At 40.4% G+C, this 144,179-nt stretch overlaps 3 protein-coding genes across 4 annotated transcripts; 2 read left to right on the top strand and 1 right to left on the bottom strand.

Annotated features, from left to right (window-relative positions):
* The first annotated feature begins 10,994 nt into the window (after positions 1-10,994).
* LOC106086571 (multiple epidermal growth factor-like domains protein 8) lies at positions 10,995-64,646 on the top strand. 2 transcript variants are annotated; one of them, XM_013251300.2, is made up of 6 exons: positions 10,995-11,646; positions 11,708-11,950; positions 21,645-21,827; positions 26,240-26,829; positions 28,595-34,833; positions 53,337-64,646. In XM_013251300.2, exons 1-6 carry the CDS (start codon positions 11,245-11,247, stop codon positions 54,554-54,556), a joined length of 8,877 nt encoding a protein of 2,958 aa, XP_013106754.2. In that variant the 5' UTR covers positions 10,995-11,244; the 3' UTR covers positions 54,557-64,646. The 2 variants fall into 2 exon arrangements, with proteins under 2 accessions (XP_013106754.2, XP_059221442.1); XM_059365459.1 differs by lacking the exon at positions 53,337-64,646 and adding an exon at positions 42,435-42,507.
* A 26,790-nt stretch (positions 64,647-91,436) lies between these two features.
* Positions 91,437-93,071, top strand: LOC106086563 (probable ribosome production factor 1). The gene has a single exon (XM_013251292.2). It carries the CDS (start codon positions 91,742-91,744, stop codon positions 92,984-92,986), a length of 1,245 nt encoding a protein of 414 aa, XP_013106746.2. The 5' UTR covers positions 91,437-91,741; the 3' UTR covers positions 92,987-93,071.
* A 4,662-nt stretch (positions 93,072-97,733) lies between these two features.
* On the bottom strand, positions 97,734-102,670 carry LOC106086577 (peroxisomal biogenesis factor 19). The gene is made up of 4 exons (XM_013251308.2): positions 102,461-102,670; positions 102,123-102,237; positions 101,755-102,058; positions 97,734-98,341 (listed from the first exon to the last, which is right to left on the bottom strand). Exons 1-4 carry the CDS (start codon positions 102,507-102,509, stop codon positions 97,937-97,939), a joined length of 873 nt encoding a protein of 290 aa, XP_013106762.1. The 5' UTR covers positions 102,510-102,670; the 3' UTR covers positions 97,734-97,936.
* Positions 102,671-144,179: the final 41,509 nt, after the last annotated feature.

The following is a 144,179-nucleotide window of genomic DNA, read 5'->3' on the forward strand; positions in this document are numbered from 1 at the left end:
TCTCTGACTAACTCCAAATGAGTAGCTTTGGGCAAAGCGTTAAATTCTGGGTCCCTCATTGAAGACAATTGCTTAGCCAAGCGATAGACACTTCCATGTGTCACCATATTCGTGCCAAAAAGCGCGAAATAAGGCGTCATTCCAATTGACGAGTGCACAGATGAACGCAAAGCACACTCTATAGCTGATAGGTTTTGGTCCCATTCCCTCTGGTCGCCATCCAAATAAGACCTAATAGCCGCCAAAATCGACTGGTTTACCCTTTCGGATGCGTTCGCCTGCGGCGAGTACAGTCCAGTCTTATAATGAATTACTCCATGCACGTCTAAGAAGTTGGAAAAATCTTTCCCCACGAACTGTTTTCCATTGTCCGACATGACAATTTCTGGAACTCCAAATTTGTGAAACACCTCACCGGTCAAAAACTTAATTACGTTTCTCGAGGTGGCCTTGGACATGGGCTTCAACAGCACGAATTTAGTGACGTGATCAAGGACTATAAAAATGTATGAATTACCGGCCTTCGACCGGACGTACGGCCCTAGGAAGTCTACATAAATCTTCTGAAAAGGTTTGTCTATTTTGTACTCTGGTCCCATAGGCTGTTGCATATTTTGATAATTGGGCTTAGCCCCTTTACAGATCTCACACCTCTTTATGAAATCCCGGACCTGTGCACTCATGTTTGGCCAGTAGTACAGCTCTCGTAACCTTTTCAGAGTTCTATGGAAACCTCCATGTGCCGCCGTAGTCGGTTCATGTGCCTTTGCTATGGTGTTTGTCGTCAACCGTGATGGAACCCATAGCTTCCAAACATAATCCTCGCATGGCATGTCCACAGTCACAGGGATTGTCCTTTTGTAGATGAGACCGTCCTTAACCATCAGGTCTGGCAATGATTCTCCGTTGTCGGAGATAGTTTTTATTTTGTCCAAATACTCGTCATCTTTGAACTCGTCTGCGTCGAGATCCACAAGGCTGGCAAATTCTTCGCATAGCTCCTCCAAATCCAATCGCGATAGAGTGTCTGGCACCACGTTCTGGCTTCCTTTGCGGTGTTCTATGCCGAAGTTGTGACCCTGGAGCAGCAAGCTCCATCTAGCCAATCTCCCACTGAGCTCTCTGTTGGACATTAGCCACTTCAACGAAGAGTGGTCCGTAATCACAGTAAATGGCATTAGCTCAATGTAGGGTCGGAACTTCTTTATGGCCATCACCACAGCCAGACACTCACGCTCGGTCACAGAGTAATTCTTTTGCGCCGGTGTTAATTTCTGGGACATGAAGGCAATCGGGTGCTCGCCTCCATCTTCGTCCTTCTGAAAGAGAACTCCCCCAATTCCCACATCCGATGCGTCACACTGGACGAAAAACGGCTTGGCAAAATCAGGATGTCGTAAAACGGGACTTTGGGTGAGTGCGTCCTTCAATTTCCGGAAGGCCACCCTGGCTTCCTCACCGAACGCAAAAGTCTTACTCTTTTTGAGCGTTTGGAATATCGGTGCTGCTATTGTCGCATAGTCCGGGATGAATCGGCGATACCATCCGGTCATGCCAGTGAATCTCCTGACCTGCCTCACAGTTTTGGGGTAGTCACACTCCAGTATGGCGGACACTTTCTCGGGGTCTGGCTTCAATTTTCCTTCCCCGACAATGTAGCCCAAATATCTGAGCTCCCGAAAGCAAAATTTCGATTTGGCAACGTTGATTGTAAGTCCGGCATTCGTCAAGGCTTTCGCCACTTGCGCCAACAGCTCCAAATGGGTCCTGAAATCGGGTGACACTATGAGTAAGTCGTCCAAGTAGACGAACACTCGCTCCCGCAGATGCCCTGGGATGACCTTGTCCATTAATCGACATAACCTTTGGGCCGCATTACACAGCCCAAAAGGCATGACTGTGAAATGGTACAAGGGTCTTCCCGGCACGGTGAACGCCGTCTTCTCCCGGCTTTTTATCTCGAGAGGGATCTGCCAGAACGCATCTTTCAGATCCACACTCGAGATAAAATGCGTGTCTCCCAGCCTACTCAGCAGGCCTTCAATATTCGGAAGTGGGTAGGCATCTTTTACCGTGAGGGCATTGAGCTTCCTCGCATCGAGGCACAATCGGTTTTTAGCGCCCTTGCGCACCAAGGTAACCGGGTTGTTCCACGGGCTTTGACTCTGCTCAATGACTCCCATGGCAATCATCCTATCCAGCTCCGAATACATCAGTTGCTGAACGGCAGGAGATACGGGATAATGCCTCTGTTTGACGGGTTCAGCCTCTGCGGTATCGATACTGTGTTCCTCCAATAGTGTCTTCCCCAGGCCCCTCACCTCAAATGACGGAAACATAGAGATGACCTCGTCTAGGCGTAGCTTCTCTTCACTCCTCAAGCAGTGTTGCGATGGGTCTTTCGGCTTGTCTTCTTCTTCCTCCAAGCTTAAGCTCTCAATGGTGGCTACTAGTTTAAACTTCTTCATGAAGTCAACACCAAGGTATAACGCTTTACCCAAAGTTGGTATTAAAAAGAATGTAACTTCCTCTTCAGACTTTTTCACTTTTACCTTTGCCCTTATGCGCCCCACAATCGCGTGCGGAGTCTCATCGGCGGTCATAATGACAGATCTATATGGAAATATGGGCAGCCCTATTTTCTCCACCAACTCCAAGCACCCTTTCCCTAGACATGTAACGGTGGCACCGCTGTCCAATAAACCTTCTACTTCCTCTCCTGCAATCTTTACGCGCATATAGAGCCTTGTATCTTCGCCCTCGTACAAAGTGGCTGAAGCAATTTCTTGCCTGAGAGCTTTCCTTCGCCTATAACGTTCTCTAGCTTTATCTATACGTGTCACCTTTTCTACAATCTTTTTCCTTTCAAGCTGAACTTCTTCAGCAAATATCCTCTCTCGAGCTTCGTTATATTCCTGCATTCTGATATGCCATGGCCTAATTTCCTTAAGTCTAATATTCAATTCAATATTCTCACCACCACCCTTAATGCTATTATTACTTAAAATAGTTATTTTGGTAGAACCTGTCTGTTCCTCGCCTAGTTTTTAGGTTCCTTTTGGGGGTTCATGTTGTTCGGGCGCGTCTCCCCCTTCATCGTGCCCGCATATCGGTTTCCCCTACATCTGGTACAATTCGGCTTGACTACGTTCTCCATGCCACACCCATAGCAGAACAGATTTCGGGTCGTGGAGGGGCAGTCCATAAAGCTATGCCCTTTTTGCTTACAGTTCCAGCACACGTAGTTTGCTTGTCGACTGATGGCTTCAACTTCCAGCTCTTCGGGTGGTTCCTCAAATTCCAGCTCGTTTACCCGCGGGGCGAATTGTTGCCTGTGCGCTTGTGCCGCTTGCCTTTGGTTACTTAGCAGCAACTCTGCTTTCCTGCATTCCTCGCGGAAATGTTGCAGGCCATACATACGTATGGGGAACACTAAGGCGGCCATAGGTGGCTTTAGATTGCTTTTCATCATCTCCACCATTACTTGCTCATCCATGGGCTTTCTCTGCTGGTGGCGCAAGCGCAGCATGGCGTTGCAGAACTCTTCGAAAGACTCATGGGCACCCTGTCGACGGTCCATCATTTTACGCTGGATAACGAAATCGCTCTCAAATTTTCTGAATTGGGCTAAGAAAGCTTCTTTGAGTTCTGGGAAGCTTCGAATGTGGTCTAGTCTGCGCTGCATCCAGTACCAGTCCTCTGCTGGCCCCTCTAGGAACTGGGGAAACTTCACCAGAATCTCTTCCCAATCGCATTGGTAATCGGCCCTTAACTGCTCCAGTCTGAACATGAAATCTTCAGCCCCAATCGTCTTCGAAGTGCCATCAAATTTTAGCCTCCATTTCTCGACATCGAACTTTCTCGCTGCACTCCGGTATGTCGCTGCAGGTGACTGTGCTGCCTGCGCCTGGTACCCATATGCCGGCTGCGACGGAGGTAATCCTACCCCCATCGTTTGCGTTAGTGGCCTCGATCGGTCGAGCGGTTGCTCATGCGGCAAGTAAGCATTACTTGATGCCATTTGATATTGGGGTTGCGACCATCCTTGAGACGGAGGTGCATAAGCATGTGGCGCTGGCTGTTGCTGATTCGAACCCATGTAGTTAAGCGGTTGCTGGTGGTCACTAGCTCCGGGCTGGGCTCTAGGCAAATCCTGGGCTTGCTGGATAACCTGCGCTTCTGCACGTGCTTGAACTGGGCTTGGCAACGTATTCCGATTAGCTGCACTGTTTAAGTTGGCCATGCTCTGCTGTACCAGTTGTGGCACCAATAATCTTAATTTCTCGTCGAGCAGACGAATCATCTCCATTTGGCCTACACCAATCGCGGAATCAATAACGTGCTGCAAATGCTCGTCTGCATGCGTCTCACGCCTGGCCTCTTGGTTTTGCCTTACCGCCTCTTGCCTCTCCAGGTTTATATTTCGGGCTGTCAGGCTGCTGAACTCTGGCGTAGTTGGCGTCGAATTCAATGTGTCTGACACCTGTGTTACTGACACAGCTGGGCTTGAAACGGCTGAAGTGACCATCATTGCGTTGGCTACGCTTGTTGTTGTTGTGCTGGCTGTAGCCTGTGTAGTTGTAGTTGTTGACGTAGTTGTCGTTTCCATTTGAAGGCTGTTCGGAACAGAAGGTTCAATGGAATAACTATTCGCTCTAGTGACTACCATTTAAAAACTAAAAATCCAATGATGCAAATTCAAAATATAATACCCCAAAAACTCAAAAAATAAAGAACTAACTTCTATTATATCCTTCTAGGTTCGTATCCAAAATATGTTATCACGGATGGGGTTAGTGACTTACAGCTGCGGCTTCATAAACAGTTGATAAAAATTGGCAATTCCACACATAACAGGTAATGGCTATACACTCAAAACAATCAATTTCTCCAAAAATTAATCATTCTTGAAATTTTCAGGTGTCTATATTGTCCATTGCTGTTGATTGGTAATTGGGATTGTGACTGCTGCCTTCGGACTGTGCTCCATGGCGACTACATAAAGCTTTGCAAGTCTTTACCATGTAGGACTCACAGGAGCTAGGATTTAAATTTATTCGGAATCGGACGGACAGGCAGAAAGTCATAATTTGGGCTATTGGCTTTAAAACTATTGTGGAAGAAGGTGGAAAGTGTCTACCATTGTCTCCCGAGGAAGTCGCATGGCTCATCTGGTCTCACAGCCACTTCGACACCAGACTTACTTCCCATGGAGGCTTTGGACGACACTCTGTTAATACAAAGTATCAGTGCCTCTTCAAGCTTAGACGTCGCACTCGACTAGCTTGTCTTATAATCAAACTGCTGTCGGGACTTACGCAAAACATAGAAGAAAACCACAAACACAAATATTAACAGCCACACAATTGAAACGGTCAACCCGATTGCTCGGGCCCCATGTTGCGGGCGCCATTTTTTTGTCGTGTTCCCAAGGGTCCACGTTGCCGTTGGAGTGAGGAGTCGGACTGGCGGGCGCTGGTCGCTGGCATTCGAGCACCGGCTTTTGGCTCAGTCTTTGGGGCGCGGTTCTTTGCCAATCCAACCCTCTGGCAAGGTGACAAAAAAACAAAATAAACAACCAGCTGTCGGTGGTACGAAACGGACGACAATAGAACATTAACAAAACACCCACTGGAACGAACTGGAGGACATTACGGCTGTGGAATTGCCTGGCGCCTAAAATCCTTCATGGCGCCTCAGGACTTTGCCCACCCCAACCATGGCACCCCTCGTCCTGTAATATTAAGGGTACCCCGTAATCCATCACCTGTCTATCTTTGCCGCTGCTCAGTCACTTACCCCATATTCCGATGCTTTAGCCTTCCATCATCCTTTAGAAATCACCAAGGCAAGTGTTTTTGATAATCATTCTTGTACAGATTTCAGTATTTTATTGAGTAAGTAAAAGAATATTCACATGGTAAATAATGTAAACAAAAACAAATAATCAAAAAGGCAAAATTCAATTACAAAAAAAAACAAGATTTAGAATATAAAGAATCGTTTTCAAGCAAACATGAAATATATTAGATTCTGAAGGCAAACGTTAACACTGCTTCTACACATTGCCATTCACAAAGACAATATTAACAATCTTGAAATTTTTCTCTATTTTCAGAAGAATGGGTCGGTCGCCTCGTCAGCTCTAGACGGATGACCAAGAATCGCCAAAACGGTACTGCGGCCTTGATGCTGGCCTCTGCGGCCAATAAGGTCTCTTCAAGTTCTCGTCGGTCCGTCCGTCTGGTTTTCGGTGAGTATTGTCAAGTTTTAAGTGTATTTGTCGCAGTCTGTTTTTCTTGTCTAAAAAAGTATTCTATGTTTCTTTTAGGGTCTTTTTTTTGTTGTGCTACCTTTTTAGCACCGTAGGACCAACATCGGCTGATTGGAGGACGAAAATGTCCTTTAACTGCGTTGCTACCTACCCTAACTATGAGCTCATGTTTGGTTATAGCCTGTAACCCAAACAACGGGTGAGTAAAAAAAAAGCACTAATGTTGCCCCTACCTAATCTATTTCGATTGTATACTTTAATACAAAAAAACCCTTTTTTAAACAAAAATAAAGCAGTCCAAGGGTCGAACGTCAGTAAAGCAGTTTGGTTCGCTAGTCTGGAGAAACTAAAAAGAGTACCTTAGGAACGCTGGGGAATGCAACAGCGTCTGGATCCCTCGCTGGTGGATGGTGTGCGTTGCGGATGTGGCGGTGACCAGTGTGGCGGTGACCAGGGTGTCGGTAGCCGATGTGGCGGTTGTTGATGCAGCGGTTGGTGATGGAAGCCTTCTTCTTTGTGCGGCAGTGGAGGTGGAGGAGGCGTGGATTTTGATTTTTATGTTTTTGACTTTTAGTTTTGAAATGTCCACTTGTTTATTTTAATTTTAATTTCTATTTCTTTTCAGGTTTTTAATATATTCCTTTTTTCAGGTATTTAACGTTCATTTCATTTCAGATTTTTGACAAAGTTTGTCTTCTCTTTTTTTTACGTTACCATTTCAATTGGCTCTTTATGTATCGTCTCTTCACTTTTCAGGCATTTCAAATTTTCTATTTCTTTTTTTTTTTTTTTTAAAAAACTGTCCTTTTTATTTTGTTTAAATCCGTTTTTTTCACATTCATATGAATTTAAATAAAACACATTTACCAAATTTATTTCTGGTCTTTTCTTTTACGTATTTTTCTTGTTGATCACTCCACCTCCGTACGCTGCCAAGTCCCAATCGAAAAAGAAAGAAGCTTCCTTGGGTCACCGGCCGGCTTGGCTTGGATTCGCCTCCATCATCAAATTTGACTTCCAGCGGGCACCAACAAAACATATGGTGGTAGCCATAATTGTCAATTGGTGTCAGCTGGCTGTCTCTTTCGTTGACAGAGGCGAATTAAAACCATCAGATGGCGCTGGCGGTCTTCTATCCGCTAACAGATGTCGCTAGGGTCGCACATTAGGCCGCACACTACAATTCTTGATCGTCGAACAATTCTAAGATGATTTAATTATGTCCGTCCGTCTGACAATCCTTAGTTGCAATAACGCTAAAGTCTTGAAAATTGCGATATTTAGCTTTAAAAATTTCAAAATTCAAATTTAAATAAATGACATATGCAAACCATCAACGAATGTGAGAATGTAAGCAAAGAGCAAGTTGACATCCTCAATGCCGACTACTGTCAAAAACTCAAAAAATTGTATGTCGGCTGATTGCTTGGCCTAACCTTATTCAGTGAATCCTGGGAGAAAACGTAAACAAAGAATGAATGTAAAAAGAGAACAAGTTGACATCCTCAATGCCAAGTACTGCCAAATATTAAAAAAAAAAGTATATCGGCTGATCGCTTGGCTTAACCTTATTCAGTGAATCCTGCATGAAATAGGAGAAATCGTAAAAAAAGAATGAAAGTAAAAGGAGAACAAGTTGACATCCTCAATGTCAAGTACAGCCAAAAATTGTACGTCGACTGACCGCTTGGCTTAACCTTATTGAGTGAATCCTGCAAGGTCACTAAAACCCAAGATATATTCTTTTACAGGTAGTGGCAGTTGCCCAACAACAAAAGTTTGAGTACACTATCTGTCAAAATCGGTGATTGGTGCAACTCTGATTTTGTGTATGTAACGAGTTCGCCCCGTTTTTAATTGTTTGTGTGGTATGGTTTTTAACTATAATTCACACGCACTGCCAAAACTCGTTGACATATATTGCACTTCGCGAGAAAAAAAATGTACTCTGCTCTTTGCGTTACTCTACCTGGTAATTATGTCATGCTTAAAGGTATGATCATGCGAACAGCTGAGTTCAATTATTTACTTTGACAAAATTCCTAATGTCAAACATTGATGTGAATGCTTTCATGTTTACTTGGGTTATTCACAAGAAAACAAAATACTTGGAAAACGAAATACTAAGCACTGGTTGCATTTTTTTATTCAGGTTTGGTTTTTGCGAATATAAAATATTTCGAGAAATTGAAAAAAGGAAAAAAATGCACGTGTGTTCAATTTGCCACAAAAGGATGACTATATGAGGGGTTCCTTTTTTCCGTGTACCTAAGAATTGGGGCAAACTGAACCTCAAATAAGTAGTTTTGCCCGCACCGAAAATGTATGGGAAACCTCGTTTCAAAACATGAGATTTTCGAAATCTCTTCGCAAATCTAGATTTGATTGATTTGAGAGATGTGCACGTGAATGATATTCGAACCATTAGAGCCCAAATTCACTTGATTTGAGATAATCTGCAAAACCTGTCTATACTAGCTTTGGTCTGAAACCAAGGCGCACAGCGAACAGCTGTTTACAGCCGGTCAGGTTTAACGATGTTAAGATATCAGATTTTTGTTTGCATTCTCTTTGTTGTCATCTTCTTTCTCGCATATTCTCTGCCCATGTACGCATACGCATAAACACACACAAATTTCTTTGTGTGTATGTGCAAAATGTCGATCAGCTTGATGTTGGATTGCACCATATGATTTGTGGTTGTTGTACAAATGAGAACACGTTTAATAGTTTCGCCATGAAGTCACATTTTCAGTCACCAAAAACAAAACGTGTTTCTAAAATCGATAGCATAGTACAATTAAGAGGTAGTGTTATTGGCACAACAACAAAAAACTACCTTGATTGGCAAATACCGTAAATTCAAATGCGTCAAAGTGGTTCAAGAAATAAACTTTTTTATAATTAATCTTCTTCAAATTCATTTTATTTTTGTATTTTCTTATTATAACACTGTTTTGTAGCAGGATTCACTAATAGAAGGTTAGGTCACATGCAAAAACATAAAGTGAATAGGCCCCATAAACATCATTAAGGATGTCAAATCTGACGATTGAAAATGTCATCATATAGGAGAAAACGTAAACAAAGAATGAATGTAAAAAGAGAACAAGTTGACATCCTCAATGCCAAGTACTGTCAAATATTAAAAAAAAGTATATCGGCTGATCGCTTGGCTTAACCTTATTCAGTGAATCCTGATTTTGTAGCTTATGTGTGCAATATCGGACCAAATAAAACGTCTTAAAATTTTAGATAAAATCACATCTGTGTTAACAAGCATTTGACATTTAGATTTGTTACAAACTCAAAAAGAAAATAAAAAATTTTACTCAGGTGTTCGCATGTCTTCACCTTATAAGTGCATCCTGATAGAATATTTGAAAATATCACAAATTCATTTCATGTCCTTGATTTTATATAGTCTTATATCATTGTCTCTTATGGTGCTAATTTTTCTAAAAATTTGTTTGCTCCTGAAGTTTAAATTTGGATGGTTTATTTATAAATAACTGAATTGGACCTTTGGTTTTGTCGTTTTATTATTTTACAATCTTTGTTTGTTTCTCTTTCGAGGCGAGCTCAATGATCGGAGATGCAAATAGAATGCCAAAGATAGCAACACACACCAACCACTATGGAACGCGTTTCGTCTTTGTTTAGAAGACATATTAGGTGTGATGGCTTCAAGGGCCGAGCGTTGGCATGTTGTATTTGAATCATATTAATTACTTAATTTTTAATTAAGCGAATTAATTAATTATTAATTAAGCGAAAACGCATCTATACAACCCTGTCTATTAGCTGCACTTTTCCCAATGCATGTATTTTTGTGTAATGACAGATATTCTTTCTGTGACAAATAACACTTCTTCCGTACTACGCATGATTTTTGCGCATCTGTTGGAAGTTGTATTGATGGCTTCGAACGCTAAGACAACGGCAATGGCTCTTGCTCCGTGTGACCAGGGTCGAATCCTGGTCAGGCTCTGCCGAATTTTTTATTTTTCAAGTTTTTTTTGCCTGTTAGCACGAAGATCATTAAATTTTACGATATTTGTGTGTTTCTCTTTCGAGACGAGCTCAATTATCGGAGTTGCAAATGGAAAAGGAAAGCCAAAGATAGAAACACACACCAACCACTATGGGACGCGGTCGTCTTTGGTTAGAAGACTTTTTAACCATATTAGGTGTGATGGCTTGAAGGGCCGTGCGTTGGTATGTATGTTGTATTTGAATGGTATTAATAGCGAAAGCGCATCTATGATACATGTAATACATTAACCTAGCTCAGCAACCCGTGGCATTTTTCTAAAATGCCACGAAAATTGTACTCAGTTGTTCACATGTCTTACTTTGCAGCCATGGCGAAACAATTAAAGGTGGCCTGGTATGTACAACAACCACAAATCATATGGTGCAATCCTCCATCTTGTCATCAAGCCGATCGACCTTTTACCGCCCCACCTGGCCGGCGTGAGACCACCTTTTTAAATCCTTGCTTTGCAGCATTCTTTTCGATTAATCTACAATACTTCAAAAGCTATTATTCGTCTTCTTAATAGATTATTCGACATTTTATTCCGTGAAAGTCGACTTCGACTTTTCGGCGTTTCTACACAAATGTCGACTAATCAATTAGTCGAAAGTCGACTTTGGGATCCCTATGTTTTTTTTTTATAAATAAAACTTAGATATTAAACTAAGTTTTTGTACGTACGTACTAGTGCAATATATTAATAAATTTAAGGAAAATTTCATATTCTATCAAGGGTTGTTGGGTTGCTATAACATAAGCTCCAAAGACTCAATCCCCACACCTTGAGAAAGCTAAGTGATTACCCTCTGCCAAAGAAGACGAAAAAAAACAACAAATTCGCTTGACAATCTTAAGAAAATGATTTCGTATAATCAGATTGCATTAAAAAAACTAGTTTTATAAAAAAAACTCGCTTACGGAGGGGTTTTAAATGCGTTCAATTAAGATTTTAATATGGATGCTTACGCTGCTTATTATCAACAAAGCAGCGCTAGGGGAGCAGCGGCTTACTTTGTTAACCCCCAGTCAGCAGCAACAGCAACAAATTCATTATCATGCTCCCTGCGACCGCAGCAGGAAGGTATTCACAATGGAATACGGGGAAATAAGCGATGGTCCAGCTGGATTCAACTACACCCAGGATTCGCACTGTGAATGGTTGATAAAGGCCCGGAATGATAGTCAATTCATTACTTTAACGTTCCATACAATGGGAACTGAATGTTCATATGATTACATTTATGTATACGATGGTGATTCCTTTAATTCAACATTGCTTGGAAGCTTCAGTGGTCGTACGCAGCCTCAACGGTTGGTGGCGCGAAGTGGAAGTGTAAGTAGTACACGCTTATGGAGTGTTCCACAAAATTTATAATAATATAATTCAATTTCAGATGTTGATTCTTATGTATAGCGACACCAACTATGTTCTAGATGGGTTCCGGGCCTCTTACTATATATCCAATTGTCTTAATAATTGTCACAGTCATGGTAAATGTGTGGGTCACCAGTGTGTGTGCCATGGCGAATGGGTGGGCCCAGATTGTGAGGATGAAATTTGCGGTGGGGGAACTAATAAATGCGGTGAGACCCAAGGAAAAGGAAAATGCGTCAAAGGAGTGTGCCATTGTGAAAACGTAAGTTGAGTAATCTTTAAGAGTATACGTTATGCGTATTGAGGGTCAGTGTCTCATATTGAGCCTTAAGATTTTTGACAATAAAATAATTAGGCTTTACCCTAAGATAGTTAATTATAAAACTATTTTAACATTTTTGTGAAATTAAACAGAACAAATATAGTTTGTATATTAATTTTTAAAGTAAAGAAATTGAAAAAAGTATAAATTGCAAATAACATAGTCACCGATCAAGGTAAAGAACAGATTACCTACACTTTTCATTTTCATAAAAACATTTGTTTTTAAATAAGCCAAAGTTGTTTCCTAAGTACATGCACAAGGAAGAAGCAAAAACATTTTCAAGTCACTCCTGAACCCCGGAAGCAGGGATGGTAGGACATCATTCATTTATGGTGACGTAAATGTGACTGACCCGAAGAGATGCGGCAGGTTGTTCAACCGTCGATTTATTGTGTATCCCGAGAGTGACAGGGATAAGAGGAGAGCCATTCGTCGTATCCGTGGTCTCCGAGTCGATGGGCAGCCATCGCAATGTACCGTGGCGCCAAGTCATCCAAGTAGTTAAGACCCGACCTAATCTCTATCGTACCCGATGTCTGGAAGATGGGCAGAGTGATCCCGCTACTGAAACTTCGAAAAGGGATAGTCGTACAGACCGATCTCCCTTCTCACAACAGTAGCCAAGACGATTGAGGGACTATTCCTCCCGGGCCTCGTTGGAGAATATCCATTCGACGACTATCAGTATGGATTTCGAAGACTGCACAGCACAACAACTGCTTTGCATGCCATCACCGCAACACGTCCCTGCCATTTCTGGAATTTTGGGATAAGAATCCGAAACACCGTAGAGTGAAACAGGGAGTTCCCCAAGGCGGGATGATATATCCGGCAATGTTAAACCTCTACCTACCCTCCATTCCACTCCCTCCAGACGTCACAAATATGGTATCATATGCGGACGATTGTACGATAATGACATCAGGTGCCCCACCCATTGTTGACATCTGCGTAGGTTGAACGTCTACCTCAACGAACTTGATAGAAATCTGAAGATATCTGCCACCAAATCTTCAGCCACATTGTTCACTACAAATACGTGTGAGGTAAATACTGAGCTGAATGTGATGGTTGATGGAAACCTTGTTGACCACGTACAAAGCAATTGGCCGATCTGTGATAAGTAATGCAGCGCCAGTGTGGTCTCGTCTGCTCTGTTACACGCAGTGGAATAATATTCAGATCTGTCAGAATGGCGCCCTCCGAACTGCGACGGGCTGTCTCCACTGTTCTCATGTGGACCACCTCCATTAGGAGATAAAGATCCTTCCAGTGCGAAGACCTTTTGCGCTGTTATCGCAGAGACCACCCAAATCACCATCTTGTGGATAGATATCGACCGCCCAGAAACTTTAAGGTAGACCTACATGATCTAGAACGTGAGGTTCAGCGCTACAAGAGAGAACCTCTAGATCAAGCGGCATATCAAGTCGGTCTAGACAACATTCATGCAGACACGTCAACAGATGGGATGAACAGCTACTGGGTTAATGTAGTCCTTGGAGAACGACCGCCTCCCATTGAACCTTAAGAAATTGACCTCCCCCAGAAAACTAGAGTGATTCTGGCTCAATTACGTTCCGGCAGATGGAGCCGCTTCATCTCCTACAGAGCAGGGATTGATGCCGACGTGCAAGATGTATGTCCCGATTGTGACCAGGGAGCACACGACACACGTCACCTGTTTAACTGCCCCACACGTCACCTGTTTAACTGACCCACTCAACTCAGAACCAGATCCCTCTGGACGCACCCCATCTTAGTCGCAGAGTTCTTGGATCTGGATACTCAACAGAATCAAGCAGACGAAAGATAGATCACAAAAAACTGCTACAACAACAAAGCCAAATTCGTAATTTATTTTGGTACTGTAAGGTCGGTTATAAGAAAACTGCGTCTCGTGTTTAACAGAGCAGTAAGGTTTGTGTTTCAACTTAATTCCTGATTTTTTTGTAACAAAAATTTTATGAATTACTGTTAATTTATGTTTTAATTTTATACAAGCAGAGTATATTTCCCTAATCCGAGGAACCAGTCTATCAGACACAGTTTGTAATTCAACTGTTGATACATGTTCTGGCGACTTTAAGGAGTCGAAAGTTCTTTTCGCCCAAAGGATTTTCGGCTCAGACACAATTTTCCTAATAACCTCGAACCGAGGTATGATACAGTGGCAACCTCTTCTGGTGCCACGTTGTTCGCTGGAGAGTTTCGCGGGAAATGTGTATCAACTAGTAGTTCTAGAGTCGCCCCACTAGACATTGTCCATACATTCTCTGAGTTATATACCCGCCGCAAAAGGTCTAGGGGGCAAAATCTTCCTTAGCCTAACAGCCTCAGATGTATCCTCCACGGAGCTGCAGAATTCCACCCAGGATCTATTCTGAGCCTTTCTCAGCTCGCCCTTTTATTTTCATAGCTCTTATGGCTTTCGCCCTGTTGAAGATTTTTTTGCAGTCCTTCCTTAGACTAACCACATCTGGGGTCCATCATGGCGTTCGCTGTTTGCCCAAGCGAGTCATTTAGCGCCTTTGTGATACGTTTGGCCATTATGTTTATATCCTCCGCAGTTTCCACTTCCTTTTCTGGTCTAGAAGGGATAGCGTGCAGAATTTGTGCCGAAATTTATCCCAATGCGCATTTCCACTCTTCTGCAGTATTTTCTCCAAAGCTGAAACTAATGTAACGATTATCAAAGATGCTGTGGTTATCCAACACATCCCAGCCGCATATTCTTCCACTAATATCTTCCGATACAAAGGTAATATAATTTATTACAAATTGCCGGATTGCCACCTATAATATATTCGATAAGCAGCTAACCCCTCGTTGACAGCCGAACATCCCCATATCTGGTGATGTGCATTAGCATCACTTCCTACAATGAGACTCGTGGTGAAACTTATTTATTTCAAGGTAGAATTTTATATTTCGGGATTGGACAACCCTTGTATTGCAATCTGCCAACTGACAGCTCTATCGTAAAACTTGACATTTTTGAGGTTTTATGTACTCAGAACGTTTTGACATACGAGCGATATTTGTGTTGTTTATAGTAACTTAAAAGATTCATCTCGCCCAAAAAATGGAAATAAATCGTGAACATCTTCGTGCGATTATTTTTTGCAACTTTCGACGTGGATTTACTCAACAACAGTGCATCGATGAACTTAATTAAATGTTTGGCAATGAAACTCTATAAATGACCAGTGTTTATCAATGGTATGGGAAATTCGATGGTATGGCAACCGATGGTATGGGTTCGTCGCGAAATTCGTCACTTCAAGACGAATTTCGTGAAGGTCATCCAAAATCAGTTGTCGTCTCAAAGCCATTGATGCTGTGCGCCATCTGATATTGCAAGATCATCATGACCTATCGTGAACGTTTGACCGTCAAAAAATTTTGTTCGCGTTAGATCCCACACAATTTTTGAATTGCTGTTGTTGTTGTAGCAGTTTATTGTGTACTATCTTTCGTCTGCTTGATTCTGTTGAGTGTCAAGACCCAGGAACTCCGCGACTAAGATGGGGTGCGTCCACAGGGATCTGGGTCTAAGTCGAGTGGGTCTGGCCGGGCAGTTAAACAGGTGACGTGTATCGTGCGGTCCCTGGTTACAATCGGGACATACATCTTGCACGTCGGCACCAATCCTAGCTCTGTGGGAATTGAGGCGGCTGCATCTGCCGGAACGTAATTGAGCCAGAACCACTCTGGTTTGCCGGGGGAGGTCGATTTCTTCGGGTGCAATGGGTGGCGGTCGTTCTCCAAGGACTACATTCACCCGGTAGCCAATTAACGCGTCTGCTACCGTGTCTGCATGAATGTTGTTCAGACCCGCTTGATATGCCGCTTGATCTAGAGGTTCTCTCTTGTAGCGCTGGACCTCACGCTCTAGATCGTGTAAATCAACCTTAAGGCTTCTGGGCGGTGGGTATCTATCCACAAGATGATGATTTGGATGATTTCTGCGATAACAGCCCAAAAGGTATTGCTTAGACAGCATGTAGTTATGTCTTCGCACTGGTAGGATCTTTGTCTCCTGATGGAGGTGGTCCACATGAGAACTAAGGAGGCAGCCCGTCGCAGTTCGGAGGGCGGCATTTTGACAGATCTGAATGTTATTCCACTGCGTGTCACAAAGTTGACGTGACCACACTGGCGCTGCATAACTTACCACAGACCGGCCAATTGCTTTGTACGTGGTCAACAAGGTTTCTTTGTCTGCACCCCAAGTGCTGCCAGCGAGTGACTTGAGGACCTTGTTTCTACTTTTGACTTTATTGCAGATTGCTGTGGCATGTGGGGAGAAAGTGTAGGAGCTGTCAAATGTGACGCCAAGTATTTTGGGACACTTGATGGTCGGAATCATTTCTCCATCGACCATCACAGACAGCTCAGAATTCACCTCACGCGTATTTGTAGTGAACAGTGTGGCTGAAGATTTGGTGGCGGATATCTTCAGATTTCTTGCAGCGAAATATGAGGCAAGCTCGTTGAGGTAGACGTTCAACCTATCGCAGATGTCATCAATGGGTGGGGGGCCTGATGCCATGATCGTACAGTCGTCCGCATATAATACGATCTCTATGCCGTCTGGAGGAGGTGGGATGGAGGATAGGTAGAGGTTAAACAGAGCCGGAGATATCACCCCACCTTGGGGAACTCCCTGTTTCACTCTACGGTGTTTTGACTTCTTATCCCTAAATTCCACAAATGACTGGCGGCCACACAGATAATTCGCGACCCAACGTTTCAGGCCTGGCTGGAGGGACGTGTTGGCGATGTCCTCAAATAATTTGGCATGGCTGACCGTGTCGAATGCCTTCGATAGGTCCAGTGCCACGAGGACCGTCCTATCACATGGCCTGGGTTGATTGAAGCCACGGCAAATGTGTGTGGTGATGGCATGCAAAGCTGTTGTTGTGCTGTGCAGTCTCCGAAATCCGTGTTGATGCTCGGCGAATGGAAATTCTCCTACGAGGCTCGGAAGGAGTAATGCCTCAAGCGTCTTACCCACTGGTGAGAGAAGGGAGATCGGTCTGTACGACTCCCCCAAACTCGGGTCGTTACCAGGCTTCAGTAACGGGATCACTCTGCCCATTTTCCAGACATCGGGAACTATAAGAGTGTTCAATGACAGGTTAAGGACAGTGGTAAGGTACTCAACTCCAGGTAAATCCAGATTCTTCAGCATCAATGTAGAGATTCCGTCGGGGCCCAACGCCTTGGAAGGTTTGGCGCCACGGATGACATTTGTAACTTCGCCCACGGTAAATTGTGGTGGCTGTTCATCGGCTCGGAGACCACGAATACGGCGAATGGCTCTCCTCCTTGCCCTGTCTCTCTCGGGATGCACAATAAATTGACGGTTGAACAACCTGGCGCATCTCTTCGGATCAGTCACGGTTAACTCGCCAAAAGTGACTGAGGTCCTGTCGTCCCGTCTACCGGGGTTCGAGAGAGACTTAACAGTGGCCCACAATTTGCCTGCACCGGTGCCTAAGTTACATTGCTCCAAGTGTTCCAGCCACAAATTCCGCTTATGTTCGTTGACTACCCTGTTTATTTCCAGATTCAGCTCGCTGATTCTGGGGTTAGCGGGGTCCATAGCACGAATCCCATCACGCTCGTCTGCGAGTACCACTGCTTGCGCCGGGAAATTGGATCGCACTTGCGGTATTCGACCGGCTGGTATAAAGCGAGCGGCTGCTGCGTTGATGATGTCTCGGAATTTCCTCTCGGCCACAAGCACATCAGAGGGGGGTGGCAGTTCATTGAAGCGGCGATTGGTATACTCTCTGAAGCCAGTCCAATTGGCCTTCTTGTAATTGATGAACGTCCGGCGCTCAGAGGTTATGAAGTCGGGTGGTCGGTCGATGGTGAGGATTATGGGGAGGTGGTCTGACCCCAAAGAGATGACGGCTTGCCAGGATATGTCACTCAGGAGATCAGGGGATGCGATTGAGATGTCTGGCGAGCTGCTGCACCTCCTCGTAATCCTAGTGGGGGCATCCTCATTCACCGTGCAAAACGTGGAGCTATCTATCTGCTCTGCCAAAGCTATGCCACGCTGGTCGTTACCTAGGGGAGAATGCCATGACGAGTGATGTGCATTAAAATCCCCCAGAACCAGACGACTATGGCCAGATAGCAACCCACTTATGTCGGGGCTGTAGGCCTGGCCATTAATCGGGACACAGCTACCAATCGGCGGTATATACACGTTGTATATCTCTATCTCGGCAGTACCAGACCTGACTGCTACCCCCATACATTCCATGTATGGGTCACTAGCGTCAAGCGCAGGCGAGATAGGTCTATACTGCACGGAATGGTGTATAACGAAGGCCAATCCCCCACCTCCATTCCTTGAGCGATCCTTACGTAGCACATTGTAGCCGTGACAACTGTGCAGGCTGCAGGTGTTAGTCAGCTTTGTCTCCTGGATCGCTGCGACCGATATGCTCTTCTGACTCATAAAATCTACAATCTCATCAATCTTGCCTCGCAGTCCATTGCAGTTTAACTGCAAGAACGATACATTTCCCGACACTGGCCTGGCAATAGTAGGGCTAGGGTGCTGTCTTTGCATAAATTGCCGTACGGGAGAGGTCGGGGGGGTCACATAGTCCGACGACGAGAACGCCGAAGGCGACGACGGCGACGCTTGTGACCCACTGCTGGCTATGTTCGCACAGCACCTAGCGACATAGCCAGTATGACTATACTCCCGCAGCGAAGTTAGGCCAGAGCAAGAACGGAAATGTACCCACTCCAAGCACCGGTTACACCTCACCGACACTGACCGATGATGAAGGCGGTTCTGGCAAACGGAACAGAACCAGTCGATTGGTCAAAAGAAATGCTTCAAAAATACAAAACAACTGAATTTTTGAGCACTCAAAACATCGATTTGATGAGCCATCCGCCGTATAGTCCTTACTTGGCACCGAATGACTTCTTTTTATTCCCGTACGTAAAAAATAAAATGAGAGGTTAATGTTTCTCGACACCTGAAGAAGCGGTTAATGCGTTCAAAATGCATGCTTTGGAGATACCTCGATCAGATTTGGAGATACCTCAATGGCAAAAGTGCTTCGACAATTGGTTCAAACGCATGCAAAAGTGTATAGATCTTAATGAGGAATGTTTTGAAAAACAATAAAGCGATTTTCGATGATTAATATTTGTTTTTGTGTTCTCTAAACCCGAATTATAAAAGCCAACCCTCGTATTGAATCTTCGATGTTGAGCGACGAAAGAAGAACAACATTTAGACTACTCTTTGCATATACAGGCTCTATGTCTCCCATTCCCCGTACCCTTGAGTAGTTTAAATCCCGGAACTTTTAGTCCACGAACTTTCCTCCACATACCCATGGTTCCTGGATACGAACCACGTCAAATCCCCCTGCTATCAGGAGGACCTTTAGTGTCGCCGAAGCGGCCTTCATATTGTAAATATTTATCTGCAGAAATCGGATCATAGTCAGGATTCAGAACCTCCACCACTGTTGCGTTAGCCTCGTCTTCTGATTCCACCAGTAGTTCATCCTCACAAGAGGATGTCATTAGATCTTGTCATTATGAGCTTCCGTACGCATCCAGGGCACTCTTACTGTAAGGCGGTGATATCTGTGTAGTTGTTGTTGTAGCAGTGTGTTGTACACTGAGGCGGCAGCCCTTGCCGATGAAGGCTTTCATCGGGTCATTCCGGTACGTGCAACCGGCTGCCATGGAATTAATATCTGTCTTGTATTTCTCCAATGCATCCGCCAGCGCGTATATTGCACTTTCTCTATAGAGGATGCGGACATTCCAGGTGCAGATCTGCAAATCATGGTCCGTTTTTCGTTTGCGTGGGTCCTCAACGATAGGGGGTCCGTTTTTACTATTCCTTTGTTTCTCATAGTAGTTCTTATAGTGTGTTGCTAAAGTTATGGTCAATGAATGCCTCCATCATAGATGTGGATACATTAAGAATACTGAGAGCCAAGAGAATACCAAGAGTACCATAGGCTTTTTTTGATAGCTTTGATAATAATGCAAAGATTAACCAAATATTGGGTTGCCCAAAAAGTAATTGCGGATTTTTCATATAGTCGGCGTTTACAAATTTTTTCACAGCTTGTGACTCTGTAATTGCATTCTTTCTTCTGTCAGTTATCAGCTGTTACTTTTAGCTTGCTTTAGAAAAAAAGTGTAAAAAAGTATATTTGATTAAAGTTCATTCTAAGTTTTATTAAAAATGCATTTACTTTCTTTTAAAAAATCCGCAATTACTTTTTGGGCAACCCAATACAATACGAAATTTCATGTTTAGATACACGCAGAAAATACTTGCTTGAATTTTCTTAAACATCAGAACATTACGCGAAATTATTCCAACAAATTATTTCCCAACACGAAAGTTGGGACTTTATTTACACTAATGCTTCAAGTAATGATGACAATATCGCCTAACAACAGCATGACCCTTGGTTCAAAAGGTATGCCCAATATTTTAAAAAATTTTACAGTGGAGGCAGCGGATGGTTTTCATGAATTTGGCACGGCAATCAAAGAACAAAACTTTGATTTTTACGGACATTTTATTTGTGTTCAGAGCTGTGTCTAATGTTGATATTCTTAATTAGTGTTCGGTCAATAAAATAGGGACATATTCACCCTTATTCCCGATGTCGAAGGCGAATTTCATATTTGGTAACTTATTCGCCTTCGACAGTTTGATAATAGAAAATAGAAAAATATTGTAGTGAATAAAAAAGAGAATAATATAAAAGTTGGTTTCATACTTTTTCGACAAACAGGCGCGATTTAGTTTCGACAACTTTGACAGTCGAATTCGACGATGCTCGAAGTTTTTCAGCACAAGAATATCTCCGTGAAGATAAATTTGAATATAACTTAGCCAAGACGCGAACCCGGCATTTTAACAGAGCTATGAAAAAGTGATTAACAGAGCACTGTCAACTGATTCTCTTTTAATATTTCTATAAAAAATCATGTTTAACAATTTTATGCTTAAAATTGCATCACTTATCTATGAACAGTCCAGCACAATGGACCATTATATTAAATTCAAATATAACCATTAGGGCCAAGTTGGGACAACTGATACTAATAGCTCTTGGTAGGAGCTAATGCTGGTATTAGTTTGTATCACCAATCTATGACTAGTCCATCACAGCGGGCCATTATGTTAAATTCAAATATAACTTTTACGGCCAAGTTTCCCCATCTCAAATAAACTTGAATATGGGGACAACTGATTCTAATAGCTCTTGGTAGGAGCTAATTCTGGTAATTATTAATATCACCTATCTATAGTGAGTTCACTATAATACTTTGAAAAATGGATTATATAGGTCTCCAAGATATATTTTTTGCATAGATGTTTAAGGGTATGGTTAAAATTAAGCATTTTATGGTGATAGATTAATATTTTATACAGTGATTTTCGAAAATTTTAAGCAAAAAATTGTTAAAAATTATTTTTTATTAAAATTACTCACGGACATCACAAGGATTTATTTTTGGCTTTTTATTTACGTGATAATAATAATTTTTTAAGCAATGAGTGAAGCCCAGAACATATGATTTTATTTTTTTTCTTTGGTTTCAACAGGGCTATAGCGGTCGTCTATGTGACCTGCGTGAAAATCCACCCGGCGGTAACTGGCGATGGTTAGCCACGGATGCTGAAGGTATGACAGCACGTGCAGCACACACCGCCGTTTATATTGAAGAGGAAGATTCGCTATATGTTTTTGGAGGCTACGATTTAAACAATGTGATAAGCACGTTACAGGTAAGTTTTTATTGAAAAAATCCCTATACCATTCATAGCAATATTTTCACTTGTTCAGTTGGTTAAGCGTCGTTCGATATTTTATACAAGTAATTCTATTTGATGTATCTTACCATGACTTCTTAATTCCCGTAGCATGAAAGTCAGAAAAACTGGTTAAAAAAATTTAGAAATTTTATTTCTGTCCGTTAATTTAAATCCAACTTCCGGTTAAAGTCTTGAGGCCCTTGAGACAAACTTTTTTTTATTTAATTAAGCTGAATTGTCCATATGATGTACTGCTACGACTTTCAATATTCATGCCATAGTCTCAAGGGTGATAGAAATCGTCCAGAGAACCTGTAATCCATTGGGAAAAGAAAAATTATGGTACCTTTTAAGTAAAATTATGGTACCTTTTTCGACGAATGTTACCTTTTGTGCCACTTTTTAAAATAGTGACTCGAAAATCGTATGTTAAATTCAAAAAACGTATATGACAATTTTTGATATTAATTTTCCTGTGTTGATTAAAACTCAAGTTCGAGGCCAAGGTAAATTGGATTATTTTTTACAAAATTGTTTTTTTTTTTTTATCTTTTTATGTCCAATATTTCGTCCTTCCGTTGAAGAACATCATCCGGTATAAACAGCGCTAAAAATACAAAACAAATCGCAGAGTTTATCTCTAAGCCAATTGTCGCTTTGGTTGTTTTCGTTGAAAAACTAACAGCTATAGATATACATTTTCGTAAATGTTCCCTTCGATACTATTCAGAATATTGTTCAGTTTCAATTTTAAACCAAGTTAGGAACAAGTTAATTGATGAACTTGTTGGTGAAGTGATTTCAACGAAAATTAAATAATTTTTTGTTTACTTTTTTATACCCTCTGCCATAGGATGGGGGATGTACTAATCAAGTCATTCTGGTTTTAGAAATATTGGTCAGTATATTGATCATCTTGACATTTTAAGTCGATCTAAATAAAGATATCCGCTTGAAATTTTGCTCAGATACTTGTTATTGATGTAGTTCTTTGGGGACTGCAAATGAGCCATATCGGTTCAAATATGGTCATCCCCAGTTTAAAGTTATCTTAAAGAAAAGAAGTCACAGTGAAAATAATGGATGTCAAACGGAAAATTCCAAAACTCAAGAATGATAATTACCCAAATTGGAAATTTAGGCTTGAGCTACTGTTCCCTAAGCAAGACTTGTAGATGTATGTCATTGAGGGATCACGTCCAATGGCAAAAATTGAGAGCGGTGTAGTTAAAAACCAAGCTGAACATGGATGACCAGCTTGGGCACATTCGTGCTGTTTTGTTTGTTCATAAACTATCTTCCCTTTACTTTAAAGCTCTCGAATGTTTTGATGTATGCAGATAATGTAAAGATCTTCAGATCGACGAGAGACTCTGATGAACAGAGTTATCTTCAGTATGACCTTGATACTTTTACCAAAGGTGCAACCAGAATTTTATGAAACTTTATATTTCCAAATGCAAACAAATATCATTTTCAAGAATAACCTCTCTTAAAACTAGCTACTTTTTGGGTTCGAATCAACTTGAAGTAGTCTATAGCTTTAAAGGATTGGATTTCTTCTAGACCAACGCTTAAATTTCCATCAACACATCTCAATAGTTGTAAACAAAGCACGTGGTGCTCTTAGCTTCATGAAACGCTGGAGTAAAGAACGTAATGATTTCTCTGTGACGAAGAATCTCACTCTCTCGAGTACGGTTCAGTGGTATGGAATCCGTACTACAATATTCATTCTGATTTGATATTGGGTTGCCCGAAAAGTAATTGCTGATTTTTCATATAGTCGGCGTTGATAAATTTTAAGCAAATTTTAAGCATTAATCGAATTGGGTCGTCATGTTACTGAGCGTGAGATAGGAGAGAAGTTAAATATACCAAATTCAACCGTTCATTATCACATAAAAAGTCTTGGACTGATGAAAAAGCTTGATATTTGGGTACCACATGTATTGAAAGAAATTCATTTAACCAACCGAATCAACGCTTGTGCACCTTATGCACCTATATGCACCTTAAACGCAATGAATTTGATCCGTTTTTAAAACGAATCATAACTGGAGATGAAAAATGGATTGTTTACAATAACGTTAGTCGAAAACGATCATGGTCCAAGCATGGTGAACCAGCTCAAACCACTTTAAAGGCTGATATCCACCAAAAGAAGGTTATGCTGTCTGTTTGGTGGGATTGGAAGGGTGTGGTATATTTTGAGCTGCTTCCAAGGAACCAAACGATTAATTCGGATGTTTACTGTCAACAATTGGACAAATTGAATACAACCATCAAGGACAAGCGACCAGAATTTTTCAATCGTAAAGGTGTCATATTCTACCAGGACAACGCTAGACCGCACACATCTTTGGTCACTCGCCAAAAACTGAGTGAGCTTGGCTGGGAACCTTTGATGCATCCACCATATAGCCCTGACCATGCACCATCAGACTACCATTTATTTCGATCTTTGCAGAACTCCTTAAATGGTAAAACTTTCGGCAATGATGAGGCTATAAAATCGCACTTGGTTCAGTTTTTTGCAGATAAAGTCCAGAAGTTCTATGAGCGTGGAATACTAAATTTGCAAGGAAGATGGCAAAAGGTTATCGAACAAAAGGGCAATTATTTATTTGATTAAAGTTCATTCTAAGTTTTATTAAAAATGCATTTACTTTCTTTTAAAAAATCCGCAATTACTTTTTAGGCAACCCAATATAATCGTTTCAAAAACAATTTCTATTATTTTGTCTCCGTCGACATGGGTGGGACAGAAGTTAATTACCTTCGTATGAGTACCGAATAAATCTTATAAAGCTTCCAACATTAAAAAGGCGTAGAACCATGTTAAACATTACGTTTTTCATGGTCGAATAGATTCTTGATTTCTTTTGAGTCGAATTTTCTTTAACGTTCCTATCAGACCCACCAGATATTTTGATCTTTTGAAAATTTCATATAGAACCAATTATGCCAATAATGATCCTTTTCGGCATCTATGTTATCAATTTAACCAACTGAAATATATAAAAGATCTATCTGAGAATCGAGAAAATCTAAAAAGCAAAATTATATTATTTTTAAATTCTTGTTATTAGTCTGTAAGGGTATTTATTACCTACAGACTTAAATATAAATAAAAAAATTGAAATTTCCCTAGATGAAATTTCCAGGTATATCAATCAGATTACATAAAGAGAACGAACGGTTCAAGATTTTGGTCTCCAAGATGCAAAACCTACAAAAACACCAACGGATTTCTTCTACGGAAAGCTATTAGATTCCAAATATCTTGGAAATAATTTAAATGTGGCAAATTGTTTGGACACATTTTATATATTTCCGTAACCTCCCGTCCGGACATATTAGGGATCACAAGTTGGCACCAAAAGTCGACTTTTTGACTTTTCGCAAAATGGCAACAGTCGACTTTTCGACCAATTGTCGACTTTGCAACTTTTTGTCAAATGTTAGCAAAATTTTCTAATTCTTTTTCAAAAAATTCAAAAGCTTCCACATTCCTGTTTATTTTCTAACTTTTTTTATTTGAAATAAAGCTTGAAATTGTTTATTACATTACATTAACATTCCCCAAATCTGAGTCTATCTGTTCTAAATTCCATTTAGACTTCGCTAAATTCTGTGCAAAAATCTGTATTTGTGAAATGTACCCTTATATGGGTGCTATTGGTCGATTCGTCGATGGGTTGGAATATAGTTTTGCCATGCCGAGAAAATGTTCCTTGCCAAATTTTAGATAAATCGGAACAAAAATGGGTTATATTATAAAATTTGTTTCCAAATTTCAACAAAATCGGGCATTAAATACGTTTTTTAGGAGTTGAAGATTTCCAATCCACAGTTCCGTCTATACCGGGGCTATGAAAAGATATAGTTCTATACAGCCCATTCTCGAATACAAACGCTTAATGATAAAAAATACATTTTTACCAAAATCAAGTTTCCATAAACATAAAACTATTTAGCGGAATCTTACACGTAATCTTTACATTTTTGCTGGGATATGTACAAACTTTGGCAGAATTTGTTATTACCCATCTGAATACCTCTGGCGATGTTCATCAAATCGGTTCAACCATATAATGATATTACCAAATTTTTCTTCCGTTTAACGAACTCGATTTTTTGTAAGGCATCACTAACCTAGCAGCAAAATAAGCAAAGTAAAACTTGTATCTCTGTGCAGCTTTCTTTTCGACTATTCGACTTTTTAAACATGAAAGTCGACTTCGAATTTTTTACACAAAAAAGGCAAATAAAGTTGCAAAAAAAAAGAACGAACAAATTACGCATTTACATTTACATCGAATATTTAACGAATCAATCAATTCAAATTAAAAACTAAGCCAAAGCAAACACATTTTTTTCAGATTTATCGTTTCCCAACAAGTCAGTGGGTGGATGAATGGGATATACCTTTACAAAATCGTCGTCATTATTATCATCAACCAAAAATAGATCACACTTTACTTAAGGCTGTGCTCCAGCACAAAAATGAAGAAGAAGCCAAACTGTGGGGTCTTAACAGTGATATATCTATATTTCGGAACATTCTCTATACCTTAGCCGAAACAAATCCTTCAAAGGATATGCATACTCGACGTATTCGTAGCTCGCCGCTTTTAACAACAGTTAATATCAACTCAACAGATGAAGAACTTTCAGAATATTTAGAAGATATTTTAGAAGAAGTTACCGACCACAAACCCCACGGTCGTTATGGACACGCAGCAACAACAGTACCTGGGGGCTTCGTTATCTTCGGGGGAAAGCAAGTAAATGGAAGTTTTTTCAATGATTTGTGGTTTTATAATCGCAGTGAAAGTGGAGGAAAATGGAAACAAATGGCTGTACAATCGAAATTGAAAATACCAGCGATGGCCAGACATACTATAACATATGCCGAGGACTATTTGTATGTTTTTGGGGGCAGTTTGGAGACTGGAGAATTCTCGTCAGAGTAAGTCTAACTAATTTTGTTGATAAATTCATATGTATATTGCCGAGCATTTGTCAGGTAGTGAAGTAGTAATTGATAAAAAAAAATCAAAAGCAGTTGTTAGAATGTCTGGTGAGAAATGCCAGAGGTATCAATAAATCAACCGGATCACTGGGAACATCAAAGATGGAACTCCAATTATTCAGATATAGCTGTCGTTGATCTTGCAGTAGTGTTGAGGCAATAGCAATATTAAAAATCTATTATATAAAAGAGAAAGTCTTGAGTTTGTTTTGTTTGTTGGTTGATTAATCTGTTCCGTATAGGCTCAAAACCGGCTGAACAAATTTTCTGAAGTTTTCGCAGATTGTCCTCCTCCTAGCCCAATTTTTAAAAACGCAAGATATGTAAGATTGGCAACACAAAAACTCGAAATTGGTATGTATATAAACGCGGGAGCGCATCATCTACATCATGTTAACAAAGATGATAGAGTGACAGTGTGTTAAGTTCTATCTTTAGGCTGCTTTTTCTGTTGAGTATCCAGATCCAGGAACTCTGCGACTAATGCGTCCAGAGGGATCTGGGTCTGAGTCGTGCGGGTCTGGCTGGACAGTTAAACAGGTGGCGTGTGTCGTGTGGTCCCAGGACACAGTCGGGACACACATCCTTCGTTTTCCAAGGAATACATTCACCCGGTAGCTATTCACCATATCTGCTACCGTGTTTGCATGAATTTTATTTAGACCCGCTTGATATATATGCCGCCTGATTTCGATGTTCTCTGAACCTCTCGATCTACTTCATGTATATCCATCTTAAGGCTTACGGGCGGTGGATACCTAACCATAAGATGATGTTTCGGATGATCCCTGGGATAAGGTATTGCTTGGACAGCATATAGTTATGTCTTCGCAAGAGTAGGATCTTTGTCTCTTAATGAAGGTGGTCCACGTGAGAACAGAGGAGACAGCCCGTCGCAGTTCGAAGAACGGCATTCTGACCGGTCTGAATATTATTCCACTGCGTGTCACATAGCTGACGAGACCACACTGGCGCTGCATAACTTACCACCGACTGGCCAATTGCTTTGTACGTGTTCAACAAGGTGTCTCTGCCAGCACCCCAAGTGCTACCGGCAAGTTATTTGAGGACTTTGTTTTTACCTTTGAAATTGCTGTGTCATGTGGGGAGAATGTTTACGAGCTGTTAAATGTAATACTATGTATATTTGGACACTTTCCATGGCATAGTGCATCACATATGTCGCCAGCATTTGGAGGGGATAACCACTCTCGCTAAGATTCGAACTCAGGCGTTCGGAGTCATGTTCGCCTATGAGTCTGAGCGCCTGAGCTAATCTCTTCGCTACGGTGGGAGCAGAGTACGAAAATCAATATTTGGGACAAGTGTCTGGGGTCAACCCTCGCCCAAAGAATCCCCTTAGCACATTTTACTACCGAAAAAATATGACTCCAATAAAAGTTATTTCAAAGTAGAGACAAATCCGGCATTTCAATTTGGATTATATTTGACACAGTAAGAACCTGTGCTTTATTTTTGTAATGTTGTTTTCGATATAGTACCTTTATGATATGTTTTTGAAAATAATGTGTATATGAAAAGGACCCTTGTTCCTGAATAAAAAGAATAAACAATAAATATAGTAAATAAAAATAAATATTAACACATGCCGCCTACAATAGTTTTGTATTTTATTTGAATTTTGTAATAAATCTTTTGAAACATATTATAATAATATTTTTTTGTGTTTATTTCTTATCAGCATATATCGTATTCGCTGGCCCATTACAAAGCAGGATAGTAATTCTGAATCCGAATGGGAATTCATACATCCTAGGGGTGGCAAGAAACTAGATGTTCGATTAGCAGCACATACAACAGTCTACTATAAAGCCACTAATTCTTTAATTGTCTTTGGTGGTATTATGACAAGCCTGGCTCGATTTTCGAAATTATCAGATCGAATTTTTGCATTTCAATTGGACAAATTTCATTGGACTGAGATATTGTACCCAAGAACGGCGTTGCGAGATACGAACATTCCGCGCGAACGAGCTTTTCATACCGCGACTGTAAGTGGCAATTATATGATTGTGTTCGGAGGGTACACCCATCGCCATAATAAAGATGAAATTTGCTACGATAACCAGATGTATTGGTATCATTTATCGTGCCACATATGGATAAATCAAGAAGTATCTGCTGAAGAATCGTATCCCAAGACCCAGGGAGTATTTGCTCATGCAGCTGCATTGAGAAAGAATAACACTTTGCTTATTGTTGGTGGTTATCATGGCAATGTCAATTCTGATTTATTTGCATATGAACTGCCTCAAGTGTTAAGAGCTAACGGTATATTCGGGAATAATCCAGAAATGGCTTGTCGATACCACACTTCACATACGGCCTGTCTATCTAATCCGGAATGTGGCTGGTGTTCAGCCGATAGCAGTTGTTACGGGCGAACTATTGGCGCCAATTGCACCAGCAATTTACAAACGTCTAGATGTCCGGGCATATGTCCATCTTTGGGCGATTGCCACTCTTGCCTGGTGCACGGGACTCAGTGGGCTAAAATATTGGAGAGCAATGATAACTATCTTTCCGTTGCAAGTAAATTGGGACTGAACGAGTGTTCGTGGTGTGTTCAAAATGCAAAATGTCATCATCGTGATGACAACTACGGTATATGTGGCGAAGATACCCCCTCACACAGCCCTGGATGGTGGGGAGAGCAGGGCACTGAAATTCGTCAACCTTCCCACTGCACGCGCAATGATCGCAGACCGGGCCTGACTTATATAAAATATCATTACCCTGTTAATTTGACCATGCCCGATTTTGTGGCAATTGTGAATGCTACAATGGTGGACTTCTCTTCTCCTACGCCGATAACGCAGTATGAACCAAAAGTTGAAGGTGAGATGTTGGCTCGACTCCTGGGGTTTGTGCGTCCACAAAAACAGTGGGAAGAGGAGCCCACAGAGATACAAGTGTGCACAAGTTATTCAAATGCTGTATTAAAAGCTGGCTTAGGAAAAGATTTAAATTCATTAAAGGAGTTGACCAAACAGTCGTCCAATCAATCGTATTGCAGTAATGTTGAAATACCCAGCACCGAGCAGCCTTTCCTAATAGATTTTCAAGCCCGACGTCGAATTGGTTTAAACAATATCTACAATACGTATCAGAAGACCAAGATGGAGCTGCAACATGTTTACCATGGAAATTTGAACGCTTTCACCTTTGAATATCTGGAGCCCTACTATTCGGGAGAGAATTGTTCGCAATACACAAATTGTCTGCAATGCTTAACAGATAACGCTTGTGCCTGGTGTTCTTTAAAGTCACAATGCATGTCTAAGATGGTTAACGAAACAGAGGCTTGTGCTGTCACAAAGAAGACAGACTATAATTCAACCTACGTATTGTGGGAGTATTTAGTTAATCAGCCTAGCCACTGTGCCAATTGCTCCAATTATGTTTCTTGTGAAGAATGTGTGGATTCCAATTTGTGTGAATGGTGGGCGGAAGAAGCGCGATGTGCCCGCTTAGGTAAATCTGAAAACAGTGTCAAAACAATAGACCAATGTCCAGTGCAATGCAGACTACGTACTAACTGTCAAGATTGCTTGAATGAGAGGGGTCGCTGTGTATGGTGCGAAGCCAGATCGGCTTGTTTTAGTTTCGCGGTTTATACTAGTGAATACCAATTCGGTATGTGCCGAGAATGGCTGGACCAGTCCGTGAGTCCCCATCAAGTTGAGGGTGACAATAGTGTACTGCATTCGAGGTCATCTGCCCTTATACCCATTCATCATCAAACAATGCACAAACAGCAACAGTGTAAGTTATGCTCCCAATATCGCAACTGTACAACGTGCTTGCGCACTCTAAGCTGCGGATGGTGTTTTGATCGTGACAATCCCATAGAGGGTAAATGTATGCACGGCGATTTCAGTCAACCCTTTGGCAATTGCTCCCTGGCTCTGAACAGTTCCTATGTACATGATGCAGAATGGGCCTATGCACAGTGTCCAGATGTCGATGAATGTGGCTTAGGGTTACACGATTGCCACAAAGAGGCAAAATGCACCAACACCCATGGATCTTACAGATGCCACTGCCGTCGTGGATTCGTGGGCGATGGCAGACAAAGCTGTACTAGGACCTGTTTCGAAACGTGTGTGCACGGTTATTGCTCGGATTCGCCCGATTACGTATGCCGATGTGAGTTGGGCTGGACAGGTGCTGATTGTTCCATAAATTGTGGCTGTCATAATCACTCGACGTGTAATGAGCGTGTGGGTAAGTGCGATTCTTGTCAAGCGTGGACGGAAGGTGAACGTTGTGAACGATGTCGTCAAGGCAGCTATGGCAATGCCACTTCCGCTTCGGGTTGTACGCCATGTGAGTGTAACGGTCATGGGAATCAAGACTTGGGTATTTGCAACGTCAATAATGGCGAATGTTATTGCAAAGATAATACAGAGGGTATCAAATGTGACAAATGTTTACAAGGATTTTATGGAGACCCCAAAGATGGAGGTCAATGTTATTATCAGTGTGAGTCTCGTGGCATGTTGCGAAACATTGGTAGCAGCGGTATTGGATCATACAAAGCGTACAAATCCCCTTGGGGCGCCAAACTGGAAGTCAAGGAATGTTTGTGGATTTTAGCTCCAAAAACTCTACATGCCGAGAAGTCATTATTGCAAGTTGAATTCGAGTGGAATTCTTTGGCCATGGATTGTGATGAAAATGCTGTTTATATATATGACAGCCTACCCGATTTAACAGGTGTGTCCCAACAAAATCAATTAATTTCAGTGATATGCAACCCCTACACATCTTCACATATTATCGAGGCAAGATCTAGCCATGTTACGGTTTACTATAAGCAAGGCGGGGGATTAAGAAAACATTTTGGCTTTAACGCCCTGTACACTGTGAAGAATTGTGTGGTCAATACCTGTTTGCATCCACATATTTGCGATGATCTAAAACGTTGTGTGTGTCCAGCTGGGTATGTGGGGCCAAAGTGTGAAATAGAAATATGTCCTCGCAATTGCAACGCAAAAAGGATGCAGGGATATTGCGACACCGATTATGGCCGCTGCATTTGTAACCAAGGATGGGGCGGAAAAGACTGTGGCACAGCCATCAAAACGAATCAAATAACAGTCACCGAACAGTTCAACACATTACTTCTCTCAGAATCTTATGAACATCTACGAAAAACTATACCGCGCTTTGGCCACACCGTTTGTGCTGATCGCAGAGGATCATTGTGGATGTTTGGGGGATATTCGCCTTCGCATGGTCCACTCAACGATTTTCGGCAATTCGATACGAAGAACGGAACATGGATGCAGGTTACAGTAGAATCAACACCAGAAGATAAAATGCCTTTGGGTAGATATTTTCATGCAGCCGAAATTTATTTAAAAAAACAGACGATTTTCATATATGGTGGCATAACAACTACGGGCATCTCGGTGTCTCCCAAACCAGAGATATTATCAGACTTTTGGCAGTTTTCAATACAAAATCAACGATGGTCCGAACTGGACTTGACTGGCCATCGTATAAAACCTCCGGCATTGGCAGGTCACACGCTTACCTATACCCGGAATAACGAACGAGAATCTCTAATCCTGATCGGTGGAATGACTTTGAACAAGTCACGGCAGTTGGAATTGTGGGAATTCAACTTGGAGACATTTAGATGGGAGCAATTGTTGGCTTTGGGCGTTCGCATGCCAGTCCTTTATGGCCATACTACGGTTTACCATGGAGAAAAACACATCATGTATGTGTTTGGTGGCTATTCAACGGAACCTCAAAGCAAACTATATGCTCTGCATTTGCAAAAAATGACATGGACCGAACTGCCGCCTTTCAAGGATCTCAATCGTCCGGAATCGTTATTGCCCAGGGCACGCTATTTCCATTCGGCAGTTACTACCGACCAGTACATGATAGTATATGGTGGACGAAATTTTCCTTACAACTCCAGCGATGTGCTATTAGCTTACGTTTACAACTGCAATCAGTGGATTCGGTTGACCGAGGATGTAAACATCGTGGGACAATTACAGACATCCACATATGCCGAAGACATATCCATTGACCATGAAAGCAACGCCATTTATGTTATTGGTGGTTGGGATGGAAGTGCAGCGAAAAGTCATGTCACAAAGATAACCATACCCAACGATATTTGCCAGTTGTGGAGCGCGGGAAAATATTTGTGTCGTCACTACATGGGTTGTAGTTTCTGCACGGTTTCTGCAAATTTTGTGACCTCTTCTTTCTGTTATTCGCATGACACCCACAGTGGCGTATGTAATAATGGCAACGGTACACTTGTGTATAACAATGGCGCCGCTTGCGATGATGCCTGGATGGCTAGACGTAATTGCTCCAGTTTCACCTCCTGTTCAGCATGTTTAGCTTCATGGCCTTCCCACGTAGAGACTACACCAGTGTGTCAATGGTGCGATGAATGTGGTATTAAAGGTAGATGTGTCCCGGCCGGGGTGGATTGTGAACGTCGTACATGGTGTTCCAAGGAAGTAAGTGTGGGTCTTTTAAACCTTTGCCCTCAACCGCAATGCCACACCCTGTATTGTGAAGCCTGCATACTGAATGAGAATTGTGAATGGGCTCAGAACGAATTGGGAACAATTGAATGCATTACGAAGGAGTTAGTTGAACAAAATCAGTACAAAATTATAGGCCAATGCCCTTTGCCTTGCCATCATTATCACAATTGCTCGACCTGCTTGAATAACAACGATAACGAACAGCCCAAAGACTGCAAGTGGTCTACGATGCTGAATACATGTTTGTCTCCCCAGACACAGCCTCTGCTGTGCGCTGGGGGCGTGTGTGGTTTAGTATTGGAAGCAAACGAAACGGACCATTGTCCAGAACCCTGTAATGTTTACACGCAGTGCTCTCAGTGTTTGGAACATGCCCATTGTGGTTGGTGTGCTAGAGACGGTTACAACGGAGATGGCATTTGTACGGAAGGATCGCTAGAGAACAAACAGGAATATCCATCTTCCTCGACATGTGATTTAATCTATTCCTCTTTGCGCAATGATTCCATGTTGAAACCTGCGGACGTTGTTTCCTGGAACTATGTCAAATGCCCAGCAGAAAATGAATGCATCAATGGCCATCATCATTGTCACCCAGAATCGGAAAAATGCATAGATACGATAAATGGCTATCATTGCGAATGTGGCGAAGGCTATCGTCCGGAAAATGACACATGTATACCAGTGTGTAGCCAGGGATGTGTTCGTGGCAATTGTGTCCGGCCAAATGTGTGCGATTGCGATTTTGGGTATGTTGGTGCCAATTGCAGCATACAATGTTTATGCAATGGTCATTCGGATTGCAAAGGTCCCAATTTGCTGGATGAATGCATTAAGTGTCATAACAACACCATGGGAGACCAGTGTGAAAAATGTCAGCCATTGTTTGTGGGTGATCCTAGGGAGGGCAGAGCGTGTGTACCGTGCCACGAGTATTGCAACGGTCATACGGATTCATGCATAGCACATGATTCGGAACCCACATACTTCAATATGACACGATCCGAATTGGAGCGAAATCTTCCACAAGGGCCGCTGGCAAATGCTACTTGTCTGAGATGTGCCAACAATACAGCTGGCGAACGCTGTGACACGTGTATTGTGGGTTATTTCCGAGGTTCCGACGATCATCACAAGGAGTGTCGCCCATGCCAATGTCATGGGCATGGTAACGTCTGTGATCCAGTGACTGGTGAAAAATGCAACTGTGGTAATAACACTGAAAGTGATGCCACATGTACTGCGGGGGGTGGTAAAAACTCAGCTCACTTATGTTGGAGTGTCCAATGCTCGAAATGTCGTGATTCGTATGCCGGAAATCCAATAGATGGTCATCAGTGTTATAAACAAATCACTGTGGAGTCTAGAATGTGCTTCGACGCAAAACCTATAGGTAAGTAAATGAAGTATGTACGTAAAAATGGTTTTTAACCCCAAAAAATAGAACTTCATTGCAGTAATTAGGTTGAATTTTAGTAGACTTTTTTTTTGAAAGGGAGCTATTGCGGATTTTTGTTCCCACATGAATGATATGATTTGGCATCTTCAGTACACAAATGATTTACTTCTTATTTGTCCCTCCCAATTGCTGTTTAAAATATTTTTAAAAGACATTTCAAAATTTAAATTGATAAAAAAAATCTAAGGAAGTTGCATTAAGGGTGTTTGTTATTGTTTTGCTTTTCTATTTGAAATAAAAACAAAACCCTAAGTTACATTCAAACTCACATAGAATTTTTCCTTTTTATACCTACCACCGAAGGATGGGGGTATATTCATTTTGTCATTCCGTTTGCAATACATCGAAATATCCATTTCCGACCCTATAAAGTATATATATTCTTGATCAGCTTAAAAATCTAAGACGATCTAGCCCTTTCCGACTGTATGTTGAAATCATGCTACAGTTTTTAAAAATAGAGATATTGACCAGAAAATTTGCACAGATTCTTTTTTGTCCAAAAGCAGGTTAAGTTCGAAGATGGGCTATATCGGACTATATCTTGATATAGCCCCCATATAGGCCGATCTGCCGATTTAGGGGCTTAGGCCCAAAAAAGCCACATTTATTATCCGATTTTGCTGCAATTTGGGTCACGAATGTCGAGTTTTACGCAGATACCTGCCATCACGGCCGAAACCTGCGAGGCCCAAGGCCCAAGGGTGAATACAATGCGTCTACCAACGCTCCCACATGTGGTAACCCACACATGAGTACCAATTTGATCCCACGTATTTGGACGTGTTCACCTCCTTGGTTAGGAGCGGAGCACTACCTAAAACTCCTTTCGATCTATGGGTCACGGCACCTGGTTGAAAACGCAACTCCACGCCGAGCTTATGCTCTACCCGCGATTTGGGTACAAACCACAGCCACCACGTTGCGCTCCACTGGGGCCTCACCATTGTCAGGCTGGAACCAAAGTTCCAGGGGCTCCTGACACCCGTGGTACCAGATTAAAGTCTCCGGTCAGACTTCGTAGCCTTAAAAGACTACTACCAGTTGAACCCCAAACAGTTCCGGACTGGTCACCTGAATGGGAGAAAATCACCCTACGCCGACCTCAGCCAGCATACAAAAGTATGCATCAAACATACAGCCAGACAATATACACAAAACACAAACAGGACACGGCAGCCCTCACGGGCTATGCCACATAAATCAGCAACAACATGGGACTTTACAATCAACGCGGCATCCTCACGGGTGACCGATCACAACCACAACAGCTAAGGGAATCAACAATGGGCAAACACCGCTGCATCAACATGGGCAAGGCAGGTGCCAGGCCATGTCATGCGCAGCACCAAATCACATAGTCGCGCCAGCACAGCAACACCTCGTTATGGATAACTAGCGTGCATTCGCACAGCACAGCAACACCTCGTTATGGATAACTAGCGTGCATTCGTACCTCCACTAAGTCTAGTCCGCCTCCTAAGAAATACTTCCCGGGAAAAGGTGGCCAGCCTTGCAACAGTCGTCTCGTCCTCAAGGGCCCTAGTGAAATCCCACACCGCTTGGCTAATCCCCATCGCGCCTAAATCTCTAATGTCTGCATAGTACGGGCATTCTGTCAGTACATGCCTCCAGTCCTCACGTCTCCCACAGTCGCACAAATCAGTCGCGGACAGGTTCCCCGTCAGTCCCAGACTTAGGCCGAAGCCAAAGTCCGGGCGGTCTCGTACGAACGTCGCGTCACGAATAAATTCGTAAGTCACCTGACCATTGTCACTGTTCGTCCATCTAGTCCTCCACCTATCATCAAGACGCTCCAAAAGGAGTGTCTTGAGCCGCCTAATATCCCCATCTGCAAGCTCCGAAGCGGTGAGCCAATCCTCATGCACTAATGGAATTCCCTTTTTCACACTATACAGAACGGCCATGTAACTCACGAGTAAGTCAAGCGGGGGCGCGCCAAGCAATACCTGTAGTGCATCTGTCGAAACAGTCCTGCACACAGGCAAGCAAGCCAGCATTGCCACCCTCTGACAAGAGAGGATCTTCTTCCGTCCTAAGACAGTCGCAGCAATTCCGTGCCATACAGGCGCTCCATAAGTTGCACAAGCAACAAATAGACCACCATATATGGACCGAACAGCGCGACGACTAAGACCCCAATCACTTCTCAGAACACGCTTAACCATGCCGGCTACTCCAGTCATCTTCTCCTTCACCCGATCCAAATGGACCAGGAAACCCATTCTCTCCGAAACAGTCACTCCCAGATATTTGGCCAGCGCTACGTTCCTGATGCTAGCTCTACCAGATCGAATCGTGGGTGGACGATTCCGCGACAAGATGCCCTTGAGCAACATTGTCACGGTTTTGTCCTCCGCGACATCAACACCAACACGATCGCTCCATTCGCGCACAATGCCCATGGCAAGCTCACCACGAGTTTCCAGAGCAAGTCTGGAATCTCCTTCAACCAGGATGAGCAGGTCATCCGCATATGCGCTGATTTTGAAGGACTCAGCGAGACATACCAGCAGGGGATCCATCATGAGGTTCCATATATATGGAGCAAAGATGGAGCCTTGAGGGCAGCCACGCTTAATATCCTTCCAAACCGTATCGCTAGCACCAACCACGCAAGCTCTTCTATCACAGAAGTAACTACGCCAGAGAGAAAGTTCCCGACAACCTATTTCGCCTAATCTCGTGAGTACACTACGCCATGAAAGGTAATCCAACGCCCCTTTGAAATCGACAAATATGCCAAGGACATATTTGGCGCTCGATTCTCTCACACAATTCTGCACGTGGATCCAGACATCCACAGTGCTCTTTTCCTCCCGAAAGCCGAACTGGTACGGAGATGTACCCTCCTCGTAGCCCTCCCTAAATCTTGTCACCATTATCCTCTCCAATACTTTTGCAAGAACGGGGAGGAGACTGATGCCCCGATACGATCTTGGATTGCTCCTCAATCGATCGGGCGATTTTAGAAGGACTACGACTCGAGCACATTTCCACGTACGAGGGAAATAACCTGCTTCGACACATAGTGTGAGGATCAACTCGACATGGTCAGGTATAGCCTTCCAGATGCTTTTACACATCTGTCCAGTCATACCGTCCATGCCAGGGGACCTCCCGCTCCTAAGCCGGCAGACACTGTCCACTATCTCGACCCTTTCCAGACTTGGAGGAGGCACGATCATCTCCACACCGGGAGCCTGTTCGTGCTCATCCGCATCGGGAAAGAACGTTCCCATTAACACCCTAGCACACTCGTTCCAAGAAGTCAACACGTTGTCACCCACTCTAAAACCGCCCAGGTCACCCTGACTACAACCCTGTTGCCCACCGCGCCGGCACACGCGGTATACCTTGCCCCATGGATCATCTCTGTTGTCCTGTACAAATCTCCTAAAGTGATCTTCCCTGCTCCTAATCAACAGTTGCTTGTACGTCCTCAAATTGCTAAGGTAGTTGTTTCGGCGTGAGACAAGATCCTCAGGATTGGAACTTCTGGCTCTTTGGAATCGCTTCCTCAGACGCCTGACGTTCCGCCGCATTGTCTCCAGCTCACGGGTCCACCACTTGACCTTACTTGGTTTCGCCTTTCGACGTCTGCCAAGGAGCGCATCATTCACCGCGCTCATCCACTCGTCTACCTTAGCAATTTGGTCATCTACAGTCAGTGCCCTAAAGTCATCTAAAGACAATGCTGATGCAGTCTTCCCAAAACTTTCCACATACAAGTCCCAGTTCACGTCTCGATCTTTCCAGCACCTGGATCGTTCAGTCGTAACCCAAGCCCGTCGATTCGTGGAAGTGACCATAATCTCAATCGGATTATGGTCACTTGAGCCCCATTCATCACAAACCCTCCACCTAAACTGGTAAGCAGTAAATGCCGCCCCATTTGTAGCCGTAACGTCAATGTCGCTAACTCCTGAAGGCCCATCAAAGGTATACTTCTCGCTCGGTACGTTCAACACACCGACGTCATTCAAAGTCAACCATTCGCTAAGCAACTGCCCACGATGGCGATTCTCATGACCAAGCGAGTGCTGGGTCATTTTCGAGAACCACATCTGGGAGGTTGCGTTGGCGTCTAAACTTAGGATGAGCGGATGGCTACTCGCGAGTAGTAGCACCGTATCCATATATCCAAGATAGGGCTCCAAGTCGGCGCTAAACCTACAATAGATGCTAGCCAAGAACATCTTACCACACCACCCTTCTGCACAAATACAGACTCCCCACTGGCTATAGCTAACCACCGTACAGTCGATTTCGCTGTCATCTACAATTATCGCAGAGTCACCCCCGGCAATCCTACAACACTACCATCCACTACGTACGGTTCCTGTACCAGCGCGAACGAGCAACCAGTGCCGCGCATGACATGACCCAACTCCTGCGTCACCGCTCTAGACCGCTGGCAATTAAATTGAAAAAATTTAATTCCCATGACGATCTTTAATGCCTAGCATTCGCCCTAGCCGCCAAACCAGCATAAATTGGACAGGCCGCGGAGATCATCATATGATCCGCCGGCAACCCCTTAAACGCACAATTGCGACAGTGCACGGGGTTCGGACAGGCCGAAGCCACATGTCCGCCCAGTCCACAACGGCGACAAACATCGCCCTGCACGCGGCAATTCCTCACCCTGTGGTCGAATCCCATGCACCGATGGCATGCGAAGACCGCATCCTGCATTCGGGCGATGAAGCGGAACCACTTCACATAAACGCCCTCCTCGCACAACATGTCTGCCACCCTCGGAGTGCACTCCAGGGTGACATTGGCAGCGCCACCCTCCGGCTTCCAAGGCGCGGAAGCCAGACGCACCGACCGACGGTACACCTCCTCAGTCATCGTCTTCTTCAGATTGAGGGAGTACAGCTCCGCCATGAACTCATCGGGAGTTATGGCAGCATGTACCCCCCTTACAACGACCTTCGGGCCCAGCTTCTCGCGGACCTCCACCTCCAATCCCACCTCCGCGAACTTGCCGTTCGCCCTGATCCGCCCCCTCTCAGCCACCGACGGGGTGCGGATAACCGCTCCGCCATCCCGAGTCGGCCGGACACCATGGACCCTCACACCAAGTGTAGGGCTCACCTCCTCCACCACCTTCTTCACGACCTCAGCCGAAGTCGTCACCGCCTTCCCCTTGCCCTTCACCACCACCGACCATGTCTCCACCGGCTTCACAACCGGTACAGACGGGGCGACAGCGACAGCGACAGCAACGGGGGCAACAAATGTGCCAGTTCTCGCGTTCACAGCGCCGGGGGCAACAGCAACAGGCTGACGCCCACCCACCAACGCGCCGCGAGCAGCCATCGCCTCATAAGCCGACAGCTTACCCTTCATAGCCTCGTTATCCAGCATCACCCTCATGAGTAGCTCCTCATACTGCCCAGCATACTGGATAACCCTTCTCGCCATACTCCCACTCACACCAGCCTCATACACAGCACCCACCAACGCATCCGTCACCTCCTTCATCTCCCCTACCGTGACGCCTTGCTTCCCCAACGGTGCAGCAAATACCCGCCTGCGAGCCCTACTCTCCCGCTGCTCCCCCTTCCTCGGAGTCGATGGACCCCCACCTTCACTGGCAACACCAGCACCGCCATCAACCACCGCCGCCGCACTAGCACTACCACCAGCGCCATCAACCCCACCAGCTGTCCTCCGACTACCAGATGGCAATTCACTACCACCTTCCCCCCCTTCCCAACCGCCACACCAGGCGAACCCAGTTTCAGGCGCTTCCCATCCTCGCCTCCACTGCCACTGGACAACAAGTCCACTGACTCCTTCCTCATCATCATCCCTTCAGCACGAGCCACCGACGAATCGGTGCTAATCCCACCATCCGAGGTCCCCCCAACTCCTACACTCCCCTTCTTCCCCTTGCTCCTCTTCACCATACCAAATTCTCCTGGTCAAAACAACCGCTCCCAAAAATTAAACTCCAAAAAAAAAAATCCACTTTTGACTTGTGTTAGGCCCTTCGACATCTTTCTTCAATTTGGTTCAGATCGGTCCAGATTTGGATATAGCTGCCATAGACCGATCCGCCGATTTATTATCTGATTTTGCTGAAATTTGGGACAGTGAGTTATGTTAGGCCCTTCGACATCCTTCTTCAATGTGGCCCACATCGGTCCGATCGTTCCATTTAAGGTTTTGGGTCCATAAAAGGCGCATCTATTGTCCGATGTCGCCGAAATTTGGAACAGTGAGTTGCGTTAGGCCCTTCGATGTTCTTCTTCAATTTGGCCCAGGTCGGACCAGATTTGAATATAGCTGCCATATAGACAGATCTCTTTATTTAAGGTTTTGGGGCCCAAAAAGGCCGTTTATTGTACGATTTCGCCGAAATTTGGGACAGTAATTAAGTTAAGCCCTTCGACATACTTCTGCAATATGGCACAGATCGGTCCAGATTTGGATATAGCTGCCATATAGTCTGATCTCTCGATTTAAAGTCTTGGCCCCATAAAAGTTGCATTTATAATTCAATTTTGTTAGGCTTTTCGACATCCGTGTCGTATATGGTGCAGATCGGCTTATTTTTATATATAGCTACTAAAAAGACCTATATTTTGTTATACACAATTTAACAATGACTTGTACTTATTAGTATTTGGTCCAAATCGGAATATATTTCGCTATAGGGCGGCATAAGGTATGCATTTTTCACTGGATTTTGACGAAAGGCGGTTTACATATATATCCGAGGTGGTGGGTATTCAAAGTTCAGCCCGGCCGAGCTTAACGTCTATTTACTTGTTTGGATATCAATTATGGAATTTTGAGCTTGTTCTTTCAAGAAAAAAATTAAGAATTGTGCTAAACTGCACTTTTTGTCACAAACTTCCGTAACGTCTACTCAACATATCTAGAACGCCTTTTCCCCCGGCACGAATGGCTATAAGCAAATACAAAAAAAAAGCGAATGATTAAAAGCAAATGTGGAGAGAAATTACGAATTCAGTACTAAAAACATAAAAACTGGCAATACAATCCACTATGGACGCAAATTGAAGATTTGCTGCAAAAATCATTTACAAACAAGCCAGCGTTTCAAAACAATGTGAATTGGTATTTCTTTAAAAAAAAGTTACATTTATATATTTTATTCCAATTGTTCCAATCTTTTCAAAATTTTGTATAAATCGGATCAGTTTTAGATATAGCTTTCAATATATCGTTCATCTGGTATGAGCTTTTTTGGCTGTGGTAGCCACAATTTTTGTCCTGTGTTTACAAAACATGGTGTAAAAATTATTTTTGATGTCTCAACACAAATGGCAAATTTGTTTAAATTCGGATCAGTTTTAGACATAGCTCCTATATATATCTTTCCTCCTATATGCCCTTTTTAGCCCAATCGTACAATAATTACGGTTTCTAGGAGCTGAATAAGTCAAATCAGGAATTCGGTTTATATGGGAGCCAGTGACGTAGCCATGATTGTGTTTCAAAATCGATAAATTGCCAAAATTCTTCTTTTACAGTGAAGTTGGAAATTTTTTATTGAACTGTGGTCGCTACTGGGTGCAGAAACTGACCCATCGGCGGTAGCATTTGGCCATAAAGTCAGAACTAAATTTTGTATTTCTTTACTATTTACTACTTACACTATTTATGGGCCGATCCTAATTTTTCAGATCATTCGAACTGCGCTTGTCTTTGTGAATATCTTAGTTTTATAGTGACAGTTTCTGTGATCTATGGCGAAAAGATGTCCGATAAAAATTGCATCCAACATTGCCAATTATGCTTATAATTTGCGTTTTTCTTTATTAGTCCTAAAGTTTTCCTAATTAATACTTAATTCAATTAATAAATAACTGAATTCAATAATAAATTTGCCAAAATTCGCGTTCCCGGGCTTTACATTGATAGATTTGCAATAGTTGAAGTAATAAAAAAACAAAGGTAGTTATCTATTATATAATAATATTAATATTAAACTAAAAAAATAAATAAATTGAAAATTTAATTAGCAAAAAAAGAATTTGAAAATAAGAAATAAATATTTTTACTGTTTTTGTTTATGAATGCTGGATATGAGATTGCAACAGTGATAGCATTCCAGACGACCAACCCAAGAAAATGAATAATCAGTTTATCTTTAAAACTCCGCTAACATAATAAAATGTTTTTCAGACCATTTGGCAAAGCATTCCACCATCTCGCCGAATGTATTGCAAAGGGTCTCTCAAATACAATATGATAAAAGCTCTTAATGCGAATTTCGAGTTCAACTAAAAAATTGAAAATATGGACGAAGATAATATGGTTCTCCATGTTTCAAGGCAATAGAGAATAAACGTAGACATCTACACCGTTATTCACAAAACTAAATATAGATTTGAAATAGGTACATTATATAGAACTGCCAATTAAACGCATTTTAAGGCTGTATTAAGTTTTGTGAATAATGCCGCTAACAAGGCGTATTTAGTAAGGTGGTCGCATCAGCACAGCTGATGAAATTTTATATGTCAAATCATTTTTGAATTCGCCTTATAAAAATTTAAACTTCAAAATAAATATTTTATAAATTGATTTTTATGTTTGCTGCTGTTTTGGTTATTAAACTTAGGTTATATAAGAGTACGCGTATAACAATCTTATTCGCTGTTAGCTTCACTCAGGAAACCTTGGTTTATTGCGTCGCCCCCGAAATAGATTCAAAAAGCGCTGATGAACAAAGTCAAATCTACGGCGGTACAATGCCAGATATTGGAAAGAAGAAGATAAGGAGCCAACATGCATGACAATAATGGGGGCCAGTCGGGCTGAAGAATTTCCCTCCAATCTGCCATTTCAAGCTTCTATAGCAGTCAAAATTGGCGAAAGGACTATGTGCCTGAAAATAATTTAGACAAAAAAAAAATGTGTTCATTTAGCCATAATCCTGAACCAATTGGGGCAGTGCCACAATAGGTGCACAACCGTCAACCAGCGCGATTTCAAAGTCCTGACATTGCATTTGCTTGTTAGAAGCTCCATCCCATCTAGGAGAGGTCCCCTAAACACACCAAATTATTTCATATTGGTGAATAGCACCAACTTTATCTTTCGGGGGTTTACGTCAAGCCCATTGGCCAATCTTGGCAGCATACTATATGCTCTCTGAATGGCCACACACTAGGATGAAAACGTCGTCCTCGTAGCCAACAAACTTAAGCCGCCACCTTTTAAAATCACCTAAAAATCCCACAATTATCCAAGAGCCCCAAAAATGTTACAAAACCGTCCTTGAGCTCTACTTACAATATTCCTATCGGAGCCCTTTGCTAATGGTACACTAATTATCCTACCCATCCACTCGTATGAACTCAATTCAGGAGGAATTTTCATGTCCACCAGAGAGTCATGTATTTAATACATGGTATGTATGGTCCCTGGTTATAAAAGAGACAAACGTCTTTGATGTTGGAATCCATCCCAGCCCCATTGGAATTGAGCTAGAACTACCTTGGTCTACCGTGGAAGGTTAAATGCACTCTTAGTAGCTAGTTTATCACTACAAACCCTAGCGAAAACTATTTAAACCTGCCATCTTAATGGTTTTGTCTGGAGGTAATAGGAATTTTAAACATTTTTAAATTTGTTTTTTTTTGCTTGACACTCAAAAAATAATAAAATTCTTTCTTCTTGCTCTGATTGCTCGAAGCAAATTTTGCGAAAATTTTAAATATCACGGTGCATTGATTTTTCATCGCCCTGTTCAAGGCGTATTTATCAATTGGTCACATCAACCAAGCTGAGAGAATTTGATATATCAACTCATTTTCGAACCTCATTCACTATTAGTTTCACTCTGGGAACTTAGGTCTATTGTGTCGCCCCCGAAAGATTGAAAAATCCCAGAAGTACAATGCCAGACATTAAAATGAAGAAGATTAGGAGCCAACATGCATTACAAAACGGCCAGGAGGTATTAAGAAGCTTCCTCCAATATGCAATTTAAATTATAGTAGTCAAGAATGGCGAAAGGACTTTAGCATGCAGATAATTTAAACAGGCAGCCATAGTCCTGCACCTATTCTCGCAATTTCAGGGCAGTCTCATAATAGATGCTCATAATAGAACCACAAATCAAGCCTTAGTCCGCCATGTGACCAGCGCGAAGTCAAAGTCCTAACATTGCAATGGCTTTTCAGGATATTCAGTAGTGAGAGCGGCAGCTCCATCACAACTAGCAGAGGTCCCCTGAACGTACCAAGTTCAAATGACCTGAAAATCCGACAGATATCCAAGAGCCAAAAAGGGTACACAACCCCTTGTGAGGATTGAGCTCTAATCACAACCTTCCTATTTGGTCCATTTGTTAGCATTCACTTGGTAGCTATCTGCGGCTACAATAACCTTATGAAAACAATTTAAACCTGGCATTTTGGTGGTTTTATGGGTTGTTGCAGCCACATTTTCATGGGGAAGTGAGGTAGGTGAGTAAGCTCGATCCGGTCCAAAGGACCGATCGGCGCTGGAACAGTTTGGCCTTTGGTTATTTAAAGGCGCCAATAACCAGCCTTGTCATATCGAGCATCATAGGCACTCAGTATTTATGCAAGAGTCGGTGCCGCCTGGCCTCTCACTGAGACTCTCCGCTCGATACTGTTGATTGTTCACGACTTCCACATCCGCAATTTGTGGACGCGCCCGGTAGCTCGCAGCTCATCTTCTGGTGACAGCAATGAACACCACACAGATCGGACCTCAATGTTCCAGCCAGTTTTGTGGGCAAAGCTTCTGGAGCTAATTGGTATTTTGAACGTTTTTAAATATGTGTTTTCTTGACACCGAAAAATTAATAAACTTCTTCTTGCTCTGAAAGGTCAAAGCAAATTTGCCGAAAAATTTAAATGTCACAGCGAATTGAATTTTCTTCGTCCTGTTTACAAATTTTGACATATAAAGTTCCCAAAAAGATGCTTTGTTGTAGCAATTCGCCGATGCGGCCACCTTATAAATACGCCTTTGCCCTGTTTATAAATGTTGACATATTAAGTTCCTAAAAAAGATGCCATGTTGTAGCAATTCGCCAATGCGGCCACCTTATAAATACGCCTTGGTCGCTAATATTTAGAAAGTGTTCGAAAGAACACACAAGAAACTGATTACTGATTGCGACCGTAAATAAATCGCAGTATAACGTGGAAGCACTTTTGTACTTTGTGGAGATTAGTTCTGTTCGAACCAGTATAGACCTCGGCACCATATAGTATGTGAGATATGAGCAATGAATGAGCCAATGTATATTTAATTTGCCTGGGTAAAATAACGTTTGGGCTGTATAAACTTTTGAGGATAAAGTTTAATTTAGAACAGATATGTGCTATGTGTATTGTAAAGAGGACATTGAAATCCATTTCAAAGTCTAAAGAAGCCATGCAATCCGTTGACGCTACAACATTATTCTGGACAATAATATTTTGGGGCGAGTAAACAAGACGAGCGTTGTTAAAAACAATGCATTTGGTTTTGCCAATGTTGATTGTTAAGTTATTAGAACGAGCCCACTATCCACGTTACCAGTATCTAATGCACTCAGTAACTGAAAATCATCAACATATATAGCCAAGTCAGCAAGTTGCACACAACGACTAACGTCATTAACGCCGCTAGAAATAGATTCACATTCGAAGCACGACCATGGCAGGCAACATACTGAGAACGATTTATTGGTGATACAACAAGAAAAGGTGGTAGAAATAGAAATCAGAAATACGAAGAGATTTCTACGTTACTGCAGTTGTAAACTTTTTCCCTCCTTTGCTAATTTTACTTGCGTTTTAAATTTCATTTGGTTTATTTTCGTCAACTAATATTGTAAATAATTTGTCCTTCTCAAAAATGAAAATTTCCATACAGAAAATTATTTTCAAATATTCTCAAAAAGCTATTTCTCAAGAAAGCTCTTTCATTAAACTAGCCCAAGATGTCTGTTAATTGATGTTAAATGGCCTAGCGGCAAACGCAAAAAACTTGTAAAAAGATTTTCTGCAAGAAAATCAAGAATTAAATTTTGGCCTTTTTAAAAAATATGTCATTGTTCCAAATCACTATGAGCTCCATATCAATTGCCTTAACTATATTGTGAATTATGGATTTGCAAGAAAAAAACCGAAATGGTTTCATTTGAAATAATTTTTTTAAAATAATTGGATTTCCTTTTCCATTTGCATCTCCGATCATTGACCTCGTCTTGAAAGAGAAACAAACAAAAAATTTTAAAATTTAATGATCTTCGTCCTAACAGGCAAAAAATTGCAAAAATGAAAAATTCGGCAGAGCCCGGCCAGGATTCGAACCTGGGCACACGAAGCAACAGCGAGAGCCATTGCCGTTGTCTTAGCTTTCGAAGCCATCAATACAACTTCCAACAGATGCACAAAATCGTGTGTAGTACGGAAAAAGTGTAATTTGTCACAGAAAGAATGTCTGTCATTACACAAAAATAAATGCATTGGGAAAAGTACAGCTAATAGACAGGGTTGTCGAGTGTGGTTAATGTGGTAATTGTATCATAGATGCGTTTTCGCTTAATTAATAATTAATTAATTCACTTAATTAAAAATTAAGTAATTAATACGATTCAAATACAACATACCAACGCTCGGCCCTTGAAGCCATCACACCTAATATGGTTGAAAAGTCCTCTAACAAAAGACGAAACGTGTCCTATAGTGGTTGGTGTATGTTGCTATCTTTGGCCTTCCTTTTCCATTTGCATCTCCGATCCTTGAGTTCGTCTCGAAATAGAAACAAGCTTTAAAAATGAAAAAAAAAATTATGATATTTTGTTAAAGTTTTTCGCAACAATTCCGAAAGCTGAATAGAATACTTTGCTTATAATATAAAACTCACATACATACAGTCTTTTGATTAGATTATTAAATCTCTGGACGCAATTCTAGTCTTACTTATGTTCAATATATATATAATATATATTTTATATATATATATAAATCAATTTGTGTTTGTTTGTATATTTGTGTGTTCCTTATAGACTCAGAAACGCCTGAACCGAAATTTTCACAGATGGTGCATAATAACCTCGTGGTGAAAATAGGGTACTACATTTTTTGATATCTGAAGGGGGGGCGGACCCTCCCCCTAACTCTAATTTTCAGAAACGCCATGTCTCGGAGATGGGTACTTCGATTTAAGCGAAATTTTGTATGCTCTCATATAGTACTCTAAAATTAAAAATTTGATATCCAAATTTCGGATGGGGTACCTAGGGGGGCTACCCCACCCTAAAACCTACCAAACATGTATTTGGACCAATCACGACAATATGGGACTGAAAGGTATTTAGGATAAGAAAACGTATCTGATATCCAATTGGCGGTGCTGGGGGGATCATCCCAAGCCCCAAAACACACTTAGAATACGAATCTGATATCCAAATGTGGGACCGCGTTTCTGCGGATCCACCCCTTTCCCAAAACTGGGAATATGGGGCTTAAATAAATGGTATTTGAATGTAGAATACGAATCTGATATCCAAATGTGGGACCAAGTGTTTGGGGGGCCGTCTCTCCCCAAAAACTATCCCCAAAGGGGACAAATTTACGACCATAGCAATATGGGGCTCAAATGAAAGGTCTTTGGGAGTAAAGCACGAATTTGATATCAATATTTGGGAAAAGTGTCTATGGGGCCACCCCACAGCACCATCCAAATAGTAAGTATTTTCTGACTAGTGCAATATGAGGCTCAAATAAGAGGGTTTTTAAAGTGGAACACGAATCCGATATATATTTTCAAGGCCAACTCACTGAGTGGCCGCCCATCCTCCAAAACACTCCCCAAGCCGGTCATGTTTGCTGACTATGAAAATATGGGGCTCAAATTTAAGGTATGTGGGAGTCGCCCACGTATCTTATATCAACATTAGGGGCCAACTGTCTAGCGGACGGTCCACCACCATAACAACCCCCAAATAGGACGTATTTGCTCACCAAGACAATTTGGGTTTTAAAGAGAGTGGAACTAAATATTAATAGTTATTAGGGCCAATACGCCAAACCGGACAAATTTGCTGACTTCTGCAATAAGGAGTTTAAATGAGATTAGAAAACGAATTTGATATCCAATTTTGAAGGCAATATGATATATGAGAATAGAGTACGTTGCTGATATATTTTCCGGGCTTAATGTTTGGGGGACCACCCCAATCGCCAAAACACCCCTAAATCGGGCATATTTATCCAACATGTCAATGTGGAGTTTAAATGAAAGGTATTGGGGGGTAGAGCAAGATTTGATACCCATTTTCGCAAGAATTTATACCCAAAATACCCCACAAACAGCAATTTTTTAGTGACCATTGCAATATGGGGGTCAAATAAAGGTATTTGGGAGTAGAATACGAATTTGATATCCAAATGTAGGACCATGTATTTAGGGCATCACCCCTTTCCCAAAACACCCCCAAAGGGGAAAATTTTTTCAACCATGCCAATATGTGGCTCAAAGGAAAGGTATTTGAGATTAGAAAACGAATTTGATAACCCATTTTAGGGCCATGTGTTTTGGGGGACGCCTCATCCTGTTAACTCCTCTTAAGCCAATGGCCATATCGGGTTTAAATAAATGGTACTTGAGAGAAGAGCACGATGCTGATATTTTTTCAGGGCCAAGTATCTGGGGGACCACCTCTCCACCTAAAACACCACTAAATCAGACATCATGAGAATATCGGGCTGAAATGAAGTATTTTATGAATGGAGTACACCTTACATTCAAACTTAAATTCGTAGACCAATAAAAATCATATGGGATTCAGATAAAGGCAATTATATTGTTAAACTGTTAGTCAAGCGATATACTATTTTCGTAGCATGGTATTTCACTAAAAGATCCTTAATTGTCGAAAATAATTATTCCAAGGAAACTTTTTTTCCATATAATGTATAAAAAGGCGCAGCGGAGCGGGTCAGCTAGTATTTATATATATATACAATATATATAACATTCTTCACCATCGATCTTCAGCATATTCTAGATAAATGTTTTTATGTTGTGGTTACTTCCCCAATACATGTACATAATTCATAAATTTACTGTAAAACAATGTACTAATTACTGGTAGAACCGGTCTTTCATTCTCCGGTTACAATTTATTGTATCGATTTATTCTTCTTGTTAATCGAAGTAGTTTTTCTGAATATATGCTTATTGCCTATCCCATCGATAAACCTAAGTGCCGGTTAATGACTCATATCACGCAATCTCGTGTTTTTTCAACGAGCTTTCCCATACATTTTCAGTGTGAGCAAACCCACTTATTTGAGATTTGCAGCAAATCTTCTTCGAAATTCAAATGCTAAATACCGGTTGTTATTGGTAGTTTTGGAAAGCACCTTTTCTTAACATCTGACAATTTCTTATAGAAATTATAAAATTTTGTAGTTAAATTAAAAAAATCTTAAAAATCTTGTAGTTAAATTATTTAAATCAATCAAAATTATGATCACAATAATAACGATTTAAAAAACACCCCCGTTGACAAATACAAATCACTTGAATCGTAGTGTTTTGGAGATTATCTCAAATCAAATGGATTTGGGTTCCAGTGTAAACGTGGTTTTATCGAGCCGGTAAATTGAAACAGATGGTAATATACAATCATCTTTGTTTGTTTACCAATTGCTGCGTAATATTAGGTGTATTCGCTTATTTTTCTAGTAACAATTTGCCAGTAAAAATTTGCACGAGAGTAAGAAACTTCTCCTGGGGGAAAAACTTCAGCAGAAATTCGCGACCTCTCATTTACAAAACGTTCCAAATGTTTTTCGTACGCGAACACTCTTAATATTGCCATATCTTCTAAGTTACCTTAAAAGTGCTCGAAATATCAAATTTGTTTAAAGGAGGTTTATCCCGATATCAATAAATTAATACATCGGCTAAGGGTGGTACTATGTTCGCTTTTAGCGAAATTTTTTTATGATTACTTTTTTTAGATAATAGATTTGAAGCAAAACAACTTGCCGACTTCCTTCAGTAGGACATTCGTCCATTACTTTACTTTAATTGGCTATGACAGAATATTTCTTCCACTAGCCGAACGTAGAATAGCGTTCCAAGCGTCTCGATCTTCTGCGCTCATTCTAAAATCTCTGACACCAAGTTTCGTGGTGTCTCCCACAACTTGATCATTCCATCGGGCTTTTGGTCTTCCCGGTTTGCGTGTACCACCGTGTTTGCCTTCAAAAGACTTCTTTGCTGGAGCTTCTTCATCCATTCTGACAACATGACCTAGCCAACGCAGCCGTTGTATTTTGATGCGTGTAACTATGCTATCATCGTCATACAGCTCGTGGTTCATACGTCGCCTATATTTTCCGTTAACGTAAACTGGTCCATATATTTTACGAAGAATCTTTCTCTCAAATACTCCAAGCACTGCCTCATCTGCTTTCACAAGTACCCATGCTTCAGAACCATATAACAGCACGGGTAGTATTCTAAACTGCTTACTTAATCCAAAGTAGCATCTGTTTGCTAGTATTATTCTTCGCTTTATCTCAAAACTGGTGTCATTCGTTTCGGTTACGGCGGTGCCGAGGTAGATAAAATTACTGACTATCTCAAAGTTGTGGTTCCCAACTTTTTCCATGTTCTTTATCTGCTCGGTTGTACAAGGCTTTTTGGAAGTGGAAACCATCCATTTCGTCTTATCTCCATTTACTGCCAGACCCATTTTCACTGACTCTCTTTCGATTCTTTCAAAGGCTGCAGTTAGTACTTCCGGTGACCGACCTATGATATCGATATCGTCGGCATAGGCGAATAGCATGTGCTCTCTTGTGATTAGTGTGCCATATCTATTCACTTCTGCATCTCGTATAATCTTCTCCAGCAGGATATTAAAGAGATCACACGAGAGGCTGTCTCCTTGTCTGAAACCTCGTTTGATATTAAATGGTGCGGAGAAATTCTTTCCTATACTTACTGAGGAACGCGTATCAGCAAGTGTCATCCTGCAGAGTCTTATTAATTTTGCAGGGATACCAAACTCAGACATGCCCTAAAATACCTTTGAACGTAAAGGAGTATCGAAGGCGGCTTTGTAGTCAACAAAGAGGTGGTAGGTGTTGATTTGTCCTTCTCGGGTCTTTTCCAGGATTTGGCGCAGTGTGAATATCTGGTCTAGGGTGGATTTACCTGGTCTAAAGCCGTATTGATAGGGCCCAATTATCTCATTGACTTTAGGTTTTAATCTTTCACACAGTACGCTCGTGAGTATCTTGTATGCGATGGGAAGGAGACTTCCTCTGTAGTTGGCACATTCCGTCTTGTCTCCTTTCTTGTGTACGGGACATAGTATGCTGAGGTTCCAATCATCGGGAATGCGTTCTTCTAGCCAGATTGCGCTGATAAGCTGATGCATACGCCTTATCAACGTGTCGCCTCCGGTCTTAAATAGTTCAGCGGGTAACCCGTCGGCTCCTGCTGCCTTGTTGTTCTTTAGTCGGGTTACTGCTACTTGGACCTCATTCTGACTAGGAGGTAAACATTCTATACCATCATCAGGAATTGGTTCTGCGGTATCCTCTTCGCCGCCAACATCGGACACTAGCAGTTGGGTAAAATGTTCTTTCCATATCCTCAGCATGTTGTCTGTGTCAGTTACCAGATTTCCTTCTTTGTCTCTGCAGGAGGATGTGCCTGCACTAAAGCCAACGGTTTCGCCCATTACTTTTGAAAAATATTCATAAATGTATTATTATCATTGAGTTTTGTAGTTTTTGAAAATCGTAACCGTGAAAATCATTTGTTTCGGCTGTGAAAAACGAATATAGTACCAACCTTTGGTTATCACGAACTTCAATCCAGCCCTCTGTATACGTCAGGAGCCACACTCCTGGCATTCGAAAATTTTTGGAAAAACCCGCAGTGGAATTTTGTGTCTAAAGAGAGATCGTGGACACAAAAACATAACATTTAAATTCGTGTACCAGTAGGTTATCATATGTGTACCAAGTTGTATCGAAATAGGGGATGCGACCTTACTTTAATTGGATTAATTAAAAAAAATAATTGGCAATTTCGACAATTTTAATCGTTTTTTAATTTTTTTTTTAATTGAATAAATTAAAAAATTAATTGAAAATTTCAATAATTTTCTTTATTTAATATGCAGTTTTTAAATTGAAAATTTTTTTAACCACCGTTTTCAAAAACTGTGGTTGATATTATCGTTTTCGCGATTGAAGCAGTTACAATTGAAAAGGTAATTGAGTCAATTAATTTCGTGATTGAACCCAATTTTTTTCTGTGTGTTACGTTTTGATCACTGACTGCAGTGTTGTTCTATATTTGCTGGCTTACATTTGATGAACATGTTAAAGTTTGTTACTATTTATTTATTTATTCTTTTATTACAGAAGAATGCAAGGCTAAACCAGCGGCCCTCAAACCCGGACAAACAGTGTTCTTTGTCATACAACCTCGATTCATGAATGTTGACATTAGAGTTATAATCGATGTTACTCAAGGTGAATTAGACGTTTATATGTCTCCACAGGATGACTCTTTCATTGTAGAGACAAATGAAACCAGCGGATATCATGACATTTATTTAGACAACCGTTACAATTGGGGACCCAAAATGAAACGTTCGCACCCACTCAATGTGGCCCAACCAAAGTATGATAACAACACGTCCTTCTCAAAATTGGTGATGAACGATAAGCGTAATAGTTATTACGTGCCACATATTCAAGACTGCAAAAGCCATGGTGGTCACAGCTTTTTTGTTAAAGATCAACATGCCAAGGATTTGAGTACCCATGTTACACTTAACCATTGCAACACATTACTGCGATTATTCGGACTTAAGAACCGCTTGGTTCTAACACTACCACAGCATGCTCATAATTTGAGTGCCACAAGGTTCTTTATTGCCTTGCGGGCTAGCTCTGGCCCTGAACCTAGCTACGGTTCGGTCGTTTTTCGTCAAGACCAACTACATATCGATTTGTTTGTATTCTTTTCGGTATTTTTCTCGTGCTTCTTCCTGTTTTTGGCTGTGTGTGTGGTCATATGGAAAGTCAAACAGACGGCAGATATAAGAAGAGCGCGGCGTCAGCATGTTGTAGAACTTTTGCATTTAGCCAAACGGCCGTTTGCTTATGTCTTCTTAGCTGCAAACTCCTTTGATTTAGATAGTCCGCACCCGACCACATCATCGGCAATGGCCAACAACAGAGTGGTTCGCAGTGCTACCGGTGCTCGTTCAAAGCACCAGCATCAAGTGGCAAGTAATTCGCAATTACCAGAAGTATTGTTGATTGCCATCGAACCAACAGCCGATAATTTGGCAGCAGTTGGGACCGTGTTCGTTAGTCTACCCGGCCGTTATAAAGCACCCCTGAGCATGGCCTTGGGCTCAACATTAATATCTTATCCACCACGATTGTATCAGGTGAACAACCGACACTACACCCGGGCGCCCAGAGGAAACTCTGCGCCAGTAAGTGGAGCTGGTGTTGCAGGCCCAGCAGCAAATGCCGGTGGCGGTGCGGTGGCCGGAGCAGCTAGACAAAATCGACAAGGTGCCATAGCGATTGATGATGCGTTACCTGTATATAATCTTAATTTGTAATAGACAATTAACCACGAAAAAAAAACTGCAGCAACAACAATGGAATTTATAAAAGACAAATACAACATCCACTCTCCTTACCGAATGAACAAATATCCACGACAAAAAGAAACTTCCGCGAATACAACATTAGTCGAATCTGATTTTCTCTCTAGTGAATTGATGATATAAGTTTTCATGTGTAAGTATAGAATAACCGAACCACTTTCGTACAATATTAGTTTTTAGTTTTAAGTAAACTGCAGTACATTGTTACGTACTATACTATGTCCAGTGTTCAGTGTTTTTAACAGGACGAACATTTATGTATTTAGTAACTTAGCAGGAGCTCTAGCATTATTTACTTCTCTAAGTGTTCCGCATTTCTTTTACAATCCCAACGATGTTGTATATGACATCGAGTATGAGTACTAACAAAATTCAAATGTACTTTATTTGTATTATGACAATTAATTCCAGAAAATTTACTAAATTTTCACTGTGAGTGAAATAGGTAAAAATCCTTCCAGTAGCATTCCGTTAAAAGTGTTCCCAAGTGAAACCATTAAATATTACAGTCAACTTGCACTACATTTTTTATGTGGGTTTTACCACGTTCAATAACCTGTATTTTCGGGCTTTTTGATTTGTCTTGACAATATCTGCTCTAGATAAAAAAAATGCATTAGAATCGTAAACATTTTATGATTTTTGATAAATACTCGGATAAAGGCAACTTTTTCTCAATCTGAATAGCAAATCTGAACAAAGGGAAATAATCTGAAGAAGGCTTTATATCAGTGATGGGCACATTAACACAGCTGAAAATTCTAAATTGTGTGTTGTATGAGGCGCAGTTAATTCCAAATGATCTCACATAGTTGATCGTTTGAAGAAGCTTTCAATGGAGTGACAACGAACCGTTAATTGGACGAAACGTACCCAGCAGGCCGTGTCGTCAAGACGTCTTAAAAGAAAGTTGCATGACCATGTTAAAACGTTGTAGACATATAGCCGACAGCTCATGTTGTCGTTATTACATTTTCATGTGGAGGTGGCGATCCTCGTCAAGCTCATGTAGGTGAGCAAGCTCGTTCCGCTCCAAAGGACCGATCGTTGAGGGAACAAGATGGCCATAGGTTTTTAAAGGCGTCAATAACTCAAAGGCACTCAGTATTTGTGCAAGAGGCGGTGCCACCCGACCTCTCAGTGAAACTCTCCCCTCGATACCATTGATTGGCCGCGACTGCCGTTGCAGCAACCTCGCATAGAGCATTCCACTATCCGCAACTTGTGGACGCACCTGGTAGCTCGCAGTGAACGCCGCACAGATCGGACCTTCACGTTCCAGCCTGTGTGGTGCTCACAGCTATCCCGGGTTCATACAAATCCATGATGACATTTTCATATAGTTGTCGCAAAAATCATGCATGCCATTTCAAGCGACATTTGGAACGAACCTGTCATCATGTCTCATGACGGATCTGTTACGACAACCTTTAGAGAGCGTCCATTATTCGAAGAAAAAAAAAATAAATAAAATTTTAAAGTTTTCAGTAAAAAATTATGCTGACTTGTTCATGCACACGGTTAGGGAATTCGTCGACTATCAAATTGTATAGCAGACAATCTGCAAAACACGTCAGCAAACAAAATTAAAACTGTTGGATAGATGCTTACGTTATACGAGTTGTTGTTGTAGCAGTGTGTTATACACTGAGGCGGCAGCCCTTGCCGATGAAGAACTCTATCGGGTCAATCCGGTACGCACAACCGGCAGCCATGGGTTTGACCCTGTACGTGTGATGTCTGTTGGTGCTGATCTATACTTTATATGTAGCTATGTTGTCGCACAGCCGTCAAGAATCGAAATCCATCGAATCAAAACATTCAAAAAAATTTATTTATTGACAAGGCTTAAAGCTTTTGTTCAAAGCTTTGTATTCAAATTAATTGAAATTTATGCATAGGAAAAATTGTAACATTATTATATTCACCGCTTTATCTAAAGGCCTACTTTTATGGAGCTAGAACTTGAAGATCTAGTCGACATTTCCGGGCGGCGGTCGGTTTTCTTTGTGGTTGGGACGGCTGCTGGACATAGTGCTGCCGAAAAAGCGACTTATGAATTTATTCCTACTCCTGTGGAGTAAATGCTGCCAAATGTGACGCCAAGTATTTTTGAACAATTGCCCACGAACATTCCATTAAGGAACAGGCATTAGACATCTTGCATATCATTGGGTGCCGCCCGATTCTACTTTAAGCTGAATAATAAGGGACCTCCTTTTAGTGTCCGACTCCGAATGAAGTGCCACTTAGCGACATATGGGTCTAAAAATATTTAAATATGAACCACATATTTTGATACCTATGTATATTCATATACCAATTTTGGAATGGTCGTCTTTTGCCAATAAAACTGAATAACTTATGCAAATCTTCTATGGTGGGCACATGACATATTTAAACCGGGAGAACCTAACAAAATTTCTACTTGATTTTGATGAAAAAATAGAAAATAATTTCCGTACATTTTAAATTGTAAGGAGCGGTACCATTTTTTTATTAAAAACAAATAAATTCATGATTTTTATCTCTCCCTTTCAGTTGGTTGGGGGAATTTTTCTCAAGTCTCATTCGCCCTTTTATTTCGATTCAGAATAGCTATTTTTTTCCCTAGGAGATATTTGCCTTTTTTGAAGTTCATTTTAGAATAAGGAAAAGGGGAGTAGTGAAAAAACTCCCAGAATAGGCGAAAAGGGAATAAACTCGGAATAGGACTGAAAATGGAGAATAGGAAATCATTATCAGTTTACAAATTTGTTTTTAATTCTCCCATGATCCTACAAAACAGTTTCATTTTCTATCTTTCATTAATGGTCGTGCAAAAACTCAATTACAATGCTTCCATAGAGGAGTGAAACTTTGTATACGGATGGGGAAGCATCCGCTTACGCTAGTGCACCGAAAATGCGCTAGTTTCAGCATTTACATTTTTTGCATCGTAATAATCCTTGTGTGAGAATTAGAATGTTCTTCAACTACTCTATTATTTCCTAGAAGTGCTTACAGTACTTGCAATTTTATGAACATTTTTTTGTGTGATAAAATAAAAGCCAATCCTCCCAATACTGAAAATAATGTAGGATAAAATATTTATATAAAATATATATATCAAACACCATTTTGAAAGAGGTAGTTGAACATTTTCAACTAATTTCTTAATTGTTCTAATAAAAAGTTTGAGTTTGTAAATAGAAGATTTGCATACGTTTTTCAGTTTAATGGCAAAAGACGACCATTCTAGAACTGATATTTTGAAAAATTCAATTTTAAAGCTGTTAGGTGTCATAACAGAACATTACATTTCTGCCGAATCGAAGAAAAATTGCGGCTTTCAGGGGCTCAAGTAGTCAAATCGGGAGATCGGTTTATATGGGAGCTATATCCAAATTTGAACCGATATGGTCCATTTGCAATCCCCAACGACCTACATCTACATATAAAGTATCGGTGCACAATTTCTAGCGGATAGTCTACGCGTTCGACTCCTGTAGTGATTTCGACAGACGGACGGACATGCTACTTCGACTCAGAATGTCGAGACGATCAATAAATCAATATTTCGCGGTGTTACAAACGGTGGTGGATATAAAAGGACATGGACAGAAAAATCGGTACAAGGATACAGTATAGGTCGGTTAAGATTGTAAATGACCCCCATCGGTCCAGGTTTTTATATAGCGCCCAAATACACCGTTCTTGGAAGTTGTTAATTGCAAAATTTAATAGAAAGCCGTTATTTGTTAAAGTTTGTCTAAAAACTGGGACATTTGGAACATTTAGAAAAAAATTTTAAGGTAGATGGAAATCGTGCCTCGTTGGAGCAACTTAAACCTTATAATTCTTTATGAAGTCGGGATTTTGAGTTGTTTGCAGCTTATAAAAAGATCAGTTTAAAAGACCAATATTATAACAGTATCAGCAAGTGAAAGACCCGATTTAGATTTTTATTTTTTTTTTATTAAAAGAGTAATTGAAATCTTTCGATTTATAATTACAATTTCGGTGTACATTGAAGTCAATTAGTGTTTTCTGTACCAAGCAAACTCTTTCAATGAGAAATTTACGAAAATTTTCTAATAAAAATATATGGTTGGAACCCTAGTTGACCCTTTTTGAATGGGTGTCTTTTAATTGGTATAATTTGATGGAAACTGGACTTGCAAACTACACTTTTCCGTTTCATATTCACGTCAAATATGTTCCATTCACATAAAATATGTTCCACTTTAACTTCTTTGGCGCCGAAGGGCTCAAATATTATACCAGTTGAGATAATTGATCATTTTATTTTACTTTTTTCCCCCAAAGTGTGTAGACTTCTTTCATATCCATAATTTTGTCCGTTTTAAGTTTTTAGGTCGTAGCCGAGTTTGAAGAACGTTCCGTATAGCGACACCTCTTCATTAAGCATTAGTGAGGTGTGCACTGACAACAGAGTATTTTTTACTCGTAGAGTATGGTTGCCCATCTTGTGTTAGTTCCAACTTGTATAAGCTTACTTAACAGATTTCAAAAATTCTTGCACATGCTCAAAGGCCACTGCCATTAAATGTGTAACTGCGTCCTCTATATTTGTTCTTTGTTTTTTTATACCCTCCACCATAGGATGGGCGTATACTAATATTCGAAATATTCGTCTGAGACGCCATAAAGTATATATATTCTTGATCGTCGTGACATTTTATGTCGATCTAGCCATGTCCGTCCGTTCGTCTGTTTGTCGAAAGCACGCTAACTTCCGAAGAAGTAAAGCTAGTCGCTTGAAATTTTGCACAAGTACATCTTATTAGTGTAGGTCGGTTGGGATTGTTAATGGGCCATATCAGTCCATGTTTTGATAAAGCTGCCCTATAAACCGATCTTGGGTCTTGACTTCTTGAGCCTCTAGAGTGCGCAATTCTTATCCGATTGGAATGAAATTTTGCACGACGTGTTTCGCTATGACTTCCAACAAATGTGCTAAATTAGGTTCAAATCGGTCAATAGCCCATCTTGCCTTCTTTAGCCAGAAGAGGGCGCAATTCTTATCCGATTTGAATGAAATTTTGCACGAAGTATTTTGTTATGATATCCAACAACTGTGCCCAGTATGGTTCAAATCGGTCCATAACCTGATATACCTGTTATATATACCGATCTGGGAATTTGACTACTTGAGCTCCTAGAGGGCGCAATTCCTATCAGATTTGGATGAAATATTGACGTATTTTATTATGATTCAACAACTGTACCAAATAAGGTTCAAATCGGTTCATAACCTGATATGGCTGCCATATAAACCGATCTGGGATCTTGACTTCTTGAGTTTCTAGAGGTCGCAATTATTATTCGATTTGCCTGAAATTTTTTACGACAGATCCTCTCATGATCATCAACATACGTGTTTATTATGGTAAACATGGTGATATAGTTCCCATAGAAATCGATCTCTCTATTTTACTTCTTGAGATCCCAAAGGGCGCAATTCTAATTCGAATTGGCTGACATTTTACACAGGTCTTCAACATATAATTTAACTGTGGTACGAACCGGACCATATCTTGATATCGCTATAATAGCAGAGCAAATCTTTTATCCTTTTTTTGCCTAAGAAGAGATGCCGGGAAAAGAAGTCGACAAATGCGATCCATGGTGGAGGGTATATAAGCACGATTTTACTTGTTTTTTTTTTTAATTAGATGGCTACTAAACATCTCAATAAAGAATCTAATTTATGAATAGCTACATCTATAACGTCAATTCAATAAAAATAGAAATCAATAATATGTGGGAGAAAGACATTTTTTACAAACATTTATAAAAAAAAAAACAAATTAATCCATTACAATAATAAACCACTATAGGCCCTAAAATCTCAATATCTAAAACAATAATAATAGTAATTATATAATTAAATGTAAGTAGTGGAAAGAAGACTAATTTCATGATGGTTGCATACATATATCGAACAAATCTTTCACAAACACACACACACACACAGAAATAAGAAAATAATTTTGTAAAATGTATATATACTAACAGTTTTTGTTAAATAAGAACTGAGCCACTTAATTAAGTAATTTTTGTTGCTTAAGACATACACATGTATGTACATATATGTTTTGTCACTGTTGAAATTTGGTTTTATTATTTAATTTGATTGCATTTTAAAACCAACTGCAAATAAGTTACACATCGTCAAAAGATGCATGGAACACTTTAATATGCAGCCGACGATGTAATATGTTAATATTCCTACAAGCGACACATTGATTTAATGATGATTTATGCGACGCAACAGAGACTTTAGATCTTTGCATACCGAAAACGTAGGCATAGAATAGTGCACGATGCACCATGCCACAGAAAATAAAAAAGAAGAAGTAGGAACGGAGAGAGACAACTAAACGAAATTTAGATTGGAATTGCAACAATCTTAATTAGTATGTAGGGCGCCCCGGTAGCCGAGTTGGTAGCGTACCTGGATTACCAGTGCAGGGGTCGTGGGTTGGATTCCCTCCAGAAGCCTTGGTCTGTCGCTACTGTGGTATCACAATGGACTTGAAATTGTCTAAGTGAGTCTGTAAAGGACTGCCACTCTTACCTAACCCAATCTTACCTAATTAGTATGTGGATTGAAAATCTATCCACAAATACCTTCGCAAATCACCAAATATAAGCAAACAAAAGCATTTTTTGGTGTGGGTTTTAAGAATCCAAGAGTTTTAACATTGGAGAGTAAATGAGCCTTTTGAAGCCCAAACAACATTTGGTAACCTATTCTAAATTTCGTAGAGATATCTCCATGCGTTGGGAAATGAAGTGATTCATTTTCACTTTTATGGTTTACAAATTTAGAAAATTTGGTTTGTGACATGCGATAGCATAAAACTGCACCTCTTCAGAATTTCTTTTAGTTGCGTACATTTCTTTAATTATTCACCGCTTGAAAGAACTCCTACCAGAACGAAAGTTATGAACTTTTCACCGTTGTATAAAGATTCTGCCCACTGTGCAATGTAGTTTGAAGGCCCATTAGTTTGCAGTAGATGTTAAAAAACAGTCAACTGTTTTCCTTCCATAAAATCAGCTGATAATAATGAAATGGCTAACGAAATGTGCTCGGAATTTTCAGTGGTTTTAAAGTGGTCATTACAGCATTTGCATACATCAATTGGTTGCAGTACCTGATGTAAAAATGGCAAAGCAGAATATAAGCTTACACTGGAGTAAAAATCTATAGATTTCAAACCTTAAATATTTCAATTAACATTTACACTCTGTCCAAAAACTCTTTCCACGTGTTTCAATTCTCCTAATAATTGAATTAAAAATGTATCCCAACCCTTTTGGAAAAAGTATGAAATTGATCATTGACAGCATAAGTGAGGGTATAACAAACGATGACAACTTTTCTTCTAATGTTTTTGTCAGAATTCTCAACTAGAATGTCATTGACGGAAACGCTAGGTTAGGTTAGGTTGAAAAAAGGGTGCAGATATTAAACCGCCCCATGCCACTATGGACATACACCTAAGCCAGTAATCGGTTTGTTGTGCGCTCTAAAAACTATAAAGTAACCTCTAAAAAAAGAAAATTTTAAGTTAGGAATTCCGTGCTACTTACAAAATTCTTATTGTTTTCAATACCACTCCCCTAAGTTGGTTCATGTCGGATATTGTATCTCCACCTAAGTGCCAGTATCTGTTGGATGCGAAAGCCGGACAATGACAAAGGAAATGCCCCAACGTCTCATCTTCCCCGCATGCCCTACACATGCTATCATTTGCCGCACCGATTTTACATAAATGAGCTCGTAGTCCTATGTCTCCCGTTATGATACCTATAGTCTTTTCACGATCTGGATCCCCCCATAGGATTTTCGCCGTCCTACCGACCGTTTAGCTGTTCCACAATGTTGCATGCGCATTCGTCGCCCACTCCCTTAACTCGGACTGCGTCGACCCGAAAAGCTTCGGGTTAACCAAGTTTATTGACGGCAGTCCTCTGACTTTCACCGCCAAATCGTCTGCTCTTTCATTTCCCCTTACTCCCGGCACCCAAACGATGCGGATTTTGCCATCCTCAGAGAAGGCATTAATCTCCTTACACTGCAAGACTGTTCGTGACCTTACCGTCCTAGTTGTTATTGCCCTTATGCCAATTTTACTGTCGGTAAAGATTTTCACACTCGACGTCCTCGCGTTATCACGCATTCCGTGATCGCCCGGATCTCCGCCTGCAAGACCGTATTATGGTTTTATTCCTTTTTTAATTGGCTATGATAGAATATTTGTTCCACTAGCCGAACGTAGAATAGCGTTCCAAGCGCCTCGATCTTCTGCGCTCACCACCAAGTTTCGATCTTTCCATCCGGCTTTTGGTCTTCCCGATTTGCGTGTACCACTGTGTTTGCCTTCAAAAGACTTATTTGCTGGAGCTTCTTCATCCATTCTGACAACATGACCTAGCCAACGCAGCCGTTGTATTTTGATGCGTGTAACTATGCTATCGTCGCCATACAGCTCGTGGTTCATAATTCGCCTATATTCTCCGTTAACGCCAACTGGTCCACATATTTTGCGAAGAATCTTTCTCTCAAGTACCCCAAGCACTGCCTCATCTGCTTTCACCCATGTACCAGTACCCATGCTTCAGAACCATATAACAGCACGTGTAGTATCAGTGTCTTGTATAGTGTAATCTTCATCTGTCGAGAGGTGGCCTTGTTTCTAAACTGCTTACTTAGTCCAAAGTAGCATCTGTTTGCCAATATTATTTTTCGCTTAATCTCAAAACTGGAGTCATTCGTTTCGGTTACGGCGGTGCCGAGGTAGATAAAATTACTGACTGTCTCAAAGTTGTGGTTCCCAACTTTTTCCATTTTCTTTATCTGCTCGGTTGTGCAAGGCCGTATTATGGTCAGGCAGTCTAAAACAGATCTCAGTCCTTGGGTTCTAAATGTGACCCCCCAGACTGCCTTTGTCCTCTAGCTTTGATCCATCCGTGTAACATGATCTTCCAGATGGCAATGGCGGAAACGCTAAGCTATGCGCCATTTTAACCAGATTGTGAATTTTCTTTCCATCACTATGCCGTCCGGGAGGGTTTAACGTTTACACCTTTCGTTTTTCCTTTAAAAGTGGAATGACAAGCACAAAACAAATAAGCTATATTGCCCTTAAAAAATGCAGCCTGAAGAAGGGTTTAACGCCTACGCCTTTCGTTTTCGTTTAAAAGTGAAAGAACTTTGCTTAAATCCTTCAAGCACAAAACAAATAATACGATATACTTCGATGAGCTGAAGGGCGGTGGAAGCGTTAATTTTTGTTTAACGACTGGGGAATGTGGCTATAAGACTATTACCAAATCCAGCACACAATTATCAATGCCCTTAAAATATGCAGCCTTGGCTTGAAAGCAGTCACGAAACTGTGTTATTTTGTTTACATATTAGAGATATTATCAATTCATGCACTGGTGATGTATGCATTTGTCTATGACAACTTAGAGCATACGATTTTATTTTGAACTTATATATGTATATACATGATTTTTATATTTTTATCCGTCTGCACTCTCTATTTATTTTTCTGCAATTTTGGCGGCATCTTTGTATATTATAACTTAAGCAATATCTCAAATTGATTTTTGATTTGAAGCATACCTGTGTATAATTTTGTATTTAGTTATTATTAAATAATGAAAACATATCTGTAATCTTAAAACTCTTCACTCTGTATCTCTATTTTTTTTCCGTACCATTAGCAATGTCTAAATGAGAAATTGTTTTATTACTGGGTGTTGCGAACACGTTGGTCAACTAAATGACCTAAATCGCAACACCAAATGAGCTACCAATTGATATTAATCTATGTGCGTATGGTTTATTTGGAACTAGTGACAGCAAGTTTTGTTATGAAATGCAATCCTATAGCATGTCATAGGATGGGAAAGGTTTATTGCCTGTCACTTCATAGCAAGCATCTATACTATCTGTCTTCTAAGAATCTCATTTATTTTTATTCTATATATTTCGATATTAAGTTATTTGGTGTTTTGTCCCTCCTATATTTATATATAAATATATATATATATATATATATATATATATATATATATATATATATATATATATATATATATATATATATATATATATATATATATACATTTGTTTATACACTCTTTATTCGTCCCTATTACTTTCAATAAGCAGTTTAAATTATGTTATAAAATTCGTTAAAAATTTATCTTTGCAATGGTTGTGTTTTGTTTATACATTTTTGTTTTTCTAAATTTAACAAAATTTTACATAAGTAATTTAAGTACAATAAATAAATAAATAAATAAAATGTAAGCGATTGCATAGACATGACGTCTTACATAAAATGTGAAATCATTTTCAAACAAATAAAAATTTAATATAAAATTTAAAAAATAAAATTTAATAGAGAAATTGTATTGACATCAAATATATAAGGCAAATAAAGCTATTGTGAATCAAAAGTCGTGTGTTTTATTCAGGTCTTTATGTGTACTAATTAGGTGATGTTTAAACTTCTTTGGGGGGAGAGAATGTCCCATTTTCTGTAAGCGCAAAATACCTAGCTGTTATGCTGTAACGAAAATTGAACTGAATCCAACATCCAAACACTGTCCCGCCCGGCAAGAGATGGATATGGGCTCCACATGGGTTGCAACTATGAGCTTCGATGTTTGTGGTGTTCATCATCATACCGAGATGCTCAATTCGGGCATGTCCACAGATTGCGGATAGTAGGATGTTTCATATACGTGGAGTGGAGAGTTTAAGTTCCGCCCGGTTTCTCGCTTAAATTCTGAGTGCCTATGAGTTATTGGCGCATTTAACCCACGCATACAATTTTGATCTTAAACCTTGAATAAAATAACAAGCAAGAGCGTGCTACGTTCGGCCGTGCCAAATCTTATATACACTCAACCATGGATCGCATGTGTCGGGTTCTATGCGCAGTATCTCTTTTTAGGCTATTGGATCTATATCAAGTTATTGTCCGATACGGATGATAAATGAATGCTGAACATTGTAGAAGTCATTGTGTAATATTTCAGTTCATTCGGATAAGAATTGCGCCTTGTAGGGACTCAAGAAGCAAAATCGGGAGATCGGTTTATATGGGAGCTATATTAAGCTATTGATCGATTCAGACCATATTAGACACGTATGTTGAAGGTCATGAGAGAAGACGTTGTACAAAATTTCTTCGAAATCGGATGAGAATTGCGCCTTCTAGAGGCTCAAGAAGTCAAGATCCCAGATCGGTTTATATGGCAGCTATATCAGGTTATGTACCGATTTGCGCCATACCAAGCACAGTTATTGGAAGTCACAACAAAACACCTCATGCGAAATTTCAGCCAAATCGGATGAGAATTGAGCGCTCTATGGGTTCAAGAAGTCAAGATCCAAGATCGGTTTATATGACAGCTATACAAGATTATGAACCGATTTGAACCATACTTAACACAGTTGTTGGAAGTGACACCAAAACACTACGTGCAAAATTTCAGTCAAATCGGACGAGAATTGCGCCCTCTAGAGGCTCAAGAAGTCAAGACCCAAGATCGGTTTATATGGCAGCTATATATAAAAACATGGACCGATTTGGCCCATTTACAATCCCAACCGACCTACACTAATAAAAAGTATTTATGCAAAATTTCAAGCGGGTAGCTTTACTCCTTCGAAAGTTAGCGTGCTTCGACACACAGACGGACGGACGGACAGACGGATAGATATGGCTAGATCGACTTTAAATGACATGACGATCAAGACTATATATACTTTATAGGGTCTCAGACGCATATTTCGAGGTGTTACAAACAGAATGACGAAATTAGTATACCCCCATCCTATGGTGGAGGGTATAAAAACGGTTATTTTGCCTGAACAACCAAAACCCGTTTTTGAATTAGTACCCTTAATCTATTTGGCTGCCCAGTTATATTTACGAATCGGTCGCTTATTTTTGACTGTGGGTCTATAGCACGGTCTCATTTTTTCGTTATATGAAATTCACGGATCACCGCATACGTGATCGAGTGGATTTCTGTATCGAATGATAGTTCATGTCGTATTTAATGGATTTTCTAACATTTTTATACTCTACACCACCACTGTGGTTTGTGCATTTGTTTGCAACGCTAAGAAGGACCCATCGATAAGTATACGGATCGGCTTAGAATCACTTTCTGAGTCGATTTAGCTATGTCCGTCTGTCTGTCTTTCTATGTATTCTTGTCATCAAGGTACAGGTCGCGTCGGTTGTCCGATTTTCACAAAATTTTGCATGTCTCTCTTATATTTCATCCGATGTGAAGCAGTAGAAGCCACAATTTTGGTCCGATCATTTCCAAATTTAGCATGAGATGTTTCGTGTGACGTCCTAATATGTGTGCAAAATTTCATCTAAATCGGTTCAGATTTAGATGAAATTTTGCCCACATTTCGCTCCCCGAAGAAAAAAATTTTAACTCGGAATATGTACCTATTACGAAAAATTTTAAATCCTTTCAGGATTAAAAAGACCCAAGACCCAGAGACCCAACAGCTGCGGTGGTGGCATCAGACCGTAGCATGTTTTTCTCCCCCCCTATAGGTGTGGGTGCCTCGGCATCTGTAGTCGAGAGTAAAGCTTCAAGCGCACAACCAGTCGTCAGACCAACAAATGAGGAAGAGACGGATAAACCAGAGTGTACAGTTCGTCCCCATCCTTTAATTAAAGGTGGTGTTTTCGATTCAGATTCAGACAGCGACAGTGTCGACGAAACAGGATGCTGGAAGGGATAGAACTGACATTCCAAGCACTTCTACGGAAGCTAGAATGAGAATCAGATCTCCCGAAGAGCATAACACTGCCAAGAAACTGAAGAAGAAGCCTCCCCCGCCGCAATGGAAACACCAGACAGAGTCCTGCAGAGTGAGACAAAGCCGGAACAGCAACAAAGTAAGCGCGCCATGCTCCTGAGTCTTCATGGTGGACTGTGACTTCCAAAAGGATGCTACAGCCATCACGGAAGGGGAAGATGGTCGCTGCGAAAGGTAAAGAGCAGCCCCCTTATGCCAGAGTAGCAAGGAAGCGCAGCACAGATGAACTAACTTACGCAGTCATCAATATCGGCAGTGCATCCAGTAGGATTCCACCAGATCATCGGTCCCAAATGGAGGATCTGGTTAACGAGCGGATTTTCGAACATGTGTGGAACTCTGTAGAGGGTCCACCCATACAAATGATGAGCTGCGAGTATAGAGGGGACATTTTAACGCAGCGCTTTGCGTCAGCGGAAAGTATTGATATCGTTAAAAAGCTCGTTAGAGATATCAACACTCCCTGGGGCGGAAGGCTCGACGTTGTGAGAAAGACGGACATCCCATAGCTCACAAAGGCAACCGTCTTCATCATGAAAGTGGGCGGCGAAATCGCGACGGAATGCATGATGGAAGTCTTAAACAACAAAACGAAGATTTAGTCGTGGAGAAATGGGAGGTTTTCCACAGGGAGGAGAAGGAGGAGGGAACTCTCATTGTGGGGGGCATTCATTAAGTATCCGTGACAAGTTTGGCTAAGACTAAAGGCATGGTATACCTACGGGGCTTTGGCCGTCTCTTCAAGATTGGAAAGAGAAGGGTAGGCATATATCCTCATATTGAGCCATCAAGCGGTGCAGTGCCGGGACACTCAATACTGCCTAACAATCTCCGACTCTCTCAATACTGGGAATGCTAGGATAAGCAAAGATCCTAATACTAAAACATCAGGCAGTGCAGGGCAAGAGACCCAACACGGTCTAACGAACAGAGACCCGACGACGGGGTCAAAAATGTAGTACCAGCCTTAAGTTCATGTCTGGTATTGTGTCCCCTCCTAAGTACCGGTGTCTTCTAGCCGCGAAAGTCGGGCAATGACATAGGAAATACTCCAACGTCTATCATCTTCCCCACATGCCCTACACATACTTTCATTTGCCACACCGATTTTGCATAAGTGAGCTCGTAGTCCTATGTATCCCGTTATGATACCAAAAGCTATACTGACCTCCTTCTTACTTTCCTTCACTACCGACTGTTTCGCTATTATATGCGCGATCGCCGCTCACGCCCTTAAATCGGACTGCGTCGACCCGAAAGGATTCGGGTTAACCAAGTTTATTGACGGCAGTTCTCTAGCCTTCACTGCCAAATCATCTGCCCTTTCATTCCCACTTACTCCGTTATGGCTCGGCACCCAAACGATGCGGATTTTGCCATCCTCAGAAAAGGCTTTAATTTCCTTCTAAAACTGCGAGACTGTTCGTGACCTTACCGTCCTGCTTGTTATTGCCTTTATGGCGCCCGCAAGAGATTTTCACACTCAAAGTCCTCGCGTTAGTATCACACCACCTCAGGCATTCCGTGATCGCCCGGATCTCCGTCTGCAGGACCATGTTATGGTTAGACAGTCTAAAACAGATCTCAGTCCTTGGGTTCTCAATGTAGACCCCAGAACCACTCTGTCCTCTAGTTTTGATTCATCCGTGTAACATAATGTTCCAGATGGCAATACTAGGGTTGCGCAAGTCTCTGCCGCTGGCAGCAGTGTCTCGCACTTGACGTCTCAGGTATCCGATCAGAAACCTTTTTCCTTCCTTCCAGGTTTTTTATCGTCGCCTCGATTATACCGCTATGGTATGATCTGCTTCCATCCTCAATTCATTCTCCCATCACCTTAGTCTCATAGCCGCACTTAATATCTAGAATAGTCTCCAGTGCCCTAGTGGGCGTGGACCTCATCGCTCCGCCTATGTCAAGACAACATGCTCTCTGAATCTGTTGTATGGTTCTTATGTTGCACTTTTTCTCCATAGCAGTCCACCAAACTACTGAGGCGTAAGTAAGTATTGGTCTAATCACGCTCCTGTAGAGCCAGTAGACTATCCTCGGATTCAGGCTCCTACGGCCCGTCGACATAGTGCCCAACAGCTGTGAACCTTCTCAGTACGCTCCAGAATGTGGCACCTCCAATTGAGTTTCCTATCCAAGATCACTCCTAAGTATTTGACCTTGTCAGATATCGAAATCATTTTATTGAGGAAATGTGGTGCGTCAAATTGGCGCACCTTCGTCTTCCTCGTGAACAGGCATATTTCTGTCTCCTCTGGGTTAACATTGAGACCCCTGGGTTTAGCCTAGTCATATGCCATATGCAAGACCCTTTTGGCCCTTCTGCATAGCTGGTTCGTATCCTTACCCCTATGAAGTATTACAACAGACGGTTTCAAAATGATGGGGTCACCCAAAGGAGTGGCGATAAAATCTCCCCCTGTGACGTGCCCTGTGCCACTTTCTCCCTTATTTTAATGCCATGGGACCCGCAATTTATCCACCTGTTCTTTAGCATATAGTTTATCCAGTCTCTATGGACCCGGTCCTGGTTTAATGATTGGGTCAATGTGGCGGTCCGCACATTGTTACACGCCCTCTCGATGGCAATGCTATCCGCCAATTTGTATGTCTTGACATCGAATTCTATTTTTATTTTATGCACAACCTCATGCAGAGCAGTCTTGACCGATCTTCCCTTGACATAGGCATGCTGTTTGTATTTAAGCAGTTCGCTGGATGTCCTACTCTTTATTTCGGTATCTACAATACGTTCCATGGTTTCGAGTAGAAAGGACGTAAGGCTTATAGGTCTGTAGGCCTTTTGTGTCCCATAACTTGTCGGGTTTGGGCATAAATACCACCCTAGCCTTCTGCCAGGATTTCGGAGTACAAGCAAGTTGTAGGCACGCTGTGAAAGTAGTAATCACATGAGGCGCCAGATAGTCGGCCTTCTATTGTAAAGGGTGATTTTTTTAAGGTTAGGATTTTCATGCATTAGTATTTGACAGATCACGTGGATTTCAGACATGGTGTCAAAGAGAAAGATGCTCAGTATGCTTTGACATTTCATCATGAATAGACTTACTAACGAGCAACGCTTGCAAATCATTGAATTTTATTACCAAAATCAGTGTTCGGTTCGAAATGTGTTCAAATTTTGACAAATTTTGTTCAGCGATGAGGCTCATTTCTGGTTGAATGGCTACGTAAATAAGCAAAATTGCCGCATTTGGAGTGAAGAGCAACCAGAAGCCGTTCAAGAACTGCCCATGCATCCCGAAAAATGCACTGTTTGGTGTGGTTTAAACGCTGGTGGAATCATTGGACCGTATTTTTTCATTCAACGTTACGGTGAATGAACACATTTCGAACCGAACACTGATTTTGGTAATAAAATTCAATGATTTGCAAGCGTTGCTCGTTAGTTAGTCTATTCATGATGAAATGTTAAAGCATACTGAGCATCTTTCTCTTTGACACCATGTCTGAAATCCCACGTGATGTGTCAAATACTAATGCATGAAAATTCTAACCTCAAAAAAATCACCCTTTAGTAACGCCGGAAGTATTTCATCAAAGCTTACTTGACTATAAATTCCGTTATGATAAACCTTCGATCAAACTCATTATTCCAAGTTTCCGGTGTCTCTGTGAGTCCCATCGTATCCTGTGGAGAATGCGTTGTCATCAAAAGCCTCAACATGTCTTCCGTTGTTTCTCTTCTCCCTCCCGTGTCGTCTACTAAAGTTTCAGTTTGGACATGGGCTTTTGAGAGAAACTTTTTCATTTTGGCGGCTTCCTTAACGTTATCGACCTGATCGCAGAAAAGCTTCCAGGAGCAACGTTTTGTCGCTCTGGTAATCTAATTACATTACTTGAGCCGTGTGTAATACACATCCCAATATACATTCGCTTTTTTACGACGTGCGGACCTCTTTTCCAATGTTGCAAATCTCCCCGGTCATCCAGGGTTTTTCTTAGGCTGATTTCTTTTCCCGAAGAGGACAACTATCTTCGAAAGGCTCCACTAGTGCAGTCGTAATCATGTTGACATTGTCGTCAATGTCTTCTATGCTCGGACAATGTAAATTATCTTGCCCAAGTTTTCTTCTGGCGAATTTTGGCCAGTTGGTATTCTTGTTGAAAAGGTAAGGTAGCGGTGTTACTAATATTAATTGTTATTAGGTCGTTAGTATTCAAGAATTCTGCCAGGGCTTGGCCCCTCTTATTAATGTTGGTACTACCGTTGGAGAGTCGAAAGGCAGATATAGTGATGCCAGGTATGCTCCACCGTCTCCCTGTCGCATTACTGTTGCATCCGCCGTTGACAACTCTGGGGAAAAAACATAATGTAAATTTTTATGACAAATGACGCAGGTCCTCGGCCGAGTACCAGTGTTAGCATAAAATAATTGGTAGTTGATATGGTTCAATTCAGTCCATGGCTCCTGAATTAAGGCAATATAAATCTTGCCCTTGCCTATTTTCTGCATCAGAGCGTGAGTAGCTGTCTCGCTCCGGTGGATGTTTATCTAGATGACCTCAATCATTGGTCCTCCATTAGATGGGCTTCTTGGGAGTGGGTGATGGTCTCATCGTCTGTTCCCTGTTCTTTAGGCTGCATTGAGTTTGCCGTCACTGCACTATCTGATCGCATCGTATTAGGTTCTTTGCATATCCTAGTCTTCCGAATCTTGAGAAAGTCGGTAATGGTTCCATTATCGGTTCCCTGTTCGTTAGGCTGTATTGAGACTACCGTCCCTGCACTGCCTGATATTTCAATATTAGGATCTTTGCATATACTGGTCTTCCAAATCTTGATTAAATTGGCTTCTTGGGAGTAGGTTATGGTCTCATCGTCGGCTCCCTGTGCGTTAATCGGCATTGAGTTCTCTGTAATTGCACTGCTTGGGGTTTCAGCATTAGGATCTTTATCCATCCTAGCCTTCCTTATCTCGTGAAAGTCGTTGATGGTTACTTCGTCGGGTCCCCGTTCGTTAGACCGTGTTGGGTCTCCCGCCCCTACGCTGCCTGATGTTTTAGTATTAGGATCTTTGCTTATCCTAGTCTTCCAAGTATTGAGAGAGTCGGTAATTGTCTCGTCGTCGGCCCCCTGGCCGTTAGGCGTTATTAAGTGTCAAGCCACTGCACCGCCTGATGGCTCATGCTAACCACAATGAAAAATACACACCTGTGGAAAACCTCCCACTTCTCCACGACCAAATCTTGGTTTTGCTTGTTTAAGACTTCCATCATGCGTTCCGTCGCGGTTTCACCGCCACATCCTTGATGAAGACGGTCGCCTTTGTGAGCTTTGTGATGTCCATCTTTCTCACAACGTCGAGCTTTGCACCCTAGGAGTATCAACACTCATACTCCCAACGACCTTTTTGACGGTATCAATACATTCTGCTGACGCAAAGCGCAGCGGTAAGATGTCTCCTCTATACTCATACTATGGGTGGACCCCCTTCAGAGTTCAATACATGTTCGACAACCCGATCGTTTACCAAATGACTCACCTGGGACCGACGATCTGGTGGAATCCTACCGGATGCACTGACGACATCGATAACTGCATAAGTCATCTCATCTCTGTTGTGCTTCCTTGTCACTCCGACGTAAGAGGGCGTCTCCTTACCTTTGTCAGCGACCATCTTTCCCTTCCGTTATAGCTGTGGCATTCTTTTGGAAGTCATAGTCCACCATGAAGACCCAGAGGCTGTGCGCGCTCCCTTCGTTGTTGTTCCGACTTTGTCTCCCTCCGCAGGACATTTGTATGGAGTCTCTATTGAGGGGGGAGGGGGGTGCTGACTTCGTCTTCCCAAAGTACTTGAAAGCGGGGAGCTCTTTTTCTTCTTCAGAGTCTTGCCAGTGCTGATTCTGGGGATCTGATTCTGTTTCCAGCTTCCGTAGAAGTGCTTGGAAGCCAACATGCTACGGTCTGACGTCACCACCGCAGCTGTTAGATCTTTGGAGTCCATTTCGAGCCTATTCCAAAAAGGCTTTAAAATGTTTTCGTAATAGGTAGTACCTATTCCGAGATACGTATATTTTTCTTTGAGGAGCGAAATGAATACACGTCCGCTCCACTCAACGGCTACAAAATATTTAGCCGTTGAGCCGCTTTCTAATATCCATATATAATATTCTATTTTTAGTTTCATTGTAAATCTACATTTAATATAATATATACGCATACAGTGGGATCGATTAGATGTATTTCCCGACAGGCCGAGCAGGTTAAATAACCAATGACCAATAAATAACCAATGACCACCATTCCCGCAGCGAAGAATGGGGCTACAACAACCATGCAGGGTAGTCAACGAACATAAGCGAAATTTGTGGCAGGAACACTTGGAGCAATGTAACTTAGGTAGCGGTTTAGGCAAGCTGTGGTCTACTGTTAAGTCACTCTCGAACACCGCTAGAAGGGATGACAGGACCTCAGTCACTTTTGGCGACGTAACTGTGACCGATCCGAAGAGATGCGCCAGGTTCTTCAACCATCAATTCATTGTACAATCCGCGAGTGACAGGGTTAGGAGGAGAGCAATTCGTTGCATCCGTGGTCTCCAAGCCGAAGAAAATCTATCACAATTTACGTAGCGCTAAATCATCCAGGGCGTTATGCCCCTATGTCTGATCCCGCTATGTTGCGTGGCCTCATCGGACGCATTTTCACTTTCCGAACGCAATGAGAATGGGAGGAGAGGGAAAGAAAAAAAAAATTTTTCGTGGAATGACCTTACGGGTGGGCCTTTACGCCTTCGTGGCGGCCTCAAACCACGCATGATCCCCAGCCCCTATTCTCATGTGGTCGCTGGAGGGGTCTGGGGGAGCTGATTAGATACCCGAGTGGCTGGACCTTATTCTGTCGTGTCGGCTGGTCCGCCGTGCCCAAATGGATGATCAGTGTTGTTTTTTTTTGTATGTATAGTTTTTTTTGTGGAGCCAAGTGCACCTGAAATTCGGAGCGATTGTGAGGCCAAACTATCCATTCCCGTGGGATAGTTTCTCCTCACAATCGTGCAGGAACAACAGAGGCACTTGGATCCATATGAATATATTATTCTTTTTGTGGCCCATTTGGGCACTATTGTTTGTTTTTGAGTCGCACATGGTGGGAGGTTTTTTTTTGTGGTGCCGTATGTATTCTTTTTTTTACCTCTCCGCCATGTGTTTATGTATGTGTGTATATTCTACGCATGCCACTGAATGAACAAAGCCACCTGCGAATGTGCGAAATAGAAAATCTTGCCCAAGGATTTTTTTTGATTTCCCGCAGACGACCAGTGGGAATGTCCATCCAGTGCCCTGCGCAGAAAGTATGCCTGGAAGAGAAAGAGAATTTTAAAATATTAATTAATGACACAAGAGATTGAAATTAAAGGAAATATTGGCAGAAGAGGTTGGAAAATCTATACTCCCTGACGGCTGCGTGTTAATGAGAGTCAGGTTGGCATATTCACATTTGACAGCAGGACACGGTGTTATCGGCCAATGTTGCCACTCATTACTACTCGTAATAAGTTGTTGGTAGTTAGTGGGATCCGTAGAGTACGGCTGATAATAGCGTGTATTAGGCTGATTCATTCACAAATTCGTTGCGGTTACGAGAGAGAATTATTTGAAAACTGTGGTGAATAATTAGAAAAGGCCAAATATAACGATATTTATTGAGAGTTTTAGTAAAAATGTCTGATTGCGTCCAATATGTCGTGTCTGGAAATACGCCATTGTTGCAACTCTGGTCTATAAAAGGGTTTGGAAAAGGGAAAAATGCCATTAGTTTGTGCAAAGAGTGGTGCCGAACGAGCACATATCAATAGTGAGTTTAAGTAAGTGTTAAAAGAAAGAAAAAGTGATGGTAATAATAGAAACTGGAGTAATGTGTAGAAATATTTTTTTTGGTTGATTCAGATTCTTATGCAGAAGTGTAATCGCATTGCGCTGAAACAGAATTTCTTTTTTTTTCTACGGTTAATCTCCGGGATTTAGAGGAAAAGGTAATTTAGATGAGATTTGGTGATTTTTGTTATAGATTATATATGACGGTATGTTTCAGGGCTGCGGTGATTTAAGTGTGCTTTACACCCGTGTCGCCTAGGATAAAGAAAGGATCTGCATTACTGAAGCCAATCGTGACATACGTAAGGTAGGATCAGTCCTGTTAATTTTATATACGGTGTGGCCGACGATTTGTTAAGGCAATTAGAATTTATGTGTCCGTCCTTCCTGGTGTCCGCCATTATCGACACAATTCAAAGGAGGAATACCATCTATCGGCCGCTGGCGTCACCAAAAATCCAATTTTGAATAAGTGGATGAACCACCAATACCCTTACCTCCGTGAGAGCAAAGCTCGGCACCACTGGAATTACATTGTTGTGTTGTTTGGTTGTGTCTTTGAGGTTATACACATATATATATGTGTGTTCACGCGTATATCTTTCTGGTTGAACGCATGAATATTACCTTGTGTCGAGCATTTCTCGCTCTTAGACACACACACACACACACACACACCAATATCAATACCAAAGCTGTTCTCACCTATTATTTTGATCGCATCGAGCCACCGAGATTGTCTCCCATGACATAAGTAATCTGCGAGATTGGTGCGACAAAAAAAAAAAAGAAAAAAAAGAAAAAAGAAATCTTGGCTGGTCATAGACCCCGTGACATAAATATAAAGAAAGAAATACAGAATAAGCCACAACCATCATCATTATCAAAATTATTAGGATTTAAGTTTTTTTTATGTCTATATGTTTTTATTTGTGTATTATTTTTGCCCTTATATTTCTGATTTTATTGACTTGATTTATTATTCTTATTTAACTCTTATTTTGATTTTTTTTACGATATTGTTCGGATAGTTTAAAGATTTTGTGACAGGGCCCCCAAAGACGTTTTATGAGTTTGTAACGATCTTTAGTTTCTGGGTTTGTGAAACAGACCAATAATTTACTTGACCCTTAGAACTACCTAAGCGAGCTCATTTAGGCCAGGTTAGGGGGAATTTTAAAAAATAACATTTTTGTCTTTTGAATGACTGATTAGTCATTAACGATATAGCAAGGCTTTGAGGGTTCTGCGAACGTGTAGTCTTAGGTCTAGGACCATTCGTTTCATTTAATTAAATTGTCATCAATGATTTTCATATTTTGACTAAACAGAAAGTAATAAGTATTAGCAACCTTGTTTTAGTAATAATATTAAAGTTAGTGTTAGTTTTTATTTTAATAAATATGTTTAAATTTTGATTATTGAATTTGTAATCATGATGCGTTGAAAGTAATTGTTGAGGGGAATGTAAAGTGAGGTAAGTTAGGTGATGTGGGCGGGTTTGTGGGGTCACATAGGGATGTTCCAATGTTGACCATGGTAGGGCGGGCGGCCGGAGGTCATAGGACGATCTCCCAAAACAAATGGAATGTGAAAGGCACAGGTGTAAGTAATGTTTGTTTTTGTATATGATAGCAATGATGTTTTTTTTTATTGTTTACGCGCCTAGGGCGAGGATATTGGGTTGGGACCTCCCCAGAGATGTCGACCAAGCTAGCCGGTGCCCAGAAAATATCCTCGGGCTGCAATTAGGTTCGCGTAACAATATGGCGCCCAAACGAATGATGACAGTATATATTGTCGTTAAAAAGGAATAGGAGTGTATACCACCCAAACACTGTCCAATAGAAAACTAGAAGCGAGCAATAGCCCAACGTTTTCATTCATGACTTAATGTAGGAGAGTTTCAGGATTTCGTAGCCATTCTAGTCAATAGATAGAACCGTTGTACGAGATTTGTAAACTCGATAGCTTTAGGTTTAGAATGTAGGCGACCAGTACAAAAGATGAGGCGCGTAGTGACATACGGACTTTCATGTTAAATCGTATTTGCACTCGTTATTTAGATTTGTTCGAATTTGTATTAGTTTCAGCTTGAAGTTTGAAGTGGCCCTGGTTCAGACCAGAGGGATAACCGCTTTAGATTATATCTAGAGGTCAGCAGTACCCCAAGGAGATGAACCAGGATTTGATAGGGCCATTATGATGGCGTATCAGCGCACTATTCAGACGGTAAATTTTGTCCTTTTTTTTATATTTTGTGTATTAATCGTCGACTTTCACATTCCATTAGGTAGAGCCGAATACAAATGCCCCACACATCACATCCCGCTTTACAATCCCCTCATATAAAGTGAAAATATTTGAAAGTTTTTGTGTTGGATATTGTTTGTTGTATCTCCGTGAATGCCGAGATTTGTTGGTGAGGTTTTCGTGGTGTTTAGCGTTAGAAAGAGGAAATTGGTGTTTTTGATTGGTGATTTGATGTAAAGTGATGAGCATTGAGACTCGTTCGCAGGCTAAAAGTAAGAAAAGAAATAGGCCTGAGATATTTGATTTGAATAGATCGTTACTAATAGAAGGAAAAAGATTGAAACAGTGTTCCGAAATGAGTGTTGCGCCTGGTAATGTGGACGGGACAGGTCAGGTGGTGGATAAGTCTCAGACTATAAACACGGCATCAGCAGGGACCAATTCGGGAGCTGGACCTTCGCCACAGGGTGGTGGATCACAGCGACCAACAACATCTCAGGGTGGCGTTCCATCGCAAGGCGATGTACTAGTTTATCAACGCGTTGTTGAAAATCGTTTCAAGTCAGTACATTCCGAGATGAATGACATAAAGAAGGCCATAGGCGATTTGTCCAAGGCGGTCGCCCAGTTGTCACAGGTAGCGTTGAACCAGGGTAGGGGTGAAAACCCACCTGTTAGTGCCTCAGATGTAGCACCAGAGCGTCCGCCTATTACCGGCAGTGCAGGGAGTAAGCCAACGGAACAGGATAATGTATCCGAGATGCCTGATAGTCATAGAAGAGAGAATGTGATTAGAATTAATAAATTAGGATTAATGTTTGATGGAACCACTAATGGCTTAGGAGTAGAGGAGTTTGTATATAGGCTGGAGTATTTTCAGTGGCAATATAGAATTCCATGGCCCGAGGTTATTAGAGATTTTCCACTTTTGATGACCGGTCGTGCTGAGTCGTGGTATTGGCTTTTTCAGAAAACCCACAGGTTTCATAATTGGGATGATTTGAAGCATAGCCTACTTAGCCAATACCAGACATCTCGTTCTAACTTTGAGATCCTAACCGATTTGGCCCAACGTAGACAGGGGTTGAATGAATCCATCGACACATTCTTCCACGTCATGGGGCAAATCAGGGCCAAATTAGTACAGCCCATATCTGAGTTCGACATGATCAAGATCATGAAGAAGAACGTGCGTGAGAGTATTGGTAGAATAGTCTACCCAATACAGGTCTCATCTGTCGAACAACTCAGAATGGAGTGTAATGAGGCCGAAAAGAATTTCCCCAGACGTGAGAACAGAAATGTACCTTTTCCTATTCGCCCCACTAGACACGTCAACGATATTTATATGGATTTGACTGAGACAGGTGAGGACGATTATGATAGTCCCGTGGTGCAGGATGTAGCTGCCGTCCAGTATGAAAAGAATTCCAGGGCTCCAATGACATGTTGGAACTGTCGCCAACAAGGACATTCGTTTCGAGATTGCGAGGAGTCGGTTAGATCCTTATTTTGTTATAAGTGTGGTAATCCTGGTACAACTACACCAAGATGCAATGTTTGCCAGCAGGGAAACAGGAGCAAGGGCGTGGAGAGTACAGGGGGGCCACGTCCGTTAGAGAACCCCTTCAGAACAAAATGAGATTGAGATCAAGTAATAATATTGTTAGTTCAGAGAACAGACATTATGTACCATTAGCTGTAAGGCAAGAAAATTATAAAAGAGTAAGAGAAAGGATATTGGGAAAAGATAATTACGAAGATATTACGGCCAGAACTATACCCAAAGTACGCGAAAAGTTCATGCGGAAAAGAAAAGAGATTAAGATATTGCTAGAGGCCATCTTTCGAGCTAGTGCTCAATCTGATTCCAGGGTGTATGCCGAGGTCGAGATTCAGGGAATTACAATAAGAGGATTGTTGGATACTGGAGCCTCAGTGAGCATTTTAGGGAAAGGGTGCAGGGAATTGGTGGACAAGTTGGATGTGTCCTTTAGGCCAATATTTTCGCAGGCCAAAACCGCTGGCGGTCAGTTCCATACAATTCTAGGCAAGGTTCAGTTAACAATTAAATATAAGGACCGCACTAAAGAAATGGATTTTTATTTATGCCCTGAATTAGAGCAGGAAATGTACCTTGGTATAGACTTTTGGAGATTGTTTGAATTGGCACCAGATATTATAAATGTTAATGAGTTCAATATTGAAAATATGGCGAAAAATATGGTAGATGAAGATGAGGAGTACAGGTTGAACCCACATGAACTGACTCCGACGCAGCAGAGGAAATTAAAAGGAGTAATTCAAAGTTTCAATACGTTCGAAGATAAGGGTTTAGGAAGAACTCAATTGGAGAAACATACTATTAAATTGGTTGACGGCGCGGTGCCCGTAAAAGACCGTCACTATCCGATCTCACCAGCAGTACAGGCCATAGTATACGAGGAGATTGATAACATGCTCAAGCTAGGGGTAATAGAAGAAAGTGAGAGTCCTTGGGGCAATAGAACCACGGTTGTTAGGAAGCCAGGGAAGAATCGATTCTGCCTTGATGCCCGTAAGTTGAACAAATTGACGGTGAAGGATGCGTACCCGCTCCAAAATATAGACGGCATCTTGAGCAGAATCGATGAAACATACTACATAAGTAGCGTGGACTTAAAATTTGCTTTTTGGCAGATCGAGCTCGACCCTGAAAGCAAGGCCTACACCGCGTTTACAGTGCCAGGACGGCCCCTTTACCAATTTAGGGTAATGCCGTTCGGGCTCTGTAACGCGGCGCAGCGCTTATGTAGGTTGATGGACCGCGTAGTGCCCCAGCATTTGAGGGAGAATGTATTCATCTACTTAGATGATTTATTGGTCATTTCCGGTGACTTTGACGAACACATCAGGCTGTTGGAGGAGGTTGCGAGGTGCCTGAGGGATGCCAACCTTACAATCGGCTTAAAAAAATCTCGATTTTGCTTTCGCGAATTGAAATACTTGGGATTCATCATTGGGGATGGCAAGTTGAAAACGGACCCGGATAGAGTTAAGGCCATAAGGAATATAAAAGTACCCCGAAACCCGCGGGAAGTTAGAAGCTTCTTGGGAACCGCTGGCTGGTACAGGCGCTTTATAAAGGATTTTGCCTCTATTTCTGCCCCCCTGACAGATACGCTTAAGAAAGCGAAGAAGTTTGAGATGACTAATGAGGCCATATCCTCATTTGAGGGCCTTAAGCGGGCCTTGACATCGGCGCCTGTACTTCGCCATGCGGATTTCTCGAGGCGGTTCTATATACAGTGTGACGCCAGTGAGTATGGTATAGGGGCGGTACTATTCCAGTTGAATGGCAGGAATGAGGAGCACCCCATCGCCTTTTATTCGCAGAAGATGAATAGCTGTCAGCGCAATTATAGCGTGACGGAAAAGGAATGTTTGGCAGCTGTAATGGCGATTAAAAGATTTAGACCATACGTAGAGATGATGCCCTTTACTGTCATCACTGACCACGCATCTCTCAAATGGCTGATGTCTTTAAAGGATTTGACAGGTAGGTTAGCTCGTTGGTCCTTGCATTTGCAGGCCTTTAATTTTGATATTGAGCACCGTAAGGGAACCGACAATGTTGTCGCCGACATGTTGTCTAGAGCCCCCACCTCCATGGACGTTGATGAGATCACAAGGGACGATTTATTGGATTTTGAGACAAATGAGTTCGAGAGTGACGAATATATGGATTTAATCCGAAGCATAACGGCCAATCAGGACAGGTTACCCGACATAAAGATTGAGAATGGCATGATATTCAAGAGGACCCTGTTTGATCAAGAACTGGAGGAGGAGTTCTTATGGAAACTATGGTTACCAACGAGCCTCACTCATGAAATAATCGAAAGATCACATAAGTCTCTCACGTGTTCTCATGGTGGCGTGGCTAAGACCCTGGAACGAGTTAAGCGTTTTTTTTATTGGCCTCGAATGTCATTACAGGTTAGACAGTATGTGAAGAATTGCCAGAGCTGCCAGGAGGCTAAGTCTTCTAATCAGAACATGATGCCCGGGATAGGTCAGGAGGTAGTGACGGAACGACCTTTCCAGAAATTATATATTGACTTTTTGGGAAAATACCCCCGCTCCAAGAGAGGCAATGCCTATATCTTTATTGTTGTGGATCACTTCTCTAAGTTTACTCTTCTTAAGGCCATGAAGGAGGCTACGGCTACGAATGTGATAAAATTTCTCATTGAAGAAATTTTTCACAAATTTGGAGTACCTGAAGTGATCCACAGCGATAATGGGGCCCAATTCGTCTCTAGAGCATTCCAGGAGATGACTAGCGCTTATAAAATAACCCATTTGAAAACTGCGGTCTATTCGCCACAATCCAACGCTTCAGAGAGGGTTAATCAGTCGGTGATAACGGCGATAAGGACCTATCTGGATGAGGACCACCGGGACTGGGACGCGTACCTCTCTGAGATTGAATGTGCGTTGAGGACATCAGTACATTCGGCCACAGGTGTGACACCTTTTTTCGCGTTATTTGGATACCATATGTTTTCAAATGGGGCAGATTATAAGTTGGCCCGTAAACTTATGTCGATGTCTGACCATGAAGTGAAGGATTTGACGCGATCGGATAAATTCGATATGATCAGGTCCAGGATCAGCGATAATTTGCACAAGGCATACCAACGGAGCGCTGAAAGGTATAATAGAAGGGCTCGTTGTGTCAAATTTATACCTGGCCAAGAAGTTTATAGGCGGAACATTGTACAGTCTGACTTTTCGAGGAATATAAACTCTAAGTTTTGCAAGAAATTCTTGAAATGCCGAGTTTTGAGGCCTGTTGGCGATAATATGTATGAATTGGAAACGATACAGGGTAGGCCAATAGGTGTATACCACGTGAAAGATATTAAAATGTAGTGCAATATAGAATTAGAGTGCGATTTTCTCCCAGTGCAATATTAGGATAAGTTTGTGTTAGTGCTTGTCCTAATATTTATAAGAGACATCTAAATCTATAGTGCAATATATGATACATATCTGTGATATTTTGGCAATCTCCTATGACGAGGTATTCTTTTTGACTGATACGTGTGTCTGTTGTGTTGTGTCCTAATTATACACCTATCTTGTGATTATACACCTATCTTGTGATTATACACCTTGTTGTTATTATACAATCTTGACCAAGACATTTCAATTGTGTGTGACAATTAGACCTGCACGGTCATGTCTTCTATTACCCACAAGTTTTTTTTTGGCAATTACTTGTCATGTTTTCGAAGGCTTTTGTTCTCTGACATACCTGCACACGTCGAGGAGAAGGTATTCCGGTATGAGACAGAGGGCCTGGACCTGTAAGGGAAAGATTGGTATACACAAAGTATCTATTTTCTTTTATGGATTATGGTATACAACTACATCCCTAATGGCATACTGCAGGGTTGCCCGGCTTAATCTCAGGGTGTAGGAGTTCCCCACGTTGGGTCTTTTTGGTCACAAACCCGCCTATGAGGACATACTCGGCCATCGCACACCATTCCTGACGTCTTGTCATTCTCAGGCTTGGAGTTTTGTTGCGTGGCCTCATCGGACGCATTTTCACTTTCCGAACGCAATGAGAATGGGAGGAGAGGGAAAGAAAAAAAAAATTTTTCGTGGAATGACCTTACGGGTGGGCCTTTACGCCTTCGTGGCGGCCTCAAACCACGCATGATCCCCAGCCCCTATTCTCATGTGGTCGCTGGAGGGGTCTGGGGGAGCTGATTAGATACCCGAGTGGCTGGACCTTATTCTGTCGTGTCGGCTGGTCCGCCGTGCCCAAATGGATGATCAGTGTTGTTTTTTTTTGTATGTATAGTTTTTTTTGTGGAGCCAAGTGCACCTGAAATTCGGAGCGATTGTGAGGCCAAACTATCCATTCCCGTGGGATAGTTTCTCCTCACAATCGTGCAGGAACAACAGAGGCACTTGGATCCATATGAATATATTATTCTTTTTGTGGCCCATTTGGGCACTATTGTTTGTTTTTGAGTCGCACATGGTGGGAGGTTTTTTTTTGTGGTGCCGTATGTATTCTTTTTTTTACCTCTCCGCCATGTGTTTATGTATGTGTGTATATTCTACGCATGCCACTGAATGAACAAAGCCACCTGCGAATGTGCGAAATAGAAAATCTTGCCCAAGGATTTTTTTTGATTTCCCGCAGACGACCAGTGGGAATGTCCATCCAGTGCCCTGCGCAGAAAGTATGCCTGGAAGAGAAAGAGAATTTTAAAATATTAATTAATGACACAAGAGATTGAAATTAAAGGAAATATTGGCAGAAGAGGTTGGAAAATCTATACTCCCTGACGGCTGCGTGTTAATGAGAGTCAGGTTGGCATATTCACATTTGACAGCAGGACACGGTGTTATCGGCCAATGTTGCCACTCATTACTACTCGTAATAAGTTGTTGGTAGTTAGTGGGATCCGTAGAGTACGGCTGATAATAGCGTGTATTAGGCTGATTCATTCACAAATTCGTTGCGGTTACGAGAGAGAATTATTTGAAAACTGTGGTGAATAATTAGAAAAGGCCAAATATAACGATATTTATTGAGAGTTTTAGTAAAAATGTCTGATTGCGTCCAATATGTCGTGTCTGGAAATACGCCATTGTTGCAACTCTGGTCTATAAAAGGGTTTGGAAAAGGGAAAAATGCCATTAGTTTGTGCAAAGAGTGGTGCCGAACGAGCACATATCAATAGTGAGTTTAAGTAAGTGTTAAAAGAAAGAAAAAGTGATGGTAATAATAGAAACTGGAGTAATGTGTAGAAATATTTTTTTTGGTTGATTCAGATTCTTATGCAGAAGTGTAATCGCATTGCGCTGAAACAGAATTTCTTTTTTTTTCTACGGTTAATCTCCGGGATTTAGAGGAAAAGGTAATTTAGATGAGATTTGGTGATTTTTGTTATAGATTATATATGACGGTATGTTTCAGGGCTGCGGTGATTTAAGTGTGCTTTACACCCGTGTCGCCTAGGATAAAGAAAGGATCTGCATTACTGAAGCCAATCGTGACATACGTAAGGTAGGATCAGTCCTGTTAATTTTATATACGGTGTGGCCGACGATTTGTTAAGGCAATTAGAATTTATGTGTCCGTCCTTCCTGGTGTCCGCCATTATCGACACAATTCAAAGGAGGAATACCATCTATCGGCCGCTGGCGTCACCAAAAATCCAATTTTGAATAAGTGGATGAACCACCAATACCCTTACCTCCGTGAGAGCAAAGCTCGGCACCACTGGAATTACATTGTTGTGTTGTTTGGTTGTGTCTTTGAGGTTATACACATATATATATGTGTGTTCACGCGTATATCTTTCTGGTTGAACGCATGAATATTACCTTGTGTCGAGCATTTCTCGCTCTTAGACACACACACACACACACACACACCAATATCAATACCAAAGCTGTTCTCACCTATTATTTTGATCGCATCGAGCCACCGAGATTGTCTCCCATGACATAAGTAATCTGCGAGATTGGTGCGACAAAAAAAAAAAGAAAAAAAAGAAAAAAGAAATCTTGGCTGGTCATAGACCCCGTGACATAAATATAAAGAAAGAAATACAGAATAAGCCACAACCATCATCATTATCAAAATTATTAGGATTTAAGTTTTTTTTATGTCTATATGTTTTTATTTGTGTATTATTTTTGCCCTTATATTTCTGATTTTATTGACTTGATTTATTATTCTTATTTAACTCTTATTTTGATTTTTTTTACGATATTGTTCGGATAGTTTAAAGATTTTGTGACAGGGCCCCCAAAGACGTTTTATGAGTTTGTAACGATCTTTAGTTTCTGGGTTTGTGAAACAGACCAATAATTTACTTGACCCTTAGAACTACCTAAGCGAGCTCATTTAGGCCAGGTTAGGGGGAATTTTAAAAAATAACATTTTTGTCTTTTGAATGACTGATTAGTCATTAACGATATAGCAAGGCTTTGAGGGTTCTGCGAACGTGTAGTCTTAGGTCTAGGACCATTCGTTTCATTTAATTAAATTGTCATCAATGATTTTCATATTTTGACTAAACAGAAAGTAATAAGTATTAGCAACCTTGTTTTAGTAATAATATTAAAGTTAGTGTTAGTTTTTATTTTAATAAATATGTTTAAATTTTGATTATTGAATTTGTAATCATGATGCGTTGAAAGTAATTGTTGAGGGGAATGTAAAGTGAGGTAAGTTAGGTGATGTGGGCGGGTTTGTGGGGTCACATAGGGATGTTCCAATGTTGACCATGGTAGGGCGGGCGGCCGGAGGTCATAGGACGATCTCCCAAAACAAATGGAATGTGAAAGGCACAGGTGTAAGTAATGTTTGTTTTTGTATATGATAGCAATGATGTTTTTTTTTATTGTTTACGCGCCTAGGGCGAGGATATTGGGTTGGGACCTCCCCAGAGATGTCGACCAAGCTAGCCGGTGCCCAGAAAATATCCTCGGGCTGCAATTAGGTTCGCGTAACAGCTACTGAAGCCAGGAAAGGACCCGAGTTTGGTGGAGTTATATATACCGATCTCACTGCTTTCACCAGTGGACATATTTTTACATATTTCCCCCACATGCCACAGCAATTTGCGATAAAGTCAAAAGTAGAAACAAGGGCCTCAAGTCACTTGCCGGCAGCACTTAGGGTGCTGACAAAGAAACCTTGTTGACGGTCTGTGGTAAGTTATGCAGCGCCAGTGTGGTCTCGTCAGCTCGACGACACGCAGTGGAATAATATTCAGATCTGTCAGAATACCGCCTTCCGACCTGCGTCCGGCTGTCCCCTCAGTTCTCATGTGGACCACCTGTATCAGGAGACAAAGACAATACTTTTTGGGCTGTTATCGCAGAGACTATCCAAATCATCATCTTGTGTCCATCGCCCAGAAGCTTTAAGGTAGATCTAAATGATCAGCGCTACAAGAAAGAACCTCTAGATCAAGCGGGTCCAGACAACATTCATGCAGACACAGTAGCAGAAGATGTATATAGCTACCGGGTGCATATAGACCTAGGAAAACGACCGCGTCCCATTGCACCTGAAGAAATGTACCTCCTCAGGCAAACCAGAGTAGTTCTGGCTCAATTACGATCCGGCAGATGTAGCCGCCTCAACTCCTACGGAAGATTGATGTCCCGATTGTGACCTGGAACCACACGACAAACGTCACCTGTTTAACTGCCCAGTCCTTGTCTCAAACCCTGATCTCTCCGGACGCACCCTGTCTTATTCGCAGAGTTCCTGAGTCTGGATACTCAACATAATCAAGCAGACGAAAGATAGAACACAATAAACTGCAACAACAACAACCACTGCCGTAAGGAAAGGCTTGATAAATAGTTCTGAATAGCTATTCCTAATAGAACCGATTGGATCTACAATGTATCTGGTAATAGAATTTACGTAATTTCTACACGGGTGGTTCTAGACTGGACCACATGGGCTTCAGAATGTACACTGAATAACTGGAACTGACTATATCGGGAAGATTGTCCTATCACTGTAGGGTTTTTCAAGCGGAGATGCTTGCAATAAAAAAGTGGTGGAATGGCTACAATATATAGTGTACTAATGACGCACAGTGTTGTCAAATCGAAAAATTTTGGAAATAATTGTGGGACTTTTGAACGGATAGAGATATGTATACGAAATATAAAATAAAGAGTATCGTGTACTCAAAAAATTTTGCAAAATCGTAAAGGTGTCATATTTCACTAGGACAACGCTAGACCGCACACATCTTTGGTCACTCGCCAAAAACTGAGTGAGCTTGGCTGGGAACTGTTATGCATCCACCATATAGCCCTGACCTTGCACCATCAGACTACCATTTATTTCAATCTTTGCAGAACTCCTTAACTGGTAAAACTTTCGGCAATGATGAGGCTATAAAATCGCACTTGGTTCAGTTTTTTGCAGATAAAGTCCAGAAGTTTTAAGAGCGTGGAATACTAAATTTGCCAGGAAGATGGCAAAAGGTTATCGAACAAAATGGCAATTATATATTTGATTAAAGTTCATTCTAAGTTTTATTAAAAATGCATTTACTTTCTTTTAAAAAATCCGCAATTACTTTTTAGGCAACCCAATAACATCATTATTTCCTTCAGAATTTATTTCTTCCAGTAAGTAGTACAGGATTCACTAATAGAAGGTTAGGTCACATGCAAAAACACAAAGTGGATAGGCCCCATAAACATCATTAAGGATGTCAAATCTGACGATTGAAAATGTCATCATATAGGAGAAAACGTAAACAAAGAATGAATGTAAAAAGAGAACAAGTTGACATCCTCAATGCCAAGTACTGCCAAATATTAAAAAAAAAGTATATCGGCTGATCGCTTGGCTTAACCTTATTCAGTGAATCCTGTAAGTAGTAGTAGATGGGTATATATGGGGGTATACTTATTTCGTCATTCTGTTTGTAAAACCTCGAAATATGCGTCTGAGACCCCATAAAGTATATATGTTCTTGATCGTCATGTCATTTTAAGTCGATCTAGCCATGTCCATCCGTCTGTGTGTCGAAAGCACGCTAACTTTCGAAGGAGTAAAGCTAGCCGGTTGGGATTGTAATGGGCCAAATTGGTCCATGTTTTGATATAGCTGCCATATAAACCGATCTTGGGTCTTGACTTCTTGAGCCTCTAGAGGGCGTAATTCTCGTCCGATTTGACTGAAATTGTGCACATAGTCTTTTGGTATCACTTCCAACAACAGTGTTCAGTATGATTCAAATCGGTTCATAACCTGATAGAGCTGCCATATAAACCGACCTGAGATCTTGACTTCTTGAGCCTCTAGAGGGCGCATTTGTCACCCGATTTGGCAGACATTTTGTACAACGTCTTCTCTCATTACCTTCAACATACGTGCCTAATATGGTCCGAATCGATCAATAGCTTAATTCAGCTTTCATATAAACCGATCTCCCGATTTTGTTTCTTGAGCACCTAGAAAGCGCAATTCTTATCCGAATGAACTGAAATATTACACAATGACTTCTACAATGTTCAGTATTCATTTATGGTCCGATTCGGACTATAACTTGATATAACTCCAATAGCATAACAGTTCTTATTCAATATTCTTTGTTTGCCTAAAGGAAGATACCGCGCATAGAACTCGACAAATTCGATCCATGGCGGAGGGCCGGCCGAACTTACCACGCTCTTACTTGTTTTTTATATTTGTTTATATTTGCGAATAAATTCGCGTAAATCCCGATTTGATCTACTTATATACGAGTATATGTTAAGGCCGTCCCAAAAATTACCATTTTTGGAAAAAACGCCAAATTTCACAGGAATAAAGCTAAGCGCTTGAAATTTTGCACAAATATTTCCTATTAGTGTGAATCGGTTGGGATTGTAAACATGGGCCATATCGGTCCATGTTTTGATATAGCTGCCATATAAAGTGATCTTGGATCTTGACTACTTGAGTCTCTAGGCGGCGCAATTCTTATCCGATTTGGCAGAAATTTTGTATGAAGTCTTTTGTTGTGACTTCCAATAATTATGCCAAGTATGGCCCACATCGATTCATAACATGATATAGCTCCCATGTAATCATCTTCTGATTTTACTTTTGGAGGATATAGAGGGCGCAATTCTTATCCGATTTGGCTGAACTTTTGTTCAACGACTTCTCCTATGACCTTCAACATGTGTGTGGCAAACATGGTCTGAATCGGTCTGTAACCTGATATAGCTCCCTTAAATATGGTCTGAATCGGTTCATAACCTGATATGGCTCCAATAGCATGCCAATTTCTATCTATTATCCTTTGTTTGCTTATAAAGAAATACCGGGCAAAGAACTTCACATATGCGATATGTGGAGGGTATATAAGATTCGACTCGGCCGAACTTAGCAAGTTTTTACTTATTTTTATTGCAATAGTCCTCTTAAATATCTTTCCAAATTTGTGTTATACCTGTCCGACTTAAATTTTGCAAATCTTGTTTTGGAGATACCTCAATCAGAGTAGTAAAAGTGCTTCGACAATTTGTTCGAACGTATGCAAAAGTGTATAGATCCTAATCGGGTATATTTGGAAAAACACAAATTGATTTGTCTCTGTGTTTTCTAATCCCGAAATATAAAAGCCAACCCTCGTAAACCGATTTTGTTCAAAATCCATAGCGTTCGTCCTTGGGCCAAAAAGTGACTTGTGTTTTGTGACAATCGTTACAGTACATTTAGTCTTCTTCAAAATATAAAAAAAAACTACCACTACATACTTGAAGAAAAAAAGGTTATGAAAAAATTAATGATGTTACAATTTTTTTTTAGCGAAAAAAGCAAAATTTTGAGATTGCTGAACAGTTCAAAATTAACCTGCTCTGCGAATTCCCAGGGAATTGTTGAGCAGACTACCTTGTAATACTAGGAACAAGGGGAAATGGAACCTGCCTTTAGCGACATGTAGGTTAATACTTCAATATAAGACCCAGAGGGCAAAAGATGACGGATGACCACGAATTGGTGGATGTGAACGTTTCAATATTATGTGATCCAATCTAAACTTGAAGAAGTCTACTTTGCGTGAGCGTGAGTGTCACCAGTCACGACTTACGACTACAAAAGCGACTCACGAGAAACCCACGAGACACGGTTGAAAAATTTTCCATGCGAGCGATAAATTGCTGTGTTTCAATTTAGTACTGTATAGACAAGTCGTGAAGGGCTAAAATAAAACGCAACCAAGTTTCCAGTGCAAGTCTATTTATTTGCCATGAGGTGGTAAGGCCATTTGCCAACCTGTCAGACAAAAACGAGGAAAAAATTAAAATATTGTATTTGTAACATTTAAAAATTATTTTTGCATGTGTGGGCATAAAAGTCTAATAACATTTATTAAGAGTTGTGCGCGCAATTATAGAAATCATTGGTTTTGATTTTATTTTGCCATTCACAATAGAAGATTTCTGCGAGTGGCCACACTAATTTGTGAAAAACACCATGGCAATCATGACGACAGATGTTCTACTTCGTTTTCCTGGATTTATATAATTTTCATACAATTTTCACTGCACTATATATTGGGTTGCTCAAAAAGTAATTGCGGATTTTTTAAAAGAAAGTAAATGCGTTTTTAATAAAACTTAGAATGAACTATGAAGAATCAAATATACTTTTTTTACACTTTTTTTCTAAAGCAAGCTAAAAGCCACAGCTGATAACTGACAGCTGATAACTGACAGAAGAAAGAATGCAATTACAGAGTCGCAAGCTGTGAAAAAATTAGTCAACGCCTACTATATGAAAAATCCGCAATTACTTTTTGGGCAACCCAATAGTACTAACATAAAACACAGCTTTTATTTGCCAACAGAAGAGTGCGTGAAAACGAGCAGGATTTTGACAGTTTGGTAGTGGAGCGCTTGCAAATTTCTACTGGAGTTTTTTTCCAGCAGACAAGTGCAGCTTCGAACAGCACCGCAATTCTGCAATTTATAACGAACAACGTTTAGTTAAATATATCGACAAAAATCGTTTGTACTAACGATTATGTTATTCTCTAATTCCTCGTTAACAGAAATCGTTATCTATTTATTCTTTATGGCAACTCTAAAACAAAAAACACAAAGAGGAATCGACAAAACTACAATAATAAATAATTCTTTTTATAGCCTGAAACTCTACTTTTATTAATTTAAAACATCACAAATCTAAAAAAATGGTACACAATTACTTAGGAAATGTGCTATCAGTACCAATTTATTCCTATAAAACATTTGGGGACATTTTTTTTTCATATTAAGAAACACACGCTACCACGCTTATTAATTGAGTGCACACACATGCACACATCCGAAATGTTTTAAGAAAAAAACAAGAGAAAAATGCTCTAAAGCCATCGTTAACTCAACCATGGTAAAGGCTGTGGTTACTCTCCTGCAAATTTTGGCTGGAAAAGTACGCGAACTGACTTAAATCGACATGTTATCGGTTTCCTTTGCTTAATTATCAGCGAACGATTAAACGATTACAAATCTAAATCGATTTTCCAACACGTGAATTTAGCAAAAGTAAATAATAGTAATTTTTAAAATTATAACAAATTTCCAAAAAAAAACCAAAAATGAAAATGAAGCAAAAGAAACCCGTTAAACCTGAAAGCGACAGCGATTCTAGTTTAGATGAAGAAGTCGATAAAAAAGCAGATGCGGATATGGATACCGACTCTGATAGTGAGCAAGATGTTAGTGGCAACAATGAAGAGCTATTAGAAACGGATAGCTCTGATGATGACGATGAAATTAATGACAGTGAAGCTACGACTAGCAAGAAATTCAAGCAAGAAAAAACTCATAAGAGAGACGGCGAAAGTGCCGACGATGAATCAAATCCTGAAAGCGAGAACGAAGGAGATGAAGATGAAGGTGACAGTGAAAATGACAAAGAAGCTAACGTTAGAATGCCTGTCTTAAACCCTTTGAGTTTAATGCGCAACAAAGAACAACGTATGGCCCTTTTTCGTAAAATGAAAAAAGAGAAGCACAAGAAAAAGATGCAGGAACGTCGAGCAAGGCGAAAGGCTGGGCTACCTGCGAACCCAGGACACACTATTGAAAGCCTTAGAGAGAAAGATCAAACTACGGTTACCAATCTTGATGATTCCGACAATGAAGAATTGCGCAAAGAACTGGAATTGGATGATTTTAGTACATATTTTGAACGTACATACGAGCCGAAAGTCCTCATAACATTTGCCGACAACCCAGTAACGAAAACTCGCAAGTTCGGTTTGGAATTGGGACGCATATTTCCCAACGCTTTAGTGAAGATACGTAATAAGTCTTCAGTCAAAAATATTTGTAAGTCAGCTATTCGCGAGGAGTACACCGATGTTGTCATTATCAACGAAGATAGGCGCCAACCAAATGGGTTATTGGTCATTCATCTACCAAACGGTCCAACGGCTCACTTTAAGCTGTCAAATGTAAAGCTTACCTCAGACATGAAACGTGATCATAAAGAGATAACTAAACACCGTCCTGAAGTCATATTGAATAATTTCACCACCCGCCTGGGCCTGACAGTGGGCCGCATGTTGGGTGCACTCTTTCATCATGATCCCGAATTCAGAGGACGTCGTGCAGTTACTTTTCACAATCAACGTGATTACATATTTTTCCGACATCATCGCTACGAATTTACTAAAGAGGGAAAACGTGTCAAGTTGCGTGAATTGGGGCCACGGTTTACATTGAAATTGCGATCATTGCAAGAAGGTACGTTTGATAGTAAAACGGGAGACTACGCATGGATTATAACTAACAAGAGACATGCCATGGAAGCATCGAGACGTCGTTTCCATTTATAAATGTACAATAGATATTGTAGATTAGTTTAAACAAAATTTAACTTGTATACTTTTGATTTTATAAAAATAAAGTAATTAAAAACAATTGTTATCTGTACTTACTGCTTGGTAAGGTGAAAAAAGCAAAATGCGAACGTAATTAGTTTTTATGCTGACTGCGATGCTCGATGGAGAAATGATTCCGACCATTAAGTGTCCAAAAATACTTGGCGTCACATTTGGCAACGCTTACACATGTCCCCCACATGCTACAGCAATTTGCGATAAAGTCAAAAATAGAAACAAGGTCCTCAAGTCACTTGCCGTCAGCACGGGCTGTCTCCTCAGTTCTCATGTGGACCACCTCCATCAGGAGACAAACATCTACCAGTACGAAGACATAACTACATGCAGTCTAAGCAATACCTTTTAGGCTGTAATCGCAAAGACCAGCTAAACCATCATCTTGCGGATAGATATCCACCGCCCAGAAGCCTTAAGGTAGATCTACATGTTCTAGAGCACGTGGTTTAACGTGCAAGAGAAAGCCTCTAAATCAAGCGGGTCAAGACAACATCCATGCATATACGGTAGCAGATGCGGTAAATACCGGGAGAACGTCCGGGCACGGGATAAATATGAACACCACACTAGTTGGAGCTTTGAGCTCCAATCTGTGTGACGTTCTTCGTTATCACCAGAAGGTTAGCTGGGAGCTACCGGGCGCGTCCACAGGTTGCATATAGTGGAATGCTCCATACGGAGTAGATGCAACTGCAGTCGCGGACAATCAGTGGTATCAAGTAGAGAATCTCAAGTAGTGAGAGGCCTTGTGACACTGGCTCTTGCTTAAATACTTAGTGCCTATGATGCTCGATACGACAAGGCGAGCTATTGGCGTCTTTAAATTACCAATTGTCATTCTTTCCGTGGTGATCGTTCGTATAGACCGGAACGAACTTGATCACCTATTAGAGCTTCACGAGGATCGCCACCTCCACATGCAAATGTGGCTACAACAACAACAGCCGGGTGAACATAGTACTTGGAGAACTACCGCCTCCCATTGCACCTGAGGAAATTGACCGCCCCCGGCAAACCAAAGTAGTTCAGGCTCAATTACGTTCCGGCAATTACTTACATTTTTTGTTTAAAAATTTTTAATTGCTTTTATATGAAATTGATTTTTTTCAATTATAGCCACTTTCAATTAAAAATTAATTGATTCTATAAATGTTGCAAATATAATTCGCTCAGAGTTGCATCAATGTGATTCACGAGAGTGCTAACAACCGCCGTGATCGCAATTCTACTACAGCTCGGCCAACGTGACTATCCTGATCGACCCGATCACGGTACTCCTAACACCATTAGGAAGATGATAACTCTGTATCATCCTTAAAGTTGTTAGGTTTCCAAAGTGTGATATTCTACGGTTCTCTCATTATGAATCTGAGTTATCTGGCAGTTCTAAATATCCCCAATCACATACCTATCATTCGGCAACACCTCTCGTACAATAGGGGCCCTTAAATGAAGGTAGAAGCTTCTTATTCAACCCGAACGTAATATATACGTTATTGATAACTACAAAATCTTTCTTCTGAAACTCATTCATCCTACCCGCCCTGGCCGCAACCCTTTCCTCATTGTGCCTCTGAGATCTGACTTTATTTGCTTCTGCCCGATGTCTTATGACACCCGTCCATCCCCCGGGTCCAAAAAGTTCTTCTCTTCTCCCCTCTATGCGGAACACCAAACAACGTCTAATTGGTGTAGCACCCGTCGACCGATTCACTGTAACTGTTTCACCCAATCGGCGTGCGAACCCTGGTCGCTATACTTGCCTAACATTCCTATTAGGGTGCGGTTGACTCTCCCAACCTGCCCGTTCGACTGGGGAGGATGCACAGCCACATTACCATGGTCTATATTCCTTCCTTCAAAAATCCCACAATTCCTTCGACGTGAAGCAGCTGCCACGGTGCGTACACAGAAAAAATGTAGACCTATATTTGACCGATAAAACATGTTATTGATTTATAAAAATCTTTTCAAACAATGTGTTAACTGCTTCATTTATTTTTGATATAGAAATTCGATATTTTTTGTATTACGGCAAGTGGTTGGTAAATAAGGTATACGTTCAACATATTTTTAATTGTACGAATTATATTTCTGTTTAATAGTACAAATTGTGTATTGGCCAAGATTATATTGTATTCCCTTTCACACATTTGTAATGCGAAAAGAAGTGCGAATGAGTCAAATATATGTCTAGTGGGGTGACTAGACAAAAAAAATATCAAGAAAATTAGAAGTGTAGTTTCTATCTCTACATGAAATGTAATTTTTTGTTATAATTTTAAAGTTAAACAAATTTATTGTGAAAATTTTGCGTTGAAATAGAAAAATGACGTATGTGAACATATAGAATGGATAAATACCAAACGCAACAAATTGGAGGACATTGTTGAATGTAAACATGGTATTTATAAATATGAAATACAAAATTTTTTATTAATATGAAAAATATCAATTATTTATTTTTATTAAAACAGTAAGCAGTACTTTATTTGGATTTCTGAGCTTTTCATAAATCCAAATTGCAAAATTGTTAATCAATGACACATATTCCTTTATAGGTCCGAAAAATAGGTCTACAAATTTTTTAATTGAATGTACAAATTTCTTAATTGAACATAGTTTTTCATTTTTTCTGTATAATACATCTCACTGGACGGCTGTAATAGTCAAAATATTTCAGAAGCGCCGCATTTTCTCATACTCGTCTTAAAGACAAATTATAGTCTGATAAACTTCGTGAAAGCATCAATCACAACAAACATATGCTTTCGTTTATATTCCAACGAAGGCAGTGGCCCTAGATTATGGCCTCTGCGGTGCAGAATACATTACACACCTAATACAATTCCTAGTAAAATACTCGATTTTCCGCTTCATGTCTGGGAAACAGTAATTCTCTTTTAACGTGAAAAACATTGCTCCAATCCCAAGTGTCCAGTCATGACGAAACAATTAAAGGTGGTCTCATTTGTACAATAACCACAAATTATATAGCGTAATATGCCATCTTGCCATCAAGCTCTGGTTCCGGATAAGAAGTTATCGCTCGTATGCGACCCTCCAATGGCCTTATACCGTCCCCCGAAATCTAGTATCCAAAATCCTCTATTGTGGTGTAAGCAAACTTACATTTTTGAAATTTCAATTCCAGTCCATTCTCCACTAACATGGTTATTCTTTCTTGTGTTCTTCAAGCGTCTTTGATGCAGCCACCATGTCATCCATGTATATTTCTTCCTTTCCAAGAAGTACTTAAAAATGTCACTAACAAACCGTTGGAAAATGGCTGGACCATTCTTCATCCAAAAGGTAGTCGCATGAATTCGAATTGACTGGTCGGAATAAAAAAAGAAGTGTATTTCACCGAATCCTCTGCCATCTTCAAATGTTCTAGACAGTCCTCAATAACGGGCAGGGGATAATTATCCCTAACTATTATCTTCTTGAGCGCCCCATAATCTATACATCACCATTCGACACACTATTTCTGACTCCGACGACATCTTGTAGCATGGCTCAAAGTTGTACCAATGTTGCCGATTCTGGGAAACCCACTCCCAAAGCATTCAGTTGAGTTGCAACCTTGTCCCTCGCTTTCCTTATAGCCTCTGTTTCCATGTTATGGTATCCTTACGTTGCTTAAGTAGCCGTTTTTTCTACTAGTTTTTGTGCCTTTTTGAGCTTTTTTCTTTGTGAGCTTTGTCCAATGACTCTTTATTTCATCATCGCATAGCATCACACAGATCATATTTTTCAAAAACTGGTTGATATTAATATTTTCGTGATTGAAGCAAATGCAATTAAAAAGTTAATTGGATCAATTAATTTCGTGATTGAAACCGATTTTATTTTTGGCTGTGTACTGCACTAACAAATCTGTGGCACCTCTTCCCAAAACCCCATACTTTTGGGAAAACTCACACGATCGCGTTTTTGTTCATAGGGGTGTCCACGGACCTTTGCACAAATCATTCATTTTTCAGGAGGTAAACATCTGTCTACAGAATGTTATAGAAATTTTCAAAAAAATTTCAATAATTTTTTATTGGATCAATTAAAAAATAATTGAAAGTTTTAAAAAATTTCAATTAATAAAAAACAAAAATTAATTAAAAATTTCAATTATTTTTTAATTCAGCACTCATTTTTTTTAAATTATTGAATATGCAAATTTTTAATTACAAACGGTGATTGATATTACCATTTTCCTGATTGAATTAGTTTCAATTAAAAATTATTTTGGAACAATTATTTTCGTGATTGAAACCGATTTGTTGTCGGTATCGAGTATATCAGAGGCCGGGTGGTTCTGGCTCTTGTTTAAATACGGCTCTTGCTTAAATACTCGATATGGGACGAGTTATTGGCGCTTTTAAATAACCAATGGCCATAAAGTTCGCGCGGTGATCGGTCCTATGGATTGGAACCACCTTGCTCACGTACAGGAGCATGGCGAGGTTGTCTGCCTCCGCGTACAAATATGTGGCTACTATAACAACAAATTTTACCATTAGCGTAGCTAGGGGGGATGCTTTAAACTTTGGATCAACTCAAACAAGTTTTATGTTTTAAGTTTCTATTTATTTACGCATAACTGTATTCGTTCGTTTTTACCAATTATATCCATACATAAATTAAATGCATTATATTGCATTTTTTGAATATCGTTCTATACATAAAATCGTTGAAATTAGGAAAGATTTATTTTATCCAAAACCAACAAAATATTAATAAAAATAGATATCAAATCCAAAAAAACCAGAGACCGTGCTAAAATGATTGAATATAACCTATAATAGCACGCTGCATTTGAAAATACGAAACTTAAAATAACAATTGGTTTGAAAATAAATATATTGCAATTAATAAAAACTAATAAAAATGCTACATCATGGGGCACTGGGGATTTCCGGCTACCGCACCTGCTGCGGCGGGATCTAACATAGGTAAATCTCCAGCAGTTTCTGCTAAGATTTCTTCCGGGGGTTGGCCGTATTCTTGCAGTTTACGCATGTCCTCCAATACAACTTTGAATTTGTCACGTTTTTCTTTGGCCGAATCATTGGGATTTTCGTTTTCCAGATGACTTTCGATTACTTTATATAATTCCAATTGCTTCTCATAGCGATCCTTGTCTTCGGCTGATAATTTACTGCCATTCTCTTCCAAATATTTTGGATATTTTTCTAATAGTTCTTTGATGCTGGGCAAAAGAATTTCAGCAGAGAGCAACGATTGCATCATGCCCTCCATGAATGGCAAAAACATATTACCATCATCAGCACCAGCCTGTAAGAGATAATGTATAATACACAAAAAGTATTAATCAAAGTATTACATTCGTTTTTTTATACAATTAACAGCCTTGAGCGCAAAATTTTTATTTCTTTTATAAGCCTGAATTGAGTTGAGTTAGTTTGTTCAACTAAATGCAGATATGTCAATACCATCTCAAAACACATTCATATATGGGTCGTTTCCCCAGCGATCGTTAGCTGCCATATATAGAGTCAAGCAAATACAATAAATTTACGTACACATCGTTCATTCAACAAAAACCAGATATAAATGCTTACTATGTAAAATTTCTTAACATGACTCTTTTTATTTTGCTGAATCATATATTCATCTAGCCAACAGATATAACAAAAGTCACTCCTTATATGCACCCTAATATCTATGAAAAAGAGAAAAGCTAGAAAAATAAATCATCTTTATACGTTTAAGCTTGTAAATAAAATTTTTAATGCCAAGGTATAGCTCAAAATTTACTTATTACTTTGTAAAAGTGATCCGCACCGCAGATACAATAGATAGGCCTGGCGGCAATAGTGTATATGCAGCCCATTGAGGCCTATATTTGGAACTGTGCCGCCAGGGTTGCGCTAAGGATGAGGTAGCTCGGCATTCTATAGGAGAATGGTTGCGGCCACAGTTTGATTCTGGGTACTATGGATGTGGAGGGTAGCCTAAGGAGGATCTCCGACTACCTGGCTCCAGTACCGACTGGAATGAGGGCATTCGCGATTCGATTTCCTGAGAGTGACGAATGGAGGACGAATGCGAGGATGAGACCTCGATCTACATAGATGGATCCAAGATGGAGTCAGGGACTTTGAAGTCCCTGGATTGGCTCCGGACCCACGATGTGAAGCTGAAATGGGTGCCTGGGCATGAGGGGATTCCATGGAATGAGAGGGCGGGCCAGTGCGCCAGGAGGGGTTCGTTTGCGCCAGGAGGGGTTCGTTTGCGCCGGACGGACCAGTCATCTGTCTTGCCTACGTGACATTTGTCGAGCTACTGACCACAGTAGAGCGGATGGCCTGGGCGACCTCAGTGGGTGGTTGCCGGACTGCAAAGGCCTATGGCCGGTCATCGACACGAGGAGGACGAGGAATTTGCTGGCGTTCGATAAGAGGTCGATGAGTACCTTGACAAGGGTCATAATCGGATACTGCGACATAGGCCGCATGGGGAGTTGCCTCGAGAGAATAAGAGACTACTGAGCATTTGTCGTGTTCATGTCCTGGTCTGCAGGGATGTAGGCTCTTCTTTCTGGGGCGCCGTTTCTTTTGTGATGAGGGTGAATTTGCGAACGTACCTCTGGTTTGCCTCCTAAGATTTGTTGAAGGAAAAGGATGGTTCCGACGGGGGTGCCATAAGCTCCGGCGTAGGTACATCCGTGCTTGCGTGGGTATGAGCGTTTCCTCACCCCCGCTCGGATTCTCCATTCCTCCTGTCTTTCTTTTATTCGTGCATAACCTCTAGTCCGAGGTCTCACATCTTTTTTCTACAATGGGCCAAACTGGCCTCCGAGTGAACTCACCTTTGGTGGGCAACCTACTCAACCTAACCTAAACTAACCTTTGTAAAAGCAATATTAGATTGTAATATATTTGAAATATATCATTACGTGAAATTAAAAAAAAAAAATCGGAAAACCACTTCCATGTGTACAGAGAATTATAAATAGTTGGCATTTTTCACGAAACTTAATGTAGATTTGAAATAGGTTTATTTGACAGATCAAATAAACCTATTCAAATCTACATTATGTTTTGTGAATAAGGCTGTAATACTTTAGTCGTAAACCCTCGATCAGAAATACCTTATATATTACCGCCCAGAGAAGGACGCTCCATTTTGGTCACAGTGTCTCAAGTCCAAAATCGTCTGCAGTTAAGCCGACATTATATGTGTATAAATGTAGCGATAAAAAATTAAATCCCTTTACTTTTCAAAATATTCTGCATAGGACTGGCTGTGTACCACGTCAAAAGCAACACGACCAATTGTTTTCAGCTTGCTACATAATACTTATGGGAGGCCACCGTAGCGCAGAGGTTATCATGTCCGCCTATGACGCTGAACGCCTGGGTTCGAATCTTGGCGAGACCATCAGAAAAAAAATTTTCAGCGGTGGTCTTCCCCTCCTAATGGTGGCAACATTTGTGAGGTACTATGCCATGTAAAACTTCTCTCTAGAGGTGTCGCACTGCGGCACGCCGTTCGGAGGAATGTTCATGGGCAAAATTTGCATTTGCATAATACTTAGGAGATATCGACATCCTTTCATACAACAACATTTTTATACAACATTTTTTGTTTGGGTGGCCTGAAAATAATGGGGGAAAATTTCATTAGGTTTCGGAAGAAAAAAATATTATTTCACAGTTAAACCATGACATTGCCTCCATATGGTTTGGGGTGCCCAGGCTTTGATAAACAAGATTTTATTCTAGAAATAATTGATAAACATAGCTATTTAAACCTAATCTATCATATTCAGTTAAATTTGGGATCAAGTGCAGAAAAACGTTGTACAAATCAAACATTAAATTTTCAACTAACCGCTGAAGTAATTGTTAACAACTTTTTACATCCGTGAAAGCATTTGACATTGATCCAATTGGCTAAATCGGAAAAGTGCACGAAAAGAGTAGGTAGAAACCTGTAACAAAATATTTGTTCATGGCTACCATTCCTCTTAAAGGATTTAGTAGAAATCGGTTAAAGGGCCTTTCGGTAATTAATTAAAATCATGTTTTTTTTTGTAAAATCAGCTTATTTCTACAAGTTGGCGATCGAAAAAAGGTAAGCGGTCCTGGTCAGGGGAGAAAACGATGTAAATGCAAATTGTCAATGAAACTTCCACTAAGGAACAGGGACAAAATTCTCACATATCACCGAGTCATGTCAGATTAAAGTTTAAGCTCAATGACCCTCCCCCTTTATAGCCGAGTTTGAACGGCATGCCGCAGTGCGACACCTCTTTCTGCTAGCAACAAAAAGGTGTCTCCACAAAGGGAATAACCTCCTCTGAAAGTTTTTTATGATGTTCTCGCCAGGATTCGAACTAAGGCGTTCAGCGGACGTTCATAGGCGGACATGATAATCTCTGCTCTTAGGTGGAAAAACGATATATTCGGATAAATCAAAAAATATCCCTAATAATATGAAAATCAAAATGCTAATACAATCAGAAATTTTAAAAACAACATTTCCCAACAAAGCGGGGTTAGGGGTTATAGTAGTGTCAAGCTTACTTTCGATTACCACATAAATACAATATGTATTTTTGTTTTTTACTTTATGTTCCAAAACAAATGCAAAATGCAATGGACTAAGAGACCCACAGAAGTGTAAGCAAATTTAAATTAACATTTTGCTTGTCATTATTCTTTTAAACTGTACAGACTTACATTTTCCAAGCTCAAACTGCCAAACATATTTGCTACATCTGTTTCTGAGACAGGCGCAGCTAAATTGTCTGTTCCTTCTTGCAGTCCCTTCAACGCCTGTGCTATGCTATCCGAATATTTGGCAACTTCTTCATCGCTGGCTGAATTTTCACCTTGTAACGTCATAGCAGCGGCTTCGGCCATTTTCTTAAAACCTGCCATGATTTGTTCAGGGTCTTGTGGCATTGGTGGCACATCTCCGGAAGGTGTGTCAGGTCCACCAAACAACGTATTCATTCGTTCTGCCAATAATTTGGCTTGTTCTCTGTAATGATAAAAACACAAGGCATCAAACATAAATTGGAGTAGATGTAATATAAATAACTCACAAAAAGAATTCTTCAGAATCTGCACCCTCTGCCTCTTGTGCTTCTGAATTTGTACCGTTGGATGAGCCTCCATTTGTGGCCTTTTGATCATCCTTTCCAAAGTCTTGCAAAGCATCTTGAATTTAGAAGAAATCGGTTAAGTATAAAAATACCTATTACATAATTTTTATTCATAATTTCACGTTGTCGTGCAAATTTTCTCATCGTCCCTTTAATTCGTTAAACAAATGCTTGTGTGTACAAGATTAAGACGCTCATCTTCCCATCGTCCATCGCCAGCAATTTGATCATTGGACTATTAAATGTATGACGTTGTTGTTGTTGTGCTATTAACTTACTATCCAACAATTCATTTAAGTCATCATTCGGCTTCTGTTGGTCGGCCATGGCACGTGATTTCCTTTTTTTGTTGTTAAATAAAAAAATATACAAAAAGACTTCTGAAAATGTAGTCCCCTACTCCTTTATTGTTTAAATAAATTCAGCCAAACGTGGGTAGTGCGTAATTATTGCTCGTTACCGGGTGTTGTTCGGAACTAGGGTTGCCAAGAGTAACGAATAATAAATTTCTTGGGCATTTCTAACATGCTAATATTATCAAATAATAAAAATATGAATAACAAAAGGATTTTACAAAGCGTACAATGATTTTAAATAAAGAACATATATATACAATGATGATGCAAAAATCTCTTCTTCGATATTCTGTATGTCTATTAAACCGTTATTTGCTATTTTTTATTTTAGTATTATGTACTGAAAATTACGTTTAATCTGTTATTACTATCTGATATCGAATAAAATAGATAAACATTCCATCCAGGTCTGCTAACTTCCACTGGATAGGACTCAATTTTATCCCAGCTATTGTGCTTAAATTTCCCTTTTTTAACGAAAATTAGTGATTCAAATGGACGGCAATCCGGCAATTGCATAATTGACTTGAACACAAGATATATTAACACAGGTAGTGTACAGCAAACAGCTGAGTATAATTTTTTCTCGCGAGGTGAACTATCCATGACATAAGGTCTGTTCGCGTACTTTTCCAGTAAAAATTTGCAGGAGGGCAAGAGCCAATTTACTCTCTTTAAAAAAATTGCATACAAAAGTACGCGAACGACTTCCAGTAAAAATATGTAGAAAAACAGGTGATTTTTGTTTTGGGTATTTTCGGTATTTTCCTTAGATAAGCATAGATAGAAGGGGAGCCATTTGTATATCCGAGATCTTCGGGCCGCTGGACAGCCATCACAAATTACCGTGCAATTCCATGGCAGCCGGTTCTACGTGCCGCATTGGCCCGATGGACTCTTTTAGTGTAAAACACACTGCTACAACACAACAACCGTGCACGAAGCTACGAATGTCATCCGTGTCGCCATGGCGCTAGTTCCAGACAGAATCTCTACACTGATGCTGAAGAATCTGTATCTGCCTGGTCCATACAAGTGTCCTCAGCCTATTTGAACACTATTATACATGACATAATTACCAGGAATTGTACCGTAAGCAGCTGAGTACAATTTTGTCTTTCGAAGTGCACTATCTGTCAACGAGTTTTAGTTGTGTGTGTATTATAGTTAAGAACCATGGCACACACAAACAACGAAAAATGGCGCGAACTAGTAACATACTCAAAATCAGAGTTGCACTTATCACTGATTTTGACAGATAGTGCACTCAATATTTTGAGTATTCGCCGAGCATCAGCATGCATAGGACTACAACTGCTTTAAATGCCATCACGATATACAAAAGTACACTTGTTGTGCTGACAAAGATACTTCCCCCTTAACAAATTCAAAGGAACAGCGTTGGTTTCATCTTTGTTTGTATGTATTATAGTTAAGAACCATACACACACAAACAACGAGAAACGGCGCGGAATAGTTACATATACAAAATCAGATTTGCACTTAAAACTGATTTTGACTGATAGTGCATTCAATATTTTGTTTGTTGGTCTACCATGGCGAAACAATTAAAGGTGGGGTCATTTGAACAACAACCACAAATCATATGGTGAAATCTGCCATCTTGTCATCCAAGGCGGATTTATTAAGGTGGTCTCACGAGAACAGCTGTTAACAGCCGGCTAAGTTTGACGGTATTAAGGTGTCAGATTTTTGTTTGCATTCTCTTTGTTGTCACCTTCTTTCTCGCATATATTCTGCTCATGTATGCACACATATACACATACGCATGCAAATTTCTTTGAGTATGTTGGTAAAACGTCGATCAGCTTGATGGATGGCGGATTGCACCATATGATTTGTCGTTGTTGTAACCACCTTCATTTGCTTCGCCATGCTTGTCATCAAGCTGGTCGACACTTTTCCAACACGCACAAAAAAATGTGTGTGTGTATACGTGTACGCACATGAGCAGAGAATATGCGAAAAAGAAGATAACAACAAAGAAAATGCAAACAAAAATCTGACATCTTAATGCCGCCAAACCTGGCTGTCTGTTAACAACTGTCTGCGTGAGACCACTTGATTAAATCCGCCTTGTTGGGCTACCAATGTTTGATGTTCTCTCATCTCTCTAAAGAAAGAAGTAAAAGAAAACGTCAGATTTCTATTCGTTACAACTCATAGCCATTTTTTGCTGAGTACAGACTGGTACTACATTCGCTTTTCGCCGATTACTTTTTTAAATAATAGATTTTATAGCAGAAAAACTTGTTGATTTCAATCAGTAGGACATTCCCTCATTAGGTTAGGTTATGTTAGAATTAAGTGGCAGTCTGCCATCAGACTCACTTAGACGTTTTCGTTCATTGTGATACCACAGGAATAGAAGATGTCTTCAAGTTCCTACCGTTGAACCATCCAGATCGCTTTAAAAAGCCCAATAAATTGCGAATGTTCACATCCGCCAAATCAGATACTTCCCCCTTAACAAATTCAAAGGAACAGCGTTGGTTTCATCTTTGTTTGTATGTATTATAGTTAAGAACCATACACACACAAACAACGAGAAACGGCGCGGAATAGTTACATATACAAAATCAGATTTGCACTTAAAACTGATTTTGACTGATAGTGCATTCAATATTTTGTTTGTTGGTCTACCATGGCGAAACAATTAAAGGTGGGGTCATTTGAACAACAACCACAAATCATATGGTGAAATCTGCCATCTTGTCATCCAAGGCGGATTTATTAAGGTGGTCTCACGAGAACAGCTGTTAACAGCCGGCTAAGTTTGACGGTATTAAGGTGTCAGATTTTTGTTTGCATTCTCTTTGTTGTCACCTTCTTTCTCGCATATATTCTGCTCATGTATGCACACATATACACATACGCATGCAAATTTCTTTGAGTATGTTGGTAAAACGTCGATCAGCTTGATGGATGGCGGATTGCACCATATGATTTGTCGTTGTTGTAACCACCTTCATTTGCTTCGCCATGCTTGTCATCAAGCTGGTCGACACTTTTCCAACACGCACAAAAAAATGTGTGTGTGTATACGTGTACGCACATGAGCAGAGAATATGCGAAAAAGAAGATAACAACAAAGAAAATGCAAACAAAAATCTGACATCTTAATGCCGCCAAACCTGGCTGTCTGTTAACAACTGTCTGCGTGAGACCACTTGTTTAAATCCGCCTTGTTGGGCTACCAATGTTTGATGTTCTCTCATCTCTCTAAAGAAAGAAGTAAAAGAAAACGTCAGATTTCTATTCGTTACAACTCATAGCCATTTTTTGCTGAGTACAGACTGGTACTACATTCGCTTTTCGGCGATTACTTTTTTAAATAATAGATTTTATAGCAGAAAAACTTGTTGATTTCAATCAGTAGGACATTCCCTCATTAGGTTAGGTTATGTTAGAATTAAGTGGCAGTCTGCCATCAGACTCACTTAGACGTTTTCGTTCATTGTGATACCACAGGAATAGAAGATGTCTTCAAGTTCCTACCGTTGAACCATCCAGATCGCTTTAAAAAGCCCAATAAATTGCGAATGTTCACATCCGCCAAATCAGATAGGTTCTCAAAAAGTGAGAACCTAAAGTGGAACTCCTTCTGACTGCTAGTGCGGGACACACACAGAAGGTTTTCTATAGTCTTTTCTTCTTCGATGTCCTCACAGCTTCTGCAAAAGTATTTGCTGGCAACCTTAAGTCTGTCAGCATGTTTTCCGATTAGACAGTGACCTGTCATGACGGACACAATGACTGAGACGCATGTTCTAGCCAATGACAGCAAAGCAGTAGACCTCTTCAGGTCTAGATTAGGCCACGTAGTTTTGGAATGCTCACAACCCCCTCTTTGTTGTCTTTCGGGCCTGGTCCTGAAAACTTAGCTTACATGTCGCTAGAGGCATACCCACAGATTCCAGTATACCTGGAGTGTGTAGGGATACTGGAATCTGGTGAATTTTGAATTGTTCAGCCATTTCGTTGAGAGATCTGCGACAGTAGAGGGCTGTTTTTGTGTTCAGAAATACGTTCACTACGCATGGCTGCCTGGCTGTCTGAGAAGATATTTATGTCAATCGTCGTAATGACAATATATCTTAGCCATTCCACCACTTCCTTAATTGCAACGATCTCCGCTTGATACACACTGCAGTGGTCGGGTAACCTTTTCGATATGACCAGTTCTAGATCTTTAGAGTACACCCAAAGCCCACCTGGTCGTTTAGTTTGGAACCATACGTATAGAAGTCTATGTAACTTCTGTTACCAGGGATATCGTAGTTCCAATCGGTTCTATCAGGAATAGTGGTACAGGTAGGGTGTAATCCACACTGCCTGGAACATCGGATATTGTATCAAGAATAACACAGTGTCCGTACCCGGCACATGGCCAAAGAGAAAGCTCCCTTAACCTCGCAATTTGGGTAGCCACAAGTTCCAGAGGCATAAGATGTAGCATCAAATTCAGTGCGTCAGATGGTGTCGTCCTCAGTGCGGCTGTGATGCACAAACAAGCCATCCTTTAGATCCGGTTAAGTATTGAGCAGCAGGTGGACTTTTGAAGAGACGTTCATCAAACTACAACACCATATAGCATCTTAGGTCTAACAACTGCAGTATATACCCAATGCATGACATGCTGTCTAAACCCCAAATGGCTCTCTTGCAGGTGTATAGGGCAAGAGTTGCCTTTCTTGCCCTTTCCAAAATGTTGGATTTGAAGTTCAATTTCCTGTCCAGCAAAACACTCAGGTATTTTGCGTTTTCTGTAAATGGCCCAACTGCTTGATGAAAGCACTTCTTGTTCTGATAATATAATGGCGCAGTGGCAAACTATTGCCCTCTCCATGGAAAATGCCGCGAAATCCGTACTTGGATACCGGAAGCCTCTTCCAAGAAACCCATGGTACGACCAAGAATGTCGAGATCCTACTGAGGCCAAGAAAGCGGCATATAGAGCAACCCTGCAATCAGTAGCAACGCGCCAGATGAAGGTAAGTTATCGGGAGAAAAAGAGAAAGGAGAATCGTCTATTCCGCAAGAAAGGAAAAGGAAATGGAAAGACGTGAGTGTGAGCTAATTGAGATGTACAGGAGTTAGAATGAAGTCCGAAAATTCTACCAAAGAATTACAATAAATATCAAACCGATGGCTTTGGTGCAGGCATATCCTCCTGCGCAGGCCACCGTAGCGCAGAGGTTAGCATGTCCGCCTATGACGCTGAAAGCCTGGGTTCGTATCTTGGCGAGACCATCAGAAAAAAATTTTCAGCGGTGGTTTTCCCCTCCAAATGCTGGCAACATTTGTGAGGTACAATGCCATGTAAAACTTCTCTCCAAAGAGGTGTCGCACTGCGGCACGCCGTTCGGACTCTGCTATAAAAAGGAGGCCCCTTATCATTGAGCTTAAAACTTGAATCGGACTGCACTCATTGATATGTGAGAAGTTTGCCTCTGTTCCTTAGTGGAATGTTAATGGGTAAAATTTGCAAAAAAAAATGCATTACATCCTCCTGCAGAGACAAAGAAGGAAATCTGATAACTGACACAGATAGCATGCTGAGGATATGGAAAGTACATTTTACCAAACTGCTAGTGTCCGACGTTGGCGGCGAAGAGGACACCGCAGAACCAGTCAATGATGATGGTATAGAATGTTTACCTCCTAGCCAGAATGAGGTCCAAGCAGCAGTGACCCGACTAAAGAACAATAAGGCGGCAGGAGCCGACGGGTTACCCACTGAACTATTTAAGACCGGAGGAGACACGCTGATAAGGCGTATGCATCAGCTTATCTGTGCAATCTGGCTAGAAGAACGCATACCCGATGATTGGAATATCAGCATACTATGTTCCGTATACAAGAAAGGAGACAAGACGGAATGTGCCAAATACAGAGGAATAAGTCTCCTCCCCATCGCATACAAGACACTCTCGAGCGTACTGTATGAAAGATTAAAACCTAAAGTCAATGAGATAATTGGCCCTGTAAAAAATGGAGAAAGTTGGGAACCACAACTTTGAGATAGTAACTCTATCTACCTCGGCACCGCCGTAACTGAAACGAATGACACCAGTTTGGTGAGGCAGTGCTTGGAATATTTGAGAGAAAGATTCTTCGTAAAATATATTGACCAGTTTGCGATAATGGAGAATATAGGCGACGTATGAACCACGAGCTGAGTGATCTGTATGACGACGATAGCATAGTTACACGCATCAAAATACAACGGCTGCGTTGGCTAGGTCATATTGTCAGAATGGATAAAGAATCTCCAGCTAAGAAGTCTTTTGAAGGCAAACACGGGAAGACCAAAAGCCCGATGGAAAGATCAAGTGGTGGGAGACACCTCGAAACTTGTGTCAGAGATTTTATAATGAACGCAGAAGATCGAGGCGCTTGGAACGCTATTCTACGTTCGGCTAGTGGAACAAATGTTCTATCATAGCGAATTACAGTAAGGTAAAGTAAGTAAATGGAACATTCTCTCCACCCAAGGAGATAGCTTCCACTGTAGGCATCTTGTATCTCCTGCTGAAAAGAACTACTTCTGCCTTGCGTCGATTTATACCTAGACCACTTTCAGTAGCCCACTTTGCCCCTAACCGCAATTGCCACGTCATCATCAAACGCGATCGGTTTTACGCCTTTTTCTTCCAGAGACAATAATATATTCTTAATGGCTATATTCCAAAGTAGAGGAGACAGTACATCTCCTTGAGGAGTTCCACCGCTGACCCATGTTTTTAGATCCACAGATCCCAAGGCTTCCGTAATGCATCTTTTAGTAAGTAAGTTATTAATAAATTTTCTTACAGTAGAGTTGATGCCTAGAAACTCCAACTCCTTCATGATTGACGTCGGTTTTACGTCATTAAAAGCACCTTCAATGTCAAGAAATTCTACCATTGTATATTCCTTGACAGCGAGAGAATCCTCTTTGTAGCCGACGAGGTCGTGGAGGGCTGTTTTAGTGGATTTGCCTTTACTATATGCATGCTGCTGCCGCGACAGACGATATCCAGAGGTCAACCTCTCAAGAGTCTTCGGCATAAAGAATGACAGACTAATAGGACGAAAATATGATGGTCTAGGCAAATTATAGGCATACTAAGAAAGAATAGGTTAGGCCTTGTCCTCAAGACTCGAACCAAGTTTCTTCGTCAAAAGCCCCCGCTGACCAGTCGTCTGTCGGCTAGTGGAGCCTGGAGCAGCCATGCTACCATTCGAGGTTTTAGTAGCAGACAACATGCTACGGTCTGGTATCATCCTAGGAATAATTGGAGTGGGATAGTCAATGAACTGTCATCAGTGTACTCCGATGTCCTTACGGAATTTTCTGGATCTCCTCCAGTTGGTGTCGATGAAGGCTGGCATCTAGGCTGATACAGACTAGTAGCCTTCGGCGATCAACGCACAATTGAAACGTATCGTTGTGCGCTAAAAAAGATTGGTGAGATCTGGCCAGGTGCAGCACTAGATTTAGTCAAGAAGGACATCGGAGTATACTGATGACAGTGCATTGACTATCCCACTCCAATTATTCCTAGGTATGCAGCCCTGTTCTTCTCCCTTGTCGAAAACTGCCATCACCAAACTGTCCCTAGCGACTTTAGCAACGTTTCTTCGATCCATCTTACGGTAGGTCGCCCTAGTTCTTTTAGGCATGGGATGCCATCCAGGTGACCGCAGCCTTATGGCTGATTGCGGTGCAGTTTCCGAATCTAGACGTGTATTCTTTGTTCTTCTCCCTTGTCGAAAACTGCCATCACCAAACTGTCCCTAGCGACTTTAGCAACGTTTCTTCGACCCATCTTACGGTAGTTCGCCCTAGTTCTTTTAGGCATGGGATGCCGTCCAGGTGACCGCAGCCTTATGGCTGATTGCGGTGCAGTTTCCGAATCTAGACTGGTATTCTTTGGGGGAACCTGTGCAGCGAATTCCCGAGCTCAATTTAGGGAGTCTCTCAACATGCTACGGCTTGATACCATCACCGCAGCTCAACAGGGAGGTTTTTGGGAGTCCATTCTAAGCCTACTCCCGGTCTCTAGATCTGCTGCTCCACTGGAAACAGACGCAGATCATCAACCGCCTTTTGGATACCTCTATCGCAGCTATCCTTGAGTGATTTATATTTTTCTTCCAAATATAATGACCTATTACGAGTTACAGGAAAATTCTTGCGGAGCGAAACAACAAAACATCCGCTCCACTCAACGCTTCAAACAACAAACCGATATCTCTTCTATAAAGCTACCGTAGCGCAGAGTTAGCAAGTTTACCTTTGACTCAAATTCAAAAAGGTCCAGATTCCGGCGAGAACATCAGCAAAGAATTTCAGCTCCTAGTGCTTTCGACATTTGTGAGGTAATTACCTTCGGTAATCAGCCGTCTAAACTCTTCTACTAAGTTATGTCACTCCGCGGCACGTCGTTCGGACTCAACAATAAGAAGGAGTTCCTTTTCCATTGAGATTAGCCTTGTATGTATATGACATCACCCATTGATAGGAGAGAAGAATCCCCTCTATTCCTTAATGGAAATTTCATGGGCAATTCGCTTTGAGCTAAATCTAATCTGAACCGATTTTTGACAAAATTCATAGCGTTCGTCTGTGGGCTAACAAAGTGATCGTGAAAATGCAATATCCATATTGATTACAAAAAACGACAAAAGGATAAACAACACAGAAAGGAACAGAACGTCGTGGCTGAGCCGAATCGGAAACGTTCATTTTATCACAGTAGTGGCGCAGGATACATATCATGTTTTAACTTTAAATGCCATATATATGCCTATTTTGTTTGCGAATTTCATGCAAGGACCTAAAATCCTTAATGTTATCCCTCAGAAAGCACTACATCAACTATGGACGTCGTTGAAGAACAAATTATATTTTGGGACAATATAAATGATTTGAAGCAGACAGCTATATAATTGCATTTGCACCACCGGTTTACAATTTATTGCCGGTATTACGAGGTGTGGCGAATAAAGTATACCACCTGCTTCTGTGTGTATTCATTTATATTTTATTTAGTTGTTGTTGTTGTTGTAGCAGTTTATTGTGTTCTTTCTCTCGTCTGCTTGATCCCGTTGAGTGTCAAGACCCAGGAACTCTGCGACTAAGATGGGGTGCGTCCACAGGGATCTGGGTCTGAGTCGAGTGGGTCCGGCCGGGCAGTTAAACAGGTGACGTGTATCGTGCGGTCCCTGGTTACAATCGGGACAGGTTAAGGTAAGAGTGGCAGTTCCCACAGACCTAGCTCTGTGGGAATTGAGGCGGCTGCATCTGTCGGAAGGTAATTGAGCCAGAACTACTCTGGTTTGCCGGGGGAGGTCGATTTCTTCAGGTGCGGGTGGCGGTCGTTCTCCAAGGACTACATTCACCCGGTAGCCAATTACCCCATCTGCTACCGTGTCTGCATGAATGTTGTTTAGACCTGCTTGATATGCCACTTGATCTAGAGGTTCTCTCTTGTAGCGCTGAACCTCACGCTCTAGATCATGTAGATCTACCTTAAGGCTTCTGGGCGGTGGATATATCCACAAGGTGATGATAAGGATAGTTTCTGCGATAACAGCCCAAAAGGTATTGCTTGGACAGCATTTAGTTATGTCTTCACACTGGAGGTGGTCCACATGAGATCTGAGGAGACAGCCCGCCGCAGTTCGGAGGGCGGCATTCTGACAGATCTGAATATTATTCCATTGCAGCGCCAGTGTGACGAGACCACACTGGCGCTGCATAACTTACCACAGACCGGCCAATTGCTTTGTACGTGGTCAACAAGGTTTCTTTGTCTGCACCCCAAGTGCTACCAGCAAGTGACTTGAGGACCTTGTTTCTACTTTTGACTTTATTGCAGATTGCTGTGGCATGTGAGGAGAATGTGTAAGAACTGTCAAATATGACGCCAAGTATTTTGGGACACTTGATGGTCGGAATCATTTCTCCATCAACCATCACAGTCAGCTCAGTATTCACCTCACGAGTATTTGTAGTGAACAATGTGGCTGAAGATTTGGTGGCGGATATCTTCAGATTTCTTGCAGCGAAATATCAGGCAAGCTCGTTGAGGTAGACGTTCAACCTATCGCAGATGTCATCAATGGGTGGGGGGCCTGATACCATGATCGTACAATCGTCCACGTATGATACGATATCTATGCCGTCTGGAGGGGGTGGAATGGAGGATAGGTAGAGGTTAAGCAGTGCCGGAGATATCACCCCACCTTGGGGAACTCCCTGTTTCACTCTACGGTGTTTCGACTTCTTATCCTTAAATTCCACAAATGACTGGCGACCACACAGATAATTCGCGACCCATCGTTTCAGGCCTGGCTGGAGAGACGTGTCGCATGCCTTCGATAGGTCCAGTGCCACGAGGACCGTCCTATCACATGCCCTGGGCTGATTGAAGCCACGGCAATTGTGTGCGGTGATGGCATGCAAAGCTGTTGTTGTGCTGTGCCGTCTCCGAAATCCATGTTGATGCTCGGCAAATGGAAATTCTCCTACGAGGCTCGGGAGGAGTAATGCCTCAAGCGTCTTTGCCACTGGTGAGAGAAGGGAGATCGGTCTGTACGATTCCCCCAAACTCGGGTCTTTTCCAGGCTTCAGTAGCGGGATCACTCTGCCCATTCTCCAGACATCGGGAACTACAAGAGTGTTCAATGACAGGTTGAGGACAGTGGTAAGGTACTCAACTCCAGGTGAATCCAGATTCTTCAACATCAATGTAGAGATTCCGTTGGGGCCCAACGTCTTTGATGATTTGGCGCCACGGATGACATTCGTAACTTCGCCCACGGTAAATTGTGATGGCTGTTCATGAGCTCGGATACCACGAATACGGCGAATGGCTCTCCTCCTTGCCCTCTCTCTCGGGATGCACAATAAATTGATGTCTCGGAATTTCCTCTCGGCCATAAGCACATCAGAGGGGGGTAGCAGTTCACTGAAGCGGCGATTGGTATACTCTCTGAAGCCAGTCCAATCGGGCTTCTTATAATTGATAAACGTCCGGCGTTCAGAGGTTATGAAGTTGGGTGGTCGGTCGATAATGAGAATTATGGGGAGGTGGTCTGACCCCAAAGAGATGACGGCTTGCCAGGATACGTCACTCAGGAGACCAGGGGATGCAATGGAAATGTCTGGCGAGCTGCTGCTCCTCCTCGCAATCCTAGTGGGGGCATCCTCATTCACCGTGCAAAACGTGGAGCTATCAATCTGCTCTGCCAAAGCTATGCCATGCTGGTCGTTACTTAGGGGAGAATGCCATGACGTGTGATGCGCATTAAAGTCTCCTAAAACCAGACGATTATGTATGGCTCTATCTCGGCAGTACCAGACTTGACTGCTATCCCCATGCATTCCATGTAGGGGTCACTAGCGTCAAGCGCAGGCGAGATAGGTCTATACTGCACGGAATGGTGTATTACGAAGGCTAATCCCCCACCTCCATTCCGATCCTTATGTAGCTGCAGGTGTTGGTCAGCTTTGTCTTCTGGATCGCTGCGACCAATATGCACTTCCGACTCATAAAGTCCACGATCTCATCGATCTTGCCACGAAGTCCGTTGCAGTTTAACTGCAAGAACGATACACTTGCCGGCACTGGACTGGCAATATTTGGGCTAGGATGCTGTCATTGCGTAAATTGCCGTACGGGAGAGGTCGGGGGGGTCACATAGTCCGACGACGAGGATGCCGAAGGCGACGCTTGTGACCCACTGCTGGCTATGTTCGCACAGAACCTTGCGGCATAGCCAGTATGACTATACTCCCGTAGTGAAGTGAGGCTTTATTTAGTAGTTTAGTTCGCGTAGTTTTAATAGAATTCTTTGGCTATAATGCAGATATACCAATAATGGTTAATGTTTTTGTGAAAATCTTGTTCCGATATGATAACATAGAAAAATCATCTGTACACTTTTGTCCCACTGAGCGCGAAAAATCGCAAACCCAGCTCATAAAACCAATATAATCGGTTTTTGGGACACAGCATGAACCCGAAAAATATCCACAACTATGTGGCAGCGAAATAGCTAGAGAATCGCTAACCTAAGCGAATTTAATTTGTTTCGTTCGGTTTTAAACACTCATTCGCCTGGGGCGATAGAGATGAACGTTGAAAGGCTGTGAATGTGTCAAGGTTAAAGGACGAGACGATTAACGAACAATTATCACCCAAAATATTTACGATCATTTGCACATACTCTTGGACAAAAGTCACAATCTATTGCCCCGATGGGAGGACTTTGGTTCTACGAAACATCCAAATGCCTTTTAACGCTGTGTGAGGATGGTCGACAAGGACAAGCACCTCGCTGTGTATATATGTATATGTGTGTGAGAGTGTGCGGTTCGGTTGAAAGGAAATTGTGACCGTAGCGACCAAAAATTGTTAAACCACATAGGCAATGCAAAACAAGAAGAACGAAACGCAAACACGAGAGAGAGAACAGTGAGGTTACTAAGTGGGAAATGGAAATAGTGATGAAAATGATATTAAAGCATGTCGAAGGTCAGTGAAGTCCTGCGGAGACTTTTTTCGCTACCACCGGAGTATGTCTTGGGACGAGGGAAACATTTTTCATAGAATTATTTCTATTATTGGTGGTTATGTTCAGCGGTTCATGAAAACCGCCATGACCACCGCGACCACCCCTGTTTAAACATCATTGTGAGAGACCCCATCGTGTGTGGATTTTGGGTTTTTGTGGCCATAATAAGACAAATTTTAAAGTGAAGCTAATTTGGATATGCTTTGATTTGGTTTAAGGTTGGTTAGTTCCATTTTGGGGGTTTGCAGAAAAACTGTTAACTAGATGCTGCTGTGCTTACTAAAACGTCATAATTTTTCTTAAGCGAACAATTTTAAATATCAATCTTGATTTTCTAATAGAAGTGAAGCATGTAGACATTACTGAAATGTTGCTTCAAATTGACATTTGATAACGCAAACATGGAAATTTGCCCATGAGCATTCCATTAAGGAACAACGAATCCTTCAATGTTAGAACTATTAAATTTGTACATATATTTATAGTAGTTTAATCTGTGTGTTTGCGTTTTCTTTTTTTGAAAATCTTTTTGGGATTCCATTGCAGGATATATCCTGCTATGCGCACTAAAAAAAAGTTGGCCCAAAATTTAAGACTTGTTCTTATTCGTAGGATTTTAGCAACGAAAACGAGTCAAAGAAGCAAAAATTTAAAATAAAGATGCTATCTTTAAATTAAATTTCTAATTTACTAAAGGACATGACCATATGTTTAAATTTTTTTAGATGACTTCCAATTATTTTTTTGCTTGTTTTTATTTGATTTCCCGTACACAAGCCCATGAAGGAAATTTAGATCAAAATACAATGTTTGAAATGTACATATAAGGTGAGTAACATAAAAAGTATTAAACAACTAAAAAGGCCTAAGTGCGGCCGGGCCGAACCTTGGATACCCACCACCTCGGGTATATATGTCAACCTCCTTTCGGCCCGTAGCAGCTATATCGAAATATTTTCCGATTTGGACCAAATACTTATAAGTACAAGTTATTGTTCAAATGTGTATAACAAAATATTGAACTTTTTTGTAGCTATATCTAAAAATAAACCGAGAATCATATACGACACGGATGTCGAAAAGCCTAACATGAGTCACTGTGTCAAATTTCAGTGAAATCGGATTATAAAAACGCCTTTTATGGGCCAAGACTAAATCGAGATATCGGTCTATATGGCAGCTATATCCAAATCTGGACCGATTTGGGCCAAGTTGCAAAAAATGTCGAAGAACCTAACACAACTCAGTGTCCCAAATTTCGGCGAAATCGTTCTATAAATGCGCCTTTAATGGTCCTAAATCCTTAAATCTCGGAGATCGGTCTATATGGAAATGTAGACCGATCTAAGCCAAATTTAAGAAGAATGTCGAAGGGCCCAACACATCTCACTGTCCCAAATTTCGGCGATATCGGACAATAAATGCGCCTTTTATGGGCCCAAAATTAGAAATCGAGAGATCGGTCTCTATGGCAGCTTTATCCAAATTTGCAGAAATATGTCGAGGGGCTTAACTTAACTCACTGTCCAAATTTTGGCGACATCGGACGATAAATGCGCCTTTTATGGGGCGAAAGCCTTAAATCGAGAGATCGGCCTATATGGCAGCTATATCCAAATCTGGACCGATCTGGGCCAAATTGAAGAAGGATGTTCGAGTGGACTAACACAACTCACTGTCCCCAATTTCAGCAAAATCGGATAATAAATGTGGCTTTTATGGGCCAAAAAACCTAAATCGGCGGATCGGTCTATGTGACAGCTGTATCCAAATCTGAACCGATCTGAGCCAAATTAAGGATGTCGAAGGGCCTAACACAACTCACTGTCCCAAATTTAAGCAAAATCGGATAATAAATGTGGCTTTTATGGGCCGAAGACCCAAAATCGGCGGATCGGTCTATATGGGGGCTATATCAAAATATAGTCCGATATAGCCCATATTGAGCACCTCACAGTTTGGAATTCTCGGCTTCGATTTGTGTGGTGTTCATCGTCATCACTGGAAGTTCAGTTGGGAACTACCGGGCGTTGCATATGGAGAAGCTGCAGTTGCAGTCGCGGACACTCAGCGGTATCGAGTGGCCGGATGTCACCGACTCTTGCTTAAATACTAAGTGTCATTAACACTTGATATGACAAGGCGATTATAAATAACCAATGGCCAAAACACTCCCACGGCGATCGATCCTATGAGCTTGACAAGAATCGCTACCTCAACATTCAAATGTGGCTACAACAACAAAAGGTAGTCATATCGAGTAAAAGTGTATGGATTCTGAAATTTAGAAACACTTGTGTCAACAGCCCTGTAAATCTAAATAACACGCATTTGTTACTAATAATATACATTTATTTATTTCGATTGTTAACGCATTATTCGGCACTAACAATGGATCTCTTATATCTATCATTTCTCTAGGAATACCCAAAGTTATTGGCCTCTTCAGAATCAGGACGACAAACACAACAAAAGGAATGTGGCCATGCTTTTTGTACCCAACACCGAAGGATGGGGGTATATTAATTTTGTCATTCCGTTTGCCCTTCGGGCCCTTCGACATTTTTCTTAAAATTGGCTTAGATCGGTCAAGATTTGGATATAGATGTCATATAGACCGATCTCTCGATTTAAGGTTTTGCGCCCATAAAAGGCGCATTTATTGTCCGAGTTCGCCGAAATTTGGGACAGTGAGTTGTGCTGGGCCCTTCGACATTCTTCTTAAATTTGTCTTAGATCGGTCCAGATTTGGATATAGCTGCCATATATAGGCGTATTTATTGCCCGAGTTTGCCGAAATTTGGGACACTGAGTTGTGTGAGGCTCTTCGACATTTTTCTGCAACTTGCCCCAAATCGGTCCAGATTTGGATATACCTGCCATATAGACCGATATCTCGATTTAAAGTCTTGGCCCCATAAAAGTCGTGGTTCAGATCGGTTTAATTTTAGATATAGCTACTGAAAAGATCAATATTTTGTTATACACGATTGAACAAAGACTTGTATTTATTAGTATTTGGTCCAAATCGGAACGTAAATAAGGTATGCTTTTTTCGCCGGATTTTGAGGAAAGGTGGTTTACGTATATATTCGAGGTGGTAGGTATCCAAAGTTCGGTCCGGCCGAACTTAACATCTTTTTACTTGTTTTTTGGTTATAATTGAACTCGATGTCTTAGTTTGTTATTCATATTTTATTTTATATATATATGTTCAAAAGATATATTCGTATATTTCAGTAACTATGTTACAATGGCATTGTCCATATACGATTCAGCCCAGCCGAATTTAGCGTGCTCTCGTTTGTTTCAGCTTCTATTTTCAGAAATTATTTCTAAATGGGCTTTGAACTTTCACTGCTCGACATTTTCCCTCTTTGGCTCCCTTTTAGATCCCGGATGTTCAGGGCATTAGTAGATTGAAGGATGATCATTTTGATATAGATGAATCGTTGGCAATTCAGAATTGTGGCGACTGCTCTCAAGAACTTTGTAGACTTTTTACATTGAACTAAAGGGTAATTGGTGAGTAGGCCTCCTCTTTATGATTTATATGAATTTATACGGTGAATTGAAAAAATTGGCATATACTGGGTTGCCCAAAAAATAATTGCGGATTTTTCATATAGTCGGCGTTGACAAATTTTTTCACAGCTTGTGACTCTGTAATCTCATTCTTTCTTCTGTCAGTTATCAGCTGTTACTTTTAGCTTGCTTTAGAAAAAAAGTGTAATAAAAGTATATTTGATTAAAGTTCATTCTAAGTTTAAAAAATCCGCAATTACTTTTTGGGCAACCCAATATATGAATATGGAATATTTCCCCAAAAATAGACAACTTATTAAGACAATTACGATCGAAAGGCATCATCCAACAAATATGCCAGTTTCGTAATTTTAGCCATCCATTTAAAGACAATTTTTCTAATCATAAAAACTGAATGGAAAGTGAGTGAGCGTTCCTTTTTCACTCATGTCCTTTAATGGTGACCTAAAACTCATGACTACACATGACCCGTGAGTGTATGAAATATCATAAATACACGAGCGAGTAATAAAAACCGCAATAAACAGCATTTGCATCTAACAAAAGATTAACAATGGGCACGATGATCATAAGTAAGCGACGCGAGAAAATCAAGTCAAATGCCAGCAATTGAAAAATGAAGCGCGACTTAGCTCCTAAGTCCCAAAAAAGATACCACCATAAAGTGTTGATCGATGTATGATGAGCAGTAAAGTCATAAACTGCACAGGCAAATGGAGAAAAACAGCCACGAAAAATGCAAATCCCAAAAAGAGGTACAGGCTAGCGGAAACGCAAGGCCCTCTTAATGGAATTTCCACGAAAACTGGAGAAAATAAATGTAGCGATAATTTCGAGATTCAAACAAAGAAGGACACTAAAAAGGCAACAATGTTTTTTCCTAAACGAAGAGCAAGGGGACCAGTGACCATGAAATCACAAAATTTTTGAAGAATTGATAAACGAATGACAGGAAATACTAGTGTTGAAAGTAAAGATCCTTTTTGGGCTAAGACAATAAGGAAGTGTATTTATGATGCCATAATGTTATGACTTTTGCACAAAAATCACCAAATGACTTTATGACGATGTGAAAAAAGAGAAGAGAGAAGTTATGTTAAACAAAAAAACTTTCCAATGAAGCATCTTTTCATTGTCAGCTTCATCATGTTTGGGTTCAGGTATTTCTTGATACATCTAAAAAGTCTCAGTCTTGAACACTCCATGGCAAAAGGTCTGGACGTTCAAAAGGATGATCCGTGGTGATAATGATCAAGATTTTTAAAGGAACAATAAAACGAACTTACACTTGAACTAAATTTTTGAAATATTTTTAATATATGTAGAGCATGTCTCGAATGGGAAATGAGAGCGTAGAGAAAGGCCGTAAATCAATATTTTCGAAAACACTTTTCAGTGCAGTTTTTCTGGGCCATTGTTGTTTGGGAACGTTTTTAGCAAGAACTAATAAAGTTACCCTATATGTGTACATGAAATATTTAAAAAAATGTAAAATAAATATAGACATTTGACTTGCCAAAATAGTTGTTGCTGACTTTTCGACTTCGCCACATTACCATTGGTAATTTATAAAAAAAGGGTTGAACATGGCAAATATGTTAGAGATTTCCTTGAAATTTTACCTTGACTATTAAATATTAACTTTTTGTTATTTTTCTTCAGAATTTCGAATAAAGGATGATACCCCATAAATCAAAGGCCATTGCCCAGCTATCCTGGCTAACTTCTTGAGCTCACGAAAGATAGAGAGCTCAAGAAATCAGCCAGATAGAACAATTTTTCATCAGAATTCAAGCGTAGTCGGTGAAAAAGCCGAGTTACATTAACTCGTTCAACTATTTAGACTATGTGGTATCGAGATCGATTCAGTACACAGAAAAAATATAGACTTTAATTATATCAATTAAACTTAGTATTGATTAACAAAAACATTTTTAACAAAGTGATTAATTGTTTTTATAAGTTTTGATATTGAAATTCTATTTTCCATTGAATCATGACATGTGATTGGTAAAAAAGACCAATGTTTAACAAATTTTTAATTACACGAATTAAAATTTTTAATAGCATAAAATATGTATCTGCTTCTATAAAAAACAAGATGGTACTGTGTTCTCTTTCACACACATGTAATCCGAACAGACGTGTAAGCGAGCCAAATATATGTACACATACACCACGGAATGCATAAACAAAATATCTTGCTTCTCATTCCGAGCATCTCTGATGCAAACACGTGTCAAAAAGAAAAAAAAAATTCAAAAAAAAACTGAAGAAACTCAAGATGGGATTAAGTCAAGATCCCGGTTTATATGCCAGCTATATCAAAACATGAACCGATATGGCCCATTTACAATCCCAACCAACCCACACTAAATAAAATATTTTCTTGAAAAATTTCAAGCGGCTAGCTTTACTCCTTCCAAAGTTAGCGTGCTTTCAACAGACAGACGGACAGACGAATAGACGGATATAAAATTTTATGTCTATCAAAAATATTTATACTCTTTGTGGAGTTTTAGACGAATATTTCGAGAAGTTACGAACAGAATGACCAAATTAGTATACCCCCATCCTATGGTGGAGGGTATAAAAATCAGGAGATCGATTTATAAAGAAGCAAAATCAATGCACAGACCAAATAAAACCAAGATCAATTAAGTCAAATGGAAGTCATGAGGGAAATTATTGTTCAAAATGTTAGTCTAATCGGATGAAAATTGCGCCCTCTATAGGAAACATTCAGTGTCGCATTGCTAGATCTTGTTTCCCAAAAAATATAACTTTTGCGATAGTATCCATCGGAAAAATATCAATTGATATTCAGCCAAAAAATTAAATATCTATAGTATAGATAGTGCCATCGATATTTTGCCAGCTCTAATAGGATGGGGGTACATTATAGGCTATAGTTTCTTCCCAGAATTTTCGTCAATACATATATTTTTAATACCCACCACTATAGGATGGGGGTATACTAGTCTAGTTTTAATTAATAAAGACTTATTTTACCTTACTTTATATTACACTAACTAATTTTTATTCTAATTGTGAATAGTAATGAACTAAAATTCCTAAGAATATGCGGCCGATATAAATTAATGCGTTTTACTCACAAAGAGCAAGCAAAATTTCAAGATTTCGGCAATTAGGAGCAGCAAAGATTAGGGATATTTTTATCAAAAATTGGAACAAAAATAATGAATTGTACTTGGTGATTTGATTAGCACAAAGTACATAACAAATGCCATCCTTGGTGGGAAGTACATAAGATTCGGTCAAGCCGAACATTGGTACATTTGTTCAAATTAAAATTGATTTCGGTGCAGAGAAATAGTATTAAATATGCCATCCGTTCTTACGATCTGCAAACTATCAATTGATGCGAAGAAGTCTAGGCCGACTATACTAGATAACCTAGAAATCCAAATTTGTATTTTGACAGCGATTAGAAGGCTGTTTAGAACCGACTTATGCGAAAAAAAATTTTAAATTTTTATTGTTTGGGTCTTGGTCCTTCCAGGGAAAATGTCTAGCTACGCCAATTCCTATGACCTTTAACAGACGTGCTGAATATGGTCTGAATAGGGTCATAACCTGATATAGCTCCGATATAAACCGATTTACCGATATTACTTCTTGAGCCCTTAGAGGGCGCAGTTCTTCTTTGATTTAGTCGAAATTTTGTACAACGACGTCTTCTATGATATTCAACATAAGTGTTTTATATTGCTTAGAACTTGAATCGAACCGCACTCAACGATATGTGAGAAGTTTGGCCCTGTTAATGTGGAATCTCGTTACCACTTAAATATTCCACTCTCTAATCAAATACATTGAAAATAATTATAATCCCACTTTATTTCATTCACACCCTTTTTTCAACCTAAGCGACTTTATTTCAATTAATAATTGCAATAAATATTTATAAACAAGTAAAGGCGTGCTAAGTTCGGCCGCGCTAAATCTTGGGAATCTACCACCATGTATTCTGCTAAAAATGTATACAAAATAAATTTAGTTGAAGGGCATAATTTCATTCTATATACCAAACTTCTACGTATCAAACTTCTGTCAGCAAAAATTAAAGCTTCTAGGAACCGGACAAGGATAATCGCGAGATTGGTTTATATGGGAGCTATACCAGGTTTTAGACTTGTCACAGTTGTGTTTTTTTTTTAGTTTTAGCTAAATCTGACAAAAATTACGACTTCCAGCGGCTAAAGATGTCAAATCGGAAGTCACAACAGTATACTATCTGCAAAATTTGGGCCAAATCGAAAAAAATTGCGGCTTTTAAGGGCTTAAGAAGTCAAATCGGGACATAGGTTTATATGATAGCTATATCAGGTTATAGACCGATTTGTACCGCACTCGGCTCAGTTGTTGGAAGTCACAACAGAAAACAATGTGCAACATTTTAGCTAAATCGGACAAAAATTGCAACTTCCAGCGGCTAAAGATGTCTAATCGGGAGATCGGTTTATATGGGAGCTATATCAGGTTATAACACGATTTTTGGGAGACTTAACAGAACATTATCTGACAAATCGGAAAAAAATTGCGGCTTTAAAGGGCTCAAGAAGTCACATTGGGAGATCGGTTTATATGGGAGCTGTGTCAGGTTATAGACCGATTTTTACCGTACAGTTGTTGGAAGTCATAGTAGAACACTATGGACAAAATTTTAGCAAAATCGGACAAAAATTTCGGCTTCCAGCTTTATGCGTGCGAAATTTCATGGAGCTAACTTTACTCGTTAGATCGCTATCGTAATTTCGACAGACGGACGGAAATGTCTAGATCGACTCCGAATGTCGACACGATCCAGAATATATATCGTTTAGAAATAATTGAAGTGGGATAGTCAATGGACTGTCTTGTGTATATCCATGTCCTTGCGGAATTTCCTGGGTCTCCTCCAATTTGTGACGATATAGACTAATTGCCTTCGGGGATCACCACTCATTTGAAACAAATCGTTGTGCAGTAAGAAAGATTGATGAGATCTGGCCAGGAGCAGCATCAGACTTAGTCAAGAAGGAAGTTATTCCTTCTCGACCAATGGCGTATGCTTGGATACCAAGGATTCTCTCAGATTCTAAATCAATACTTGGAAGAATAAGAGAATGTAATTCCAATCTTTCAATCACCGACTGGAAGACTGGTAGATTGGATGAGGCTGATGGCGACCATGTCTCCGGTCGCAGTATTCGTACTAAACTCCGGCTATCTCGCAGACCTCAACAAATCTGAAGGGGTTGTGTCCTACGGATTCAACAAGTTGAAACTGAAGGTCTATAGAAGCGACTCAGCAGTTATTGCTGAACACTTGTCTGAGGAACTATCGACCACATCGCTAAAGTCTGGCGGAATTCAGGAGACTAAAAATTCTGCTGCCACAATCGAGACAGGAGGGGAATGTATCGAATCGGGACCCGACAAGCCCTGTGTGGTTGGGTCATCCGGTGGGACAGGTCTCAAGATGTTCGCCAGCGGGGAAGCACGGAACTCAAAAAGTACATGGACAGCAGCAGCTGGTGAAGCATCTATGGAGGAATCGTCCACACTGCAAGTGTCCAGTGCCTCAGGACACTGGTTCCACGGCCTGCCCCTGGATACGTACGGAAGTTCATCATGACAAGATCTGACGAATCTTGTGAGGACGAGGCTAACAAAACAGTGGTGGAAGTTCTGAATCCTGACTATGGTCCGGTTTTTACAGATAAGCAGGTTGATTTGACGTGGTTTTTATACAGGAACCATGGGTGGTTCTACTAAAGGAACTACTAAAGGGTACGGGGAATGGGAGACACAGAACCTGTATTCTTGTAAGGTGTAGTCTAAATGTTTTTCTTCTCCCGTTGCTTAGCACTGAAGATTTAGTGGTAACCAGCTTTGAAATAAACAAGACTAATTGCTGGCTGGCTTCCCTATATATGTCACACACGACTCAGAGATGCCGCTTTCAAACCTAAGACGCTGGTTGAAGCTGCTTCTGTAGGGATATTTGGTGATATGCTAAAGCATATCACCATATCATGCTAAAGCATATCACCAAATATGGGGAAGTTCAGATGTCAACGAAAGAGTTGAGCTGCTTATCGAATATATTTTAAGTTGCAATCAGGCGATTTGTAATAAAGGCGATGAACCAACTTTTATTACCAAGAACAGGCAGCAGGTACTAGATAATACCTTTGTATCGGATGATGTAAGTGGGGATCAAGAAGGCCCTGAATGACTCACTTGTGTCAGCATCTCCAAGTGCCAAGTCAAGGAGCAAACAGCAACAACATGATAGGGACAGCACCACACGATTGGAACATCTATAAGGCCGAGATAAGAAAGAAAGGCGAGCTAAGAAAGGCTCAGAACAAATCTTAGGAAGAATTCTGCAGCTCCGTGGAGGGTACATCTGAGGCTTCTAAGCTAAGGAAGATTCTGTCCTCGAGACCCATTACGGTGAGGTATATTCAGAAGTCAGAGAATGCATGGATAATGCCAATTGAGGAAAAACTAGAACTACTCGTTGATACACATTTCCCGGGAAATTCTCCAACGGACAACGTGGCGCCAGAAGAGGTTGTCACTGGAGGGACGCGAAGGTCATTTTCAATCCGAAAGCAGGAATACCTTATCACACAAAGGCGAAAGATTTTCGACCTATTAGTTTGTCATCCTTTATGCTGAAGACTCTTGAGAGGTTGATAGAAACATATCTTAGGGCAAAGATCCTTGGTGATCGCCTGTTAAGGCAGCAGCATGCATATAGTAAAGGTAAATCCACTGATACAGTCATTCACAACCTAGTCGGCTATATAGAGTGTTCTCTCGCTGTCAGGGAATAAACAATGGTAGAATTTATAGACATTGAAGGTGCTTTCATTTACGATCTGGCAGATACTTCCGCGCCAACTCCTATAAAGCAAGGATTGATGCCAGTGTGACTTGGGACCACACGATACATGTCGCCAGTCTAACTGCTCAGCCAGAGCCAATCGTCTCAGACCCATATCTCTCTGGACGCACCCCACCTTAATCGTAGATTTCCTGGAACTGTATGTTCACCAGAATCAAGCAGACGAAAGCCAGAATACAACACACTGCTACAACAACAACCGATTTATAAGAAATTTGTTTGGAATATTTTATTACCCATTCTGCTCTTTATCCTATTCTGCTCTTTCTCCCTAGTCTTAAGGTTTGATCTAGAGACTCACACCTTCTTGAATTTCCTCCTACTCTTATTTTTACTGACGTATAAAAATGGGCCAAAACCGGCCTCAGATTTAATTCACCTCCACGAAGTTGACAATAAGATGTTTGTGGCACTTCGGTTTTATATTGACTTACCATATGTTCAAGGCACTCCAGTAGCCGAGTTATAAGCGTGTTCGGATGGCCAGTGCGGGGGTCGTGGGTTTGATTCCCACCAGAGGCTTTGATCTGTCGCTACTGTGGTATTACAATGGACTTAAAATTGTCTAAGTGAGTCTGTTACGGACTGCCACTTTTACTAACAAAAAAAAATTAAAAATTGTTTATGTTTCTTTTGTGTAGAGCGAAAAATTTGTGTGTTATTGTTTGAGGTAACCCAAGAAAAAACCGCACTGCAGTATGTAACATATTGCTTTTTAAATAGTCACGTGCCATTAAGTGTACAACAATTTATATATAAAACGGTGTATTCTCAACCATATCAGATTACGTTTAAAAAGTGTCAACCCTCATCAAGTGACAGGATAATTATCAACAAAAAAATGATGCTATGCGCAATCTTGGAGATAAAGGACGACGATGAAATACAATGAGCTCAACATTAAAATAAACAAATGGTTTTCTGTAAAACATGCTAAGAAATCCAGCAACAACGCACTCGTAAATAGCATATCCTGCTGCACACAAGCAAAAGCATACAAACAAATATCATAAGTTTCATTATATTAATTGCCTTGATTTTTGTGACAAAAATTAATCGGTATTTGTGAATATCTATGAAAAATTTCCTGTTTTGTGTTATTTAACACTATAAACACGGCTTTCGTAAAGCTCGATCAACTGTTACAAATTTTTTACAGTTAGTAACTCTTGTCAATGATGGATTTAGGCCGAGGAAACAGACTGATGCTATATATACCGACTTTAGCAAGGCGTTCAAGATAAAGTCAATCATGGCCTACTTTTGTTTAAGCTCGGTAAAATCGGATTTTCTCCTATATTAGTAAATTGGGTTAATTCTTACTTGTCTGGACATGTTCAGAATGTACACTTCGGCGATTCCTTTTCAAAGTCAATTATTGTGAAGTCCGGTGTTCCACAGGGCAGTCACTTTCGTCCAATTTTTTTAATTTGTTTATAAATGATTTACTCCGTGTTATTAAAAATTCTTCAATCTTAATGTATACTGATGACATCAAAATTTTCCAATCGGTCTGTGTTCCTTCTGAACAGGATTTGTTACAACTCGATCTTGATAACTATTGTTTGTAGTGTAATGTAAATTTAATAGAACTAAATATATCGAAATGTCAATTAATGTCTTTTTGTAGAACGCAACACTTGATGATAACTTTTATCATCTTAACGGTCGTGAAATTGACATAGAAGAAACTTTTCTCTTAGATCGTAAATTGAATTGTAGACAACATATTTCTATGATGGTGAATAAATCTTTTAGTTCTTTTGGATTTATGAAAAGATGGAGCAATGAATTTGATGATCCTTCAGTTACTTAGAACTTTTATATTTGTCTTGTCCTAAGTACGCTTGAATATGGATCCGCTATTTGAAATCCGGTTGCCACTATTCAAAGAAATAAAATTGAGTCAGTTCAGAAACAATTACTACTATTTTACCTTCGTAATCGTGGTTGGAATTACCAAACAATTCCTTCCTATACGTTAAGATTAAATTTAATAAAGTTCCCTACTCTCAGTAGCCGCAGGAAAATGTTGAACATCACTTTCATCTCAAATATTTTACACGGGAATTTGAAGTCCCAATTTTTGTTGAGTCGGCTTAATATTAACGTTCCTCAAAACCAACGAGAATTTTTCAACTGCTTAATATTCAATATCATCAAAGCCATTTTGCAAATAATGATCCTTTTCGTCTTATTTGTTTAGATTTTAATAAACATTATCTTTTTGATCTTACTAAAGATAGATACTCATTAAAAAGAACAAGTAAGAGCGTACTAAGTTCGGCCGGGCCGAATTTTATATACCCTCCCCCATGGATCGCTTTTGTCGAAATCTCTGCTCCGTATCTCATTTAAGGCAAACAGCAAATAATAGATAAGAATTGTAATGCTATTGGCGCTATATCAATTGAAAGTCCGATTCGGACGTTGAAGACCATAGAAGAAGTCATGTTGCCACTTTTCAGCCAAATCGGATAAGAATTGTGTCCTATAGGGGATCAAGAAGTAATATCAGGAGATCGGTTTATATGGGAGCTGTTGCAGGATATAGGCCGATTCAGACCATATTTGACACGAATAGTGAAGGTCATGGAAAAAGCCGTTGTACAAAATTTCAGCAAAATCGGAAAAGAATTGCGCCTTATAGGCGCTTAAGAAATCAAGATCCCAGGTCGGTTCATATGGCAGCTATATCAAGTTCTTGACAGATTTGAACCATATTTGACACAGTTATTGAAAGTCATAACAAAACTCGTCGTATAAATTTTCAGCCAAATCGGATAAGAAGTGCGTCCTCTAGTGGCTCAAGAAGTCAAGATACAAGATCGGTTTCTATGGCAGCTATATCAGGTTATGAAACGATCTAAGCCATGCTTAGCATAGTAGTTGGAAGTCGTAACGAAATTCGTCATGCAAAATTTCAGCCAAATCGGATGAGAAATGTGCCCTCTAGAGGCTCAAGAAGTCAAGACCCCAGATCGGTTTATATGACAGCTATATCAGGTTATGGACCGATTTGCACATTTTTGACACAGTTATTGGAAGTCATGACAAAGCACGTCATATACATTTTCAGCCAAATCGGATAAGAATTGCGCCCTCTAGTGGCTCAAGAATCAAAATCCAAGAACGGTTATATGGCAGCTATATTAAAACTTGGACCGATATGGCACATTTACAATCCCAATCGACCTACTCTTATATGAAGTATTTGTTCAAATTTCAAGAGGCTAGCTTTACTACTTCGAATGTTAGTGTGCTTTTGACAGACTGACGGACGGACGTGGCTAGGTCGACTTAGAATGTCATGACGATCAAGAATATATATACTTTATGGGGTGTTAGACGAGTATTTCGACTAGTTACGAACTGAATGACGAAATTAATATACCCCCATCCGGTGAACCAAACCGGTCAAATTGGCTGGTTAGACCTATTTTGAATTTAAAATTTGTAAACCCTATACCACCACTGTGGTAAAGGAGATTATAAGTTTGTGCATTTGATTGCAACGCTAAGAAGGAGAAGAGATAAGTATACCGATCGACTCGGAATCACTTTCTGATTCGAATTAGCCATGTCAGTCTGTCCGACTGTAAGTCCACGTATTCTTGTAACCAAGTTACAGGTCGTATTTGTTGCCCAATTGTCAAGAAATGTTGCGCATGTCACTTTCTTGGCCCAAGGGCAAACGCTGCTGATTTTGGTAATAATCGATTCCAGTTTAGATATTGGTCCCATATACATGTATCGTCCGATTTGCACTTAAATGGCCGTAGCTACCATAATTTTCAACCGATCTGCACAAAATTTCGCACGAATTGGTTTGTTGCTGGTTTTAACATATCTGTAAAATTTCATCAAAATCGGTTCAAATTTGGATATAGCTTCCATATACATGTATCGCCCGATTTGCACTTAAATGGCCGTAGTTACCACAATTTTCAACCTATTTGCACAAAATTTGACACGGATTGTTTTGTTACTGATCTTAACATATCTGCAAGATTTCATCAAAATCGGTTCAGATTTGGATATAGCTATATATATATATATATATATATATATATATATATATATGTGTGTGTGTATATATATAGATATAAATATATATATTTTTTTTCGCCGGATTTTCTCTTAATGGGCCGTAGTAACTATAATTTTCAACGTACCTGCACAAAATTTGGCACGTATTGTTTTTTACTGATCTTTCCACTTATGTGGCCGTAGTAACAACAATTTTCAAACGATCTCTTCGAAAAAAATTCAGGTCAGATTTAGATGTAGCTCTTATATATATATGTATATATTTATTGCCCGAATTTATAAATGTAGGGTAAATGCAAATTTGCCGATGAACATTCCATTAAGGAAATGGGGCAAACTTCTCACAAATCAATGAGTGCTGTCCGATTAAATTTTAAGCTCAATGATAAGGGACCCCCTTTTTTATAGCCGAGTCTGAACGGCGGGCCGCAGAGCGACACCTTTTTGGGGAGAAGTTTTTACATGGCAAAGTACCACACAAATGTCGCCAGCATTAGGAGGGGATAACCACAGCTGAAAAATGTTCTCATGTTCCTGTCAGGATTCGAACGCTGACGAATCCACTGACGCTGAACGCCTGCGTCATAGGCGGACATGCTAACCTCTACGCTACGGTGGTAGGTGTAGGGTATTATATAGTCGGCTCCGCCTGAATTTATCCTTTCCTTACCAATTTTTAATTTATATTTGTTTTCTATCAAAACAATAATTCTGCCATTTTGGCGAATCAGGCAAACATTTTTAAAAAAATGCTTTTTTCTCAAGTGTTAAAGCCATAAAGGATTCATAGAGGCTCATCATTGTTTTATATTTCATTGCTATTATTATTATATATTATTTTTAAATATAAATATTTCCTTTATTCTTTTGGATTGTAGTTTAAGTGCTATAGACAGGTTCGGTTAACCGCAACGATTAACGCTTTATGCTGCAGACTTAAAGGAAAGTCCTTTTACACTTTCTGTATGGCGCAGCTATGGTTTTAATAGCATGTATCTCTAAAATTTCCTTATAGTATTTCCTGTAGAAATGATTGGTTGAAATATACTTTGCGGGCAACCATTGGATTATTATATGTGTGGGCAGAATTTTATTGTTCTGTTACCAATAGCAGGGGATTTTATCCATAGGACAAGAGTAGTGCCACATATTTGAAGCAAATGATTTTGAAAATGGTTTTTCCACAAACGCCCAAAGAAGCACACCCCTTACTCGCAACACAATGACTATAAACTAGACGAAAATTCTCATTTAACCAAAAGGCACTCTCATTTGATCCACTTCAAACCATCCATTTAAATATCAACCATTTGTTTTTTTCTTTTTCTTTGTGGAACAATGAGGATATGTTGTACATATGATGGTGTGGAAGGGTTAATCGTATTTGTTGCGCTGCGGCTTTGCTGGAAAAAGAATGTGAAAAGAAGATGGGCTTGTTCTCAGGTACGACAACAAATGGCTACCTGTAGTCCCCGGCAAGAGCATAGAACTCCACCTATTTATTGAATTGGTTTGAGAGGCGAGTATGCGATACTAGTAATCGCTGTAGCTGCCATACTTTCCTTGGGTAAGTAGGGAAAACAACGCCTTAACCCGTTTACAAATGTTGATCAATACGTGAGGTGTCACTGCTGTGACTTTTGCTACTTAATGCGATTATCCTCTGGTAATGGTTTTAATCGCACCGACTTAAGCCTTTCACAATAAGTATGCAAATAAATGTCAAATATTTGGAAAAAGTCAAAATGTATTGGAATTCATGTGCTTTATGTTTGGGCCCAAAATGTGTTCTGCTGCCGCCTTTTGGCAACTACGGCTTTAAGGGGATTTTTACTGTTGGAAATGAAAGGATTTACACTGTTGGTCTGCTTCTTAGCCAGCTCTAAGTCCAAAACATACGTTTTCAGAAGGGTTTTAGGAGGCTTGCGCGTTTATGGCAGTGTGGATTGTATTCTTAAATGTCTTGTTTTCAGCGATTTTAATGGACTAAGTCAAAAAGTCACATTTTAATCGTTAAGATCAAATTGTTGTTTTGCCTACCGTAGAGAGAGATAGAGTTAAAAATTTGTTTAAGGAATTGCCACCATCTGAGAGCTTATCGTGGAGAATTTGTTGTAAACTTGAAAAGGCAGCTATTTATTACAAAAGACTTTGTCAAGAGGACAAAGATGAAACGGAAAACGTAAAAAGGGCAGGTCATCACTGGCATTGCTTTTATATGGTAAGGATTTTTAATAAAATAACTGATTCCTAAAATCGGGGTTCGAATTAAAAAAAACGTTGAATGCTTTTCAAATTGAAATAAAATATTCGAAAGAATGATTTTAGTTTATTATTATTATATAGTTTTCAGTAAATTTAGTACTTTTATTACTATTACAATAAATCTTATATATAAAATTGAATTTGTGTTTGTTTGTTTGTTCCGTATAGACTCAAAAACGGCTGAACCGATTATCCTGAAATTTTCAAGGTGATATCGGGAGGGGGGCGGACCCTCCCTCCCCCTTAATCCAAAAGTACTACCCAAAAATAAAAGTGCACCGATCGGGACAATATGAGATTCAAATGAAAGGTATTTAAGAGTATAGTACGAATTTCATAATAAAAGTTGGGTCCAAGTACCTGGGGGCCGCCCCAGCCTCAAAACCCCTTAAAATAGGTTTATTTGATGATCATGACAATATGGGACTATAATTAAAGGTATTCGGAAGTAGATTGCGAAAGGAAGTAGGAATAGGCTTTATAATTTATTGATAACGGAACAGGGCGGACCCTCCACTGTTACCCCAAAAACCCCTGCCAAAATCAAAAGTGGACCGATAAGGACAATATGGGTATCAAATGAAAAGTATGCGGGAGTAGATGACGAATCGGGCATACAAATTCATGTCGAAGTATAGGGGGTCACCCCACCAAAAAAAAAAAACACCTAAAATGGGCACATTAGCGAATCACGGATATATGGGACTCGGTTTGTTTGTTTCGTATAGACCGAAAAACGGCAGACCCTTTTTTCTCGAAATTTTCGCGTATTGTGTAGGTTGGAAGGAAACATAGGCTATATAATTTTTCGGTATCGGAAGGTTGACGGACCCTCCCCCTTATGCCAAAAACACAACCCAAAATCAAAAGTGTATTGATCGGGACAAAATAGGTAACAAATGAAAGGTATTGGAGACCAGAAAATTAATATGGTATTAACATTTGGATCCAAGTACCCAGCGGGCCTCCCACAACCCCAAAACTCCTCTAAACAGATATATTCGAAGTTCATGTCAATATGGGACTCAAATGAAAAGTATTAGACAGTAGATTACAAATATGGCATAAAGCATTAAGTCCAAGTAATGTTCGGGTATATTAGCCGACCATGACTATGTGGGACTCCAATGGAAGGTATTAGGAAGAAGATTACAAATATGGCATTAAAATTTGCGTTCAAGTCTAGGTGGCGCTTTTCCTTCCAAAAATCAGTCAAATGGGTTGATATTGGACTCAAATGAAAGCTATTTGAGAGTAGAAAACGAATTTGATATCCAATTTTGAAGCCAAGTATTTTGGGGTACGCCCTTAAGCACCCTCTAAACTGAACTTCATTTCCGTTGGAAATAAAGAACGAGTTTGATATATATTTTCAGTGCAAAGTGCCGGTGGCCGCCCCAGCCACAAAACACCTCCAAACGGTTAATTTTTACCGGCCATGACAATATGGGGCTCAAATTAAAGGGATTTGGAAGTGCAGAACGAATTTGATATCCATAATTGAGTCGAAATATCTGAGGTGCCATCTCTCCCCTAATGAGAACATTATCCTATGGAAGAACATTACCACCAGGAACCGAGAACGCGTTAAGCCTCATAGGTTACAATGGCACGAATTCGATATCCGCATTCAGTACGAAGTGTCCCTACCCTAAAAAGATATTAGAGAGTTAACGAAGGTTTTGGCTAGTTAATTAGAAATTTAAAATTTATTTATTACTTATTACAATAAAAATAATAATTTTAAATTCAGATATTATTATAATTAAAACAGACACTTACGCAATGCCAATAAAATTAAAACAAATTAATTTAGGACAGTCTGCAGTTAGACTCGCTTATGCAGGAGTTAAATATGATCAATTAAACGTGGTATTGAATAATAGAAACATTTTTAACAAAGTGATACATTGGAGGTCACCGTTGCTCAGAGGTTGGCATGTCCGCCTATGACGCTGAACGCCTAGGTTCAAGTCCTGGCGAGGATATCAGAAAAAAATTTTCCATAGTGTTCCCTTGCTAATGATGTCGACATTTGTGAAGTATCATGCCATGTAAAAACTTCTTCCCAAAGAGGTGTCGTACTGCGGCACGCCTTTCGAACTCGCCTAAAAAAATGTCCCTTATCATTGAGCTTAAACTTCAATCAGACAGCACTATTTGATGTGTGAGAAGTTCGCCTCTGTTCCTTAATGCAATGTTCATGGGCAAATTTGCATATTTAGTAGAGCTATAAAAAACCACACTTCTAATTGTCTTCATATTTTTGTGTCTAGCCACGTTACTTTGTATGTGATGGAGTTAGACATATATTTGACTCATTCGCAATTCTATTTGCATTTCATATGTGTCAAATGGAATACAATATAATCTTGATCACAATTTAATTCGTACAATTAAAAATATGTTCAACGCATGCCATTTTTACAAATCACTTGCTGTGTGTCATCATCGGTTGTTGTTGTAGCAGTGTGTTATACACGGTAATCTTTAGGTGTGAGGGCTTCAAAGACCGTACATTTTTAGGTTGTATTTATTTCGAAGAAATTGCGAAAAAACCACCATGAAATGCATACAACAAACTTACTAGTCCCGACACTGTCCTACTGGCTGCGTCACTTTTCCAATGCATGTATGTTTGTTTTATTTGCAGCGTGGAATTCTTTTCCACATCCTATAATTTTTTCCGGGCATACATGGTTTTGTGGATTGTTTGGAAGTTGCGTTGATGGCTCAGAACCCTAAGACGACGGCAACCATTTATTGTTGCCTACGTCTTAAGGTCTAAATTTTTCTGTTATACTCACTTTCCTCAATTTCCCCTCGGACCGCATCTCGAAAAATTAGCTTGCATGTCGACAGATATAAATGCACGGATTTCAGTTCATGTCATATGCAACAGCTGTTGAGGCGGCAACTGATTTCGCACCCTCTCCGTTGATATACAGATATAGCCTGATTTTTTATTTGTTCGCAGGATAAATCTCTTGTAACCCAATAGTCCATGCTTATTTTAATTTATTTTTAAAAATAATTTTTTTTAACAAAATTTTTATTACGTTTTACAAATTTTTGAAACAAAATGTTTGCTTATGATTTGCTATGCTGCGGAGGCTACCGTAGCGCAGAGGTTAGCATGTCCGCCTATGACGCTGAACGCCTGGGTTCGAATCCTGGCGAGACCATCAGAAAAAATTTTCAGCGGTGGTTTTCCCCTCCTAATGCTGGCAACATTTGTGAGGAACTATGCCATGTAAAACTTCTCTCCAAAGAGGTGTCGCACTTCGGACTCGGCTATAAAAAGGAGGCCCCTTATTATTGAGCTTAAACTTAAAATCGGACTGCACTCATTGACATGTGAAAAGTTGGCCCCTGTTCCTTAGTGGAATGTTCATGGGCAAAATTAGCATTTATGATTTCCTATGACACTAAGTTTTAATAGGGTCTTAAAACTGAAATCTATCTGTTCACGAGAAGACGAAGGTGACCTTGTTTGTCGAGTCATGTGCCATCAACAGAAAGATTTAGATATTCGACAGGGTCAAATACTTAGGTGCAATCTTGGACAGGAAACTGAACTGAAAGTGTCACATTCAGGAGGGTATTGAAAAGGCTCTGCCATAGGCGGGACAATGAGAACCACGCCTACTAGGGTATTGGGAACTATTCCAGTTGCCCGGCACATAAACATACAGTTTAAGTATGAGGCAGCCACTGTGGCTTTGAGACTTAAGACGATGACAGTGTGAAAGAATATAGGAGCGGAAAAGGTTTTAGATCGGATACCTGAGACGAGACTTGAGTTTGAATGAGACACTGCTGTCAGCGATAAGGTCTTGGGCTGGCGGAACTCAATAAAATTTAGTTGGACCAAGAACATTTGAATGGAACACTGGTATTGCCATCTGGTAGTTCATGCTACACAAATTGGTAAAAGTTAAACAGAATGGGCCTGGGAGTGTAATTGAGAACCCGGGCTTGACAGGCGGAAATTCAGGTGATCAAATTATGGTGATATGGTATTGAGTTGAGCATGTCGACAGTATTTTTGACATGAGATGCCATGATTACTGGGATACTTATAATCGTTTAGTTAAATTTGACAAAAAAAATTATTTTTGAACTATCGATTATGCTATTCTCCAATTCTTCAATAACAGAATTCGTTATTTTTTTTTTTCATTGGTACATCTACCCAAAAAAATGAAAAGCATAGGGTTTTAATTGCTGTCTTCGAAATGGTAACAGCACAGAAAAATCAACTTTGCTTGAACTTTTATCAGTCAAAAGCCTAATACAACTCACTGTCCCAAATTTTGGCAAAAAGTGGACAATAAATGCGCCTTTTATTTAAATTTAATTTTAACCCCATAAAGTATATATATTCTGAATCGTCTCGACATTCTGATTCGATCTAGCCATGTCCGTCCGCCTGTCGAAATCACGATAGTGGTCGAACGCGCAAAGCTACCCGCTTGAAATTTTGTACAGATACTTAATATTGATATAGGTCGTTGGGGATTGCAAATGAGCCATATCGGTTCAGATTTGGATATAGCTCCCATATTAACCGATCTCCCAATTTGACTTCTTGAGCCCCTGGAAGCCGCAATTTTTGTCCGATTTGGCTGTAATGCACATAGCATTCTGCTATGGCATCTGTGTCAAGTACGTTCCAAATCGGTCTATAACCTGATATAGCTCCCATATGAACCGATCTCCCGATTTGACTTCTTGAGCCCCTGGAAGCCGCAATTTTCATTCGATTTGGCTGAAATTTTGCACATAGCATTTTGTTATGACCTCCAAGTGCTAAGTGAGGTGTAAATCGGTCTATAACCTGATATAGCTACCATATAAATCGATCTCTCGATCTTCCAACAACTGTGCCGTATACGGTCTTAAACCTGATATAGCTCCTATATAAACCGGTCTCTCGACTATCCTTGTTCGATTCCTAGAAGCTTTAATTTTGATGGTTTTTTTGATGCCATTCTACTAAATTTAGTTTGTATAAATTAGTAGCAGAATCCATGGTGGTGGGTTCCCAAGATTCGCCACGGCCGAACTTAGCACGCTTTTACTTGTTTTTAATTGCTTTAGCTGTTGCTTTTGCTTGTTTATCTTTCAAGTCACAGTTATAGCAAATAGTCAAGCAGTTCAAACCCTGGAAAAGCATAAAGAAGAAATGATAAAAATAATTTTTCTCATAGCCTAAAATTTTTTTGGCTTTAATTTAAAACCAACAAAAATATATATAAAACGTACAGAATTATGTAGGAACAATGTTATCTATTTCGTGTCAATGGTTTGGTATAGAACTTTTCCTCATCCTTTTTTCAAACTAATCTTAGTGCACCCAGAGAAATATGTTTGCTGATATCAGCAAACACTGCCTTCTGGTTTTTAATTTAAAATTGCTGACGGACTATTTACATTTTCTTAACTAAATTAATTTACTATGTTTTTCTATACACTTTCGTAGTTTTTATGTGGAAATTGTTTGCTCCAAAGCAAATGGTTCAGGAAGTAAAATAGGGAGTTCGGTTTAAAGTGGAACTGTGTCAGGCTATAGACCGATTCAGACCATATTTGACACGTATATTGGAGGTCATGGGAGAAGCTGTTGTAAAAATTTCAGCCAAATCGGATAATAACTACGCCCTTTAGAGGATCAAGAAGTCAAGATTCAAGATAGGTTTATACGGCAGCTGTATCAGGTTATGGACTGACTTGAACCATACTTAGCATAGTTGTTGGAAGTCATTACAAAACACGTCATGCAAAATTTAAGCAAAATCAGATAAAAATTGCGCCCACTAGTGGCTCAAGAAGTCAAGACCCTAGATCGGTTTATATGGCAGCTATATCACCATATTTGGCAAAGTTCCTGTAAGTCATAACCATATGAAAAAAATAAGAATTGCAAGAATTGCAAAATTTCAGCCATATCGGATAAGAATTGCGCCCTCTAGTGGCTCAATAAGTCAATATCCAAGATGGGTTTATAAGGCAGCTATATCTAAATAGAAGTATTTGTGCAAAATTTCAAACGGCTAGCTTTACTCCTTCGAAAGTTAGCGTGCTTTCAACAGACAGCTAGACCGACTTTAAATGTCATGACGGTCAAGAATATATATGTTTTATGGGATCTTAGACAAATATTTCGAGGAGTTACAAACAGTGGAGGATATAAACATTATGATGTCCAACATTTTTGCTGTACTAACAAAAAAATTTCTCTGAGTGCGATCATAAACCTCATGGCCGGCTCTTGATACAAATAAAATAACGTTTTAACGTGACACATGCATATATGAATATACGTATTTATATACATAATATTAATAATTCTTCTTCAGAACTTTTCAAATATTACTTTCCCCTTCCCCTCCGTAGAATCAAAATAAATGCTCCCTTGACATAATTTTTTATTCTGTGCAATTTCACAGATACAATTGCATCAAATACTTTCGAGTCTTTGGTTGCGTAAAACCTTAACGAATTTCATTTATACGCTTAAGAGTTTTCCTGGAAAACTGGAGATAGATTCCCTCAGTGTTCACATAAAAAAGGAAAATCAAAAACTAAAATTTCACAATGATGCCATGACATCAAGACAAGACATCAACACGAAAATAATCACATCTACAGCTGCGGTCAAAATAACGCAAGTGTTCTAAATATAGAATGTCTGTGCCATTATAATTTAAACTGTGGGTGACAAATAATAGTCATATATGTCAGTTGTCTTACCAAGATATTTAATTTGTTTTAGCCGCTGCAAACTTTTCTTTTTTTTACAAATACTAGATAAAAGGCCAGCTTGCATTATTGCTCTAATAAAAAACATAGGTATGTTATATTTAGTTCTTTAGACATTTACGACATGACTAACACGGTCCATTTTAATTATTTATTAATTTTTATTTAATGAATACCTAGACAACAATAATCTTATAATTAAAGTGCATGCTTGTACACTGATAGAAAATAGACGTTGTAAAATCATGCATCAAAGATGCCATTATCATACACAAGCATGAACATGCGTTGTTGATTCAACATCATCCCTACAAAATGTGTATGTATAGCAGGGCTGCCAGACGTGACGATTTTACGTGATTTTGACGACTTTTTGTTTTAAAATTTGGCACTTTGACTCTTGAAGATTTTCGATATGAATCCCCTTACTAGTTTACGATTTTTTCGTGATTTTTATACCCTCCACCATAGAATGGGGGTATACTAATTTCATCATTCTGATTGTAACACCTCGAAATACGGGTCTAAGACCCCATAAAGTATATATATTCTTGATCGTCATTGACGTCATGAACTAGCCATGTCCGTCCGTCTGTCTGTCGAAATCAAGCTAACTTTCGAAGGAGTAAAGCTTAAAATTAAAATTTTGCACAAATACTTTTCATTAGAGTAGGTCGGTTGGGATTGTAATGGGCCAAATCGGTTCATGTTTTGATATAGCTGCCATATAAACCGATCTTGGGTCTTGAATTCTTGAGCCTCTAGAGGGCGTAATTATCGTCCGATTTGACTGAAATTTTGCACGTGGTGATTTGGTATCATTTCCAACAACTGTGTGAAAACGGTCTACAACCTGGTATAGCCGCCATATAAATCGATCTTGGATCTTGACTTCTTGAGCCGCTAGAGGGCGCAATTCCTATCCGATTTGACTGTAATTTGGCATGAGATATTTTGTAATGACTTCAAACTACTGTGCTTATTATGGTTCAAATCGGTACATAACCTGATATATCTGCCATATAAACCGATCTGGGATTTTGATTTCTTGAGCCTCTGGAGGGCGCAATTCTCATCTGACTTGGCAGAAATTTTGCACCACGGCTTCTCCCATGAGCTTCAATATACGTGTCCAATGTAGTCTGAATCGATCTATAGCCGATCTCCCGATTTTGCTTCTTGAGCCCCTACAAGGCGCATTACTTATCCGGATGGGCTGAAATATTACTCAATGACTTCTACTATGGTCTTCAACATTCAATTCACTTTTGGTCCGAATCGGATTATAACTTGATATATCCCCAATATCAATACAATTCTTATCCATTATTCTTTGTTTGTCTAAAAAGAGATACCGAACAAAGAACTCGACAAATATGATCCATGGTGGAGGGTATATAAGATTCGGCCTTTCCGAACTTAGCACGCTCTTACATGTTATGCACTGAAATTGCCCTCAAGTTAGCGAAGAAAAAAAAGTTCAGAATTATCGTTTATTGCTGACTTTGTACGACACATCCGCATTACTGCCCTATATTAGTGTAAAGGGCGTTTTAATTTAAATGACTGATATTGTTGTTGTACCCACATTTTCATGTGGAGGTGGCGTTCTTGTCAAACTCCTGTTAGTAAGCAAACTCTTACCAGTGGAAAGGACAAATCGACGCGGGAACCATAGGTACTCATTATTTTTTGTACAAGAGCCGGTGCTGCCTGGCCTCTCCGCTCGATACAGCTGATTGTCCGCGACTGCCATTGCAGCTACTTCGTATGGAGCATTCCACTATCCGCAACCTGTGGACGTGCCCGGTAGCTCGCAGCTATGCGAGCAATTAACACTACACAGATCGGACCTCAATGTTTCAGCCTGTGTGGCTATCTCGTTCCGGGCGGGCCGATGTTGATAACTTTACTGCGTTGCTCTTTTGTGTCTCTTTCTATCATTAAGATTGAGTTAGTCTGAAATTAAGAAACGTCAAATAAAATACAGAAAAAGCTTGACATCGGCCGTTAAAATTTAATAACCACTTAAATATTATTAGCTCTCCAATCATATTAAAGTCGGAATTCCATATTTTTTATACCCACCACCATAGGATGGGAGTATACTAATCTAGTCATTCCTCGAAATATTGAGTTTTATATAGAGCTCCCATAGAAACCGATCACCGGATTTAACTTCTTAAATCCTTAGAAGTCGTAATTCTTGTCCCATTTGGCTGAAATTTTGCATGTAGTGTTCTGTTACCACATTCAACAACTGTGGCAGCCACGATTTAAATAGGTCTATAACCTAATGTAGTTCCCATATAAACTGGTCTTTCGATTATCCTTTTTCGGTTCCTAAAAGCATTAATTTTTATCTGGTTTTTCAGAAATTTGGTATGTAGAGTAAAATTATGCCCTTCAACTAAATTTATTTTGTGAAGAATTCGTAGTGGTGGGTTCCTAAGGTTTGGGCCGGCTGAATTTAGCACGTTATTACTTTTTTGTTATCGCTTTATGTTTTTACAAAAAAAAATTATTTTCTCGTTATAAAAAAAAATATATATTCGTGTTCTTATAGAAAAATTAAAAAAAAAAACTTTAAATATTATTGAATTAAGGGCATTGATAAACATTCTAGTAGCCTTCTATTTTTCGAGTTTTTTTTGACGAGTTTTTTATTTTAATTTTGACAATTTTTTGCGAAAAACACAGTTCTGATGTATGCCAATCTGAAGTTTAAATGACTCGAAAAACATTTATTTTATTTATATAACCAATTCCAACCCAAGTTATATGTTGATAGAAATTTAAACATTATAGATACTAATACAATTTGTATTTTTTTATGTATGTAGATAGCCGGCTGTGGTGTAATATGTTAAGGCGTTGTAAACATTCAATGGGATGGATGGAAGACAGGTTCGATACCCAGCAACACACAAAAACTTTTTGGAATCTTTTAAAAAACTGTGCACTTGTTGACGTTGTCAGAATGTGAACGTATGTGGACGTTTTATTCACAAAAACGGTTGTTGGTTTATGAACGTTTTTGGTTGATCTGATAACATTTGTGTGCTTCACTTTCATGAACGAATGTGTTCATTTTGCCAAAACCTTGTTTGGTTTTTTCTATGGGTATAGTTTTTAGAAGGCTGGATCACAAAGTGGTCGCTGCCATTGGCCAAAATTAAAAAAAATTAAAGTCTATTGCTTGGTACCAAACATATATACTAGGGTGTTGAAATTTTTACAACCTCATATCCCTGTATCATATACCAAATATGTATACTAGGGTGTTGACATTTTTACAACCTCATATCCCTGTATCATATTTGGATGAACTTTTATTCAAGATTGGATAAAATTTTGCCTATAAGATAATTCATTAAAATTGTAATTGCAGCATTGTGGGCTATTTTATGAACTCACTGTAAGCAGCTATATAATTGAGCACAAGCTTTAGAGCCACATATATGAAACATTACACAGGATCAACATCACGTTGCCATTGGAGATGATGAATCAAAGTATGGATAACCGTTTCCATAGAGATGCAACGGAGAAAGAAATTAAAGCATTTGTAGTTAACAGCATACCATTTTCATGCACGATAATGCTCCAAAAATTACTTCCAGGGGCGTTATATCTAGGGTTTTCTAATAAAAACATAGATTAAAAACTCTCGAAAGCTTTAGGGAGGAGAACAAGTTGAAATTCGTATGAGTTATTCCTAAATGTACACGAATTTTGGCTAAATATCCCAAGTTGAAGAACATAATTTACATGAAAAGGTTACCCAACTAGAAATTAGATTTAACTAAGCCCTCAGAATCCTAAGACCAACCGGATGAACTAATTCTTACTTTACTTTACTTTAATTGGCTATGACAGAACATTTGTTCCACTAGCCGAACGTACAATAGCGCTCCAAGCGCCCCGATCTTCTGCGCTCATTCTAAAATCTTTGGCACCAAGTTTCGAGGTGTCTCCCACCACTTGATCTTTTCATCGGGCTTCTGGTCTTCGCGGTTTGCGTGTACCACTGAGCTGCCTTCAAAAGACTTCTTTTAACCCAGATATTGGGAAGTCACCGCAGATTCCCAAGATTCGGCCCGGCCGAACATTACACCCTTTTCTTGTTATTTTTATTTTTGATATTGTCAAATGAACACGTTGACACATCAAAATGTATGTTTAATGTGGGTGTAAAATAAGGATTTTAATATTGATTTTAGTACGACCTTCGTTTTGTGTGTAATGGTCGTAATACTATGCGATTTGGCTGAAATGTTGAATGTGGTATTTTTAGTTCTAACAGCCATGGCTGAAGTATCATACGACGCACTTGTCAAATGCAGTTGATGGTGGAGGGAATATATAAGATTCAGTACTACCGAACATAAATTTACCTGACCATTGCAATGTGTATCAATCGGAGATCCTTCCAATTAAAGAAGTGGTGGAACGGCTAAGATATAATGTCATAACGATGACTGGGATCAATATTTTCTCAGACAGCAGGCTGCCAATAAATCTCTGGAGAACGTATTTCTGAATTCCAAAACCGCCCTCGGCTATCGCAAATCTCTCTACGAGATGGCTGAACAGTTAAAAATTTATCTGTTCTGGGAGTCGGGCGAGATATCCTAGGGAATTGTAAAGAGATTAGGAACTACCTTGCCCATTATACGGGAACTAGAATCTGTGGGTATGCCTCTAGTGACATGTAAGCTAGGTCTTCAGGATCATGTCCGAAGAGCAACAAATGATTGATGACCCAAAGGGCGAGGTTATGAGCATTCCAAAATTATGTGGCCTGGTCTAGACTTGAAGAAGTCTACAGCTTTGTTGTCGCTGGCTAGAACAGACGCCTCAGTCAAAGTGTCCGTCATGGCAGGTCAACTTAGGATCGGAATACAAGGTTGCCAGTAACGACTTTTGCCGAAGCTGTGAAGACGTTGAGGAAGAAGAGACTATAGAACATCTGCAGTGTGTGTGTCCCGCACTAGCAGTCAGAAGGAGCTCCACTTTAGTTTCTCATTTCTTTGAGAACTTGTCTGATTTTCATTTCTTGGAGAACTTGTCTGATCTGTGCACATTCGCAAGTTGTTGGGCTTTTTGAAGCAATCTGGATGATTTAACGGCAGGAACTACAAGGCATTTTCCTTCTTTTGTTTCTGTGGTATCACAATAGACGAAAACGTCTAAGTGAGTCTGACTGCCATTTAAACCTAGTCTAACCTATACTTTTGACATGTTTTGTTATGCTTTTTGCTGGTAAATTGTTGGCATCACTGATGGTTGATCTTAGGATCGACTCAGATTAACAACTCGATTTTTCAAAAAGTTTTATTCCTTTGAACTTCATCATTGAAATCCCTTGGTGGTTGGTATCCAATGCCAAACACATTTTCATATTTTTAGTTGTGAACCACAATTTTGCTTTACACTGTTTATGCTGGAGACCACCGCGCTATGATCTTTGTGCGAATAATGGTGTGTATGCAGTTTAAT

Source organism: Stomoxys calcitrans, chromosome 3, assembly GCF_963082655.1.
Source record: "Stomoxys calcitrans chromosome 3, idStoCalc2.1, whole genome shotgun sequence".
Classification (NCBI taxonomy): domain Eukaryota; kingdom Metazoa; phylum Arthropoda; class Insecta; order Diptera; family Muscidae; genus Stomoxys; species Stomoxys calcitrans.

Coding starts and splice junctions, on each gene's coding strand:
- LOC106086577 (XM_013251308.2), bottom strand. CDS start 102,509: ATGGCCGACCAACAGAAGCCGAATGATGACTTAAATGAATTGTTGGAT. Junction 102,238..102,460: donor CTTAAATGAATTGTTGGATA/GTAAGTTAATAG, acceptor TCTAAATTCAAG/ATGCTTTGCAAGACTTTGGA. Junction 102,059..102,122: donor GATTCTGAAGAATTCTTTTT/GTGAGTTATTTA, acceptor TTATCATTACAG/AGAACAAGCCAAATTATTGG.
- LOC106086571 (XM_013251300.2), top strand. CDS start 11,245: ATGCGTTCAATTAAGATTTTAATATGGATGCTTACGCTGCTTATTATC. Junction 11,647..11,707: donor TGGTGGCGCGAAGTGGAAGT/GTAAGTAGTACA, acceptor ATTCAATTTCAG/ATGTTGATTCTTATGTATAG. Junction 21,828..26,239: donor ATGTGATAAGCACGTTACAG/GTAAGTTTTTAT, acceptor CATTTTTTTCAG/ATTTATCGTTTCCCAACAAG.
- LOC106086563 (XM_013251292.2), top strand. CDS start 91,742: ATGAAAATGAAGCAAAAGAAACCCGTTAAACCTGAAAGCGACAGCGAT.